Genomic DNA, 144,179 nt, shown 5'->3' on the forward strand with positions numbered 1-144,179 from the left:
TTTAAAGTGCAAGTGTAGTCTATTTACAAAAGGTTAATAACATTAACAATCATAGTGCATCCATGCAACCAGGTGTGAAATCGTAGCTTCTTAATCTTTCATTCCCTACCACTTCTTCTAGCTGCTCCCTCAACATCCGCAGGAGGGGTGTGGGGGCAGCCTGCTGACCAGTTTGCTCTGTTGTCTTGGATGACCTTGGTGGGTCTCTGGAGACCCGAGGCCTGGAGGGCCCTGGCTTACTTTGGCTCTCCTGCTGTGGGGCAGCTGCTCCTGCTGCACTCACAGACGATGAAGCTGCAGGACTCACAGGCAACAGGGATTCCGAAGGGGCGGACACACTCAGAGAGTCCTGAGTGAAGGTCCCGGGGTGTCCAAGAGCCGTTCTCCCTCCCTTTTGGTGCCCGAGAGCCCCTGCCTTAGGCTTTGAAGGAGCACGTTCCCATTCCCCTCTCAGGTAGATGCTGTAAAAGCTCACCCATGGCTACAGCGATGGAATGCAGGTCTGCACGCATCTCCGAAAGAAACTTGGGGCTCTGCTGGTCAAGGTTCTCCATGCTATGTGCCATCCTCCCCATGGAGACCTCTATGCAAGCACAAGCCAGAATTGCTTTGAACAGCAGACTAACAGTAACAATTACCTACGGGCAATTTGAACATTTTAAGGAAGATCTGTCTTTTTTTAAAGAAATACAAGCAAAGCCACTGAGTAAATGATGGCTGATGATTTAAAGTGACCACTTTCTGGAAAATTCCTATGTGAACTATACTTGAACAACTGGTCTTGAGAGGACATGGAATGTCGCGCCTGAAAGGTGTTATGGCCTTCTTCAAACAGAGACACTTGAAAGGGAGATAGGAAAGATGCAAAAGACTGAATTTAATCTCCTGTGGTTGTGGAGACAAAAGATTGATTTGTATGTCTCAGCAGATATCCAAAATCCATCTCTGCTGATTTATATGTCAGAATGTGTTTTTTTAAAAATCCATTCATGGGATGTGGGCTTCGCTGGCTGGGCCAGCATTTATTGCCCATCCCTGGTTGCCCTTGAGGTGGTGGTGAGCTGCGTTCTTGAACCACTGCAGTCCGTGTGGTGTAGGTACACCCGCAGTGCTGTTACAAAGGGAGTTCCAGGATTTTGACCCAGCGACAGTGAAGGAACAGCGATATATTTCCAAGTCAGGATGGTGAGTGACTTGGGGGGGAGTTTCCAGATGGTGGTGTTCCCATCTATCTGCTGCCCTCGTCCTTCTAGGAGATAGTGGTCGTGGATTTGGAAGGTGTTACCTAAGGAGCCTTGGTGAATTCCTGCAGTATATCTTGTAGATGGTACACACTGCTGCTACTATGCGTCAGTGGTGGAGGAGTGACCGTTTGTGGATGTGTTGCCAATCAAGTGGTTTGTCCTGGATGGTGTCAATGTGTAAATGGCCTGAGATGAAACAAACACGGGGCGGAATTTTCTGTGCCCATTGGCGGCGGGTGTGTTCGACGGCATCAGCAGACAATATGGCGAAAAGGCCAAAAATCGGTTTCACGAATCGTCCGCTCCACCCATCAATGGCGGTCCAAGTTTCCAGCTGCCACACATCGGGAACCTCATTGTAATACAAAAAATGCATAACATTATGAGCCCAGCCTACTGGAATCATCCTTCTACGCTGGATCATCCAAGAACGAAGCCAATGTGTTTCACGACAGCATATATAAGGCGTGCACTTGGTGGGCTGCGCTTTGAGGGGAACTTGGAGGTCAGTGCATACTAACGTTGTGCAGTGCTCACCAGGGTTGCCTGTTGGACTTCATGGTTGAGGTAACTTGGGGGGGTGGGGGGGATGGTTTGTTGGAAGGTTGCACTGTGGCCGAGTTGAATTTGGGGGGGCAAGGGCTGCCCTGCGGTTGATGGGACATGCTGAGACAGTTCAAGCGCAGCCACATTGACGAGCTTAGAGTCCAACCTCTAGCTTACCTGTCCACTCAAGCAATGCAGGGGCATGAAAGTGCCACCAAGTGCTCCTGAATTTTTCACCCCTCGGGCACAGACTTCAGACTAATGAGCGTTTTAGTTGGATGACTAGGCACGTTGCACAATCTCCTTGCTAAAGCTGGCCGAGGAGCAGTCACTGCTGGAGGTGCTCACAGCCCCTTGCAAGGTCATCATCCTGGTTTGGACCAGTCTCCTCCATGGTTCAAGTTAACAGTGCAGCCTTGCAGTGCAGGTTAGGAGAATGCCTGAGCTTGAGCTGAGAGCGCAGCATGCAGTCTAGTGGGCAAAGCTGCTGCCAATCAGTCGGGGAGAGTGGGGCGGAGGTGGGTGGGGTCTTGGGCAGCCATGCAACGTACTAAACTCAGGCCATCCAAGTGATGGCCAGCACTCTCCAGGATGCATTAAATGGCCTTCAGGCTTAACCAAAAGAGGCTCTTAGTACACCCAAGCTAACCCACTTAATCCTGCAGAAGGAGTACATCAGGAGCATGGAGCCTGGTGAATTAGCTGAATGCCTCGGGGCCTACAGTTAGCAGAGATGACAAAGAGAGCGATGGAGGCGCCTGGCTGGGCAGAGGGAGGAGCAGCACCCACTGGAAGAAGGGGCGACTGGGGCTCCCAACACACACCACTGAAAAGCCACAGTGAGCCGTCGCTGTTCGGCGCCTAGCTAGACCCAGGATCTATAGACACTGCCTTTCATTCCTGCAGGTGACCAAGAACCAACATAGCTAAAGATGGTGCATGTCTAGGGAACTGGTTGGTCACGTCTGCCAGCTGCTGCAGGATTTGGTGCCACTGGGACATGGAGGGCATCCACTGCTGGTGGTCATGGTGCTCAATTTTTACGCCAGTGGCTCATTTCAGGGCTCCAAAGGTGACCTTTGTGCGGTATCGCCAAACCCCACCCACAGATGCTTCCATGACATCACAAATGCCATTTTCGCGAAGGCACACAACTTTGTACATTTCACCCAGAACTAGGAAAGCCAAGAAGCAAGAGTGCTGGGATTTGCCCAGATCTCAGGTTTCCCACAGGTGCAGGGTGCCATTGACTGCACTCACGTGGCACTCAGATCTCCATGGTCAACTATGTCAACCGCAAGGTCTTCCACTCGCTGAATGTTCAGCTGGTGTCCGACCACAACAAATGAATCCTGCAGGTATGCACACAGTTCCCAGGGACAGTCTGTGACTCCTACATCCTTAGCAGGTCTCAGATCCCTGATGTCTTCCAGGGTCCACAGGGGCTGCAGAGATGGCTCCTCAGAGACAAGAGCTATCCACAGAGGACATGGCTGATGACACCCCATGTGACAGCCTCAAACTGCAGCAGAGCGACACTACAATGAGGCTCATGCTGCAACTCGAACCTTGGTGAAGCAAACCACCAGGATGCTGAAAATCAGGTTCCAGTGCCTGGACCGGTCTGGTGGAGCTCTGCAATACAGTCCGCAGTGGTTGTCACGCCTCGTCATCGCCTCCTGCATCCTTTACAACCTGGCGCTGCAACGGGGTGAGGAGCTAGCTGATGAGGAGGTGGAGGAGCTGCACGTCTCCTCCAATGAGGATGACATCAATGGGGATGAAGATGAGGAGGTCCTCAAATGCGATGAAGCCATCGCACTGCTCAGACAAGGTTGGCGCACTTGGGAGGACCTCATAGCTGCTATTTGTGGAGGATAATGATGGCATGTAGTGAGGAGACACCATAATATCCTTGCATTGCTTCTGTGAACATTTGACTCTAGTATGGCTTATGGCAGCACATATACCCTCTGTGATAATGTTCCTGTCATGGAGCTGCAGCAGAAGCCCTAATAGTCGCTCGAGTCCAGGGGGATGATGGCAACGTCCAGTAAGGACAATCCATAGATCTTCATAGCCTCTGAGAATGTCTGACTCCTGTCTGGCTGAGGGCAGTTCACTTGCGCTTTGTGATCAGGATCATAACATAGAGACGCAGATGTGAAACTTTAAATGTACTTGATTCTTTGTCAGTCTTCAGCAGCTAACCTCTTCAGAAGCACAGAGTCATACGGACGGTTGGCCCATACATACTGATCCTCCTACCTATGGGTGCCTCAGAGCCCCTGGCTGACTCCTTGAGGAAAAGGGGAAGCTGGAGTGAGATCGAGCTGCCCCACTCCCCTCTCACATTGACACTGCTAGAGGCCAACTATGGTGTCAGAGATGGAGTTCAGCCCGTGCAGCAGTGCAGGATCTATGTCCTGGACCAAGGTCTCCATGATGTCCGCCATCCTACCAGTGTTGACCTTGGTGCATTGGTATACCAGCGCTATCACCTCAGCCTGAAGATGGACGGAGTCCTCCATTGTGCCTTGCAATCTGAGTGCAGTGGACATCATTTCTTGATGTTCCTGAGCTTGTCTTTGCAGCTCCAGTAACTGAGGTATGACCTAGTCCAGAGGCTCGTCATCAGACTCAACAGATTTCTGGTCTCCAGCAGTCCTCCGAGTGCCCAAGACCTGGGGTGTCCCTGCCATCACCTGCTGTGGATCAGATGGTGAGACGTGCTCACCAGATTGTGATCCTGAGGATACTTTAAAGCTAGGTCCTACAGAGGTGTGTGTCTCTGCACTGGTGGAGGGTGTGGGTGAGCACTGTGACCTGTCTTTAATGAGGGTGCCTTCAAATTCATCTTCAGAGGTTTCTTTGGAGTTTGATTGGAGGCCCTGGGTTGTGGACTCTGTCGGCTATTTCCCAGATGTACCTGTGAAAGCAAGGAGAGATAATTAGTTCATGGCAAGGGATTGCAGAACAGGGGAAATGACTCACAGCATGGGTGTCTGAAGGATGTTGCACTGCTGGATCCTTACTTTGTGGAGCAGCACCGACCTCACCGTCAGCACAGGAATGGTTCAGACCTTTGCCAGCCAGCTAGATGACTTTATTTTCAAAGTCCATGAGGACCTTGATTTCAGGCATTCCTCCATCTGTCTGCAACCTCTCCCTCTTGTTGTGTGCCAACTTGTCCTACATGAATAGAAATGGAGAAAGTGTAAGCAGTATGCTTGCCAGGCTAGATGATAAGTATACCTGGCATGTGTAGGTGGTGAATGGTCCCAAGGATGGGATGAGGACAATGAAGGTGTATGTGAAAGAGTGAATGGTGATGCCCCTTGAACTGGCAGTAAGATCCCTGTGGATGTGTGATGGGTTTGTGAATGTGTGGGTTGAAAGTGATGAGAAGAGTGACTCACCCTGGTGGAACAGAGGAGATCACTCATTCTCTTTTGGCATTGTGGCTGTCCTTTTTTGCAGGTCATTGGCATTGACCACTGCTACCACCGCCTCCCAAGCTGGATTGGTGATGTTGTGGCCCTTCTCTGGCCAGAGCAGGGATAGAGGACACCACAGTGGGCCTTATGGCGTCCAAAAGGTGCTCGGGGGACATGTTGCTGAATCGTGAGACCACAGTCTACTTGCCTTTCAGGGCCATGTCTTCTTTGCAATAGTACTGGGCTGGAAGCACTGACAGGTGCGTGCATGGCTGCATTTTAAATATGGCACCTGGCATGAGGAAGCAGCAAGTTGATAGCGTGGCAAGCGAATGAGAGCCTGCCTGTGATCGAAACGGCGTGTCTCCTGGGAATGCATGATTATTGAGGCAGGTTTGGATGATGCGGCGTGAAAATCTGCCATTGCGGCTGGCGAGAAAAACACCCATTACTCCGCTGTGTAAATCTGTGTCGATTCCGCCCAATGGACTCTGTGTGCAAGTCATAGTTTTTTCCCTTCCAGAATAGCAGGAAAACATCAGTTAAAAAGCTGGTGTGAGACTGTGTGTGACAGCAAGCAGAAGAACAAGTTTATTAGTTACTAAAGCTTGAGAGAAATAATGAAAATGTAACACACATACACGCAGGTCAGAAAGGAAAAGTTAAGAGGCCAAATAAAAGTTTAAAAATGTACGAATCAGTCTTTGGCTTGTCCATGAGGCGTAGATGGAGATAGGTTGTAGCTTGCAGGTGAAAGATCTCTCTATCTCTCTTGCTGGAGGCAAAGCTCAGCAGAAGTCACCATCTAAAGGAAATAGGACAGCCTTTCAGCCACCTGCAGAAACAAGTGTCTCCAACTAATTGCAAAACTGCCAAAGTCAGTTCTACCAGAAGCACCCAACTTAGTGGCCACAACCTACACCCATCTATGCCTCACGGCCAAGCTGAAGACTGATTCGTATATTTTTCAAACTTTTATTTGACCTCTTAAATTTTCATTTCTGATCTGCGTGTATGTGTGTGGCATTGTTATTATTTCTCTCGACTTTTAGTGATGAATAAATTTACTCATTCTTTGACTCATAAAAGCCTGGTTAAATTGGATCCTTCTAAAAAATACATTTGGACTGGGAAAATTTATCCACGGGGAAAGGGGCCCCTTTTAAATTGACCTTGTTGTGACCAACTAAGGGGGTTGAATAAAGAAGAGGATTCAGCTCTTTCCTCCTCGCCTGGGAGCATAAAAAAAATTGGGGTCCCATTTGGTTAGTTAACAAATTGGGGGGGGGCATCACCCGGGGACCAGTTGTAACACACTTCATCGGTAAGAATGTGGACAGACTCCTCTGCCTCACATGCCACTGTGTTGAAGGCCTCTACCACCTCTGCCTGATGTTCCCCCGCCCCTCGCAACATCTCCAGTAGCTCATGCAGAGCAGATCCCAGAGGCTTGTCATCTAACTCAGATGTTGCAGATGCCTCTTCCCCAGCAGTCCTTCAAGTGCTAGTGAACTTGGCTGACCCTGCCTCCTCAAGCTGCAGACGCGTCTCCATGCGGTGACCACCAGAATGTGAGGTTCTGCCTGAACTAGATCTAGTACTCACTGAGGTGTGTGTCTCTGAGCTGGTGGAGGGTGCAGGTGACTGCTGTGACAGTTGTACAGGTGTATTTTCTTCCTTCTCCCCACTGTCCATGATCCTCTGGGGGCTGGAGGTACTGCTGGACAGGGCTTCTTCTTCTGGCCTTCTCCTCCTCCTGCTGTCACTTGGAAGTGAGAGAGGAGGAGTGAGCGACTGCATGAGCTGCCTCCAACATGGAGGAACACATGACCCTGAGGTTCCTAAGTGACTACTTTATGCATGGATCATTACTGGATGGAAGCTGCCCGCCTACCTCTCCATCTCCACAGGCTCGATCCCATTCCTCACCTGCCAGCTCAGCTGCCCGCTCCTTGAACATGGTAAGGTTCTTCAATACCGACAGGCCCCCTCCTGTCTTCTCTCTCCCTCTATTCTGTTGTGCCATAACTTTTCCTGCACAAAGAGCGAAGGTGAAATTGAGAGTAGTTGGGTTTTAGTTCTCTTTCTCATTCTTTCAGTCTTACAAACAGCTCGCTAGGTTGTGTGCCATGTGATTGACGCACTGCAGGTTGTTCACAAGGGTTCTGGGGCAGCGCCCTCCAGAGCAGTGAGCCCATGCAAATAGATGAATAAGCTTCACAAAGGCATGTCATTAGCAGTGCATGCTGGTGCCCTCAATGCCTAACACCCTTTCCCCACCCCGGAGAGCATCTGAGCTCTCTGTGTGGAAGGGTCAGTGACCTACAGCGGCCTCTCCACCTGCAGACTAGATTGACAGCAAATGGGCTATGAGGCATCATCTTATTACGTTGAGTAGCTCTCAATAGCATGGGTTGCATAGATGGTTCCCTTGCCACTGAGGCCCATGTGCCCTGTGCCATTCAGTGAGATGAGTGTGAGCAGTTGAGGGTTCACTTACCCTGGCGATGCAGATGAGGTTATTTGTCCGTTTCTGGCACAGCAGGGCAGTCCTCCATCGGAGGCTGTGGACACCGACCACCCTGGCGACTTCCTCCCATGCAGGGTTGGTTACAAGGCTTGCTTCTTACTTCCATCCTCAGGGTCCAGGATGCCCCTTGGCTTCCACTTCAGTTGCAATATCTGGGGGCTGGTGCTCCCTGGGATTGCCGGGCCATCTCCTCCTTCCACAGTGGGCTATTGACAGAGAAGTTGATGTCTGAAAGCCTTTTAAATATCACATCATCCACCATGCAGTATGTCGGGAAACCTGACTCCACAATTAACGAGTCCAGTGATTTGCGATTCAGCGCAAATTCCCACCAGGCTCCACGGCAGGAAATACTTCTCCTTTCCACACCCACCCCACTCCCACCCACAATGAGACTTCAGCCCAGAATGGAGAATCCCAGCCTCGGATTAACATAGTTATACTTACAGTTATATAGTTCCTTTTCATGCTAACAAAAACTCAACTCTTAAAGGATTTAATTACTTTGGATTGAGAGGACCATAATGTGAGTAAATGAATAAATAAATAGACAGCATTGGGTTATTATAGTAATTGTTTCATGTATAGGGATAACAGTCTCATCAGTGTCTGTCTCAGTAAGAGTCTTTATTGAACTGAGCTTAAGATGTCTGCCTCCAGAGGCAGCCTCATGACATAGTCACATGACTATGGAAAGCCAGATGTATCAATCAGACTGGTTACATTTCAAAATCCAAACAGTAATAGTTATTTCTGCTGTTTGAGATAGCTTTGCTATCGTAATAAAAAGATTTACTTTGGAATCACAGTGCTTGAACTGAAGTCAAACAAAAACTATTTGACCCAGGGGGACAAGTTGAACCTTGCTAATTGCATATTGGCATTTGATGTTAATATATCATAACTCATTTTCTGACTATATATTTTATATTTGTGCTGATTATATCACAGCATTTACCAATGTTGTTGCTTCAAGGTGCAACTGTAGCAATAGTTGCCCTTAGCATCTTGCAAACATTTGCTACCTAAAAGTCACGTTGGCCATCTATTGTCCTCAAACATAAATTTCTCTTCCAGGAAATGTTTGGCTTCAGCCTTGAAGCAAGACAGAATGCTGGTTTTAATCATGTTAGCAGTTACAGTCAAGACTGTTTACACAACAGTCCATAAAAGATGTTTCTGTTACAAACTGGAGAAGAATGCAAGAGATTTTATGAAGAAATTATAACAAAATGTGTTTAACCGATAGACAGCATTTTAGCTATTTCCAACCCCCCTCCTCTATTTGATTGAATTGACCAAACAGTCAAATATAATCATTTTCAAATGCATCAACTTCAATTATATTTAATAAATCAACACTCCCTAAAGAAAATAATCTTTAAATAGTACACCTTTTCCTTAACACTTCTTGATATTTATTCATTAGCTGCAGCTGGGAATTAATGTTGCATCTCAAACTCCAGCTGTTCTGGGAAGTTTAGCCCTGGCAAATCATATGGAAACTTTCAGCCTTCTGTCCTTTTTATTCCTATAATCTATCAAACTGATTGATAAACAAACCTGAATAATAATAAACTTTCATTCCTAGCACAGAACCTTACTAAACAGGAGCATGCATCAGAGATAAAACTGGAAAGCTGATTCTATAGCTTGAGTTTTATCAGCACTCTGGAACCAGCTAGGAGATGGGAGGGCTTATAAAATGGCAGTGTAAGGCACCTGGCATCTTCCCACTGCCACAGAATATTCCCTTAATCGGTAATAACAGCAGCCTGTTGAACAGAAGTGGACAGCCAATTAAATGGCCAATTAGTGGCATTTTACCAGTTTTAGAACCACCCCCCCCCCCCCCACCCCCACCGACTGTGCAGAGAAACTGCCAGGTACATTGAGGTGGTCTCCCTGTGGCATCTCTTCCTTTCTGGCCACTCCATGGCCCATGACCCCCGGCAGCAAGTGCCGCCATCACTGGAGTGATCTGTTTCTATTGCCTGCCTGCCTGACCCCAGTACATTGTAAAAATCTCTGATCTGTGCTTCAAAGATGCCTTAACATTGAAGCGTCCTCTTCTTTCCCCTGTGGCTCAGCAGCACCCATTCTATCAGTGGCACTACCAAGGCTGCCCAGCTGCTGGCTGTCTGATTGGCCTGGCAGCTGTGAGAGCTCAGCCGCAGTCCTCAATTGAACAGTAGTCCAGCAGTGCTCAGTTAAAAGACCCCTGCCAATAACATTACCCCCATGGTATTGCAGGCAATCACATGGTGTCAGCACCTGCTTTCAGTCCCAGTGGTAGGACTTCCTTGCGTGAGGTAAAATTCGGCCCAGTGATTCTGTGAGGCTCAATAATAGGAGGAGATCCTCTTAAAATGATCTAATATTACTGTTGCTATTTGTGCTGCACTGTTCTTCATTTTTGTACCAAGAATTACACATGCAAAATAATATTTGATGAACAAGAAATTTCCATTTCCCACCAAGGCATCTCTGCCACTGTGAGAGATAGTAGAGGCTCCAATTGTACCTATCTACAAAATTCTGTTTGGGATATGGATCATTAATCCAGTCTAATTATCCCTAACTTCAATGGTGGTGAGGTTTCTCACTCTGAGGAGCATTAAATGGATTATGAGGGACCTTCTGCCTCATCTAGAGAAGAAGACTGATCTCCGAGAACTGCCAGCCAATCAGATTGGCTGGCAGCTCTCTGGTCCCAAGAGTGCCACTGGGAGCAGAGGCAACTGCTAGGTTTACATCCAGTCCCCGAAGAAGAAGATACAGGAGTCAGAGGACATGCAGGTCTGGGCATTCTCAGGATATGAGTCCCTGGGAGGGGAACACAAGGGGAAGAGGGTGCCAAGGTCCAGAAACCAGGGAGAAAGAACACCTTAGAGTTGGTGTGGGGTGGGGTGCAGATCTTCAGACAGGGCCTCTGATCGGAAATTGGGGCCCATAAAGGAGGCTCCACCCCCACTTCCCAACTGAGGCCCAAGCATGCTATCCTGCCAGGCCTTTGCTCATCACTGGCCTCCTCCCACAAGCCAAAAAGTTGCAGTCAGACAGGCCATCTAAGGTAAAAACAAAAAAACTGCGGATGCTGGAAATCCAAAACAAAAACAGAATTACCTGGAAAAACGCAGCAGGTCTGGCAGCATCGGCGGAGAAGAAAAGAGTTGATGTTTCGAGACCTCATGACCCTTCAACAGAACTAGGTGAATCCAAGGAAGGGGTGAAATATAAGCTGGTTTAAGGTGTGTGTGCGTGTGTGTGTGTGTGTGTGTGTGTGTGTGTGTGTGTGGGGGGGGGTGGGTGGTGGTAGTGGGGGTTGGGGGGAGAGAAGTGGAGGGGGGTGGTGTGGTTGTAGGGACAGACAAGCAGTGATAGAAGCAGATCATCAAAAGATGTCACAGACAACAGAACAAAAGAACACATAGGTGTTAAAGTTGGTGATATTATCTAAACAAATGTGCTAATTAAGAATGGATGGTAGGGCACTCAAGGTATAGCTCTAGTGGGGGTGGGGGGAGCATAAAAGATTTAAAAATATTTAAAAATAATGGAAATAGGTGGGAAAAGAAAAATCTATATAATTTATTGGAAAAAACAAAAGGAAAAGGGAAGAAACAGAGAGGGGGTGGGGATGGAGGAGGGAGCTCAAGACCTAAAGTTGTTGAATTCAATATTCAGTCCGGAAGGCTGTAAAGTGCCTAGTCAGAAGATGAGGTGTTGTTCCTCCAGTTTGCGTTGGGCTTCACTGGAACAATGCAGCAAGCCAAGGACAGACATGTGGGCAAGAGAGCAGGGCGGAGTGTTAAAATGGCAAGCGACAAGAGGTTTGGGTCATTCTTGCGGACAGACCGCAGGTGTTCTGCAAAGCGGTCGCCCAGTTTACGTTTGGTCTCTCCAATGTAGAGGAGACCACATTGGGAGCAACGAATGCAGTAGACTAAGTTAGGGGAAATGCAAGTGAAATGCTGCTTCACTTGAAAGGAGTGTTTGGGCCCTTGGACAGTGAGGAGAGAGGAAGTGAAGGGGCAGGTGTTACATCTTTTGCGTGTGCATGGCGTGGTGCCATAGGAGGGTGTTGAGGAGTAGGGGATGATGGAGGAGTGGACCAGGGTGTCCCGGAGGGAACGATCCCTACGGAATGCTGACAGGGGGGGTGAAGGGAAGATGTGTTTAGTGGTGGCATCATGCTGGAGTTGGCGGAAATGGCGGATGATGATCCTTTGAATGCGGAGGCTGGTGGGGTGATGTGAGGACAAGGGTGACCCTATCATGTTTCTGGGAGGGAGAAGAAGGCGTGAGGGCGGATGCGCGGGAGATGGGCCGGACACGGTTGAGGGTCCTGTCAACGACCGTGGGTGGAAAACCTCTGTAAAGGAAGAAGGAGGACATGTCAGAGGAACTGTTTTTGAAGGTAGCATCATCGGAACAGATGCGACGGAGGCGAAGGAACTGAGAGAATGGGATGGAGTCCTTAAAGGAAGTGGGGTGTGAGGAGCTATAGTCGAGGTAGCTGTGGGAGTCGGTAGGTTTGTAATGGATATTGGTGGACAGTCTATCACCAGAGATTGAGACAGAGAGGTCAAGGAAGGGAAGGCAAGTGTCAGAGATGGACCATGCAAAAATGATGGAGGGGTGGAGATTGGAAGCAAAATTAATAAATTTTTCCAAATCCCAATGAGAGCATGAAGCGGCACCGAAGTAATCATCGATGTACCGGAGAAAGAGTTGTGGAAGGGGGCTGGAGTAGGACTGGAACAAGGAATGTTCCACATACCCCATAAAGAGACAGGCATAGCTGGGGCCCATGAGGGTACCCATAGCCACACCTTTTATTTGGAGGAAGTGAGAGGAGTTGAAGGAGAAATTGTTCAGTGTGAGAACAAGTTCAGCCAGACGGAGGAGAGTAGTGGTGGATGGGGATTGTTCAGGCCTCTGTTCGAGGAAGAACCTAAGGGCCCTCAGACCATCCTGGTGGGGGATGGAGGTGTAGAGGGATTGAACTTCCATGGTGAAGAGGAAGCGGTTGGGGCCAGGGAACTGGAAATTGTTGATGTGAAGTAAGGTGTCAGAGGAATCACGGATGTAGATGGGAAGGGACTGAACAAGGGGAGAGAGAAGGGAGTCAAGATAACGAGAAATGAGTTCTGTGGGACCGTCACTGACCTCATCTCCTCTGGGGATCTGCCTCCCACAGTTTCCAACCTGACAGTCGCCCAACCTCGTTCGGCCCGCTTCTACCTCCTACCCAAAATCCACAAACAGCACTGTCCTGGTAGACCGATCGTGGACATAGGTGTTAATCACTTGTACTTAATGTTGGCCAATGTAAATACACTCCCAAGAAGGTCTCCTTGTCTATGGCTTCTAGTTATGTTGAGCAGTGTTTGTGTCAATCAGATGTGAAACCTTGTTTCCTGCACAAAATGAAGTCAAGTGTCACAGTCCAGGGCCTCTCCCCTGTGCAGAGTATAACCTTTTGATCACAGTGATTGTTTGGCTTCAAAGTCACTCTCCAGATTAATGATCCGTGCACCTCCATGTGGCTTGTGTTTGCTGCAAGGATCTCGTGTCCAAGGGTCACTGGGCTCTGTGATGTTCTCTGCGTGCTCTCAGCATCTTAGAGGCAGGGCTGCCCTCCCCCACCTCGCATCTCGTCACCATTCCTGACAGGTGATGCTGTGGTGTTAAAGGGAACATGTGATGAAGCCTGCCAAAAGGTCAAGTTGTCTGAAATTCCATGTGCCCGCTGTTTCTCAGCAGCGTCTCAATGATATGAGTCTCTTCACAGACAAGTGTCAGACATTCCCAGATGCAATATAAAAATCTCAGGATTGTCCTCACTGCATTTCCTCATCATCCTCCTGGAATCTTGTGGCAATAAGTGCCTCATGACGACACCTGCCTCGTCTGGCCAGTGCAATGGCCTTACTGCCTGCATCCTTGCCTTCCAGGGTCTCATCACACTCATCCCCTTCGACTCCCTCCTCATCAGTGGAGATGTGCAGCTTTTTCCTCTTCTCATCTTTCAAGTCCTTCCCTCATTACATCACCAGGTTGTGTAGCATGCAGCAAGCCACTATGATGCGTGATACCCTCTTGGGAGTGTACTGGAGTGCCCTGCCAGGTCTGTCCAGGCACTGGAACCTCATTTTCAGGATGCCAATGGTGTGTTCAACCAAACTGCAGGTTGCAGCATGAGCTTTTTTGTACCTTCTCTCATCAGGAGTCTGAGGCCGCTGCCCAGGCATCAACAGTCACATCCTTTGTTGTAGCCCTTGTGCCCGAGGAGCCAATCCTGCATCCTTTGTGGTCCCTGGAAGACTTCAGGGATCTGAGACCTGCTGTTTATAATGGTCGTAGACCAGTTGAACATTGAGAGAGTGGAAGCCTTTGTGGTTCACATACAGGATGCTTGTTGCTAGAGAGATTTAATAGCCATGTGAGTGCAGTCGATGGCACCCTGCACCTGTGGGAATCCAGAAATCTCAGCAAATCCCAGTGGTCTTGCTTCCTGGCTTGCCTAATCTCTGTCAAAGTTGACAAAGGTGTGTGCCTTGGCAAAAAGGACGTCTGTAAACTCCTGGATACACTTGTGGGTGGGGGCTTGCGAGATCTCGTAAAGGTCCCCAGTGGATTCCCTGGAATGAGCCACTGGCATAGAAATTGAGCATGGTGGTAACTTTAACTGCCAATGGCAGTGGATGGCTTCTGAGCCCCCGTGGTGCCAAATCCTGCAGGAGGTGGCATATGTGCATGATCAGTTCCTTTGTCATGCACGGGCATCGGCGACACTGGTGCTCACTCATCTGCCAGTAGCACTTGCACCATCTGTAGACTTTGGGTCTAGTGATGCTCCTATGAATAACAGCTTTGTGGGGTTCATACTCTGCGGGTGGAGGAGACGCCTTGGTCTTCAGGGTTCTGCTCCTCCCTTTGGTGAGCCAGGTGCCTCTGTCACATTCTTCTCATTCTTCTCTCCTGCCTGTAAGCAATGAGACAGACAGTGAGATCACGAGACTCCATGTTCCTGATGGTCTCATCACTGCAGTATCAAAGAGAGAGGTGCAAGGGTCAGCAATTATTTCCTAATGACCACTCTTGGTCACGTCATTACCTATGGCTGCCTCTCAAGGCCCCTTAATGGATGAGTCTAGGATACCACAGGGATGCCCAGTGTTTAGTGTGCATGATACTTCATCATGACTCTACCCAGCACTATCCCACACCACATGGCCGAGTGGCGACAGCTTCAGCCACTCAACTGCATCCTGAGCTCTCAGCTCAGGCACAGGCATTTTCCTAACGTGGACTCCAAGGCTTTGCAGTTTGCTTGTACCATGAGGGTGACTTTTCAATGTCAACTGAAGCATAATGCAAGGGACTAGGTACACACCCCCCCATCAGTGTTCAATGGCCACCTTTCGCAACAGAATCCTCAAGCTTGCCCAGTCACCCAGTTGTTCTGCAGCACCATTCAAGTTTGAAGTGTGCATGTGGGGGGTTAACAGTGGAGGAGCAATCATTGGCACTGTGAGGAATTAGCGGGTATACTTGCTTGATTAGCCTGACTCCAAGCATGTCAACTGAGTTCAAGCTAAATGCTCTCAGCTGCATTGTCTGCTCATCTTTAACATGTTTTGCCACTAGCCCAGCTGTTTTCTTCCCAACGACCCCCACCCCACCAGCCTCCTCGCAAGTGTTTGTGCTCAAACTTCAGACGGTGCTGCCATGACACCATCCCCTTGCACTGTCGCCCTTGCCCTGACACCACAACCCAACCACAAAGAAGTCACCGTGAAGACTTGCCTGTGCCCCCCTGAATTCGTGAAGCCACTAGGATCATCGTGAGCACTGCACAAATGTATGTGCACTCATCTCCGAACTCTCCTTGAAGTCAAGGTTGCCAGGTTCACGTCTTTTAAAGGCAATTGTAAATCACGACGTTGCGAAATCACGCCGAGGCCAGATTTAAATTTGATGTGGGGGGGATGATTCCGCCGTGTGGCCACAATAATGAAATGCAACTTTATTACAATTAAGTTCCCGATGTTCAATGGCGGGAAACACAGCTTGCCATTGACGAGGAGAGGAGACAATTATGTCCTGGATTTACGTCGTCGGGAAATGCGACTAGGGCCTTCTCGCAAGATTCTCTCATCTTAGCACCGAGCACGGCCGCCGCAAACGGGGGCAGAAATCCTGGTCTGAATGTAATATATTCAAGTTTGCTGATGATGCAAAACCATGTAGCAATGTAAGATGTGAGGATGATACCAAGGGATTGCAATTGGATATAAACCAGTTAAATGATTAGGCAAGAAAGTGGCAGACAGAGTTTTATGCACAGATGTGTGAAATTCTCTATTTTGGTAGGAAGATGGAAGGCAAAATATTTTTGAATAAGTGAATGACTGGCAAATGTTATTTTTCAGAGAGATTTGGGGGTCCTTGTATACCCCCAAAGTATACAAGTTAATATGCAGCTGCAGAAACAAATTATGAAGAAAATAGTATGTTAACTTTAATTGTAAGGACCTTGGAGTATAAGAATAAGGGAGTTTTGCTGCAAATTGTGTAGGGCTTTCAAAGGTCACAGGATTGATTCCTGGAATAAGCGGGCTGCCCTATGAGGAGAGATTAGGTATCATATTTTCTGGAGTTAAGTGGTGATCTCATTGAAACATATAACATTCTTAGAGAGTTTGACAGGGTACATGTTCAGACGCTGCTTCCCCTGGCTTCAGAGTCTAAAACTAAATGGTCACAGTCTTAGGTTAGGGGGTCAGACAATTAGGACTGAGGTGAGGTAAAATTTCTTCACTTAGAGGGTAGTGGACCTTTGGAATTCTCTACCCCAGAGCACTGTACATGCTCAATCATTGGATATATTCAAGATTGAGATTGATAGGTTTTTTTGGCACTAAAGGAATCAAGGAATACGGGAATACACACCTTGAACTATTCAGCTATGGCAGCTATGTCAATGGATCAAAATCCTGGAACTCCCTTTCTAACAGCACTGTGGATGTACCTACACCACATGGACTGCAGCGGTTCAAGGAGGCAGCTCACCACCACATTCTCAAGGGCAATTAGGTTTGGGCAATAAATGCTGGTCCAGCCAGCAAAGCCCACATCCCATGAATGAATTAAAAAAAACACATCACCCAAACACAGTGCTACACAACTGCTGATATTCTGCCCTTTGTCTTGCAGGACAAGGTAACACATGATAAAAGGAAACAGAGAAAAGCTGGCAAGAGACACGTATGCCTGCATCACCAAAGCTCTACAGTAGAAATGGCTCTCTGCATTATTGGGACAACTGTAATGAGGCCTGCAGCATCTGATGACTAAGAACATGAAGGGTGACAGCATCTCCTTGCTATATGCCCCTTCTCATATTCCAGCTCATCTGTATCCTGCATTTTGGCATGATGAACAAGCTGCTGATAGCGTGACCATGGACTTTCTGCTTTCCAACCCAGCCCCTTACCTCAAACAACCTTTTCCTTCTGAGTTCTTGCTTTCAGATAGCCCAAGAACTGCCACCTATCTAGCCCAAGGAGGAGGAAGGAGAGCATCAACACAGCAGTGATGAGGAAACCCACCCTGTCATTTATGTGACATTAGCAGCCACCAGCTTAAATACTGGCACTGCATTTATATGGAAGCCAGCATTAAGTTAGCACATCTGAGGTGGGGCCAGAGGTAAAGAATAATTTGTTTGCCAGCTCACCAGAGGGCAAGGTGGCAGACAAATACTGCTGCAGAGGGCTCCAGATGAGGACCTCAATGGGGTGGCATGCAGGAGAGCGTTGAACGAGAATGCATACCAAGGTACTGAGTGCATTTGCTAGCCTATCGGATAGATGGAGAACAACTCCAGCTTAATGGAGAGCAGGGTATGATGTGTTGCCTTTCCACAGCCCCTTCTCCATCCCCCTACCATGCTGCAATCCAGAGACATTGACACTGTTACCCATTGTTGCAGCCATTGTGTGGGCAGTTTGCTACTCGCAGCCATTCCTGTGAGGATGTGGCAACAGCCTTCAAGAACTCTAGTTACTTTCAGATCCTTTCCAGTAGAAAAAGTCCCATAAATTTTACTTACCTGAAAATTAAGTGCCTGGCCCTTTAAATAATGCTACTACAAGGCACACCTTGCTGCTTCAAGGTTCATTTTTCATTACAGGAAAAGAGCAGGCATTGCCCGGGCTTGCACTGTCGAATTTTGGCATCATTGGATCACATCAGCCAGTTGGGCTGTGTGACTTAAGGTTAGTGCCATTTTTATGTGTTCAGGCACATGCAGAGGGTGCAGTTTCATTTGCCTGTATCAGCAACAAACACCAAGCAAACCACATAGTTGGTGACCTCCAGTGTTGCCTGGAAACTAGGTAAACCCACATTGTTTTACTAGAGGAATGAAGCTCCTGCGTAAAGTCCTCCTTGAACTTCCCTCATTTGTAACTCCTATGTTCCTAAGTTGCAGAATGCTCTACCAGGTATTGTGATTAAAACAGAGACTCTGTCAAGCATTTAGAGAATAGGTTGGTTGAAGGAACAAATTTCTGTAAGTATCACAAGCTGGGCACAGGGAATGAATACTGCACCAAAGTGCATTGGCCTGAGGCAAACCCAATGTGGCTTCTGACCTGCCTCTGCTTTGGTCATTTTGGCATCACAGACTAATATCTGTATTCCACCAACATTTATGCAGCTAGTGCTAGCTAAACCAGACATAATAATACTGATAATAAAAACTTATAAATGGAAATAATGGAGAGATGGGTCTTGGAGATTTCAAATGATGGGGCTATGACTAATACCTTTTACAGCTTATTCCATTGTGGGATTGTCCTTGGAAGAAAAGATTGTTGATAGACTGTCTTGGAAACAAAGCGTCTTTGTAATTGTGTTCATAGTTAACTCGTGTTTTGTCATTGTCAGAGGGTGCGCGGTATTTGCTTCAGTCAATTCCCACTAGTCTATTCAATATTTTAAAGAACATGATCAGTGATTCTCATTCCAAATCTTTGATCAAAGATGTGAAATTGGTATATTTCCCATAATGATTTGTGCAGAATCATGCAGCATATCTTTGGATTGCTTCAATCTTATATCTCTTGTCATATTTCTTCAAAATCCATCCGAAGAAAGATCCTTGTTCAGAAACGTTAACTCTGCTTTGCTCTCCACAGATGCTGTCAGAATCACTCAGTATTTCGAGTTTTTATACCAGGAATACCATAGGCCTCTACTAACCCACACCAAAGGTATCAAATCCAACACCTCCTATTGGGATTCATGGTGAAGTGTTGAAAAATGTTCCTCACTTCCCAAATATTGTAAGCCAGCAATCCCAAAAAGCTGACAGTGATGAATTGGTACACTATTGAAGTCAACGAGTTAGCTCAGCCTGTGGTAATTATGATTTTGGAGAATTGTGACACTAAGCTCAATGTCTATCAGGCAGTGGTTCATTCTCCCCATGCTTCTCCATGGTGCTGAAGCTTGGACAACTTAGATACCATATTAAGGGCCTAGAAAAACAGAATCAACACTGTCTTGGAGAAGGATCTTGCGAATCAGGTGCAGGCATAAAAGAATAAAGATAAATATCCTACAAGATGAGGACATGTCAACTATAAGGGGCATGCTAATCTCACATCAGTTGAGCTGACCAGGATGTATAATCAGAACGTCTGACTTGAGACCGCCCAAACAGGTGCTCTACTTAGAGCTATATCAGAGAGTCCACTTATACTGGGGCAAAAGGAAATGTTTCAAAAATAATCTTAAAACTCCATGATGGTCTGCACCATCAACATCAACACAGATCCCTAGTTACAACCTCAAAATGACTGATTCATTATCAAAAATGGTGTCAAGATCTTCCAATCAACAAGAGCAGGCACAGAGAGAGAACAGCGGGAGAGATGGAGAGAGGGTAACAATCTGTTATCACCTCTACCAGCTGACGACCAATATCCTCACTGTGGAAGAACCTGCAAAGCTAAGATAGGGCTCATAAGCCACCTGCAAATCCACAGTCGGAACTGACCTCTCACATAAACCCAGCCATCCACAAGGAAGAATCATCCTTGACATGAAGGATGATGATGATGATGGGGCACTTCTAGTGTGGATTGTTCAGCCCACCATATAAGGTGCTTTGGTTCTCATGCTGCAAAACAGTCACAGGCATCAAACAATTTCTAGGCTTGTTGGCTCTCAATCATCGCTTCACATTGTGCAAACAATCTAAATCATTGTCCTGTTATAATCTGGAAGATTAGATTCCCTTACTGTGTTATGAGTGCAACTTAAATGATTGTTTCAGTTTGGTACAGATTTTTTTCAACCCATTCAAAGCACAAGTATTTTGATTTTTGTCGAGAATGATGAGGCTGGGGAATTGGCCAGGAAGATTCTGCTGGATCCCAGGCAGTCATTACATTCTTAGGATCTTCTGCCAAAAGTGATGGTAGTCATTGAATCATCCACTAAAATATAGGCAGCCAGACTTAAATGGCGCAGTAATGGCAGCCTGCAACATATTTCCAGTCATTACCTCCAAGGGGATCATGGTATTGATCTTACATTGTAATATTTAAAAACGGACCTATGAGCGTATTCTAAAAATACATGCCAAGCAAAGGCATGTCCTATCCATAGTTTTTAAAACATGAACTGCAATCAGGAATTAACGTTTCCTTTAAAAGTGGACATTACAATGCTGCAAAAGATGGCGTCCGAGAGTCAGCTGACTTGATCTGTGGATTCAATCTGCCATGCTGCCATGAAAGGGCAAAATAACACCTTAAAAGCTATAAGAACCATCAGTATTTATCTCCTGAAACACTCCAAAAGGTGTTTCCTGGCTTGAATGGGTCTTTGCAGAACAAAGGATGGTGATTGTCTCAGACCTACAGGGTGAATGTCTGCATGCAAAGATCAAGGTTGTGGCTAACTAACTTAAGACCAACACCATATTTGTGAAGGACTAAATGGTGAAGCATAGTTACCCTTTTTTAAAAAAAGCCTCAAGAAGTGTTGCCTGCAGAACCAGAACAGCAACTGCAGAGTCAACAGCAGCAATAAGGGCAGGCAGCAACATCTAGACCTTTAAAAACTGGAAACTGCAACATCTTAAGGTGTCCAAGCCTGTTCCTTTTCAAGTCCACCAGTACAGTAAAGCAACCTCCTGGTAATGAGACTACAAATAACTAACTTCGTGACCTGCTGAAAATCCATCTCTTTGAGGGAATTGTGCAACAATCCTGATATATGACTCTGGCTATTGAATCCACCTAGACTACACTTCAGGAGTCAAAACACCCTCTTCACTGGGACTGCAACACATGCTTTTCCCCAGGTTGAGCCAAACACATGAATTATGAGCTATACTTTTGTTTATGACATGTAGAAGTCCACTATTCTCTTGAATTGCATTTTTCCTTGTGTGTGTGTGTGTTTTCATTTGTGTGTGTGTGTGGCTGTGTGAGTGGTGAGTGAGTGACGTAGCATTGGACTTTTGGAGTGACTGTGTAAATAAATAGCCCTCTTTATGTAAACCCACAAGAAAGCTGCTGCTGGTTGTTCAAACTGACCACATACTCGGGTTAAGAAAAACACACCTCCTCCCTTTCGAAATGCACACTGATCTTGGACAGCCAGTAAAGCAAAGTAAAGATCAAGGGTTTCAGTTCTCTCTTATTCCTGTCCGTAACTGTAGTAAGAGAGACAAAAATGACCCAAAATATATAGCAGAGTGTCTACTTTAGCATTTCTTTGCATTCTCAATTCATCTTTATTGATTGTTAGCTGCAGTTCACTTGTTCAGCCACTAGATTGCTCTGGAATTGCATTGGACTTTCCACACAGTTTATGTATTATCAGCAGAGGCTTTTTGCCTACTGTTCCTGTCAAGGTCATTTTCAAATATTTTCAAAAAGCAGAGGCCCAAGTATAAATAAATTCCTGTGCGCTACCACAAGTCACTACTGCCAAATTTTAATCATTTTCATTTACAGTCACCTCTCAGGATGTTACCTGATGAGATTTGTTCAGCTTCAATCCAACAAAGTCCAGAACAACTTGCAAAATAGATTTCCATTAATATTAGGAGATGTATTGGCAAGCAGAATTGGAGTTTTGGTCTAGCTGACATTTACCTTAATGTTCCTCCAGGTATATTCCAAGGTCTATCTCCACTGTTGAATAACCGAATGTTTTCCAAATTTATTGCGAATACAGTTAGTTCTGTAACTCCACCATATTCAAGCTATTTTGCTTTGACTTGTACCCTAGTTAAATCAAATCTCTAAAATGTTTTTGGTTCCTAAATATACATGATTGTATCTTGATCAGTAACTGACTTTGAACAGAAATAAATGAGAAATTGCTCACGAGGCAGGTGTCATGAATGTGTATAAAGGGCAGAATTTTGCACCCTGACGTCATCAGGCACTCACGCGATATTTCAGTTGGTGGGCACGCAAGAGAGTTGGCAGCGCTCCCGCTGACAATTAAGAGGCCTTCTAAGGCCATTAATGTATTAATTAAGTGCGATTTTTCACTGCCTGTCCAACGTTACGTTTGGCAGGCAGGTGAATCGGCCAGGCGGCCTTTGGATTTTTGAGGAAACCTCGTCCACAAGCGGGCGGGGTTTCCGATATTAATTTAAAAAGATATTTTGACAGAATTTTTATAATCTATATGTTCATGTGAAGGAGCCTAATGTACGGACATTTTTTCCTGCATTTCCAAATCTTTATTTCATGGTTTAAAATTCTTCAGCTCCCTGAGGCAGCTCTCTGCCTTCAGGGAGCTTTCATTGTGCGGTCCCCCGTGCCAAGTCGACTTCAGCGCATTCCCTCCTCCCGCCCCCAACCCAGGCAGTGTTGAGCCTTTCAGCGCATGTTTCACCCTGGCTGGCCATTAATTGGCCAGCCAGCGTGAAATTGTGGTCTGGGGCCGATTGCGGGCAGTGGGCTGTTCCTGGCCATTCCCGCCCACCACTTCCGCCCAACAACCTCAAAATCCTGCCCAATGATATTGCAGATTCTAAGGACAACTGTTCTGATGGCACATTTTTGTTTTCAAATCTTTACATTGAGTTTAAAAGCATTTTTCAAAATGGAAGTATGGACAGACAAAATGGCACATTTCAGTGTTGATCAAACCTTGCCAGACACATATCTGTAGAGCTGGTTACAATGAGCTATTAAAAAATGAAAAGACCCCACCTGAGAAGTATATTGAATCCTAAAATATGTGAAAAACCTTTTTACTGCTGAGGGAACAGGTGCCAGGAGGGGATTTCAAAGGATGTCAACATAACTAACATCTTTGCCTGGTGGAACAATGCTTCATCAAAATTAACATTTTAAACTTTGGGATTGTATAAAGAGTGTGTGAGCATTGCCACTTTGGTGTACAGAACCCCAGGAAGAACTTTGAGAAACAACATCCAAGACAGTTCTTGGCTAAGGGAGGACAAAGAGCAAGGTATTAAGAAATCAATTGCTGTTCTGCCAAAGGAGTTCAGGCAATACAAGGCCATAACCATAGAATCAGTAAGGAATAGGAATACTTTTCTCTCTCCCAAAAATCTGTTGACCTGCTGAGTCCACCTGAAAAAGGCAAACACAACTGGTCAAATGCAGAAGCCAGCACTGCTTCTAAACCAAACTTCAAGTTTCAACCTCTTCACTTCAGAAAGAAGGAGCTCAAGCAATGGGCCCACAACAATTTCCCACAGAGACCAATTTGAAATCTCATCTTTGGGCAGGATTTTACAAGTCGGCAAGCGGGGTCGGGGTCCGCTCGCCGACGTGTAAAGTGACACGCAGTGATGTCAGGGGGGATCTCCTGATATCACCGTACCCCATTTAAATTTTCCGGTAGGAGGGGGCACAACGAAATCAGCTGCGCACCCGCCGACCTGTCAATGGCCAATTGAGGGAGTTGATTATGTAATTAAAGGACCTGCCCGTCCAACCTTAAGGTTGGTGGGCAGGCCAGGAGCCCTGGCGGGCATTAGAAGATGCATGGAACCTCATCCATGGGCGGCATGAGGTTTCATGTATCTTTTAAAAATTTTAATAAAGATTTTTTGAAAATTATGGACATGTCCCAACTCATGTGGCATTGTCACATGTGCGGACATGTTAGGGAAATTTTATTTTTCTATTTTGAGGTTTTTTACATTTATAGCCGATCTCCCTGAAGTTGCACGTAGCCTCAGGGAGATGAGTGTGCTCTTTCGTGCGCATGTGTGAAAGAGCGCACTCTCGATTTTGGGAATACCCCCCGCCCGCACAGCGAGCGCACAGCACTTCCATGTGGATGTCACGTTGGGCTGGCCTTAATTGGCCCGCCCACATAAAATGGCACCGATCGGAAGCCACCTGTGCATGCCTGCCCTTCAACTTCCCCCCCGATGGGGGGAAAATTCAGTCCTTTAAGTATTTTTTCCCACATCTGCATTTTGATCTTTGTATCTGTGTTTTAGTTAGTAACTTTATTATTTATATTTAAGTAACTTTCAGCAGTAGTTTCATAATAAACTGACCTTAATCTTGTTAAAGACTAAAACTTCTCTGTTGGGTTATTTTTAAATTGGACCACTCATAACTTAAAAGGGGGCTACATGCACACACCAATTCTTAGCTCATGTACTACTTCAGGGAAACATCTTTGATGTGGTCATGTCACAGGAGTAGTTTTACCAACTGAGTTAATTGAGTATGACATAACTCTCGTATCAGCATCCTTTACAATCCAACAAAATATGTGCCTACTCCAAAGAGGGCCATTGCATGATGCATAAAGGGAAATCAGATTAAAATTCCATTGGGCGGAATTGTTGCACTCACATTCACTGGCATCTCACTCACTGCCAGCTCAAAGGGCATCACTACTCACTCTCTCACACACACCCTCAGATCTCCATCCGTCCTCATTCTCCTCTGGGGACTGCTTCCTTAGCCCTTACCATCTTGAGGCTACTTGCATAGAACTTGTGTTCCCACACACACCCTGGGATACCTCCCTCACCAAGTACAGCCCTCACCCTGAGGCCATTTCTTCCCCATCCCCAAGCAAGTCATAGCCCTGCAGCCATTGAAAAACCACCCCCACACTACGGCTGGTCTGATAGGTAGAGACTTGACTGTGAGCCCCCCTAAAAGTGATGTGGAGCTGTCAGTGAAGTCTGGTGCTGATGACCATGAGTACTGCCCAGAACCAGGTAGGCAAACAAGCCTCGAAGTCCCGAGCCAATTACAGCTTGCCAGATGCATGTTGCTTTTGTACAATTGTGAAACACCGCTGACATGCTTGGGTGATCCATCGTGGGGGAATGGTTCCGGTGAGCTGGGCTTATAATATTATGTAGATATATTACAATGAAGTTCCTGACGTATGGCAGCAGGAAGTGCAGCCTGCCATTGACGGGTGGAGTGCACAATTGCAAACTGGTCATGAAATCAATTTTTGGCCTTCCTCCTATATTGTCCACTCATGCCCAGCATGAAGCCTGACACCAGCGGGCATGGAAAATTCCACCCATTGAGATTTGATTCCGAATAAAAGATTTAAAAATATTTAAAAATAATGGAAATAGGAGGGAATACCCACGCAAAAGATGTAACACCTGCCCCTTCACTTCCTCTCTCCTCACCGTCCAAGGGCCCAAACACTCCTTTCAAGTGAAGCAACATTTCACTTGCATTTCCCCCAACTTAGTCTACTGCATTCGTTGCTCCCAATGCGGTCTCCTCTACATTGGAGAGACCAAACGTAAACTGGGCGACCGCTTTGCAGAACACCTGCGGTCTGTCCGCAAGAATGACCCAAACCTCCCTGTCGCTTGCCATTTTAACACTCCACCCTGCTCTCTTGTCCACATGTCTGTCCTTGGCTTGCTGCATTGTTCCAGTGAAGCCCAACGCAAACTGGAGGAACAACACCTCATCTTCCGACTAGGCACTTTACAGCCTTCCGGATTGAATATTGAATTCAACAACTTTAGGTCTTGAGCTCCCTCCTCCATCCCCACCCCCTTTCTGTTTCTTCCCCCTTCCTTTTGTTTTTTCCAATAAATTATATAGATTTTTCTTTTCCCACCTATTTCCATTATTTTTAAATATTTTTAAATCTTTTATGCTCCCCCCACCCCGACTAGAGCTATACCTTGAGTGCCCTACCATCCATTCTTAATTAGCACATTCGTTTAGATAATATCACCAACTTCGACACCTATGTGTTCTTTGGTTCTGCCGTCTGTGACATCTTTTGATGATCTGCTTCTATCACTGCTTTTGCCTACAACCACACCACCCCCCTCCACTTCTCTCCCTTTCCCCCCAACCACCCCTCCCCCCCCCCCCACCCTTAAACCAGCTTATATTTCAACTCTTCCTGGGATTCACCTAGTTCTGTCGAAGGGTCATGAGGACTCGAAACGTCAACTCTTTTTTTCTCAGCTGATGCTGCCAGACCTGTTGAGTTTTTCCAGGTAATTTTGTTTTTGTTTTGGATTTCCAGCATCCGCAGTTTTTTGTTTTTATCCATATCTCCTACAATGTCAGAGAACAAGAACATAACCCTTCACTAAACCTTGACGGTTTTCATCTCTATGATGGTAAGAAATGTGTGCAGGCTTGGAAATGGACAGTTGTAGTCACTTTAGCCAACATCACGGATAAAACAGTCCCTGTCGCTGCACTACCAGACATCAGATACTGTTCCTTACCCCCAGCATACCTGGCAAAATATATATGCAGTACTAGATCTGTAGGGGCCAATATAACAGCAAATTATTACCCATGTATATTATGGAACCCCTTAGAGAAAACAATTCTGCAACATGCGAAGATGTCCCTGTTCTGGAATCCCAACCACTGTGTTTACACTGTGTGGTAGATTCACAGCATTAGCCGTAATATCGAAGTGACTGCTCGTGTATAAAACTTGACTGGTAGGGGGTCATTTTGACTTGCAGTGAAAATTGTTTGTGTAAGCAATCAGGCCTTAATTGCCTCGTGATTGATCTCTAGAGGGTGATTTTAATGAAAAGCAAAATACGGCAGATGCTCGAAATTTGAAACAGAGAACAGAAATTGTTAGAAACGCTCATTAGGTTCAACAAAAATAGATTCACCATCCTTCATTTCTCCTTATAACCAAATGATCTAAAAGCTACAACCATCATGCTGCACTTTTATGGCTATTCTCCACACCATCTAAATTACAGTGGCCACAATGAGATACAATCACATACACGTGGCATCCTTAATGAACATCAGTTTCACTTACTAGGAGATATATTTCCTAGTCTTTAACAGGGAGCAATTTGACATAGATACAAAATGGCTATGGTAAGTGTCTGCACTGCCCAAACATAATTAAAGTTAGTTTTGCCTTGACCTCCCCAGAATTGCCCACTATTCATTATTGTTTAGTTTCTTGTAAGATTCAGCTTCAGTAAGAAATACAGCACAAGTCTTTCAATGGGTTGCATTATATCCTGCGGGAGGTTGGCAAAACAAAACGTTTACTGGCAGGAAACACCTCTCAACAAACCCTAGAGCCAGCTCTCCTTCCAAGCGTTACTGTTGTGTGAATAGGTCACTAGGCTTTGCAAAGGTTGACAGCAAGATCAAGGAAAACTTCCAAAAAGCAACCTCCTTGCCAAAGCTAGTTAGATCTGGCAATCTCTTTAGATACGGGCTACATCAGTTTGAGTGATTTACACAATGACCATGATAATTTAACAAAATAGAAGACATCTGTTGCTCCTGTTAGAAAATGTAATGATTTTAAAGGCACACAAGCAAATGAGGAATCAGGTACTTATGGACGGTGAAAGTCCATGCCAATTTTTAAAATTTTTGTGTTTTGCCTGTACAGACACGACGGAGAGGATGACCGAACATACAACCGGTTCTCAGTCCTCCGTACATGTAGCTCTTCACTTGCTGTGTAGGCATGCATAACAGGGCTGTAATTTCAATGTCCATTGGAAAGTTTCCATTTGGCACCAGCAACAGTATGGTTGGGTTGAAAAGGTAGCAGAGTGATTGTGCGAGTGTTGTCTGAGCACCTGTTGGAAAAAGTTGAACTTTCTCCCATTGGTCTATGAAAGTCTGCATTCCATAATTATCACATGACATAATGGGTAATTCGGTATGATCTGGGCACAGGGAATGATTCTTGTCCTGGAATGGCTAGGCCTGAGGCATACCCAATACTCAGCCTTGGGCATCAAATACACCAGACTGACAAGCTGCAAAAGCCAACTGGGCTTGCCAGCAAAGGTAGTTTAACCATCTTAAAGTACATCTTTTTACATAGTGGCCTTCAGTGGCCCCTTTAACATTGATGCTTATTTTGTGTTATGTGATTTTAAGGCCTATATATGCTTTTTAATGGAGTTCATGCTGATGAATTGCAAGAACTGATTTTAAAAATTATTACATTAATAAATGCTTATAATTAACACCCTGGTGTGTTTTATATTAGGGCAGAGGAACCTCACCTGAGATTTAAAAATGACTTGGCTTTCATCCACAATTAACCCCATTTCAACATAAAACAAGCAAAATATTCATTGCATCATTATTAAGGCAAAATTTAATCAAATACAAGTTTCTTGCTGTCTAACAAGCAATCTTTAAGTTATATAAAATTAACATTCTTTGATTAGTATTTGCTTTGAATATGTCTAAGAAAGGGTAGGAACTTATTTTGAATCTGTTCCATATGAAAGGTAAAATTACAAAGAAATATTAATAGTTTGCATGAATGGAAAAGACTGTGGCAAACGGGTTTCAATACAAACAAATATGAGGTCACCCTCTCTGGATCTAAAATGGGTCAAACAAGGTCCGTTCTAAATGGTAAAGAGCTCAAAACAGTGGACGTCCAAAGAGACTTGGGAGACCTAGGCACACAGATCATTAATGCTCTATCCAGAAAGCCAGTTGGTCAAGGATAGGACTAGAGTCAATCTTTACATACATTTATATTTATTTACAGAGTTACACATTACAAGCATATCCTTCCTAACCCATCAAATACAGTTTTTAGCCTGTGCATATTTATAGGGACTCAAGCGAGTACCCAGTTAATGTCCACCACTTGCCGACAATTAAACATGATTAATATACAATTTACAGATTCCTTTCTGTCTTTGTCTAAAAATTGGAGTTAATATGCACAACCAAAAATTCAAAAAAATTATTCAAAAACCTCTACACCTTGGACAAAGTATTCCATTGCGAGACAACCCTCTTCTATGACCTCCAACAATTTCCTTGTACGTGCATTTCTTTTTATAAAACAATCAGACAGTTGGTAAGAGTAAAATACTGTGAATGCTGGGAATCTGAAATAAAAAAAGAAAATGCTGTAAAAACTCAGTTTGGCAACATCTGTGGAAAGAGAAACAGATTTAACATTTCAAGTCCTTTTGACTCTTCCTAAGACAGTTGATGACATGCATATCCCCAATTATTTTAGAGATTTCCTTTCTCTACAGAATTTGGTTCAAAACAGCAATGTCAATCCATAAGTTGCTCTTGCTCACATTTTTCAAAGGGTGTACATCATCCCACAATGAACAATTATTTACATAACACTCAATGCGTATACTATCTTCAGTGTGACCCTTGTTAAGAATCTCACTTAAAATATTTGACAAATAGAATCCCATATTCACTGCCTCCACAAAAGCCAGTGTTTCAGCATCTAAGAAAATTTTAACAACCCTTTTTATTTTCTTAGCTTCCCTATCCAAAGGACATTTCCCTTTGTCACATAAGAAATATTATGAATTCAGCTGCACTATAAAGTGCACACTGCTTGTACTTCCTGTAGCAGCACTGGATGGCAGCAACAGCAATTATTATTGTTCCATCAGTAAGATTACCATGTGAAGCATCACTAAAAATGATTGGTTTCCTGTTTCCTATCTCACCTAAGGATGGGAGTTTAAATAAGGATTTCCCCATATTTAATTTTTTCATGTCTTGTTTCCCTTAAAACATTGTCGACGTTAGAGTGTTTCATCAAAATGTGAAGCCCCAGTACATCGAAACAAGCATCTGAAATAGCCTGAGTGCCCAGCCTGTTCAACTGACCAATCAAACTTCAGAATTGCTCTGTCTCCCCTTTAGCTATAACATCATCATTCTGTGATGATCTAGCATGGTTAATTGAGCTGGAAGTAACACTCTAAATAAGATTGTTGATTTAACTCTGCTTAGTATCTAAACCAAGGCTGACTCATAGGGTGGAATTTTCCCTCGGTCGGGGGGTATTGTGTGGGGACGGGCGCGGGCGGGCGGGCGTGGACCCGATTAGCGCCCCCGATCGGGTCTATGCCGCCATTTTACATGGCCCGCCCAACGTGATGCACACCCGGAAGCGCTGTACGCTCCCTGTGCGGGCAGAGGGGGGTGTTCCCTGAGTCGGGAGTGCGCTCTTTCACGCATATGCGCAAAAGAGTGCAGAAATCTCCCTGAGGCATAGAAGTGCCTCAAAGAGATAAGTTTTAAGTTTTAAAAGGTTAATAAAGTGGAGAAATAATTTTTATGACATGTTTCCTCTTGTGAAACTGTCACATGAGCTGGGACATGTGCATTAATTTTAATAAAAATTTGTGTGAAAATTTAAAATCATTCATGAAACCTCACCCTGCTCATGGATGAGATTCCATGAAAAATGCGAAGTCCACCTGGGCTCTTCACCTGCCCGCCAACCTTAAGGTTGGATGGGCAGCTCAGGTAATTGCTTAATTGCCTTTTTAAATGGCCTTAATAGGCCTTTGACAGTTTGATGGGTGTGCAGCCAACTTAGCTGCGTGCCCGCTGAACTGAAAATCTAAATGATGCACGGTGACATCGGGACGCATGCCCGCGTCACGCCATGTCATTTTACGCCTTGATGAATGGGCCCCACACCCGCTCGCCGAGCCAAAGATTCAGGCCATAATTCTAAATGCCAATCTAATTTAAGGAATAATACATTTTTCAAATTCTGCAGTACCACCCCATAAGAATTCATCAACATTCATCATGAAGATGCCTGAAAGCTTTCCTTTATGATACCAATAAAACTTTGTAGCATCTGCTTTTCATTGAACACAAGCTATCTTTGGAAAAACAAATCTCATTGAAAAATGCCAGACTTTGGAAGCATCCCTCAGGCCATGGACACATTTTTTTTAGCTTTCATGGTTTTTCTTCTGCATCTGCTGCCTCTTTAGGTGGTTTTGAAAATATTTCTCTTTTGAAAAGTATCACCCTGCAGAAACATGGTTTTTATGCTGGTTGGTGGACACTCCCATGAATATGTGGCAAAAGGGCTAAAAGATTTTCAAGATTACTTTTCCAGTTGTGAGAAAGATAACACCTGTATCACCTAGTCACTCCTCAAAACCCCCAGCTACTATCTCCATTTTAACGTTATAAGCCCCACCTACAAGCACTTTTACACTATAAAGCCATCTGTGGCAAAACTCGTTGCCCCTCATCTAGTACCTCAGAATAAACTCCAACCTTTTTCCAACTATCTAATTCATTTTGTTTTGTGTTCCTATTAGTTTATCCTCAAGTTTATGGGCAGCCAGCAAAATTTCACCTTCATGAGGATTTCTGTTCTTGGTTCTGTTCCGAGACTCTTCTGGAGCCCTTATTTTATTGTGTAATTTATTCAAACTATGATCTCTGCTTGCATTTTGATGTCTTTTGGGGCTGCTGCAGAAAGATCTCCCTCTTACACTAGAGGATGCTCTTTCTGTGGTACATGATTGTTTTCTGATGCAAGAGACACTTCCAAGCTCACTATTAGAACTTGCATTACACTTTCTTGCTCTTGATTCTTCCACCTTATTCTGCCATTCCATGCTTTTTGGCCATTATCCTGAACATTAAACCAATATTTAAACTTGTCAGTCACTTTTCCTGTATGTCCCACAATTGTCATGTCCCTCCATTCATTAGACCCCTTGAAATAGATATACCTGAATGTCTGGGTAATTTGAATGTGACAGCTCTGTCCTGTGTGTCATCATCACTCACATTACCATTATCCAGCCCTTGATCTATTGCATTCTGTTCCTCAGGACCGTCATCACAAAACCCTTGAGCATTTGAGGTACAAAGTGCCTTGCTTACTGAGCAAGAGTAGACAATTGTAATTAATTGCAGTTAATCATGAGGCATGATTCTTAATGGTTTGGCTGCCATGTCTGATAAGTACTGTCATACCATCATGGCCTATTACGTTACCAGGGCCTTTCTAATACATATGAATCTCTTTTCCATAATATATCAAGTCTCCTGAATTAAATTCTGTCTCAGGTGGTTTTATACAAACCTGGGAGTTCTTTGTATTGTCTCCTAAATCTCAGCCTTCATGAAAGCCATCATCCTGCATATAAAGGATTCAAATATGCAGGAAAAATTGAACTAATTGTCATGCCTTCTAGAGCAGCTGCTATCGTACAGCACAAAAGGCAATTTAGGATTTTCCCCAGAGATCAACTGATAGGGACTAACTCTCCAAACAACTGGAGTTAATTCTTTGCATGAAACCATGTCGGGGCAGTTGAAAGCTTGCAATCTGGTTCATCAGCCAAAATTTTGTGCAGCATTTCATCAATCGCTGCGTGATTCCTTTCACAACACCCATTGCTAAAAGAACTTTCAGCTGTGGTATTATGGCCATGATGTTCACATTCACACACATGTCTCAGAATATGCCATTGACAAAGTTCCCACAATTTTGAGTCAGAAACTTTCCTGGTCCCCAAGTCCAGTCCCTATCAATTTCTCCATGAGTTGGTCTATAATATCAGCTTTGCTCTTAGTAAGAATTATTGTTGAAAGACTAAATCTGGTAGCCAGGTCTACAAAATGCAGAATGAAAATATTTCTGTCTTTCTCCCTTGCCCTTATATTCATGGCGACCACCTCATTAAACCCAAGTACAAATGTAAAGCTTACAAAAGACCATGGCAGCATCCTCTGATGCCTTTTGCAGACTTTGGGAAGAATTTTGCCCTTGATGGGCGGGCGGGCCCCACTGGCTCGGTGGCGGGTGGGCGCTGGTTGCCACCGCTGAAATGGACCCCGCCGCCATTTTAAGTGGACAGGCCAATTAAGGCCTGCCCAGCGGGCTGCCCGACAGGAAGCCTTCCTGTGCGGGTGGGGGGGGGGACGGATTCCCCAACTGTCGGAATGCGCTGTTTCGCACATGCACGCGAAAGAGTACACATCTCACTGAGACTAAGTGCTGACTCAGGGAGATCACTGACAGTGTTTCAAACTTCAAAAATAGAATAATAAAAAAATTAACATATCCCCTTCATGTGACAATGTCACACGAGATGGGACATGTTAATAAATATGACAAACTTTATTAAACTTTTTAAAAAAAGACAAGAAACTTCATCCCACCGGTAGATGAGGTTTCATGTTTTTTCAGAAACCCGCTGGGGCTCCTGGCCTACCTGCCAGCTTTAAGGTTGGACGGGCAGGGCCTTTAATTGGCTTAATGATCCTGTCAATGGCCTCAATTGGCCATTGACAGGTCGGTGGGCAGACAGCTGGTTTTGCTGTGACCCCGCCTTCTTGACTATTTAAATGGGGCGGGGTTTCCTGCACCATTTTCGTATCGGCGAGCGGGCCCCACCCCCAGCTTGCCAACGGAATAATTCTGCTCTTTGTGTTTTTCACTAATGTCTTCTATTAGCTTCATATACTCTTCATCAAGCACATCTGCTTCCTTCAATAGGATTTCAAACCTTTGTTTATGCAATTTTAATTGAAATGCTTTTTTTCTCTTTGATTCTTATCACTTGATGCCATTAATGTTTGTCTAACACTCTAGTGAGAAATATTAGGTTTTGTTAAGGAGATACAATAATGCCCTTAGTGGGTAAATGGCAGATTCACTGACTTTCCAAAAAAAAATTGCCTTATCATGCTCCATCTCAAGTTTTGTTTGTACGTTTTTCATAGAAGCTTTACCCAACAGCATAGGTATTTCACTAGAGACTACATTAGTAATTATAAAATGGCTTACTCCAGTCATTTTACATGGCTTTACAACTTTCCTTTGTGACCTCAATGTGCACTTATCACCAAACCAAAATCAAGTTGTACTTTTATATTTCCCAATCTTGCATTGATTCTCACTTCTTAATGAAGCAAGATAAATTTTAACCAATACTGTTCAAATGCAAATACTACCTAACACTGCACTATTAAAGGAGTCTGTGACTAACACATTCATCACAGGACCAAAACTCCATGTCCAGTATAATTTATCCAGCTTTATCATTATTTTCTTCCTCTTTCTGAGAATTTTCTGCATCAAGCATCATTTTGAGGACCCTGCTTCTCCACTTTGAGAATTTCGCCACGTAATAATGCTTCAAGCCACACCTGAAACACCTATTAACTGTTCCTTTGGCACTCTTGGGATTCATTCACCTTTTATTGCTGCCTAATTCTGTCTTCTGCCATAATAGCCAGATCTGATAAAAATGCTTTCATCCTTATTCTGCCTACCTTTAATGACTTGAGGAGACTTGACTGAAACATATAAGATCCTGATTGGTCTTGACAGGGTGGATGTAGAGAGGATGTTTCCTCTTTTGGGAGAACATAGACCTAGGGGTCACTGTTTAAAATTAAGGGGCTGCCCATTTAAAATGGAGGTGAGATGAAATTTTTTCTCGCAGAAGGTAATGAGTCTTCGGAACTCTCGTCCTGAAAAGGCAGTGCAAGCGGAGTCTTTGAATATTTCTAAGGCAGAAGTGGATAGATTCTTGGTAACCAATAGGTTATCGGTAGTAGGCAGGATGCAGATTTGAGGTTACTATCAGATCAGCCATGATCTTATTAAATGGCAAAGCAGGCTCTTGGAGCCAAATGGCCTACTCCTGCTCCTTGTTCATTTGTTCCATTGAAGCCTGTGTCCAGTATCTGCACCAGCTCAATTCCGGTAATCATCAAATTCTTCAATGTTTGCATTACCACAAAATGTCCCAGTTGTTCCACCAAGGCTAAAGGAAATGATTGTTTCCCTGGGAATTTTCTCAAGGCAGTGAACATCTTATCCAACTATACTTCTCCATGGGGTCTTCCTCTGTGAGAATCAAACATCAGTTAGAAACAGGAGCTTGGCCATATGATACATCTTAGAACAATCCTGCAAATTAAATGCTAGTACTGATTCAGGAACCCCTAATTGAATTTTGTCAATCCTTTATGCAATCTGTTGGTGCTCCATAATATATTCCTGCATGGAATTACCAGCTTCTTTCTCAAATCTATCAAAATTGGCTATGAATAATAGACATTTAACAGATCATCTTTCTTGTAAATTTCATCCAAGAATTGAAATAGAATGTCTGAACCTTCACTCTCCAGGCACCCAGCTCACAAAATACTTTACTTCTGGTAGGAAGTGACAATGCCAAAGTCATACCTTGTTTCTCCTTTATGTAGGATCATAACCTGTGTCCACATATGCACTTCATTCTTCAAATGGTCATATGGCTTAGACTCCAACAACATTGAAGGGTTATCATAGTCCAACAAGTTACACTTGCATTTTACAATTTTTCATAATAGATACCTGGATTATAATTTTCTGTCTTTTTTTTAGATTCCAACTTTAGGCAATCATCCTTTGCTACCATGTTCTATTTCAGGAAGCTAACTGGCAAAAGGCAGAACTGGAGCCAATCTTCACATATTTTTATACCTATTTACATAGTCATACATTACAAGTATACAGCCCCTAACTCAACAACCACAATTATAGTCTGTGCCTATTTACAGTGTTTTGGCCAGGTGAGGAGAATAAAGGTTCCCCTTTATTCAGTTTCCTCAGTTGGTTATAACAAAGGTTTTTAAATTTCTTTTCCCCATAGGTTCCTTTTCCAGTCCAAATGTATTTACTTTTTAACAAGGAGTCACTCAAACCAGGTTTTCTGGAGTCAAAGAAAGAGGAAGTTTATTAGCTATTAAACCCGAAGTAAAATAATAAAAGTCACGATGACTCACAAATGCACAACTATCAGGAGAAAATTTAGAGACCAAATAAAAGTTAAAAGAATATACAGTTAAGTCCTTTGCTTTGTCCTTGAGGTGTAGCAGTTAATTGGATATTACGTTAACTTTTATTTGGACTCTAACTTTTCTTACTTCTGATATGTGCGTGTGTGTGTGTGTGTGTGTGTGTGTGTGTTGTCGTGTTTTAAAATTATTTTTCCTGGGTTTAGTAGCTAATAAACATGCTATCTCTTTGAGCTGTTCAATGCTGTGGCTGTTTCGAGTTAGCTGTTTCCCTTTAAAATCCTGGAGCTGAAGGGAAGTCTAGGTAACTGCACTTTGCTAGAGACACTTTGCTTTCTTTTAATTCTGTGACCTATCTCCTAGAGATTGATGGGTTTCTCCTGAGGTTCTTTCTGATGGACAGTCACTATCTCTTGGGTTGGATTTTTATACAGTAGAGACAGGGCTTTTCTTAACTTAAGAGAGAGAGAGAAATAGAGATAGATAGAGTGAGTGAGAGAGACAGAGAGAGAGAGACATAGATAGAGTGTGTAAGAGAGAGAGAGAAAGAGAGATTCCTTAGTGTTCCCTTCAGCAGCTTTTCCAGATGACTTTGATGGCTTCGCTCTGTGACTGGCTTGGCAAAGCCAGTTCTTAAAAACTTCCTGTCTGTATATTCTCAAAAGGGATTTGATTAACCTGTCTTTGCAGTAACTTTTGCAGAACAAGTAATCACATTTTGATTTCGCACCTCAGAAACATTTGACATTTTAAGATAGTAGAAACCAACAGGAGATGGGGTTATTTCTTCCTCCACAGGGGGGTTTGAGTGTGTGTTGGTTGTAAATCTGGCTTGCTAGCAGTTTCCCATTGTCTTGATAGGATTTTAGTTGAGTAAAGTCCAGCACTTTCCATTTTTAATATCTTACTTAGCGTTGAGTTTCAATGACTCTCTCTCTTCATACTTCCTTTGTGGGGGGGCTGTGGTGACGTGGGGTGGGGGGGGGTGGTGGTGTGCACTCTCCTTTACCTTGGATTTACAAAGCAATTTGTGCTGACTTATTTCAAAAAACAGAGTTTCAGTTGAAGGTTTTTTGAAAAATATAATTTTTCAAAAAAATAAAAAGCTATGATTTCATGACATATTATTTAAATCTGGTTGGTTAGCAGTTCTCATTTTCTTTACTGTTGATTAAAGTTAATCACTTTGCATTTTTAATCTCTTCCTTAATTAGAATGTTGGGTTTTTGTGTCTGTCGGTTTCGTTTGAAATGTCTCCCTCTCTTCACACTTCCTTTCGGAGGGGCTTCTTGTCTGCTTTTCTCACGTTCACCAACACTGGCAGGAAGGTGTTGTTAAATGTATAACTAAGAGAAGTTTTTATGCCGGAAACAGGCTGATAAATTTAACAATACATAATGCAATGTGCTTTAAAACATAACTGCAGGTCGGGACCATTAACGCCCCACACAAACCGTCTGGGTGCCTGCCTGGGAGATGTTCACAAGGGCAGCCAATTAAGAGGCCTCCTCCAGGCCCACTGTCCAATTAAGGATGGCAGACAGGTTCCTGAGGCTGTAGACCGAAGCAAAGGACCTGCAGCCATGGAAGAATGGCAGCCTTACTGCAAGAGGATAGAGGACCATGAGGGCACTTCCATCTTGTGGAACCCTCAGAAGAAGGTGAGGAAAATCCCTTCAGAGGATGGCCGATGACAGCAGCTGTGGTCTGCTGATAGCTGTAGATCCAGTGGAGGTTGAGTGCGGGCCCCACAGGCCAGCTGCCGGCCAGCCACCTCTTGTCCTAGCAGCATCACCAATCAGTCCACAGAGGAGCAGTTAATTAGGCAGGTTGGCTGCCTGCTGCTGCTGACTGGGTAATGTTGCAATGATGGCCCACCTCTGGCCTGGAGGTGAAATGCATTGTTCTGTTGACCCGATGTCAAGTTTTGTGAAATTCCTCCTGGTCCCACCTGCCCACCTGTAATTCCACCCAGCAGGACTAGGAAGAATGCGCCTTATGCGCTCACTTTTACCTGAAATATGAAATGATGACCAGATTTGGGTAGGCATTTCTGACAGTGAATTTCCTTGGGTGCTCTCCCACTCCTCTGGCACATGTTTCACTCCCAATATGTATTTTTTCAGATTCCATCTACAGAGCTGTTTTTTTTTTTGCCCCATCTGCATCCCAATTTTCAAGGTGAAAACCCTTTCTCCCTGTTGCCTTTACATTATCCTTTATTATCAGGACTGCCTCACCTCCTTTTCCATTTTGCATATCTTTTCTAAAAGTCAAGTACACTTGTATATTTAGTTCCAGCCTTGGTCACCCTGCAACAACGTCGGAGCAAGGATTGCATCAGATTTTGATATCGGAATGACGCTAATGCTGTTCCTCTCAATGAAAAGAAAAAAAAGTAATAGGCAGGGAAGAAAAATTAAATCAGTAATTTGCAGCACAGGACACTGCTCCAGCCTATCTTCCAGACTTAAAAATTGGCTGAGATTGAGATGCTGATAAAGAAACACTCTGCAATTATCCAAACAATTGAAACAAGAAATATACTTGGAGATTTGAAGTTCCAATGTCTCCACAGGACCAAGAAAGAAGCTTTTAATTTTGTTAGATTCTAAGGGAAACTGCACTGTACAGAATAATATTAGATAATCTTGATACTTTACATTAAACACAAAGGCAGAGTTTTAGTGATTATGGGACATTTAGGACAATGCTGATTGCAGGAATGGGATAAGTTACTGAAGAATTCTGCTTTAAGGATTCAGAGCTCCACGTCCAAGCCAACTGGCAAATGAAACATTGTCATTTAAAATAATGACTGTGGTAAAGAACACTTGCAGCATAATATTAAACCCATAATTAAATGTTGATTAACCTCTTACTGCTCTTTTTGCTCCAATTCTTCTTGGCACCTGAAACCCTTAAATCCCTACCCTTTGTTATGTTAAGATATGTGTATGCGCCAGGTGGAAAAGTTCATTTTGTGCATGAAAAAGGGACAAACTCACATTTGTGTAAGCAAGATGACAAAATAATAATTAAAAGCCCCATTTTCAAACTAAACACATATATTTTACAGGCCAGGTTTTTCATGGTCTTCCTACTTTTGAGAGGGTGTTATCTGGCAAGGATGGGCAGATTCCAGTGAGTTACAAGTTTCCAGCAGTAAGAACTTAATCAACATTTAATTATGGGTTTAATATTATGCTGCAAGTGTTCTTTACCACAGTCATTATTTTAAATGACAGTGTTTCATTTGCCAGTTGGCTTGGACATGGAGCTCTGAATCCTTAAAGCAGAATTCTTGAGTAACTTATCTCATTCCTGCAATCAGCATTGTCCTAAATGTCCCATAAGCACTAAAACTCTGCCTTTGTGTTTAATGTAAAGTATCAAGATAATCTAATATTATTCTATACAGTGTAGATTCCCTCAGAATCTAACAAAATTAAAAGCTTCTTACTTGGTCCTGTGGTTTCCCTAAAGGCAGTTTCTAATTAAATATTCCTCCAAGTTTGTGCTTACCCATATGGAAATGCTTGTGTTAAGACCATAGCTGATGTTAATTGTTGCACAAACCAAATCCCAGAGAGAAACTTGGCTTATGGGCTATACCCTTTTTTTTTGTATTCTGAAAGTGAGAATGGGATGTACTGATCTCAGCAGTAAGAAGTCCAGTAATAGGTTTGGGATTTTAAAAATTAAAAGTCAAAGTCTTATTAACAAGAATAAAAGAAAATTAAGCATACAAGATTACAGATACACCGTCAAACTTAGTCTTATAAAACATTTCCCCAAAAAGACTCTCTACATCCCTTATAGACGTTTAACTATAAAAAAACCCAGTAATATTACCCAACGCAAACTGCTGTGGTTTCAATAAAGGCATACCACATGACCCATAACTCGCTTCCACTCTGCTGTGAAAATCCAAACTTCAGAATAAAACTGCTCTTTACAGCCCAAGACTTTTCTGGCTTGACTGGATAGTTGATTTAAACTTCATCTTCTCTCAGCCATAGCCCCAGCTATAAATCCAGTTGTTACATCTCATATCTCACAGCTCAACAGCCCAACAGTTCAAACAGCTACAGCCCCACCCGCGCCAATCTCTCCACAGTAACTCTAAAATACCTTTTTTCCCCTTTCATCTGAAGTTCCATTGTTTTCACACATCTTTGAAACTTAAACCCTTCCACATATAAGATCTTTCATGTTTCCATCTTGTCTTTACTTTCAGGTCAAAAAAAAATAATATCCCTTCTATTTACTAATGAAAATCCTGCAAGATACAAACATGTCTCTTTACACCTCTGACTCCCCTTTGACATTCAAGCTCTCCACTTATCTAAAAATGTAAATGTTAGATCTAACATATGTACTTGTACGTCAAACCTAACATCTCTATTCTTTCCATGCTTTACATGCTTCAGACAACCTGTCTCCTATTAATCTCTGCCCACCTTAATTAAATCAGACACACACAGCCTTTTCACAGAATAACACAATATTCCGCCAAAATATTTTAAAAATCCATTTCTCACACCTGTCATCTACTGAGACTTTTAGGTTGATACCACATGATGGTGTATTATAGTTAATCTTACTAGAAAGGTAAGAATTCTGAAATCTGATCAACTTCAACAAAGGGCAACTAGGCTTCCAATGTCTGTGAATCAAAAACATTGGTGTTTATGGAGGAAAGAATGCATAATACAAGGACAAGAAGAGCTGATGATTGGGTACCAGTTTATTAATAATGAAGAACATTCACTGAGAAAAGTAGTAAATTGAGCTGGCTTGTACCTGAAGATTGCTGCAGGTTGTCAGTCAGTCTCTAATGCAACAGGGAACTCCCACAAACTGTGACTTTTCACCACGTACACATGATGAAATGATTTTCTGCCATATTTCCATCTTCCTCCTCTCTTTAGCACTAGGTGTAGATTCTTGTATATTCCCTACATTTACTTCAAATTGTATTAGTTTCTTATTGGACATCAATAAAATTGCTGGATTCAGATGACCACTTGACACTTTGTAATCAACATTTCAGTATGTTGAGCTGTTTATATAATCTACAATAAAATCTGATCGCCACATTAGATATGCTCCACGTTACTTTGAGTAAAGCAGATGATTTGTGTTACTTTGTATAGGTTCTCTTGAGATTAAAGATTATGGGCAGGGTTTTTGTTTTGGGTTCAGCGTCTTGACATAGGAATCCTTTCTGTGTCCCAACTCTGCATAGTGTGGACAAGGTGCACCCAATACAATTTTTGGTGGATTGGCCAATTAATGGCCAGAGGGGGTGTTCATCGTCCATTTAAGGGAGATGGTTTCCGGGCACTGGAGGCCCTCCAGCTGTGAGGAGGTTGCAGCCTGCCAAGGCAAGTAACGGGGAGAAGAGTCACCTTCTCAGCACTTATAAAACTTTTGAAATTATCAATGACCATAGCTGCCAGATAGCCTATGTGCAGGAGGAGCCCCTCCACTGAGCGACCAGAAGTAACTTGTAAGTTGGCTGCAAGGGATAAAGTGTACATAGTGAAATGAAGGTCTGTGCCGGGAGGCCCACTCTTTTCACTGACCGTGTTTCAGACATTACAGGGGGCCCATCTGCAGCATGGGAGAGGGGCCATAGTGGACCCCTTAACGGCCTCAATTGTCTACGCGCCATCTCACCCTTGATTGAGCATCCTTAAAAATATCCCAGATATGGTATCATGCTAACAATCTGGCACGCTGTCCAGTGGTGGGAAATTCCGGGCCCATCTGCACCCATTCCAGCTTCTGGCAGGCTTACAAAAGTCTGTCCCATGTGTTTGGAATTTCATTCTGAACCGGACAGTTGCCCCTCTTCAAACAGATATCACTGACTCTTCTTCATCACTTCTCCAGGGTGCTGTGTTTCAACTTTGGATCTTCCCAAGGTATCTGCACATGTTGTTCTGCAACAAACTGTTAGATTGCCCATGGGAATAAATAGGCAAAAACTAGTTCTCAGAAGAAATAAAATAAATTCAACCTGTAAAGTTTCTTATAAAATTATTATAATTTGCCTTCAAGTCCTGCAAAGAGATGGCTTATAAAGTTACTTCATGAATTAGTGCATACCAGTTGCCATTGATAATGTCCTATGTCAAAAGAATGAAGACACATTGCCACACTGATGATACACCATGAACAACCTGAAACAGCTAAGTTATGCCTCTGACAGTTACACACTGTTTAATGATAAGATAATTAGTAGCTCCCATCTGTAGACTATTATCAGAGACTATGTACCGTCTGTCATTGTTGGCAGTAGCTCTCTGGTTTATCCAGCTGTAGTTTTGATCTTCCACTGAACAATTAAGGTTAAGATAGCCTTGTTCTGCTTGATCCAGCAGATATGTTGGAAAAATATGTAACACAATAGCCGAGATTTTACGCAAGTTTGCATTGGTTTTATCAACACAGTTGAAGTGGAAAAGATCATGGAAATTTAAACACAAATTATGTTGAATGTAAATTGAGTTTCCGCAGTCTCTAATGTTGGTTTAAAAAACATTCCGCTCAAGGCTGGTCCCACCAACTAAACTGGCCACACCCTTAGATCTTCAGCCGTATTTGTAAAACTAACCCAGGTAACCACTCTTAAATACGTTCAAGAATATTTTTTAATGCAAAGTAAAGCCATGGATATGTTCCGGTGTGCTGATGCATTGCATTTGCTTATTAAATACTTTATATTGGTGGTTATGCAAATGGATGTGATAGGAATGTGAAATATAGGACAGAATTTTGGGTTTTGGGTCAGGGCTCCAATGATTTTTCCCCAATTGAGTAATTAGTGGCCAGAGGGCAGGATCGCCATCCAAATAAGGCCAGCATTGGCCCAGACCAATGAGAGCACCTCCAGCTCAGTTCAGGTAAGAAATAGTGAGAGGTTGTCTCCACCTTGATACTGGACAATTCCAGTCAGCCTCTGACATTAGACCTTAATAGTCTTTGAAGACCCCTTAATTACCCAAATAATTTGCAGGAGGGCAACTCTTCCAACTCCCATCCCACTCTGGGAAAATGGTCCAGGATGGTGCCAGCAAAATAGCATGTCAGCAAATGGTGCATGTTTTGGAGTCCGGCCACCCCTGTACACCCCACCTCTCCCATCTCTCCATCTGTAGTATAAAGGGTTAATGTTGAATATGTAAATATATAGCCTACATCATCTGTGGCATAAAATCACATGATAACATAGCATGGAGAGAGATAGTTCTATGTAGAGCTTTGTGTAGAGACTACCTTGTAAATGGTTAGCATAATGTTTAATAAAAGATATAGTTTGCTAACAGTTCTACCTCCAGTCCTATCAGTAAGTCCAGGACAATGACTACCACATATCAGACCAAAACCAACAATAACAGACCAGTTGGGGGAAAAGCTCCTCGTCATAATGTCAGTTCTGAAAAACAGCACAATTACAAGCACAATTTGCTCCAAGTTTGCCAGTTACATCCAAAATAAAAATTCTATCCTAGGGTGTTTACATGATGTCACCCACCATTTCTCAAAGCAGCATCAAGCCTTCTCCACCACAGCATCACTCCTGTGGATTATGTGAGGTGGCATTAGGCTGCCTAATAGAAGTCTCCAGGCATGCAGCAAGTTGCAGTTGTCTTCTAGGAGCAGGCTGCTATGAAAAGAGGATGGCTTCAGTTTATAGTGCACCGTGGAGAAGCACCAGAATGGGTGAATGAAAGCCATGGACAGCGCTATATGAGGAGGGTTTATCTGGCCTGTAAATTATTTGTGTGGTTGGATGGCCTGAGAGGAGATAATAACTTGAAAGCATGCATCTTCCTAATACGTTGAGAATGTAACTTCCAGAATGTCAATGTCACAAGCCTACACACATTTATTTCAAATAGCTACATCACAACTTGGCAAGCAGATGGTAGAAAGACTTAAAACAGGATCAGAAAATTGGGCACATTGATTTTGGGGAAGATAACAGGTGAAACTTGCTTTCTACCCAATTTGAAGTTTGTTAGGAAATGTAGACAGTTTAAGTAAGTTATATTTGCATTTGTGGGTATTTAGAATGAGTTTTATCTTTAAAGTTTAAGTTTGATTTGTATTTCTGTATTTGTGCATTAAGAAAAGGTTAAGTTGAGTTTTAGTTTCACTTGAAACCTGGGATCTAGTTTCATTTTGAGGGAGGCAGCTGGTCTAAATCTCTGTTTGTACAACTGTATTTCTAATGGATTTTACGACTCTTGGGGAGAAGTTAAAGCAAACTCAAAAGTAGAAAAAACTGTGCTGTTGCCTGGAGGGGTCCAGAGAGGCAGGACCCTCACCCCCCGGCCCCACCCCTCACCGCGCCACACAAACACACACAGAGAAAAAACTAGAAGAAGCAGTTTTTCAGTTAGAAGCTGTTGGCAGAAGAAGCAGGTTTCCACAAAGAAACTAAAGAATAAAGTCCTCAAATCCAGGGGAGCGGAACAGGAGAAAGACCCAAGAAGGCTTTCTAGTCCAAGGAAGGACAGGAACCTGGAAAAGGTCCTGTTAAGTGAAGTTAAGAGTGAGGAGCAGAAGAAGGCTCCAAGCTTCAAGCTTAAAGAGAGAAAGCTGCAGGAAGGTTATTAGACATTTTTTTTTGAAGGTTATTAGACTTAATTTCTGCTCTGAGGAAGTGGATGGTGGGGCAATTAAAAATTATGGAGGGCAGAAGGAGGATATTCATCCTATTGTGCCTATGCCAGCTTCTTAAAAGAGCTATCCACTTGCCCTGTTGCCATAGTCCAGCATTTCTTTTCTTCTTCAAGTATATATATCATTCCTTTTTGAAAGTTAGGAATCTGCTTCCACCAGTCTTTTAATTAATTTCAGATCATAATAATTCACCATGTTAAAAAAATTCTCCTCATCTCCTTGTTGGCTCTTTTGCCAATTATGTTAAATGTGTCATTTGGCAGCTGACCCTCCTGCCAGTGGAAACAGTCTCTCATTGTTTACTCAGTCAAAATTCTTCAGGGGCATTGGCTTGGGATTTTACTAGATCTCTGGGGATGGGCTGGCGGGGCCTCCCAGGGAAGGTTGGTAAAATGGCAGGAGAAGGCATTGGGAGAGAAGCTGTCATATTTCAAGAGGCAGGATAGCAGCGGTTCGACTGCTCGCCAACTGGAGGTGGGCAGCCACTTACTCCAATTAACTGCTCTATTAACATCCATGTTATGCCCCACCAGCACCAAAATGGTCCCTTGCCATGTGGTGAGACCACTAGGCACATCAAAATTGCCTCCCAGCGACTTCCCAGGGGTAACCTTCTTTCTCGCATGCTTCATGTCCCACGGAAGGGGACTTTCTCTGTAAGAGTGCATCTGGATGTCTTCAGCTTCAAATACCAGTTAGCTTTCAACTGTTAATTTGTGAATTATTCCTTTCTCACTTCTAGTCAAAGAGTGCTACGATACATCACTTGACTTGAATGAATGATGTGGCATTCTTCTCAACGGTTGCTAACGTCACAATGTGATCATGTGACGTGGCACTGGCTTCTCAAAGCAATATCAGCTTCATCTCTGGGAATTAGTCCCAGACTCGGTTTCTGTCCTCTAGATTTGTGATGACTCAGGTTGTCCCTGTGGGCCGGATGCAGAGTGGATTAGATTTTCATTAAACTCCTAATACCTGGATCATAATATCCAAATATGTTACAGTGCTAACTATTTCCTCCACACAATATAAAATGCAGAAATTTCATTAACTCTTCTGTCTTTACAAAGGTGAATGCTAGAAGCCAGAGAACTGATGCTGAATCGTATTTCACAGATGAGTTATCAGCAAACATTCTCCTTAAGGTTTCTTGCTGCTTTGTACTCAGTAATAAGCTTTGAATTACAGATTGATGAACTTTCTTTGTGAATATAGAATTATGAAGCTATTTTCTAGCAATCAACTAAAATGCTATTTCAATTAGATTGCAATGATTATATCGAAATGTAATTTTTCTTTGTGATGTTAAATATTCACTCCCTCCCCCACCAGCACACAGTGGCTGCAATGTGTACCATCCATAAGATACACTGCAGCAACTTGCCATGCAAGGCTCCTTTGGTAGCATCTCCCAAATTTACATCCTCTACCACCAAGAATAAGGGCATCAGGTGCAATGGAAAACCAGACCTCCAAATTACCCCACAAATCACACATCATTCTGAGTTGGAAATTTATCGCTGGGTCAAAATCCTGGAACTTCCTTCCTAACAGTCCTGAGAGGGTATCTTTATCGCACAGAATGCTACAGTTCAACAAAGCAGTTCACTGCCATCACAAGGATAACTAGGGTTGGGTAGAAATTCTGGCCTTATTGTCAGCCATGAATGAATAAAAAAAAGTCACCACACATCAACTGAATGGGCCTTCTGCACTGTCAGGTGAGACATTAACTGTTGAAAATTAAAAGCCTTCAAAATAGCAACAGGCCAAATTTCATATACATCTTATTAAAAATGAATGAATGAGAGCGGTTACAATAAAACAATGTATTTACATAACAACTAACCAAAATTACTTCACTGCCATGATTTATCATCTTAACACTTCAATGAGATTTTGTGGCAATCATTCCCCACACTCATTATATTTTATGCAATGTGGTAACGTCCTCATTAAACTCTTCAGTAGAAAAAAAACTCATAAATCGTAAAACTTAAATCCCAATTTTAATTCAACCAGGGCTGAGGCAAGCAGCAATCTGTAAACTGTAAGTCACAGGAAGCTGTTTCAGAAGGGCTTTGCGATTGGTGGAAGGGATATGTGGAGAGCTTGAAGCATGGAGGCCTAAATTATCTCCTGTTCCTTATCCTTTTATGGCTTTGATTCCTAACAGTGCAGTCTTGCAGTGCGGGTTAGGAGAATGCCAGGGCCTGAGCTGAGAGCACAACATGCAGTCCAATGGGTAAAGCTGCTGCCAATCAGTCAAGTGTAGTGGGGCAGAGGTGGGTGGGGTTTCGGACAGCCATGAAGCACACTACACACTGGCCATCCAAGTGGTGGCCAGCACTCTCCTGCATGTGTGAAGGGGCCTTCAGGCTTAACCAAGGGAGATTCTTAGTACACATAAGCTAACCCACACGTTTCTTTCTTTGATCCTGCAGGAGCAGAACCTCAGGATCATGGAGCCTGCTGATTTAGCGGTATGTCTCATGACTTACAGAAAGCAGAGAAGAAGAAGAAGAGAGTGGCGGAGGCACCTGGCTTGGCAAAAGGAGGAGCACCGCCCTCAAGATGAAGGGGCAGCAGGGCCTGCTGCACACGCAGCTGAAGATCCATAGAGAGCCGTCGCTCATAGGTGCCTCAATAGACTGAGGATGATTCCACCTACTGTTTCAGTAGGGTAATCTTATGAAGAAATGTGCTGCTTCAGCCAAGATTCATGCTAACTGCAACATAGGTTTGGATTTTATAGATTGTAGAATTTGCAAGATCTAGAGATCCACATGGAACACAGGTTTCAATCATTAACCATTGGGGAAAAGCTTTGGTTTACTTAGAAGAAGTAACTATGTTGCTAATGCAGATCAATCCAGCAGTTCTCCGATTCATACTGTTAGATGCATTAAACGTAATTCATTGAACACCAACTCTAAATAATTACAGGTGCAGCAGCAAAATATATTGCCATAAATATATTAAACGTTCATTACACAATGGTAAACAAACTCTCCATAATTCATTGTCAAAAATTGAGTTTGCCATGCACAGTTTTAATTTTAACCTGAAAGATCACTTTGCAACATAGTTGTCTCAGCATTTGGTCTTTTGCCTATATTTGGAATATTCTGCTTTGTCAAATCTTCTTGAATCCGGGCTTGGCAGCTTGATTATTTTGGATTGGTCACTGTTGTTGGGGCCTGTTGATGCATGATCTCTTTTGTTAAATTTCTACCGTCTCAAATCCTTCTAAGGTATGGATTTCATCTGTTAGTAGCTGTTTTAAATATAGTTCTGCTTTATTTGATTCAGCGTTGTCCCTGCCATAAGTGGCTTGAGCATTTTATGCTTTATGGAAGTTGACTCACTCTAATTGAATAACATAACTTGAGAGTGTAACAATACCCCATTACAACATTGATATTTGTCTTTTACATATGTGCTTCTTCAATCCCTCTAAAAATAGATCACTTGTTGAGGCAAAGCTTGATAAATCATTAAGCTGCTTTATTTCACAATGAGCAAGCATATAGAGCAATATCAATACTTAGTCCAATTAGTACAATTTACCTTTGCATGGTTGTGCAAAATAAAGAAGCATCTCCACAATGTGGGTATTTTATTTGATTTAAACAGAAGGCATTTGAATTATTATTATTCTAAATTTCTGATTTGAATGTGAATAAAGTTTTCACAGGTCATGGTTTAAAAGTCTGACTGTCACTGCAGTCTTCATACTTCAACTGGTTTCTGCCTGTATCCCTTCAGGTCTCCATCTCAGAAGTCTTTCCAACACACTGGGTTTTAGACAACTTTTCAACCAATCAGACATGCTAATGAATTGATTATTGTTCAGACTCTAGATGAAACAACTTCTCTTTGGCACATAAATCAACATTTCTCCATGTGATTCATTCTGATTTGCAAGAATACACCTTGCTGAATGTAGCATAATATTCAAAATAACCTATTTTGAAATTCTTTTTGTAGGAAAATGAAAAATCCCGAAAAGTGACTGCAGGAATGATGAAGGCATTTCAATGGGTGGGCTTGAATTGTAGGTGCAAAACTTAAGGACAAATGTTAACTCCCTTCGCTGGGCAGGAAGAGATCGAGAATTGGTTAAATGGGCAATAATGTTTGGTCCTGGCCCCTCAAGCAAGTTTTTGTTGAAGCCACCCTCCCAAACCTGCAGTCTCTCTCAATCACACCTCTCTTCCATTGCCTGTCCAACCCCACCACCTCATCCACCAACCTGCAATGGTTCTCCTTTCCTCAACCAGACACTCCCACTACCTTCTTACAAATATCAGGGACTCAGAATTGGGAGAATATTTTGGTTTCTATGGCATGTTACTTGCTCATCAATTCTCAAGTAGTGAGACTTAGAGGTGACAATCTATTCAATAGTAACTGCAGGTTTCCAAGTGGACAATTATGCTGTTACCCACAGTGATTTCAGAGGATTTGCAGCTCAGTCACAGTAGTATTTATATAATATGCTAAGTTGGTTTTACTTATGTATTGCCAGGCTTTCTTGGAGTCTGGCAAGTCCAGAGGCCTTTAAAAATGGTATACAATGAGTACTCAGGCTGCTTCTGTGGATACAGTTGCCAATTTGCCTCATGATGAATGCTTGGCTGAACTCTAAGAATGATGAATCCATGTAGATCTCAGCAGAAAATGTTTACACAGCTTGCAGGGAAGTGAGAGCTTTCTTTGATTTACACATTAAGAACCTTGCATTTTCTTTCAAAGGTTTTTCCAAAGCCTGTGTATTTTTTTCACAACATTAACAGGTGTGAAGTGGAGGAGAGTTTTTTGTCATTGATGCAATGATTAGTTGTGTTTGAGTGACACTTTTTTGAAGATATAAGCTGAACAATTTTGTTCACAGTACATATTCAAAGCTTCTTTGCTTATTATGACAGTTTCGGGGTCATTTCAAAGGCTTGCCAGACATGGGAATGCCTTGTTAGTTCTGTATATAGTGGACATTGGGAGAGTGGATATGAGGATGCATGGGGAGCATTGAAGGAACTTGGGGGTGCTGAGGGGCATTGGGATTATGTGGGAGCTTGGGGACATGGCAGAATAGATGGGGCATGGGGAGCATTGAACAGGCATGGGAAGTATGGAACTAAGGAGGAAGGCTGAAGAGATGGTCAAAATAAAATGAAGGCAAAAATTTAAAGTGGCCATTACGGCTGAAACAAAAACAAAGGGAAATCTGGGGGCACCAGAGGATAAACACTGGCAGTATCAGGGAAAATGGGGAAACCAGGCAAAAACAGGTTTCAAATTAGGTGTAGGAAATAGGTGGGCATGGAGATCAAAAAAAGCTAAAGTGCCGATGTGGAAGAGGAGTTGGGTAAAGATGGGAGCTAATTACCAAAGCCAAAAAGTAGGTACAGATTGGGTCTGCGGCAGTACGAGGAGCTAGATCAACTGAGAAATAATAATAAGAAATGCATCAAAGCCTCCTACTGATGGGACTATTATGTAAGTAATTAAAGGTATCCAGTTGGTACTTCCAGGCTTTACCATACTGTCACACCAGATGGAATCATGGCACCAGTGTGACACAAGAAACAAATGTGACAAACAGGAAAGTGAGCAGCTATAAAAATGAGAAACATTTTCCTGATGATCTCCTTATATTTCCAATATGAAATGTGTGCTTAAAATACAGAATGACATATTCCAAACAAAACAGAATTCAACAGATTTTACTGACCATAACAGATTGCCATTTCCTTTACTTAATAAATGAGCAAAACAGGAACTCAGAAGATATCTCGCTATTCTTTGTTTATACTTCATTCAGGGATATTAGACCAGACACACAACACTGTCCAAACAAATAGTTTCATAAACATGCATCATATGCTATTAAGGGATGATCAAATAGCAAAATTTTCTTTGGTTTATATAATAACTTGCCACTCTTGGACTTGGATTTAACTGGTCATTGACTTGTCCATGGCTGTTCAAATATATATTCCAGAGTTACACTTGTGTTGTCCCTGCCATGTGTCTAAGTGATCCATCATCCATTGTTGCAGTCAAAGTACTAGAACAAGATAGACTTTCTAAGATAAGCCAAACAAACAGTAAAGTAATAGAATTCCTGCTAGGATTTTTCTGTTGGCTATTGATTAATTATATGTAACTGTTAAGCATACCTTGCAGCATTTCAAAACAAAAACAAAAACAGAAATATCTGGAAAACTCAGCAGGTGGGGAAGAGCACAGTTGACGTTTCATGTCCTCATGACCCTTCAACAGAACTAAATAAAAATAGGAAAAGGGTGAAATATAAGCTGGTTTAAAGGGGGGGTGGGGGATGGTGTTGGGACGAGAAGAGCTAGCTAAAGGGCCAGTGATAGGTGGAGATAACCAAAATATGTCACAGACAAAAGGACAAAGAGTTGTTGAAGGTGGTGATATTATCTAAAGGAATGTGCTAATTAAGGGTAGAAAGCCGGACAAACAAGGTACAGATAGCTCTAGTGGAGGTGGGGTGGAGTGAAGGAATACTAAAAAGGCTAAAAGGTAGAGATAAAACAATGGATGGAAATACATTTAAAAATAATGAAAATAGGTGGGAAAAGAAAAATCTATATAAATTATTGGAAAAAACAAAAAGGAAGGAGGAATAAATGGAAAGGGGTTGGGGATGGCAGAGAGACTTCATGATCTAAAATTATTGAACTCAATATTCAGTCTGGAAGGCTGTAAAGTGCCTAGATGGAAGATGAGGTGCTGTTCCTCCAGTTTGCGTTGAGCTTCACTGGAACAACACAGCAAGCCAAGGACGGACATTGATAACTTTGTTTATATTGTTGCATGCCAAAAGATCTAATTTGAGTAAAGAGGTATCTCTCTCTGTTGGGCGGGATTCAAATCTCATTTACAAAAGGGCAGATAAGCAGCATGATGCTACTCAGTGTACTAAACTGTTGCGCAGACACATGTATTAAAAAAAAACAGTCTGTACTTTAATTTATTTCTCTCAATAACATGCCAGACTGTGTGATACAGCAGCCTGATTGCAGGCAATTAAAGTGGCATTAAATATTAAAGGACGATGAATGATGGCAATCTATGGTTGCTAATTCCAAATACAATGTATTACTTCTACAAAATCCTGAAGACGTATCTCCCACATTCAGTTTCCTGGAGGCTATATTGTTCTAACAAAACAAATTCTACTCATAGGGGAGGTGCATAAAATGACGCACGGTAACGTTGGGCGTGCGTCCTGACATCAACGCACATCATTCCGATCTTCCATTTGGTGGACACCCCCTGGAATCGGCTGCACACCTGCTGAACTGTCAAAGGCCTGTTAAGGCCATTTACAAACCTATTAATCCAACTGAGAAAGCTGCCATCCAACCTTAAGGTTGGCGGGCAGGCGAAGAGCCCAGGCGGCCTTCACATTTATCATGAAACCTCATCCATGGTCGGGATGAGGTCTCATGAAGGATTTATTAATTAAGTAAAAATTTTTATGAAAATTCATGAACATGTCCCAGCTCATGTGACACTCACATGAGGGGCATGTCTGAATAATACAATTTTAAAATTTTTTTCCAACTTTAAAAAGGGAACCTAGGGGAGAATTTTCTTCCTGTTGGGTGGGCCAGTTGGGGGCGGGCCCTGACTCTCCCTCCTCCCCCCGCCTGCTGGGCGTGCATCATGCTGGGCGGGCCTGAATTGGCCTGCCCTCGTAAAACAGCAGTGCAGCAGCCGATTGCGGGTGGCAATAGGTTCTGCATCTGCTCCCGACCAGCCAGCCCGACTGGGAGAAGATCCTCCACATAGAAATCCTTACAATCTATTGTTCTCTGCACTGTTCCTTCTCCAAGATGCTGGTTACAAGGTTTGCTCTTATATTTCTGCCAATGCTATTCTGTAGTCAACATCCAGAAAGTGCAACCCAAATGATTCAATGTTTTTGTTGGTGCCAACATATACTTCATGAAATTGGTATATCATTGTAATGCTGTGGCTAAGGAGTGGAACTTGTCCAATTACAAGCCCAAGCATCTACTCCACCATCCTGACATAGCAAATTGGGCCACCAACACGTTGTGCCAATAATGTCTAGGTATATTATCAAGAATGATCTCTAAGGAGGAAGTTTGACCAATTACATTTTTCAAGGAATTTTATGAGCGGGATTCACGGCGCTTCCCACCAGAAAGATTTTTCAATCCTGCCGAAGTCAATGGATGTTTGAATCACTCGCTGCATTTTACAAATCCGCCCCACAATGGGGCTGTAAAATTTCGTCCTATGTTTTATTTTGCACATCTGTGCAGCTTGTCATGCTGTGTTCTGAATGGAGAATGCTACATTGACTGTTGGCCTGTTCTGAACCCAAATAAACTGGGACCTAAATTAGGTAGCACCCAAAAATGGGCACAGGGATTGTGATACATGATGAACCTGTGCACAGTGATTGTGGGGCAGGCAACAGGTCAACTTTGTGCTGCCTGTTCATTTCAATGGCTTCAGCATCCAACCAACACTACTGTGCTATTGGTTGGCTGACACATTAGCAGGAGACTAATGATTGTTCAATGACTAGCGATATATACTTTGAGGCAAGGAGTCTAGTCTATAAGCCAGATGAACTGAGGGCACAGATAAGACACTTGGAAGTATGATATCATGGCTTTTAATGAAATATGGCTTAAAGAAGGCCAGGAATGAAAACTCAACATCCCTGGTTGTAGGGTTTTCAGATGGGATAGAGAAGATGGATAAAAAGGAAGAGGAAGGGTTGCAATATTGGTTAAAGAAACAATCACATCTGTGAGGAGAGATGAAATGCGAGAAGGATTATCAAATGAGGCTATACTGGTTAAACTGCAGAACAAAAAAGAGGCAATCATACTTTTGGGAGTATACAATGGATCCCCAAACAGTCAGAGGGAGTTAGGGAAAAACAATAGGTAGCAATAGTATCCTAACATCAAGTAGGATAAATCCATGAAAAAGATATAGAGGGCACAGAATTCTTGAAATATATTCAGGAGAACATTTTTGCCAGTACAGAATAAGCCAAGCAAGAGAAGGAACAGTGCAGGATGTGATTTTAGAAATAGAGTTTGGCAGGTGGAAGGGGGATCAATGGAAGAGCATTTTAGCAGCAGTGATAATAATTCCATTACGTTTAGTGTAGGTATGGAAAAGGACTCAGGTAAACCAACAGTAAAAGTTTTAAGATAAAAGCAAAATACTGCTGATGCTGGAAATCTGAAATAAAAACAGAAAAGGCTGGTAAAACTCAACAGGTCTGGCAGCATCTGTGGAAAGAGAAACAGAATTAACATTTCAAGTCCATATGACTCTTCTTCAGAGTTAAAGAGAAGTAGAAATGTGATGTGATGGATTTTATACTGTTTAAGAGCAGGTGGAGCAAGATAGAAGGTCAGGGATAGGTGACAGCTAAGGAGAGATTGACAAAGATGTCATGGACACAAGGCAAAGAGAGTGTAAATTGTAGTGGTAAAGAGTAAAGAATGATAATGGCAGAAGATGTTAATAGCAGAACAAGGGTCAGCACTCTGTGAAAGCACAACATAGAAACAAGTGACAGATGATCCTATGGGGTAGAGGGGTTGGGGAAAAAGGATTAAAAAAACAAATAAATAAAAGAATAAAATAAAAAAAATAAACAAATAGTTGATTTAAAAAGGAGTCAAGATGGAGGAGAGAGTTCATGGCACGATGTTGTTGAACTCAATGTTAAGTCCGGAGGGCTGTAAAGTCCCTAATCGGAAGATGAGGTACTGTTCCTCCAGTTTGTGTTGGGCTTCACTGGAATACTGCAGCAAACTAAGGACAGTCATGTGGACATGAGAACAAGATAGTGAGTTGAAATGGCATGTGACAGGAAGGACTGGGACATGCTTGCGGACTGAGTGATGGTGTTCCGCAAAGTTGTCACCCAGTTTGTGTTTAGTCGCCCCAATGTAGAGGAGACCACATTGGGCACAGCGAATACAGTAGACCAAATTGAAGGAAGTTTTAAATTGGGTAAAAGCCAATTTTACTAAGCTGAGATCAAATTTGACAGAGATGGCTGGAATTACCTACTTTAAAGTAAATCAATGTCAGAACAGTGGGAGGTATTCAAGGAGAATACAGAAAGGGTTTAGAACAAATATGTTCCCAGAAATAAAAAGGATGAGGCTCCCAAATCTGGAAACCCCTGGATATCAAAAATCATATATAGTAGGATAAAGCAACAAAAGGGAAGCTTATATCAGATACCAAGAGCTCAATACTGCTCAATAGAGAAGAGAAAATGCAGGGGTGAAATTAAGAAGGAAATTAGCAAAACAAAGAAAGGTTATGAAAATCTATTGACAAGTAAAATCAAGGGAAACCAAAAGCTGTTTTAAAATTACACAAAGCGCAGGGGAAAACTAAAGAAAGAATAGCTCCAATTAGACACAAGAATGTAACTTACATGGAGGCAGAAGACATGTGCATGCTTCTGAATGAATAATTGGTGTCCACTTTCACAAACAAAGTTTGATGGTGCAGACAATGTGATTAAGGAAGAAGAATGTGAAATAATGGATAGTATTAGGATAGTGAAGGTGGAAACAGTGAGGAGTTTAGCATCTTTGGAAATGAATAAATTGGCAGGCCCAAAAGAAAGGTTTCCCAGGCAGCTTAAAGAAGCAAGGGAGAAAGTAGCAGAGGCAATCACTGTCATTTTCCAAATCCCTCTGGCAACAGGTGTGATGCTGTAGGGCTGAAAGATTGCTAACATCATACCATTGTTTAAATGGGGAGAAAGAGATAGGCCAAGTAATTACAGGTTAATCAGCCTAACCATGGTAGTGGGTAAATTATTGGAAAAAGTTCTGAGGACAGCTGGTATAAGTCATCATTTTGAAAGGCATGGACTAGTCAAGGGCAGTCAGCATGGATTTTTGATGGGAAGGTCATGTCTGACTAACTTGATGAATTTTTTTGAGGTAGTAACAAGGAGCATTGATGAGGTTTGATGTCATCTACGTGGCTTTAAGCAAGATTTTTGGCAAGGTTCCACATAGCAGACTGATCAGAAAAGTAAAGCCCAATGGGATCCAAGGGAAATGGCAAGTTGATTCCAAAATTGGCTCTGAGGCCGGAAGAAAAAGCCGTTTAAAAAAAAACTGGTGTCTTTTGAATGAAAGGTTGTTTCAGTGAGGCTTTGCAAAATTCTGCAGAGATTCAAAAATAGGTCATATGGTTGATAGTGAGGATGAAAGCTGTAGATTACAGAAAGATGTCAATGGACTGGCCAGGTAGGTAGAAAAATGGCAAATGGAATTTGATCTGGAGAAGTGTGAGGCAATGTATTCAGGGAGGGCAAAGAAAACAAAGGAATAAATAATAAATGTTAAGTTACTGAGAAGTGTAAGGGAACAGACAGAAACCTTGATGTATATGCCCACAGACTCCTGAAGACAGCAGGACCAGTAGATAAAGTGGTTAAGGCAGCATTTATGATACTTTTCTTTATTAGCCATGGCATGGAATATAAGAGCAGTGAGGTTAAGCTACAACTATATAAAACTCTAGTTAGGTTACAGCTAGCGAATGTAGTTCTGGTCACCAGATTACAGGAAGGATGTGATTGCACGAGAGTAGGTGATAAGGAGATATCTGAGGATGATGCCAGGAATGGAGAATTTTAAGTATGTTGGAAAATTGGATAGGCTGGCGTTGTTACCTTTGGAATTGAGGAGGTGGAGGGAAGATTTAACTGAGCTGTATAAAAATATTAGGGGCCTAAATAGAGTGAATAGGAAGGGCCTATTTCCAATAGCAGTGAGATCAATAACCAGGGGGCATAGATTTAAAGCCATTGGCAGAAGAATTAGATAGATGTTGAGGAGAAATATTTTTACCCGGAGAGTGGTGGGGGTCTGGAACTGACTGCCTGAAAAGGTGGCAGAGGCAGAAACCCTCATCACGTTTATAGCATTTGAAGTGAGATAACCTACAGGGCTATGGACCAAGAGCTGGGGAGTTGCATTAGGCTGAATAGCTTTTTTTTGGCTGGTGTAGACATAATGAGCCAAATGGCCCCCATCTGTGCCGTAAATTTCTATGTCTCTATGTTTCTAACACAGTGAGAGGCTAGCAGCACTTAAAGCTACCCTGCACCACTTAAAGTTAATCTGCAAGTCATAAATGAGAGTTGCATGTGTGGCAGGTGCTGACAAGGTGCATGGGAAGTTACTGCAACCAGGGAAACATTGAAGAATAGCACAAGACAGGTGAGACTGGTCTTCAATGTATTCAGACACTGCACTGGAGGTGGAAGAGGCAGAGGAGGTGGAATAGAGGGCAGATGTTTCTATCCAGTGGGGACCATCCAGACATACTCAGAAGGCAGTGGGAGTAGATAGCTGTGGAAGTCATTGCCAGAAATCAAGCTCTGAGAACCTGAGCACTTTGCTGCAAGAGATCTGATGGCCTCACACACAGTAGTCGAGGTCAAGTAATCCATCTTTATGCCAATATTCTACCAAATGCGCTATTACATAGAAACATAGAAAACATGAGCAGAAGAAGGCCATTCGGCCCTTTGAGCCTGCTCCACTATTCATTATGATCATGGCTGATCATCCAACTCAATAGCCTGCTCCCGCTTTCTCCCCATATCCTTTGATCCCTTTTGCCCCAAGAGCTATATCTAACTCCTTCTTGAAAACATACAATGTTTTGGCCTGACTACTTTCTGTGGTAGCGAATTCCACAGGCTCACCACTCTCTGGTGAAGAGATTTCTCCTCATCACAGTCCTAAATGGTCTACCCCATATCTTCAGACTGTGACCCCTGGTTCTGGACTTCCCCAATATCAGGAACATCCTTCCTGCATCACCCTGTCTAGTCCTGTTAGAATTTTATAGGTTTCTATGAGATCCCCCCTCATTCTTCTAAACTCCAGTGAATATAATCCAAACCAACTCAATCTTTCCTCATATGTCAGTCCCGCCATCCCAGGAATCAGTCTGGTAAACCTTTGCTGCACTCCCTCTATAGCAAGAACATCCTTCCTCAGATAAGGAGACAAAAACTGCACACAATATTCCAAGTGTGGTCTCACCAAGGCCCTGTATAATTGCAACAAGACATCTCTGCTCCTGTACTTGAATCCTCTCGCTATGAAGGCCAACATACCATTTGCCTTCTTTACCGCCTGCTGCACTTGCATGCGTCTGCATGCATACCTTCAACGACTGGTGTATGAGGACACCCAGGTCTCGTTGCACATTCCCCTCTCTCTACTTATGGCCATTCAGGTAATAATCTGCCTTCCTGTTTTTGCTACCAAAGTGGATAGCCTCACACTTATTCATATTATATTGCATCTATCATGCATTTGCCCACTCACTCAGCTTGTCCAAATCACCCTGAAGCATCTCTGCATCCTCCTCACAGCTCACCCTCCCACCCAGCTTTGTATCATCTGCAAATTTGGAGATATTACATTTAGCTCCCTCATTAAATCATTAATATATATTGTGAATAGCTCGGGTCCCAGCACCACTCCCTGTGGTACCCCACTATTCACTGCCTCCCATTCAGAAAAAGACCCGTTATTCCTACTCTTTGTTTCTTCCTGCCAACCAATTTTCTATCCATCTCAATACATTACCCCTAATCCCATGTGCTTTAATTTTACATGCTTATGTGGGACTTTGTCGAAAGCCTTCTGAAAGTCCAAATAAACCACATCCACTGGCTCCCCTTTATCAACTCTGCTAGATTTGTCAAGCATGATTTTCCTTTCGTAAATCCATGCTGACTCTGTCTGATTCTGCCATAGTTTTCCAAATGCTCAGCTATTAAATTTTTTATAATGGACTCTAAAATTTTCCCCACTACCGACATCAGGCTGACTAGTCTACAATTCCCTGTTTTCTCTCTACCTCCCTAGTGGGGTTACATTAGCTACCCTCCAATCCGTAGGAAGAATTAGCCCCAGATACTGCTCAATTTACCACAGCTCATCACTCACCTAACAACAATCTCTGTCAGAACTCACACCTAATATTCATATAATTCACACCTAATATTCTTATTCTCCACTACAATCTTACACACTTAGCACAGCTGCAAGCTTCACACACACATCTCACAACATGCAGACATTTACAGTTATTCAACCATGACAGCTACATCAGCCAAAGACATTGCACTACACGCACTGATACACTTCCCTTTTACCTGCCAGGACAAGATGATGCACGCCAAAGACAGCAGGGGCTAACCAATGGTGACAGGCAAATCTGCGTGTCCTAACCTCCATGGAGGAGAAATATTTCACCATTATTTGGAAGGCCATTGCTGATTCTATGGCCAACAGAGGGCTGGAATCCATTAAAGATGACTGTATTGTCATAAATAATCCTTCCTCTCATATCCCACAGCTCATAATCTCTTCTGATTTACGAGTTTCAGATGATGTAAGCAAATGCTTCTTCTGCAAGCTCCCACCCGCATCACCACAACTTTATGCTGGTACCTTTCTCCTTTCAGATACTCAAAGTGCAACCTGACCAGGGAGTGGAGGGTCAGCAAGAAAACAGTGACAATGAAGATTAATGGTCACTTGACTTCAGACACATAACCACCATCTCAGATACTGATACTGATACTGCGTGTAAATTTAGAGGCTGGCATAAAGGCAGGATCAGTATTTGGTACGAAACTGGGCACATGCAGCCAGGGAAGAGGACAAGGATAGCAAAGCTCCCAGCTCACCAGAGGGTGAGGTTGCATATGAGTCCTAATGTAGAGGACTCAGGTAAGGACTTTCATTGGGAAGACTTCAGAAAGAGGCTGATAGGCATGCATAACAAAATGCTTGGTGCATTGAGAAGCTTGTCAGAAAGCCTGGAGTCAATGTTAAGGAGCATGGAGGATTCCAGCACTAACGCGATACAGGACATTGTGCAAAGCTTATAACCCAGTATTTCCAGCATGAAAGTGGGGGCCAACTCCATTCGCACACTTGTGGACCCAACTGTTTTGCATATTTATTGGCAATTACTCTTCAATAATCTGCTCATCAATGTTCAGTTTGGGGATTGCTCTAGAGCAACTCAGCTTCAGACCTCATTGGCATCCAATCATGGACAAAAGGGCTGAATTTGAGCTAGACAATAACTATCTCCAAACCAAAAGAATCTAACCAGCTGTCCTTGATGTTCAATGATATTACCATATCTGAAACCCCCAACATCAACATTCTGGGGGTTACTATTGACTAGAAACTTAACTGGGTCAGTCATATAACTACTGTGACTACAAAAGAAGGTTGGAGGCTGGGAATTCTGTGGTGAATGATGCATCTCCTGACTCCCCAAAGTTTGTCTACCATCTAAGACACAGGTCTGGAGTGTGATCCAATATCCCATTTGCCTGGATGAGTGCAGCTGCAAAAACACTGAAGAAACTCATCACCATCCAGAAAAGCTTGTCCTGCTCTCCATGGCCTCCATTCACCCCCCAGGTCATGCTGCATTCCAAGGAGAATGTGTACCAGTGCACCCATGTCTGAGGACAACTGGTTTATGCAGAGCTTTAATGTCAGCAAAAGTCTTTCAGCATGTGCCACACCACCCCTGTATGCCTATCCAAGTTTAAGCAACTATAGGAAACACCAAACTCTTGTTGAATCAAAGGAATAGCTAAAAGAGATCTGTTGCTGATCCCTCTTAATAGTAATGGTGGCGGCCAGGTCATGCCTGCTGCAGAACAGGATATTGGGATGACTTGCACTCATTTCTTCCAAGGGGTTCACTTAGAGTTCCAAAACTGCACTGCAATGTGCAGACACGTTTGTGGGACAAATTATACTGGTCACAATGTGTGAGATTAAAAGATGGCATCAGCTGGAACAGTGAAACACTGGAACCAGTTGAATTGGTCTGGCTCCAGAACCAGCCGGAGACCAGTTGAACTGTTTTTTTTTCGTGTGGGGCTCCATAATGATGTCAAAACAGTTTTGCACACTGATTGACATCATGATCTGCAGGCTCGGCATACTTCTGGTGGACATATAATGCGGGCGTTAATGCCCTCACCAACACTGTGACCAGTGTAATTTGTCCCACAAATGTGTCTGCACATTGCAGTGCAGTTTTGGAACTCTAAGTGAACCTCTTGGAAGAAATGAGTGCAAGTCATCCCAATATCCTGGCATTGTTCTTGCCTCATTCAACTTGGATTTCTGATTTTGTAAAGAATGGAGTCCAATAAATGTTTGGCAAATGGTACATGTACACTGTTGCAAAATTGCAAGTATCTGTTGTTTTCAACAGTGAAAAAATGAAATGTTACTGGTTATTTTAAAATAAGTAATAATTTGCAAGGACTGGCCTTACATCAAATTTTTATTTTAGATTACACAAACTTTCCAATGTATCTAATGATCAAGTCATTTTAAGCCATTGCAGAACACTAACAGACAGACAGGGGCAGTTTTCCAGAGAATTCTGTAAAGTTCTGAACTTTGTGGATTAGCTCCGAGGTCATTTTAAAGGGAATTGATATTTAGTAAAGTTCCTCACAGGACAATTAGCCAGATTAATAAAAATAATAAATAATGCGATCAGTGAGACTGTCACATCATTCATATAATCACTTCTATTCTATTAAAAATCTAAAATTAAAAATAAATAATATTGAGCTGTGCAAACTTTAATAGGCAATATGAGGGATATGATGTTTTCTCAGGTTTTCAGGAACTGGACCAACCTGAATACTCACAAGGAAGCAATAACATCACTTAAGCTTGTTTATAAAAATAACATTAATTTAGCCAATCCTCATGGAATAGTTTTTATGATTACAACCCATAAATACTATTCAAGGTTCCGCTAATTAGATAGTTAATCTCAGTAAGGTCATGTACAAGTACAAATAAACATCGCTTTAAAATCCAGATCTAAAATTAAACTCCAGGCTGTACTAATTTCAGAAATGTTTCCAACAGCATGATATCAAAAGGAATGTGAGTGATTTATCATCTATATTTTTAACAAATTAATGTACAATCAGGTCTGGGATAAGTATCTTTGATAAAAGACAGTTGGCAAACAGTTACAAGAAAATCACCAGCATGAATTCAACTATAATTTATCACTGTTACAATATTTTAACATGTTCAGAGTTCACTTTTTATATGGTAGGTATGCTGAGTAAAGGCAGCGTCACCCTGATAAAAGGGCAACAAAGGTGATAAATAATATTATTATTAATATGCTATGCAGCAATAGTCACTCCAATTCAAAGCAATTAATTACATGCATGGAGCTTGGAGACAGTTCTGAGAAGGATGATGAGGCATAATATAAATGCAAGCTTTCTTTGTCCTGCATCAGTATCTGGTCCTACAGACTTATTTAGCTGTCTGTAAACACAAAATTCTGGCAATATTGCTGAAAAAGAGACACGTTGAAACTTTTCATCTTGCACTCATCAGGTTACTTCAACAAGGTTGTTTACCTCATATATTTGTATTCTTGCAAAGTGTCCTGAGGAGTGCAAGATGGAAAGCTTTGACATGTCTCTTTTTTCAGTAATACTCAAATTCTGTACTACTAAATGACTATTTGGATACTGGCAGATTAGAAACTTGCAAGAATATTCATCACCTTTGTTTATTTGCAGTTTAACTTTTTTGTAGTAAGTAATTTTCAGAACAGTTTAATTTTTAATGGAAAATCAAAGACTAATTCCAAAAGTGTCCTGAGGAGTGCAAGATGGAAAGCTTTGACATGTCTCTTTTTTCAGTAATACTCAAGTTCTGTACTATTAAATGACTATTTGGATACTGGCAGATTAGAAACTTGCAAGAATATTCATCACCTTTGTTTATTTGCAGTTTAACTTTTTTGTAGTAATTTTCAAAACAGTTTAACTTTTAATGGAAAATCAAAGACTAATTCCAAAAGCAGAAGAAAAATCTGAATTAAAAACAGAAACTGCTGGGAATACTCAGCAGGTTAGCCAGCATCTGTGGGGAAAGAAAAACAAAGTTAACATTTGATGTTGACTTGAAATGTTAACTGCTTTTCTCTCTCTCTCCAAAGCTGCTGCCTGACCTGAACGCTCCCAATAATTTTGTAAGGACATGCCTATCTCTATGCTATATTGTATTTTTCTGAAAACTTCCACTTGCAATAACAGGAGCATACATATAAAAAGTCAACTTGTGCTCTGCAAGTGATAATAGTTAGAAACAGTACCCAGTTTCTCTTTTCTTCTGTCTCACAGGGATATTTAGTCATGAACTGCCAAAAAACTAAAACTAACAGAACAGAGAGCTATCAGCACACTCATAACATCTTTCAGCCAACTGTGTCATTACATGGAGTCGAGAGCAGTTGGCTGTGTCAACACTCAAGATTACAAAGCTTCATTAAATAGAATGAGAGGGTAAAATCCATACACCAACAAAAGAGAAATTTCCATCACAGTATTATCAGGATACCTATGGAAATACTATATTCTTTTCACAAAACAGTGCAAGTTCTAATTTTAGCATGAAATATAATGGAATATTATGAATGCACTCAGTGGTTGCTGATTCAACAAGACTGTTATGGTCACAACAGTTTGCATTTAATACTCCCCTGGTACCTGGTTCCCAATATTGTTTTTTTTACAACAAAAATGTCAAATAGAATGTTAGCACTTAATAAGGGCAACCATTTATTGTATAGTGAGACTGTGAGCAATCCATTGTCCCAGATGATGTTGATTGAACCAGGCCACAGTAAGTGTGATTATGATTAGGGGAGAAGGCTGCCGAGTGGAGATAATTAGAAGTGTTGAGGTGTGATAATGTCCAAATTAGCTGACAGAGAAGAAGGATCACAGCTGTGACAATGAATCCAATTTTTGCAGTACTGAATCAGGTGAATATTGCTCTTATAATCAAACTCAATTGTTTGAAAAAAGGAACCAGCGAGCAGTTTTTGCAAAAGGAACGTACAGAGCAGTTAGGGAAGGAAATACTTAGCTTGTTGGAAGTACATTGCTGCTAAAATAAGCAACATCAAAGGACAGTGCAGAGGCTGGAGGTAAAGCAATTTCCTGTCATTTTTGCAGAAGGGAGTCTGTGGTTGTTTGAGATACTCAACACATTGCTTGAAATATCATATTAATCTAATTATGATTATCCAGGGACGTACAACATACTTTCCCAGAATATTGTTGACAGGTCATAGATTTGTTTAACTATTAGCCAGATGCTGGAACATCTTCTATATTTACCAGTGCAAGATCTTTATAATTTATTTTCAAAACCAGGACTTTAATTCAAATATTTGACTATTTTACAAATTAGCGATGGATGTGGATATGGGTTCTTATGTAGTGAAATAGTATGTGTAGTAAATTTTTCTATTAGTTGTATAAAAACAACACTATTACATCCAATGCACTTCACGCCTTCTTATAGTCTCATTTATTGAATTTAATCCAACTGCTCCTTGTTTGTAAATTTTGTGGAAATCCTATTACATTTAGCCTGGTCAAGAGTTAGACTGACAAGATGAGACTCAGTGTAAGACATAATGGGGCTTTCCTGTCTGAATTTTCAGCTTAATTTTTGGCCCACCCTTGTTGTTGTTCAGCACCGTGGTAAACACTGCCTTTGAAGCTTAATGCACAACAAACTGTGACCAGGATAGCTATGAATAGTTATGAATTCAGCCTCAAGTACTTCAGGTCACAATCCAGATCAAGTTTTTATCAGTTTTGAATGCTATAAACATCCCCAGGAGTAAATGCACATTACTTCATGGGCATGCAGAGCGGGCGGGCCTAGGAGCGGTTGCAAAACCAACTGCCGCCCAGGATTGGGCCCTGACTGCGATTTCATGCTGTTTGGCCAATTAATGTCTAGCCAGCATGAATCACACGCTGCAACACTAAGCGCTGCCTGGGTGGGGGTGGGAGGAGGGTGAGCGCAGAAGTTTGCACATGCGGGCAGGTGCATGCACTGAAAGCTCCCTGAAGACACAGAGCTGCTGCAGGGCGCTGAAGATTTTTAAAAACACAAATAAAGAATTAAAAAATGTTAAAAACATGTCCCCTCATGTGACTGTCACATGAGCAATGACAATGTTATAAATGAGATTTGAACATTTTTATTGTATTTTTAATTCCTGTTGGAAACCTCATCCCGCCTGTGAATGAGGTTTCATAAAAAATCCAAAGGCCGCCTGGCCGAGTCGCCTGCCTGCCAGCCAAGACTAAGATTGGACAGGCAGCGAAAATTTCCATTCAATTATTAATTTAATGGCCTTAATAGGCCTGTTAATTGTCGGCAAGCACGCTGCTGACTCTCCTGCATGCCCGCCGACTGAAATATCGCGTGAGTTTGCGATGACGTCATCACGGATCATTTTATGCTCAAGCGGGTTGGCACATGCCGCCCGCTCAGTGAAAAATGCTGGCACATATATCTGTAACTACTCACAACCACTTCAAGGTACCAAGTTGTCATACCTTCACTGTGTTATATAAAAAATTCAATGTTTTTGCATTAAGACAGGCAAGTTGACTTTGACAATTTTTTTTATACAATCCTTGATGGCTCAAGAACAGGAGTCAAAATATTTAATTTGGTTTAAAAAAATCCTAGTTTCATGCCTTCAAATTTATTTTCCAGCTTCTTCAACTCTATCTATGGTGAACACAGTGAAAAAAAGAAACTGGAAGTAAATTTGGAATATGGGCCACAGTATGTTTTTCATGAAGGGTGTCAATTTAAATGATCACATGTAACCCAAAACTCCAGTAAGTCATGAAAAAGGCTACTGGGCTGTTGACCTTTATAACTAGAAGGCTAGAATATAAAGTGGATGAAGTTTTGCTACAGCTACACAACACCCTGGTTAGTCCACAAGTGGAATACTGTGTATAGTTCTGGGCATCGCACCTTAGAAAGGATACATTGGCCTTGGGAGGAGTGCAGTGGAGATTCACCAGAATATTGCTGATCTCCAAGCATTAAAAAATATGAGAAGCATCTACATCAACAAGGCTTATATTTCCTGGTATATACACAGTTAAACGGCGATTTGAAAGGAATTGGTAGGTTAGATAAGGAGAAAGGGTTCAAAATTCAATAGTTCACAAAATTCGAGAATCACGATATGTGATTAATCTGCACCTGTCCAAAGTAATGCAAACTTTGTGCTACCTGCTAATTATATTGAAATTGGCATGTTGCCCAGCACTGAATATTATGTTGTGTGGCTGCATGTCCCAACTGGGGACTCTTTCTAATAGTGCAACTGGTAAAGAGTTTAAGATACAGTTGAGTTTGAATCCAAGCAAATAAGATCAGCACCATCTTTCACATGAGGAGTGACATCCTTGACCCTGACATTAGGAAGTCATATCTGCAGGTACAGAAATGGCAGTTTTCTTGCCGAGCTATAGAATCCCTTATCGCTATTGGTTTCCTCACTTCCCTCCTTTCCCCCTGACCAGTATAGCCACCCATGGTGCAGAAGTCTTGGCTCTGGCTGTGCTCCCCAGATGAACCATTACCTTCACCCATATTGTGCTCAGGGGATCTCTGCATTACTTGCCTGGTCTGCATGATTGTCTGGTGGTCATCCTGCCCCCTCTCTGCCTGCAAACCCGTAAGCTGCAGCATGACAACATCTAGAAACAATACTATCCACATAGCTGTCAGTGTCACATATGCACTGCATTGACACCGCTGCTGCTCAAGCTCCAAAACCCGGAACTGGAACATGGAAGGTAATGAGAACACATAATTAATAAAATTATATTTGAACATTAAGGCAAAATACATAGATTTCTAGAAATTTTCAAGGTTATAAGGATGTATTTCTTAAAAATTGTAATGCACAATATAATTTAATGGAAATCGCAATGTACAAAACAATTAGAGTGTGTGATATTGTAAGCAGTTGAAAGCTTTATGCTATAACTGGCATTTATAAATTAAACCAAGTGATATAATTTTTGACATGCAGTTATAATTACCCAAAGGAGCAAAACCTTCTGTGGGCTGGCATTCACCAGCATGAAAACCAGTGGCTACAGTGGCTTGGCAACAGGCACCAAGGCCGAAAAGAGCACCACATAATGACAAATGGCAGCTTCATGTGCAGCACTTGTGGCAGAACCTCTTTCTCATGGACTGGCTCCTTAGCCACCAGCAAAGGTGCACCACTGAAGACAACCCCATCTGAATTGGATTTGTTTGCTGCCTGTACATCATCTCTCATAAGTGGACGGATGCTGGCCAGCCAACAGTTAAAATTGCATTGCTTTTAGTGTGTGAAAGGCCGCTTAAAATGTTGAGTCCCATGTGATGAGTGCCAATTAGAATAAGATAAATCTGACATATGGTATGAATAATGGAGGCTGCTCTGTTTCCTTTTTGTCAACTCTGAACACACATTTTCCATTAAGTTTTTTTCTCTAGTACAAATTGTTCTATTTAAGCTCATTAGTTTTTAACTTTTCAAAGTCATGGGCCAGAAATTTACATAGCCCATGTGGGTGCATGGCAGTTGCTACTCAGCACAAAATGGCATCTCACGACATTTTGGTTGGCGGGCGCACAAATATTGGTAGTGCACCCATTGGCAATTAAAGGCCCAATTAAGGCCATTAAAAGCCAATTGTTCTGGAATTTGAGAGGTTCATGTGCCTTTTTACTTGGTGCATGGGCCAACTGGACAAGCAGGCTTCACGTTTTCTCATCACTCTAGATTCAGGGTGGGATACAAGAGCCAGAAGGAATGGAGAGATGAGGTGGCAGGAGTATTAAATTGAGTTGTGAGTGTGTGCATTACAGTTCATTTTTTGATTCACTTTGTTCATTTACAAAACTTTAGGAAGTTTCAGTCTTTGCTGAGGCTTTCTGCCTACAGGTACCTTCATACTTTAGGTCAAACCTCTGTAAGCATAAGGTTTGACATGGGTATGGTGTACTCTGCTGGAGGGACCACCTCAGATGAGGAGAAGAGGGCAAGAAGGGAGAGGAATCCAGCTGTCCACAGGCACCAATTTGGAGTCTGCCCTCAGGATCAAGAGGCACAGCCAAAAGTGATTGAAGGCCAGCAGGTGTTGCAAGGGAGAAAGGACAGGAGAAGGCACCAATATCCAGATAGAAGAGTGTACAGGCTGCGATCCACCTACCTCAACAAGATAGAGGTGCAGTTCCAAAGAAGTCTCCACCTCTCCAGAGAAACAGTCACTCTAATATGTGGCATGATAGGACCCAAGATAGCCTCAAACTTTGTAGGAGGACCACCCAATACCAATGGCTCTGAAGGTCATAGTTACCCTTAACTTTTATGCTCGAGGTTTGTTCCAGGGGTCAGTGGGAGATCTTTGCAGACTGTCACAATCTGCAGTGCACAGCTGCATCAAATTGGTGACAGATGCAGTGTTCCAAAGGATAAACACCTTCATTCACTGCAAAAAAGACAAGGTCAACCAGGCATAGCAAGCCAGAGGTTTCACAGCAATAGCAGGATTTCCAAAAATTTAGGGAGCCATTGACTTCAGGAAGCCACTTACCTGGGGGGCAGAGAGGCGCAGTATAAAAAAGCAATCTGGAACGGGAGAGAATAAATCAGGATCAAGGCTTGAGGACTACACCACTTACCTGGGAGTCAGAGAGGCAGCGGACCTATGAGGAAGCAAGCCAGAGTGGTTAAGTATAAATCAGGACTGAGGCTTGAGGCTTACACCACTGACCTGGGAGGTGGAGAAGCACACCAGTCAGTTGGTCAGAACCAACTCACACTGAGTCCGAAAGGAAAATGAGAAGAAACAAATAGTGACATCACAGGAAAACCATAAGTTCATTGATTTGTAAGGAACAGTTGTTAGGGCCTATCTTTAAATTGCTATAAATGAGAAAAATGCATTATTTTTAAACAAAGTAGCTATACTTAGATTTAAGTAAGAAACACCAGAAATAAGGGAAAGTCAGGGTCAGTATAAAAAAGTAATATAAATAAATCAAAGTAAAAGGTATCTCGATTGAGTGGAATGTGTGTCTTGTAATATGTGGGAAGTCTTGGACGCTACTGGTATTCTAGATCTGCAGGAAGTGCTGCCACCTACAGATCTCGAGCAGGGGCTGGAGTCATTGCAGCACATCAGCCAAGCTGAGAGTTATGTGGATAATACATTCAGAGAGGTGGTCACACCACAGCTTAGGGGCCTGGAAACAGAAAGGGAATGCGTGACCACCAGGCAGTCCAAGTGAACTAGGCATGTTGTGCAGGAATCCCCTGGGGTACCACTCACAAATTGCTTTTCCATTTTGGAAGCTGGTGAGGGTACTGGTTCGTCAGAGGAGTGCGGTCAGGACAAAGTTGTGGCACCAAAAGCGGCTCAGCTGTACAGGAGGGGAGGAAGAAGAAAGGAAGAGCAATAGTGATAAGGGATTCATTAGTTAGGGGAACAGACAGGCATTTCTGCGGCTGTAGATGTGATTCCAGAATGGTATGTTGCTTCCCTGGTGCCAGGGTCAAGGATGTCACAGGGCGGCGGCAGGATATTCTTCTTGGGGAGTGTAATCAGCCAGACGTTGTGGTCCACATTGCTGCCAGGAAAGGGGATTTGTTCCTGCAATCAGAATTTAGGGAGCTAGGTCAAAAATTATCAAGCAGGACCTCAAATGTAGTAATCTCTGGATTATTCCCAGTGCCTCATACAAGTGTGTACAGAAATAGGAGGATAAGGCAGATGAATGTGGCTGGAAAAACGGTGCAGGAAGGAGGGCTTCAGATTCCTGCGACCCTGGGACTGGCTCTGCAGAAGATGGCACCTGTACAAGCCGGATGGGTTGCACCTGAACAGAGCTGGACTGAGTTTCTTGCGGGGCGTTTTGCTAGTGCTGTTGGGAGGGCTTTAAACTAACACGGCAGAAGTGTAGGAACCAGGAGAGAATATTAGAGAGGAATACCAGAATGCACAAAATACTGTGAGAGACAGGAAGCACTAGTATAGAGAAATAGTAAGTTACTTGGTGGAGTCAGAGTAAGGGAGAAAGTCACCAAGTCTAAATCAGGGTTACTGTGCATGTATGTGGAGGCATGGAGTATGGTAAATAAGATTGGGGAGTTACAAGCGCAGACTGCCATGTGATATTGTGGTGATAACAGTTCTGGCTCAAGGGAGGGCAGGACTGGGTGTTAAGTAATCCTGGGTACAATAGATAGTAAAGGAAGAAAAGGAGGAGAGGTGGTGGTATTGTTTAAGGAGAGCATTGCTGGAGAAGGAGGATGTCCCAGAGGGTTCAGCAACAGAATCAATTTGGCTAGAGCTAAGGAACAAAAAGTGTGCAACTACATTGCTCGGTGTAGTCAATAGACCTCCAACTAGTGGGAAGGATCTAGGGGAACAAATCTGCAGAGAATTTACTGAGAGATGCAAACATTATAGAGCAGTTATAATTGGAGATTTTAATTACCCAAATGCAGACTGGATTGTGTTCAGGATAATTTTCTACAGCAGTATGTGTCCAGTCCAACAAGAAAGGATGCACTGTTGGACCTGGTTCTTGGAAATGAGGTTGGCCAAGTAGATCCAGTGTCAGTAGGGGAACATTTAGGAGACAGTAGAAAAGGTTTAGGATGATGGTAGAAAAGGACAATGTAAAATCCAGAGTAAGAATAATGAATTGGGAGAGAGCGAAATTCAATAGAGCAAGAACGGAGCTGGGCCAGATAGACCAGAACCAAAGGTTGGCAGGAAAAACTGTAGCTGAACAATGGGTTACCTTCAAAGAAGAAATGATTCGGGCACAGCTGAGATACTTTCCCTCAAAAGGGAAAGGTAGGACAAACAAATCCAAAGCTTCCTGGATGAAAAAGGAAATAGAAATTAAGATAAAGCAGAAAAATCGTGCTTATGACACAGGTAGAAAATACAATTGAGAACCAAACAGAATACAGAAAGTTCAGAGGGGTGGCAAAAAAACAAAAAAGAGAAGCAAAGAAGGGGTTATGAGAAAAGACTAGCAGCCAACAAAAGGGGAATCTCAAAGTTTTCTGTCAGAAAATAAATACTAAGTGAGTGGTAAAAGACGGAGTAGGGCCGATTAGGGACCAAAAATGGGATTTACACATGGAGGTAGGGGGCATGGCTGAGGTGTTAAATGAATACTTTGCATCTGTCTTTACCAAGGAAGTAGATGCTACCAAGGACATGGTGACAGTGGAGGAAACTCTGTCACTGGAAGGATTCAAAATTGATAAGGAGGAAATGTTGGATAAACTGTCGGTACTTAAAGTTGACAAGGCACTGGGACCAGATGAGATGCATCCAAGGATATTGATGGAAGTAAGAGAATAAATTGCAGGGGCACTGGCCATAATCTTTCAGCCTTCCCTAAACTCAGGGGAGGTGCCAGAGTATTGGAGAATTGCAAACGTCTTGTTCAAAAAAGGTTGTAAGGATAAGCCCAGCAATTACAGACCAGTCAATTTAGCTTTAGCGGTGGGGAACCTTCTTGAAACAATTATTCAGGATAGAATTAGTAGTCACATGGAGAAATTTAGGTTGATTAGGAAAAGCCAGCATGGATTTCTAAAGGGGTAACCATGTTTAATAACTTGCTGGAGTTTTTTGAAGAGGTAACATAGAGGGCTGATGAGAGTAATGCTGTTGATGTGGTGTACATGGACTTTCAAAAGGCATTCGATACATTGCCACACAACAGACTTGAAAGTTATAGCTCATGGAATAGAAGAGACAGTAGCGATGTGGATACAAAATTGGCTGAATAATATGAAACAGAGTAATTGTCAATGGATATTTTTCGGGCTGGAGGAAGGTTTGTAGCAGAGTTCCCCAGGGGTCGGTATTGGGACCCTTGCTTTTCTCGATATATTTTAATGACCTAGATCTTGGTGTGCAGGGGACAATTTCAAAGTTTGCTGATAATACAAAACTTGCAAGCATTGTAAACTGTGAGGAGGACAGTATAGAAATTGAAAAGGACATAGATAAGTTGGTAGAGTGGGCAGATTGGTGGCAGGTGAAGTTCAATGCGGAGAAGTATGAGGTGATGCATTTTGGTAGGAAGAACATGGAGAGACAATATAAAATAAAGGATCTGATTCTTAAGGCAGTGCAGGAGCAGAGGGACCTGGGTGTGTATGTGCATAGATCATTGAAGGTAGCAGGACAGGTGGAAAGAGCAGTTAATAGAGCATACAGTATCCTGGGCTTTATTAATAGGGCCATAGAGTACAAGAGCAGGGAGCTTATGCTGAGCTTATATAAGACATTAGTTCAACCTCAGCTGGAGTATTATGTACAGTTCTGGACGCCACACCAAAGGAAGGATATGAACACATTGGAAAGAGTGCAAAAGAGATTTGCAAGAATGGTTCCAGGGATCAGAAACTTCAGTTACGAAGATAGATTTTAGAGGTTGGGACTGTTCTCCTTGGAGAGGAGAAGGCTAAGAGGAGATTTGGCTGAGGGTTTCAAAACCATGACGGGGTTGGATAAAGTAGGTAGGGAGAAACTGTTCCCATTCGTAAGAGTTTGAGAATGAGAGGGCACAGATTTAAAATGATTTGCAACAGAAGCAAATGTAAGGAGAGAAAAACCTTTTCACACAGCGAGTGGTTCGAGTCTGGATTGCACTGCCTGGAAGTATGGTGGAGGCAGGTTCATTCAAGGCATTCAAGAGGGCAATAGATGATTATTTGAATAGAAACAATGTGCTGGGGTATGGGGAAAAGGCAGGAGAATGGCCCAAAGTTATAATGCTCATTTGGAGAGCTGGTGCAGACATGATGGGCTGAATGGCTCCCTTCTGTGCCATAGGTTTCTGTGATTGCATACGTGGCCATCAAAGCACCTGCAGGAGAGCTGGGGGCCTCTGTGAATAGAAAGGGGTTCCACTCTCTAAACGCTCAGATTGTGTGTGATCACCAGCACGAGATCCTGCAGGTTTCTGCTGGGTATCCTGGAAGCTGCCATGATACGTGCATCTTCTGTCACTCCCAGGTGCCGAGGCTATTCATAGCCCCAGCGCAGTTGGAAGGCTGGCTAAAGGGGGACAAAGGATATGCACTCAAAAGGTGGCTGTAACATTGCTCAAACACCCAAGGACTCCTGCGGAGGAGGGGGACAACTAGAGTCATGCCTCCACAAGAGCCATTATTGAGCGGACAATAGGTCTCCTCAAAATGAGGTTTTGGTGTCTCGGCCGGTCAGGAGGGTCTCTGCAATATCCTCCAGAAGGCACTTCCCTTATAATAGGTGTGTGCTGTGCCTTTCACAGTCTGACTGTGGGAGCAGATGGAGGGTGAAGACAGCGACGTTCATCCATTAGCTGCTGAGGATGACTCCAGCGCTGAATCAGAAGAGGAACCTACTCAGCCCCAGGATGAAGAAGATCCAGCAATGAGGATGCTTATGGGAGCCAGGGAGACCAGGGAGGCCTTGATTCAGAGGAGTTTCCAGTAGGGCTCCAAAGTCAGGACTCCAAACCTTTGCAAACGGACTGTCACCTTACTGCTCGGGGCTGATGAGGCTCTCCTGCCATCATCATCTCCTGTCCCTCCCTCTGAAATACACCATCCAGCCCAATCGATGTCTTACACAGAGTTGCAGGTCTCCTCACTAACTATGACATAAAGCATAATAAGACCATGATATCATATTTTAATATTGATTTGTGACAGAAACATACATTAAACAAGTGAAAATGAGAAAGAATTCACTTGTGAAAGCCCTTCCGTGATTATAGTAACTTAAATTTCTGTTTACAAGTGCTACGTCTTGGTGCTTCTCCCTCACTGGCAGCTGAATTGGAGGCAGGCTGCTGATTCTGGTGCCCCGACGGCCTTGATGACCTTGACGGCCATCCTCTGGTTGCCAAGGCCTGTATAGGCCCCGACTGGGTGGAACAGTCCAGCACTATGGCTGGGCACTCATCAGTCGTCACGGTCTCCTCAGTTTGACGGCCACTGGCAAAGGGGTGAAGTAGCTGCTGCTATGATAAGGAGCACCCTGAGAGGAGCCCCCAGATGCATGGAGCTGCAGGCCATCCACCAATATGAGGTTTGTTTGAACCTCCTTGCTCACCAGAGATGGGCGGGACAACAGCAAAGTTACGAGGTGTCTCATCCATCTTTCACATTGGCAGTGACCTGCTGAAGTCACTGCCAGTGTGTGGGCTCACAGGTCTGATCACAACCTGTGATGACTCTATGGAGCTGACTGGTTTCGTCAAGAAACAGTTAAATTTTATTACAGAGACTCGATCAGATCTCCCATCGGAAAAGCCCAGCCCCAAGGATTGCCCGTGCTAAGCGCTCACTGGTCGGTGCCCCCACAGCACACCACATTACCCGTGATTGCCAGGAGGGATTGACTGTATCTCCAGTTACCATACAACCCCAAAAATCTCTGATTGAGTTCCTGGAACTGTTGCTCTATGAAAGTTGCCACTCTCTCAATGGAGGGTGCTGTGTGTTCAGAGCTGTGAGTTAGAGCAGTGCTTACACTCCACATGCACTCCTCCAATACAGAGACCATAGCATGCAGATCCTCAGGGATTTGTGCTGGATCTTCTAGCGCATCTTGCTGGACATCCAGCATTTGCCATCTTATAGACAACTCAGAGGCTCATCATCAGCCTCGGTCTCAGCATCGTCCCAGTCTCCAGCAATCCTCTGATTGTTGGCAGCTTGTGGACTCTCTGTCTCCTCAAGAGAGTGTGACTTGCCTTTCCCAGTGTGCTCCACCATCTGTTCTGGAACGCTCAAAGCCCCCGAAGTGCCTGTATCTGAGGTGGTGCACGGTGCAGAAAGAGGATGTGATGCAGGTGTATCTGGCTGGAAATCATCCTTCGATGTCAAGGAAGGGTCTTCTAGGTCATTTTGCAGTCTGGAGGATGTTCCGTCTGATGTAGGGATAACATCAGTATTTAGGAATCAGAGTACATGCATTCTGGTAACTTCTCAGATTGGAATTCTGGTTAAGCAAGGACTTCTGAAGGGACGAGCATAACAGATTAGTGGATTTCACCGGTCAGTCTTACAACCGCTGCCCTACATCTCTCATACCCTCCCCCAATCTGTTCCTTGTCCACTGGACTCTTACCCTCCTCTGAAACCGCTTCCTCTCCCCAACCTGTGAACTTCGCTCCACATTCACATGCCATCTCTAGGATCTGCTCCTCCACCGGAGTTAGCACCGAGGATTCATCCTCGATCCCGGACATTGTGACTCCTATTCTCCTGTAAGGACAATAGTGCTTTCATGAGTCCCCCCTCCAGATGCCAAAACATTCTATCCTCCTCCCCAAAGTCACAGGTTTAGGTGCCCAGCATATTGCGAGAATTCCCCTTTCATACATGCCAGCCACCATGTCTACTCATATGCAGTCTTGAAGGGCACAGGAAGATGTGCCAACTTAAGCTCAGGTCTTTACAGCCAGGAGCCCTGACAAGTGCAGGCACACACAAACACATCTCTCCATGGTTACATGAGGACTCAATAATCACTCACCCTCGCAGAGTGCAGAAGGTAATCTTTCTACCCTGCATCCAGATCCTTTGGACTACACCACAGCCGCTGACCAGAGATCCCACCTCTAACAAAGTTTTCTTCATTAAGTGTGGAGGCCTCCTCTTGCCGCCTCGCTGCAGCAATATCTCCCGATGATCACTGACAGCCTCCAATAGAACCCGCAGGCAGTCACCCGAAAACCGGGGGCGGGAGCTTCGGCTATTTCCACCACGCTGGGCATGAGTTCCGGGTCCAGAAGACATTGCTAATGTTCCGGCCACATTTCCCTGTATAGCATCTCACCACAGTTGTCTGGCCTTTTAAAGATGACAACAGCTCACCGTCACAGATCCTCCAACCAGGGAGCTGCTTTTAAACCCCCCCACCCACAGCTGCACACGTCCTGGCACCTGCCCTTTTCCCACCATGCCCAGCAGCACTAAGTCTCTGACAGCATGAGTTTCACGTTGGCTGGCAGCTAATCGGGCAGCCAGTGTATAATCGCTCTCGGGAGCTGATCGCTGTCGGGAGCGGATTTCACATCCACTTCTGGTCCCGCTATCATGCTCCCCTCATGAACTGAAAATTCAGGCCACTCTTTCAGTCACTAAATAGCTTTTGAGATGTGGAATGTTTCTATAGGTATACTTCATTAGTAATATTTCGAAACTCTCAAACTTGCAATCAGACGTCAACGTTTTCAATCTGCACATCTTGGCTATATGTCTTGAGTTCACCTACACATACAGTGATCATTCAGGACATCCTTTTGCTTTGAATATCTCAGTATTTAATGATAGAGGATTTCTAACGTTAACTTGGAAATAACTGCCACAACTTTACTAGCCATGCATCTAGTGCAATTTCAAAATTTGTAATGACACAAACAATGGAATTTTCCGTTGATGGCGGGCGTGTTTGATGACATGAGTGGACAATATGGCAAGAAGAACAAAAATCAGTTTCATGACCTCATGACACCTGTTTGTGATCATTCGCTCCGCTCATCAATGGCGGGCTGCGTTTCACGCCACTGCACGTTGGGACATTCGTTGTAATACATCAGCATATCATTATAATCCCAGCTTACCGGAATCATCCCCTCACGCTGGATCATCCGGGCATGTCAGCATGATTGCACGCCGACTTGTTTCACAACTGAGCACAAGCAACGTGCACTTGGCGAGCTGCACCTTACTCGTGAGGTTTGTTTGCCTACCTTGCCTTGCGCAGCCCACGCAGTCATCAGCGCCGGGTTTTGCAGGCAGCACCAAATCACTTTTAGTGGGGGCTCACAGGCAGATCTGTACCTACCAGACCAGTCATAAGGCAGGGGGTGCTTTTCAACAGCTGCAGGGATAGGGCTTGCTTTGGGAGGGAGGAGAAGCAGCCTTAGGCAAGGGACGAGGCTGCAGGGCGAGGGTTGTACTGGGGAAGTGGGTGTCACAGGGTGTGTATAGGGACATATGTTGATCCGTGCAAGTGGTTTCAAGAGGGTGAGGGCTGAAGAGGCAGTCTCCAGAGGAGATGAGGCCAGATGGTGATGTGAGGGTGTGTGAGAGAGAGTGTGAGTGGTGATGTCCCTTGAACTGGCAATGAGATCCCAGTTTATGTGTGATGAGCATGTGTGTGTGTGAGTTTAGAATAATGAGATGGATGCCTTATCATGGCAGCATGATGAAATCAATCATCCTCATTTTTGCACTAGATGGTGAACCTCTTCTGTGCAGCGTTGCCACTGACCACATCTGCAATCACCTCCCAAGCTGCTGTGGCCAGAGTGCAGTTAGAGGACATTTTGGCAGGCTCCAATGGTGTCCTGAAGGCATCCCAGGGATGCATCACTGAATCTGTGGCTGCTGTCTTCTTGCCTTTTGGGGCCATGTCTTCTGTGCAGCAGTCCTGGCCTGGAAGCACTGAAAGGTCTGCGTGTGGCTGCACTTTAAATATGGTGCCCAGCACGCAGAAGCAGCAAGGTAACGGTGTGGTGGGTGAATCAGAGGCTGCCCACCAGCAAAACGGCATGTTTCCTGGGAATGCATGATTGATGAGATAGGATTGGGTCATTACGGTGTGAAAAACCGCCATTGCGGCTGGCTGGTAAAACATTCTTTTTCCCGCCCACTACCACACTTAGTGCAAATCTAAGACAATTCCGCTCAAAGTGGGGAGATGAATACTGAGGAGGACTTTGACAAAATGCAGAAAGACATTAATAAACTTGCAGAATGGATGTGTAATTGGCACGAACTCTAATATAAATAAGTATGAGATAGCATAAGGTACAGGAACAGCAGAAGCTGGGTGTATATGTGCACAAATCACTAAAAGTAGTGATACAGGCTATTAACAAAAAAACAAATAAATCACTGTGCTTCATTTCTAGAAAAGCAGGCAAGGTTATGTTAAGCTTGTGTGGAACTTTGCTCAGACCAGACTTGGACTACTGCAAACAGTTCTAATCTCTACATTATATAAAGTAGACACAGGTGCTGGAGAAAATGCAAAGAAGATGGAGAATGAAGCTAGAAGTAAAAGATCATACTCATGAGGAAAGGTTGAACAGCCTGGGACTCTTTTCTTTAGAAAATACAAGACTGTGGGTGGCCAAATAGAGGTCTTTAAGATTTCTTCCTTTATTCTTTCATGGGATATGGGCATTGATGGCAAGGCCAGCATCCGTTGCCCATCCCTAATTGCCCTTGAACTTAGTGGCTGCTTCAGTCATTTCAGAGGGCAAGTAAGATTCAATCAGATTGATGTGGACCTGGAGTCACATGTAGGCCAGACTGGGTAAGGATGGCAGATTTCCTTCCCTAAAGGACATTAGTGAACCAGATGGATTTTTAGGACAATCGAAGATAGTTTCATGGTCACCATTACTGAGACTAGGTTTATATTCAAGATTTATTAATTGAATTCAAATTCCACCAGCTGCCTTGGTGGGATTTGAACCCATGTCCCTGGAGCATTAACCTGGGTCTCTGGATTACTAGTCCAGCGACATTCCTGCTACTGTCTCCCCATATGGGACATGCAAGGTAGACATAGGGAAAATGTTTTCACAGTGTGCAAAACTGAACTAGAGGCCAAAAATATAAAGTTATCAATAAATCCACCAAGAGTTCAAAAGACACTTCTTTAATCAGAGAGGTTAGAATGTGGAACCCACCACCTCAAGAAGAAGTTGAGGTTAATAGTATAGGAATATTTAAGGGCAAGTTAGAGGAGCACATGAACGAGAAAGGTGCAGAAGGATATGTTAATGGGGTTACATGAAGAAGGTTGGAAGAAGGCTTATGTAAAGGAAAAATACTGACATGAAGCTGTTGAGCCAAATTGTCTGTTTCTGTGGTGTAAATACTTCGCAACATCTACTTTTTTAAATATCTTGGTAATTTCCCTTCACTGGACTATTTGGGTCCTATGAGCTTGCTCTGTTTTCCTCTGTATAGACTTCTCCAAGATTGTCTGTCTAACAGTGGTGTGAAGAAATGGAGTCAGAAGTGAAAACCCACTTCCATGCATCTTTAGCATTTGGTATGAATTTCACCACTGTCACGATGATGTGACATGTGCATGTGTGTTATTAATCTTTGGACAGGATTTTGCCCTTGGTGGGGATGCTCAGCGGGGGCGGGCAAGGATTGTTGGGTAGTCACCTGCCGCCTGCGATCAGCTCCACACCGTGATTTCACACCGGTGGGCCAATTAAGGCACGCCCAGCATGGAACAGTGCTCAGCGCTGCCTGTGTGGGCAGGCTGAGGAGGGAGAGTGGGCCTAGTGTGAACTTTGTGCATGTGCATGAAAGAGCGCTTCAATCTCCCTGAGGCATAGAGCTGTTTAAAAAAAAAATAAAGGAAATAAATTTGTCATAATGTGTGTTCCCTCATGTGACTCTCTCACATGAGCTGGGACAAGTTTTTAATTCAAAAATAACATTTTTTTTGATATTTATTTGCTTTAGGAAACCTCATCCCACCCATGGACATAGGAAAAATATTTTTACTGTGCACATTCAGAACTAGAGGTCAAAAATATAAGATCGTTATCAATAATTGTAAAGGCCTCTTGGCCTTTTTGCCTGCCTGCCAACTGTTAGGTTGGGCAGGCAGCATAAATTTGAATTTAATTAGCTTCCTAATGGCCTTAATAGGCCTTTCAATTGTCAGCGGGCATGCAGCCGACTCCAGTGCCCACCCGTTGAACGAAATATTGCGGGACTGCGTGATAATGCTGGGACGCTTGCCCAATGTCATCATGCGTCATTTTACGTTCGGGCATGTTGGGCACGAGTCCACACATCAAGCATAATATTCTGCCCTTTAATTTCATTGGCTAGTTAAATATATATTGAGTTGCTTTAAAAAAGACTTAAAAAGCAAGCAAAGACACTGACTTAAGAAGGCTGCCACACATCATCTGACATCTGGTATTGTAAGCTGATGAGTTTCTGGAAAGTTCCAATGTGAATTACAATTAAGACATGCTCCTATGGAATTTCACACCTGCTGATGTCAAGAATTACTTCAAAAGATGAACTGAAACTATAATATTCCTTACCATTTGCATTTCTAAAAAGCTATCTTTCAAGCAGAGACGGTAAGTCTACTGGGGCAATACCTATATGTAAGGTGCCCTATGTATCTCATCAAGATGGATGAAGTATTATTCAGGAGTTAATGTCTGGGACAATACAGGATCTAAACACCTAGGCCATGGAACAATAAACATGGTTTGTCCAGACATGAGATAAGCAGTTACCTTCTGAAATAATTATGGAGAAAGAGATCACGTGTGACCAGAATAGCCATTTTTGAAATGTCTTTGAAGACAACACACAAGCTGCTTAAACAAAGGTTTGGAAGAGCTCAGCCAATGGAGAAGCTACATCATTTCTCTACCCCTTATCTCTCTCAAGTTCAAGACCCCATCTCCACTATCGTTTGAAATCCAGTGCAATGATAGAGAATTTACAAATAAAAAGAACATTAGATGCAAAAAAGTTCATCGTCCTTTGGAAAAGTCTAATTGCCTCCAGAAATCATAGTTTACATTGGCTTCAACTCCACTGAAATTTCAAGACCACCATGGAAAAATTCTGTGATGCCACAGATACCAGCGCAGGACTCATAAACATGGAACTCTCTATTTTTGCCTTTTATCATTGAATTTTAATTTAGCTAAATTTCCAATGTGAAACTGTGTACATTTGGCTAAAAAGTAACATTGTAGTGTATAACGTGTTACTTGGTGTGTGTGTGTGTGTGTGTTGTAAAGTTTGGGATGTGGGTTTACCTTTTCCAATATCTTTTATGGGTGAGCTTTTTGCTCAATTTGTGTTTTAAACTCAAGAAAGCCTGAAAGACTAAATTATTTGCAATCAGCACATAAATGGTTAAGCACAGACCATTGAATTAATACCTTTATCCTTACAAATTCAAAAAAACTCGCTGTTACAGTCAGACCTGGACTGGTAGAATAGGAATCCAAAGTAATTGTGTATACTCCTAAAAAGCGCAGTTCAAACTCAGCTGAAACAAAGAAATTCTAAAAACAATTCATCCAAAAGCTACACTTTCTAATCGCATTGTAAAAATTAACTGTTGAACTTCATATTAGAATTTCAACTGCTGATTGTCACAAGTTAATTAGAGTCGTCAAAAGGAAAGGGTATGGATGAGAACATTTTCTTTTCTGGAATTTATAATTGCTTTGTGTAGCTGCATTCCTTAGACATGCATAGAACCAAAAGGACCTTGGACTCTCTTTTCTTCTTGATATACCTCTCTGCTTTATTATGCTAACCGTATCAATAAGTGTGAGTTACGCATAGGGGAGAATTTTCTCCCCGTTGGGCTGGCTGGTCGGGAGTGGGCCCACAATCTGCTCCGCGCCGCCATTTCATGTGGGTGGACCAATTAAGGGCCGCCCAGCATGAAACACGGCTCCCAAGGATAGTGGGAGTGGGTGGGCAATGGCAGGAGTGCAATCACTGCCGGGTTCAATGGCGACCCGGCGGCCTGTTCAAATAGAGCGCAGGCAGCCTTGCAAAGGCTGTTCATCATGGCAAACCGAAGGGCTCCCCAGAGCGCTGCTGGAGAGCAGGCCAGGCCAAAGGGTAGGGCAGCGGGGCAGTTTGCCCCTTGGTTTTATGATGAGTGCCTTGCTGCCCTCCTGGCGGAGGTGACAGCATGGCAGAAGGTCCTTGTTCCAAGGGTTGGAGGACCCCCCCACCTGACCAAACATGCTTGAGAGGAGGTGGCAGACATAGTTAGTTCCCATGACATGGTGCGACGCATGTGGGTCCAGTGCTACAAGCGTTTCAATGACCTCTTGTGCTCAGGAAGGGTGAGTGCCATGTTGGCAAAGGTCACTTAACACAGCAGGTAAGCTTTCTCACCCCCACCAACTCTGAGTGCAGTTACAGCATTGAATCCTTCACAACATGTTTCCCTCTCTGGGTGGGCCAGCAGATATTGCCCATGCCTAGTTCACCCTAAGAGGGTAGTGCTGAGATGGGTTCTGCACCCGCAGCATGTGTTAGACTGACACCCAGAGTACTGTTTTGGGGGCTACCTCAAGGATATGCATCTAGGCGCAGTGCTGGAACTCCAAAACATGTCAAAGTCTGACTGCTGACATGCTGGGAGGGGAGCTTCCAGGTGCCGGGGTGCCAATCCATCTATTGCCCTTGGCATTCTATGTGCTTGTGCCGCCTTGCTTTGCAAGGTTGGACCGTGTGATGGAAAATGTGATGGAGGCAGCATGTGGGCAAGGGGGGGTGGTCAGCCCTGGATTCTTGGTGTGAGTGTGCAGCAGCTGCGGGTTGACGAAGCACTGGAGTCCTGTAATGTCCCACTCAGGTGGGGATGGCAGGGATGCGATAGGAATCCAGATTCATGGTGGAGTAATCAATGCTTCTCTAACCTTCTCAGAAGACCGCACACAAAGCCGGCAAGTGGATGTGGACCAGCAGTAGTGGATGAAAGCCAATGCACGCCTGAACGGAGCATCTGTCACCTACTTGACACAAGTGTGGACAGCTGATTGGGAGGCACCGCAAAGATCACCCACCAATCCCTGGAAAGAGCCGGAGGCCCACCCATGCAGCTGGCAGAGATTTCAGGCCCAATCATCTGACAGATGGAGGTTACTGTCTCCCTTGAGAGATGGAGCCTCCTTCGGCATTGCACCTCAGACATATTGAGGTAGATGCTTTGCTGCCTGTAACCCCTGGCAGCAGGATAGTGGCATCTTCTGCGGCCCCTTCTGCTATGGATTTCCTGTTGACCCTGCGCCCCTTGTGCATGTGCCTCTCCTCCCAAAGGTAGCTCCCCTGGAGGCTGAGTGTGGACTCCTGGCCTCCTCCCCGTTCTGGCCCTCCCTTCCTCCTCAGAGGAGGTGCCTCCAGTGGATAGCACAACTCCCATTCCCAGGCTAAGGGAAGGCTTCCTGAAATGAGCAAGGCTCCAGAAATGATGTTTACCCCAGAATCCTGATCTGAAGCCTGTTACTCCTGTCCAAGCAGCTGTGAAGAGTTTTGAAGTGTTCCTGCTCATACAGACAAGTAGCAGTAAGTTTAAACATTAAATGTCTGACAAATAACACTCACGACCCCACTCACCCTTCTTATCCCGCCCGTGGATGAGGTTTATAAAAATGTGGCCTACCCACCTCCCCGCTGCGCCCGTGCGATGACCTAAAGATCACATGGGCCCCGAAAAATCGGTGTCAATTGCTGCCTCAAGGGCCTTAAGTGGCCCATTAATTAATGGTGGGCGCGCATCGGAGATCATCGCGATGGCGCGCGGTGATGTCAGGACACTCACCCGACATCATCATGCGTCATTTTACAAATTGACTTGCCTGCACTCCAATGTAAAATTTCTGGCCTTAATATATTTATTTCTGTGAAAACTACTTTGTAATTCTTTTTGCTGTATATAAAATGTAGGGAAAGAGCGTCGAGATGAACAGGTTAACTTGTTATCAAAATAACATATTTTCTGAAATTTATCCATGTATGTTTGCAGTTCTGTTATCTTTTAATTCCCCCATCTTTAGAGCACACATGTGCACATTGTTTGCTCAAACCTGAGATGAATGAACTCTCAAACCTTGGGCATCACATTGCTGGGTTAATCCCAATAGAGCAATTGGTGCATTACGGATAAATCCATTGTTATGCGTTGATGAACATACATGGCAAAGAAAAGCTTAAGAATAAGCCATCTGCTAATAAACAAGCAAAACATAAGAATAATCAATGACAAATTTGTGACCAGCCTTGTGTACTGGTGCTTCCACCCCTCCTATATCCAAAATATGATGCAGAGCTCCCAGTTTTCTTCAATTTTTAGGGAATGTGTTATGCCCTAGTGTCATGGAGACTTAGGCTGGATTTTTACAGAGTTGGGAAGGCTCTATGGACCTTTAAAAATGACGTGCAGGATCCAGATGTGGAGGACATGCATCCATTTCTGACAGTTACAATTTTACCCAGCAGGGGAATGGGGCCAGTGTGTGCCTCACACATGAGGGAAACCCAGACTCAGCAGGGCCATTTGAATTTAACAAAAGCCTTAAGCTGCAGTGTGGCAGTTATGAATTGATGGAGTAGCCCTGACGGATGGATAACATCTATTTAAGTGAGATGACCTGAAGCTTTTTAAATGCCTGGTCTTTAAATATTTAAAACAAACAAGCTGAAGATGTCACTGAGAGTTAAAATAAATCCTCTGTTGAACTGCTTTGATTGAAGGGCGAGTTGGTATTGATTTTTAAAAAAATATAGCATCTGGCCATGCAGTTTCAATAGAGTTCATGTTGATATTTCCCCAAGAGCCATTGTTATGTCATTATGACTGCTTGGCTAAGTTTCAAAAGCTACAACTATCTCAGCATGAGGTTCTGAGTTCACAGTTTAATTGACAGTTTAAAAAAGGCTATTAAAGGATTAGCTATCTTTGAAATGGAGCAGTCAAATTAATTCCCTTTCCTTGAAGTACCAGTTGAGAAATCTGCCAGGGAGTTCTCTACTGCAGTCTACAGCAAGCCTACCTTCACTGATCAATATATGTGTTGGGATTCTTACAGTTCTACATGCTATAGGATTGGTTTTATCAGCAACCTCGTAAATAGGGCCCAAACAATTTTCTCACCATGCAAGCTTTTTGCCAAAATAGGGTGTATTAAAGGCATCCTGTGGGATAATGGCTACCCTGATTAGATCATTTTGTGCTGCATATCAGGCAAATTCATGACTTGGCCTCAGGCCGTCACTTTCAGCCCTGAAAAGTGCTCAGCCTGCCTCAGATTACCCTGGAAGGGCAAGGTATCACAAAAATTTGGGCAACAGGTGAAGCTAGTTGTTTTACACTGTTACAACACGAGTGATATTCGCCTCTAACAGGATGCTGCTGTCAAGCCAAAATGACATTCTGATTATCACTTAAATGAGCTGTGTGGTCCATGAATTTCAGTGCCAGTGTGATGGTAGGTATGTAGGCTGTGCATCCCAAAGACAGGCAGATCATATCAAACAGCATGTCCCAGCCACTATTTGCAATGGGCAAGGTACAGACCGTACCCAACCAGCCCATGCTTGCAAAACTCAAAACACAGTGTCTAACAGTGGATGTGATTCTGCAATTGGACAACATTTGCTAAATAATCCTCAGTGTGCTAAGAATTACGCTGACAACCAATTTAAGATTTCAGTCGGCTCACAGTGTGGCATATTTTCATATACTGGAAGCAACATATATTAATACACTGGGCTCTGTTCTTTGCAGACAGAAAGAACATGTACACACATTGTACCTGTTTCAACTAAAGAAAATAAGTGATAGCCATTTGCTGGCTCATTCCTCAGGGCAATGCCTTGACCAATCACACTCAAGCTGCCTGGTTTAAATTTCAATGTTTGGCAGTTAACTGTCAGTCACCATCAACTTGTGCATTCTCCATGTCAACACCTCTACCAATCAAAGTCCACTTGCCAACCAATCAGCACTCTCTACTCATACAGTATAAATTGTTATTCCCTTTACATTTGGTATTCTTGTGATTTGTGCTGATGAGCACAAGACAAAAAGTTTCAACAAAAAAACTCTTCTTTTCAGCAATACTCAGTTCTGTACTACCAAATGACTATAAGCTGGAAAAAGAGATTTTCCGACAGCCGTTGCCTTAATTGGCCGGGAGACAGGCCCAAGGGGCATGGACAGAAGTAGGATGATGCCAAAGTGGACAGGTTAAAAGGCCCACCTCCATTCCCGAAAAACATTGGCCCTGTTTTTCCAATGGAATCAGTAACAAGTGTTGAGCTTCATCAAGAAAGCCTCACAATCCAAAGAAATTTAAACCTCCTGATCAGTTTAAACACCCCCAACCCCCTCACCACCTTTTCTCCCTCACGCATTATCCAGTTTATAAACATAAATTATAAGCCCTATTAAAACAGTTGGAAGCCATCGACTAGCCCACAAAACTTTCCAAGTAAACAAACAGACCTCAGTACAGCTATCTTAGTAGATGTCTGATGTGAAAACACACAGCTAAGACAGAAAGATTAAACATTTACACATTGCTGTCATACTAGGATATCCTTTCAATAGTGTGAAACGACCTCTATCTTTTTATCCATTAGATGAAATTTTTCACTTATCGGAAAATATTTCCACATTTCCAATGTTGATCTTTTATCCGACAGCTTGCTAGTTGACAGAAGTAACAATCTGGAAAAAATATTGTTTAAGGGGTAGTTACAGCTTCTAATCACAGCACCCTTTCTGAACACAGTTACAACTCAACCTACAGCATTTTATGATGAACTGTGAAGGAAGCAAAACCATTTAACTTACCTTTTAAACACTTCCCAAGTGCAATCCATGCAGCTGGTTTAGAACCCAAAAGCTGCTTAAGTCTGGTTACCTCCTTGAAAATGGATAAAATGCTTACTTGTTCTTAATGAGTATTGTAACCAGTATTGTTAATTGTCTCCTTAAAAGGAGTGGGTGAGTTTCAGAGCCCACTCCCGCTCCAGCTTTTGTGAAAATTGCCAGGGAGGAAACTGAGGCAGGACATCTGGGTGTGAGACTTGACTCGTATTTTTATTCTGGCCTTGTCCCCATTTAGTCCTGATCAGGACGATGAAAATCCAGCCTTGTGTCTCTTTACAGTTGCTGATGGTTCTGCAGTTAATTTTTATTTAAGGTTATGATTTCATTCCAGCATTTTAGGTGTTTCCAATCTATCACAATTCCTGAGACAGTTTAAATCATTGCCCATATTATTCCCACATCATATAGATTAATGAAGAGACTGCTATAGCTAACTGATAAGGTCTATCTGTGCTTTACATTTTACATCCTCTTCTTGCTGACATGCTAATAATAAACAGGGACACTGCAGAATTTCACTTCCTTTTCCAGCCTAGAATATTTGATGGCCATAAAGATACTCAAGCAAAAATATCAAATGGGTACACTTCACTTTGTATTCCACATTAATTAAGTCCCATGATTAGGTAAATGTATCCCAATAGAACATCTCAAAGCTTGGCATTTGCATTAAGAATAATTCCAAGATTATCAGTGCTCACCATTATAATGGAGAAAATTTGACAGCAACTTCTGTAATATTTTACAGAAATAGTTAAATGAGGAAATTTGGAAATTGCTACCTAAGATACATAGCTCCTCCATAGGATGCGCTATTGCAGCCAACACTGATGGATTCAGCACTGAAATGACTGCAAATTGAGGCACTTGCCCACCAGTTCTGCACTAAAGACAACTGAAAAAGTTAGGGCTGGTGCATTCAGGAGCCAGAGAGTTTTAATGGAGTGATAACTGAACAACCTCTCTGTCCTAGAAATTATTTTTAAAAGTTTGGGGTGTTATTTGCTCAGAAAAAAATGTTGGAAAGTTAAAAAAAATGCCTTCGTAATTTTCTGTCTGGCTTTTTTATCTCTATCCCTTAATCCTAGCTGTATTTCCCAAGCTTTATTTTGCTTTCTGTACACCATTTAAATCTAATTTATATTTCTTGACTTGTACTTCCTGGTATGGACTCTAAGGGCAGAATTTTCTGCCTGTCGGGCGGGTGGGCCCAACCCAATCTCCAGTGGGCAGGGAGCCGATCCCTGCCAGCGAAGCGGGCCACACCGCCATTTTACATGGGCGGGCTAAGTGCAGCCTCGGGGAGATCGCCTAGACTTTTAAAAATATTAAAAATAGAAAAAAATTCCCTAACATGTCCACCTCATGTGACAATGAAATGGGACATGTTCATAATTTACAGATTAATTTTATTAAAATTTTTAATACCCTGCATGAAATCTCGTTCTGCCGGTGGATGAGGTTTCATGTTTTCTCTATTTGCTGCTGGGGATCCTGGCATGCCCACCAGCTGTAAGGTTGGACAGGCAGGTCCTTTAATTGTTTAAATGATCCTGTCAATGGTCTCAATTGGCCATTGACAGGTCGGCGGGCCCGCAGCTGATTTTGCTGCCTTCCTGAAAATTTAAATGGGGCGGGATGATGTCTGGGGGCCCACCCCCTGCTTGTCGACAGCAAAACTTCGTCCTATGTGTCTCAGTGAAGATTCTTCAACTTGATTGGTTGAGGAGCCTTGTTGTTTTTACCCTAGACTGGAGGAAATCTCTGATGACAAGCCCTTGACAAGTTTGTGAGCAGTTGTCAGCGAAGCAAACAAAGGGTGCATTCCTTCACCACTGAAAGCAAAATCTAGACTATTATTGGGGAAAATATTAGCAGCATCGATTTTTAGGACCCATGGATAAAATGAGTTTGCAGTCAAATTTACAAGACAATTATCAGTGACAACATGCTTGCTTTGAGCAATATTTCAGAAGTCTGACTAAATAGCACTCAAAACGCCACAGTATATTTATAATTCAGAATATTAGAAGGTAGAAATAAAGCTATTAAAGCCCAACTTTTTAAAAAACTATAACCGAAATAGTGTCAATGTACTCCAATATTTAGTCAAGCTTTATTTTAGAATTGCATTTTAATTAAATGAATCCTGAGATGGATATTTCACTGTTAAATTTGATCTGACATTTTCATTTATACATCAATCTCCTCAAAATAAATTGTTGTAGCTTGTGAAGCTTTTAACCAACTGAAACTAAAGGAGTCATTTGTACCTCTAAATTAATCCAAATGAGAAGTTGGGCTGTACAAAATTAATTTTAAGACTTTTTCCGACACTCTATATTGATTATCTATATTTTCCTGTTACAGCCATTTTACTATAAAAAATGCTAGCAGTAATTGATGCTTCATTAACTGCAGAAAATGATCAGAGATGGAAGTGCTCTATTTTCACTCACAGTTAATACTATTTTTCTATTCTACGTAACTGGATTATCAGCAAGAAATGTAGAAAGTTCCACACTTACTGACATCTTTAATATTCTGGGTGAGAGGATAAATTAATCAACGTGCATTTTGCTGATAGATCCAAGTGCATCATGTGAAATTCAAATGCTTTTTTAGATATAAATAAGTATTTAATCCTTTTAATTGCACATAAATATTTTACAGCTTGCAGCTCATTTTCAGCAAGTAGGTGTTCCTCAGCATTCTTGTTTTAGCATGGTGTTTTAATGTCTGCTAGATTGGCTTCCATCACAATGAAACAATCAGGATTTTTAAAAAATAAAAGCAAATACTGCACATGCTGGAATAAAAGCAAAAATTGCTGCAAATACTCAGTAGGTCTGGCAGCACCTGTGGAGAAAGAAACAGGTTTAACCTTTCAAGTTGATTATGACTCTTCTGTGGGTTTTCCTTTTACCTGATACTTACCCTTTAAAGTTGATGGGGTGAAATTTGTCTATGCCTGCAGCGCAAAATGGGCTTGTAGTGAATTGGTAGCTGATTTATCATCGTGTCAAGAATTGCATTCATATGGAAGGTATTGCCAGGGTATTTAATTTCAAACCAAGTAAAAAGTAACACAGATGCCTGTATTTTTGCTCCCGAAGCGGCCACGGTGGCTGCTAAGCGTCAAGACAGGCCACTTAAAAGGCCCGTTTCAGTTCTCTAGGATTCATTCCCGCTGTTTTCTTAAAGATTAGGCTCTCTAGGCCTCACCTCTCACACCGCACCCCCCCATCCACTTCCTATGCCAATACACACCAACTCATGACTCTCACCATCTTCATTGCTCCTTTAAGCCCCAATGCCAACTTAGTGCCAACTAATGCCTGCCCTTACACACCCCATGCAAACTCACCCAGTATCCACCATTGGAAGACCTCAGGAACCATGCTAAGATGCAATAAAATAAAGTTCGGAACATGTATTGCAGTCTTCGTAATATTAAAAAAAACTCTCATTCATGAACACTCATTCAACACATTTAAAATCCCTCAAGTACTTAATCTCTTATAAAAACAAACATTTGAATTCATAACCCCACATCAAAGACAGCTAATCCTTTAATAACCTCTTTGAGCTGTCAATAAAATGATGAACTTGTAGCCCCTCACTCTGATAATGTTAGATTGGGGAAAGTAGTCAAGCAGCAATAATGTTATAATGATAACACTTAGCATTATGTCAAAAAAAAAACAGCTATTAAAGCTGTCAGCACAGATTTTTTCTTCAACTCTGACACAGGGCAGGCAGTTTTTTTCAATTTTTAAATGGCAAGCCATTTAAATAACTTGACAGTTTACAGTCCTTATCTGACCTTCACAAGCAGTAATGCCTACTCTAAATATTTGTAACTCATGTACTGCAGGATAAGGCCCTTACTCCAGTGAAAATGGGTCCAATTGAACTCAGCACTCAGTTCAAATGGCCCTGATGAGTTCAGGCTTTGCTCATGTGTGAGTCACATCCTGCCCCATTACCCTTCACCCTGGCAAAAATAGGATCTGTCAGAAATGAGGGTGGGACTTCCAGACCCAAGTCCTGCCCACCACTTTTAAAGGTCCCTGCAGTCTCCATAACTTCCTGAAATTCTAGGTCAGAGACTGGGAAATCTTTCTCCAAAAAGGGTTTGAGCTTAGTGGAAAGAAGATCATGCACAATGAAAAATTGGCAGCCAATTCTCTACGAGCCATTTTTTGTAGAAGAATTTCATTCCAAATCATTAACACCAGCCTTCCAAACCCATTCAATTCTGTGAAATGGTTGTTTAGTTGTTGTTACATGGCTTTATGTGTATATATCCATTCTTTTTACAGCTGTCATGTGTCCTGCATGCAGTAGGGGAAGATACAGAAGGTCAGATTATATCACTCCTCAGAGTTGCCATTTTATACTCATCTCTGTTAAATGACCAGAATGTCAAAAGCACAGCAGGTTAGATTTATTTCAATACCAAATTGCAAGATGGAAGTTCTGCCCTCTTGAGTGTTAATCCAATAAGGAACTCAGGAGAAATCTCTTTACTGGTTAGAATGTGGAGTAGATGAAGCACAACGTAAATATATTAGAGGGGAAGCTAGATAAATACACGAGGGAGAAAGGGATAGAAGTGTATGCTGATAGGCTTGATTAAGGTGGGAGGAGGCTTATTTTGAGCATTAACACTAATGCAAACCAGTTGAACTGAATGTTCTGTTCCTGTGCTGTTCTATCAGTAAAACAACAGATCTAAAAGAAAATAACAGCCAAACTGAATAACTTCATGTGTAAGATGGTAATTCCAGTTACTTAAATGTAGCCTTTTAAAATTGTGCAAGCCCAATCATCTCACCATTGTTGCTATATCAGCAAAATAATGTGCTCATAATCTTGAAGAATGGAAGCTGACTTGTTGGTTAGATCAAGAATTCTCAACCCTTGAATCCCCCTCGATGTTATAAAAATTCAGTGGACCCCCTGCTACACAAGTATTTTTTTCTGTATACATTTCAATTAAATTAAACACAAATATATATATATATATATATATATATATATACTTACTGTGAAACTTATTGCTGATGCCAAGCACCAATTCTCAATGCAAATGCGGAATATACTCAACAGGTCGGACAGCATCTGTATGGAGAGAGGAACAGAGTCGATGGGCTGGATTTTCCAGACCCCACCAGGCACATTTTCAGTGGCAGGGACACCTTGTAAAATATGACAAACGGCTAACCCACTACCTTCCTGCATCACCTGAGCCATTCCCCATAAAACGTTAGTTCCCCATAAAATGCTGAAATCAGCAGCCCACCCGCCATTTTGAAAAAATAGTTAATTAACAATTCAGCTTCTTAACAAGCCAATTGACCCAAATATTATGCTGCCCAAGCCATAATATGGCAGGCGGGTGGGAGTTGGAAGGTTATTATTTTAACAAAACTAGTTAAAAGGCGAGAAAGCAGAAGGGGGTGCACCCTTAGGGGGCTGTCCTGTGCACAACACCCCCAAACATGTCACCCCCTCCCACTTTGTCACTTGCCACTTGGCCACCAAAACTGGTCCTTCCCACTCCCCTCACCTCCCTCCCTAGGCTCCCTGATCCTTCCTGTCCAAAGCCCTAGACTTACCTGTCTCTGGGATCCATGTTGTCTTCATCTCGGGGCCTATGTGCAGTCCCAACAGTGTCCACTACTGAGTAATAGTGGTGCCGGGACTGCTAAAGCTGTCAGCCAATCAGATTGACCAGAAGCTCTTGAGGGTGGGACTTCTTCCCACTAAGAGGCAGAATCCCCACTCTCAGGTCCATAAGGCTTCCTCAGCATGTTATGCCCGATGAGCGACTTTGTTTTCAGTCCATCAGTTCGGGGGATGGGCAGGTGTGAGCTGTACACCCCTTGTAAAATTCTGCCTAACATTTAAGGTTGATAACCTTTCACCAAAACTGGTTGTTGCCTTGAAACCTTAACTCCATTTCTCTCAACTTGCTGGGCATTTCTAACATTTTCATTTTTCATTTCACATTTCCAGCATCCACAATACTTTTTTGATTGTACGTACATGCTTGCACATGGGATTTCAAAAGCACATTAATTCCTCTCCTGAGCTGTGAAAGTACATTTTCATTAAATCAGAGTTGTTCTGCTTCATATTCATATCCATGCTCTAATCAAAAAAATTTGAAAATCTACGAATTGCTACTTAGTGGAAAATTGAATTCCTGGCAAAATAAATTATCATTAATTGTTCACAAATGAGTACGAGTTCCTCACTGCATTATCATTGATTTCCTTTCTGATTATATGTCATTAATTTATCTCTGGTGTTTAAATATGAAGGAAACCTTCTCAGAAATGATTTCCCGATGAGACTACACGCCTCTAATATTCTTGTGTTCGAGGTGTTGTTAATGACTATTGTTGGAGTCTTCTGGTAGGATTTAACACCAACTTTATTCAAAACGTAACAAAGAATAACTACATATAGAATGAGACTTCATTCTTGCCACGAGACTGCAAGACAGAACCCGATCATGTGATCTTATATCGCTTTCCCCAGGTGATGTGAACTGTCTCATTTACATACTCACACAAACCTTTATAGCAACAAAGTCCACATCAGTTTCCTTCTAAATTTTGTTGCTAAATTCAAATCTTTGTTTTCTTTCTTAGTATATTGCAAGAGATGGGAATTTTGTTATATTGCCCTCTCTGCTGCCCTCTCTTTTGGGGAGATATAAAAACGTTTGTTCAATCATGGCTGCCCAATGTTGAGTGTGTGTTAGTCTTTCTCAGTGCAATACGCAACAGAAAGATAGCGACGAGGATCGGATAGAATTTTTTTTTACATTTCATTTGAGAAACTAATGACTGAAGAACATCATGACATATTTTTGGAGTTCCTAAAGTTGACTTGGAGAAAGTTTGAGCAAATTGAAAGATTACCCTGTGTGCACATCGCATTCAGGTACACAGTGAGACAACATGGTATGGAAGTGAAATAAATGGCACTGAAGACCAATTTGGGGACAATTGGGAAATTCAACCCCAACAAAGAGCACTGGAATATTTGCGAACGGCGGTTAAACATTTGGCTGAAAGAGAATAGGAGATGAGGATAAAGTAAATATTTTCCTCACCATGATGAGATCAGATGGTACCTTTTGAGGTAGTGTCTAACCAATGTTGCCAGTGAGGCCCCAGTACTACAGACCATTCTGAAATGAATGAAATTCTGGACTCATATTACTGAATGACTAAGAATGAGTTTGCACTGCAAGTTGCTTTCCATGAAAGGAAGCAGTTGCCAAGTGTGACTGTTGCAGATTGCATTCTCAAATTAAATAAACTTTCTTGTCACTGTGGGTATGGCGAAAACTTTGAAATTAACCTTGGAAACATGTTTGTAGAAGGCTTAAAGAATAATAAAATCCAGGGCAAGTTTTTGAGTAAAGGCAATAAGCTGATCTGGAAGGAGGTTTGTGATGAAACCACAGCCATGTAAGTGGCAGGAAGAGATAGTTGCAGTTGAAAGGGGGTTCTTTTTCTGAGCCAGTAAGGGAGGCCCAAAGATTTCAGTGAGATCCAGGCCACGGCAGCCAAGTTTGCAACCTCAGAGTCAGAAATTTAGATACTACTGTTACCATGATAGCTACCAACCATTTAAATGCCCCCATTTCCAGGTAAAGTGCAATGCTTGTGGGAAAATCTGTCATATTCAGATGACATGCAGGACTAGAAGAAACAGTAACGTTTCAGCTTGTGGTAAAGCTCCAGGCTGCAGCCATGTACCAGGCTGAGGTTGAGTAGAACTAAAGCTATTTTAGGAGTCTGGAAATCCTCAAATACTCATATGATAGATATAGAAACAGAAGTCGATGTTATCGAGCAGGAAGATCAAGAGTTGTACTCAGTCAGACAGGAAATTCCAGCACCCACAGTGGAAATAGGAGTCAGAGATTCACAACTTACTTTCATTGTTGAAACAGCACAGCCGTTTCAATTAACTGGGAAGAAAAATACAAGCTCGCTTATGTAAAACTGGTGTGAAACTGGCTAGTTATTCCGATAACAGTTTTCCAGTGTCAGGTGAAATTAGGGTTAGTGCAGATATGATAATGCATCCTAATACTTGTCATTGGTGGTCAGTAGGAGGGAACAAGGTCTCCCTGATGGGAAGGAATTGGCTTAAGAAGATATGGTTATGGATCAGTAAGAATAGATCTGGCATTGAAAAAGTGCTGAGAGAGTGCAAAGTGACCTTTGAGTACTGAGGATCAAATTATAAAATTAGGCATCACAAGGCCAAAATCAAGATAAAGGACAAAATACAGCTGACATGTTGCAAGGCTAGGACAGTGCCTTATGCACAGTTAGAAGCAGTAAGCAGAGAGCTGAATAGATTAAAAAGAAGAGGGGCAATGAAGAAGGTGAAGAGCAATGAATGGGTTGCACCAAGTGGGGTAGTTCAAAATACAGATGGGTCCGTTCGGATTTGTGGAGATTATAAGCAAACTGTAAATAAGGTGATTGAGAACGATACTTAATCCACTGCCTTCCAGTGAAGAGCTGTTTTCTAATTTAGCTAATGAAAAGATATTCAGTAAAATGGATTTGTCACATGCATATTTGCAATTACAATTAGCTGATAAAAGCAAGGAACTGCTTACCATCCGTAAACACAGAGTTGTATCAGTATGAAAGGTTACCATTTGGGGTGTCTGTCATGCAGTGTTTCAGAGGGTCATGGATCAGGTACCCACTGGGATGGGGGAGCGTGCTGCAGCTTAGATGGCATTCTAATTAGCAGTAAGACAGAGGAAGAGCACATTGTGAGGTTGAACAAAGTCCTAGATCAACTTCAAGAATATGGCATCAAAGCTAGTGTTGCTTCATGGTGTCAAGTGCAACATACCAGGCTCACCAAAATAGATGGTGAAGGTATCAACCCAATTCAAGAGAAGCTTGAGGGGATTTTGAAAGCAAAAATTCCAGAGAACAAAGAAGAACTTAGAACATTTATACATTGTTGTGTATTATTCTAAGTTTACCATTGACTTAGCTAACACATTCGCTCCAATGTATCAACTGCTCAAAGATGGAAGAGATTAGGAATGTTCAGTGGAGTGTCGGAAATCATTTGAAGAAGTGAAGAAAGTACTGACTAGTGATGCTGTTTTGACCCACTATGATTCCAAGAAAAAAAAGTTGTTTTAGCGTGCAATGCCTCACCACAGGGATTAGGCATGGTGTTATCTCACAAGATGGAAGACAGTGTGCAGAAGCCTGCAGCATTAATTCAACAAAGACAGAAAAAAATTACTCACAAATTGAGAAAAAGGCATTGGTGATCATATATGGTGTTACTAAGTTCCACAAATACTTGTACGAAAGGAAGTTAACTTTGCTAACTGACCATCAAGCCTTTATGATCATATATAGTTCAAAGAAGAGAGTACCATCCCTGATGGCTGGGCATTGACTTTGATGACTCATCAATATTTTAAGCCAGTGGATCATGCAAATACAAATGTTCTTTCAAGATTTCCCATGAATACTGATTCATTTTTGATCACCGAGTTACCTGCGAGTTACTTTACAACACAAATGATAGCATCTGCCGGGGCAAGGAATGGTGTTCAGTAAAGTGCTCAATTATATCCTGGATGGCTAGCCTAAAAAATGTGATGATAAGAAACTGCAGGGGCATTTCCTCATTAAAATGAACTGAGTACAGATCAAGGCTGTTTTCTAAAGGGTGTAAGAGTCATTATTCTGTCAATGTTTAGATAGAGACTGTTAGAGGAACTTTATCAAAAGCACACAGGGATAGTCTGTGTGAAAACAATATCAATATTTTTGCTATTCAAAAGTAGATAGAGATATTGGGCAGAATTTTCCTGTTGGCATGCAGGGGCGGGCCCTGCACGCAAGCACGGTGATATCAGGCGAGCGTCCTAATGTCACCACGCGCCATCGAAATATTTTGTTGGGCTGGGACGCAATGCCCTCCGATGCACGCCCACCATTAATTAATGGGCCACTTAAGGCCCCTGATGCTCCAATTGACTGCGATTTTTCAGTGCCCGTGCAATCTTCAGGTTGGCACACGGGCGCAATGGAAAAGCGGGTAGAACACATTTGTATAAACCTCATCCATGGGTGGGATAACAGGGCTCAGTGGGGTCGCAAGTGTTCTCTGTCAAATATTGAAGTTTCAAAGTTGCTGATACCTGCCTTTGTGATCTGCAATACTTTAAAACGCATACCAGCTGCTTGGTCTGGACTCACAACCTTCAGGTCAGCACTCTGCCATGAGGAATCTTTTTTGCATCTGCATGTTTCAGGAAGCCTTCCCTTAGCCTGGGAATGGGAGATGAACTCTCCACTGGAGGCACCTCCTCTGAGGAGGAAGAGAGGGCTAGAAGGGGGAGGAGGCCAGGAGTGCACATGCAGCTTCCAGGGGAGCCACCTTTGAGAGGACAGGTGCAGGCACAAGGGGCGCAGGGCCAAGAGGTAGCCCAAGGCAGAAGGGGCTGCACATGACGCCACTATCCTGCTGCCAGGGTATACAAGTGGCGAAGCAGCTACCTCCAATATGTCTGAGGTTCAGTGCCAAAGGAGGCTCTGTCTCTCAAGGGAAACAGTCAACTATATCTGTCAGATGGTTGGGCCTGAAATCTCCGCTAACTGTGTGGGCGGACACCCCATGCCAGTGGCTCTAAAGGTCTCGGTTGCCCTCAACTTCTATGTCTCTGGCTCCTTCCAGGGCTTGGTGGGTGATCTTTGCAGTGTCTCTCAATCAGCTGTACATACTTGTGTCAAGCAGGTTACAGATGCTCTGTTCAGGCATGCATTGACTTTCATCCTCTACCGTTGGGACCAGGCAAGCCAGATATAGCAAGCCAAAGGCTTTGCGGCAATTGCTGGCTTCCCCCGCATCCAGGGTGCATTAGACTGCACAACATTGCCATCAAGGCGCCAGCAGGTGAGCCCGGTGCCTTCGTCAACAGGAAGGGCTTCCACTCCATGAACATGCAGATAGTGTGTGATCACAGGATGCTGATTCTACAAGTCTGTGCAAGGTACCCAGGCAGCTCCCATGACACCTACATCCTCAGACACTCCCAGGTGCCGGGGCTCTTCAGTGCTCCAGCCTGGCTAGATGGATGGCTGCTGGGTGATAAAGGCTATCCCCTCAGAAGGTGGCTCATGACATCTCTCCGCCATCCAAGAACAGAAGCTGAGCAGCGGTATAATAGGAGCCAGGACACCACAAGGGCTGTGGTGGAGAGAGCCATCGGTCCTCTCAAGATGCATTTCCAATGCCTGGACTGCTCAGGGGGCACATTCCAGTACCCCCAGATCATGTGTTGCTGATAGTGGTTGCATGCTGCACTCTCCACAATCTTGTGCTAGAAAGGGGGGACACTGTGGACAATGAAGACGTAAATGCATTGGCTGTGGCTGCACACGATGAGTCCATCAGTGAGTCCAAGGATGAGCACACACAGGGAAATGCTGAGGGGGTAGACAATTTACCCAGGCATACTCCAGGGAGGCAGGGACACCTGGCAGGCTTTAATCCAATGAATCTTCATCTAGCCCACTACGTATGGACCTCCAGGACAAGCATGCTCCATATTCAAGACCTAAGTGCAAAATCTGCCTGGTTAGGAACATTAACTAAGGCCGTTGTTAATAAAGCTGAATGTCCCACAAAGCACACATTACATTATTGGAAACCATCCACCTGCAGAAGAAAAGAGGTGCCCTCAGTCACGGTGAGATGTCTGAATTTATTTTTGCAAACAAAGAAACTTAATGAAACAAAATGAAAAAGGTGTTAAAAATCACACCTACTCATAAAGATCTCATTGCAGGCCAACATAACAGCATCAGTGATAAACCTGTGGTGTGCCTAAGGTGCCTTATGTTTACGTTTCCGTTTCTTGACACTGACCCCTTGCTGGGAGTGGCATCTGAGAGAGCTGCTGACTCTGCTGTCCTGTTGGCCTTGATGACCATGGCGGCCGTCCTATGGCCTGTGGACCCTGTGCTGGCCCCGCCTGGGAGGGAGCTGCCAGTTCCACAGCTGGCATTTCCCAATTGTCGCAGCCTCACCGGATGCAACAATCACTGGGAGAGGGGTGGAGGACCTGCCACCCTCATCTGGAGCGCCCTGAGAGGAGCCCGCAGAGATGACAGGCAGGTGCTGCACTGACATGAGGTCGCTTCGGACCTCCCTGCTCACCGTGGATTGATGGGCACCGAGCTAGGAAACTTGGTGCCCAGACCATCTCCCATACTGTCTCTGATCAGCTAAGGTCAATGCCGATGTGAGGGCTTGCTGGTCCAAGCGCATCCCCAGGAAGCCCTGACTGGTCTCTTGGAGGAGCCTTTCCACGAGAGTTGCCACTCTCTCCTTGGAGGACCCATGGCACTTGGGCACGAGGCTCATTGCTTCAGCGATAGTCCAGGTAGACTCCTCCACCACAGACACCAAGCCGAGCATAGCTTCATGTATCTCCCCCAGATGCCCTCGCACACCAACCGCATTTCCTGCGCTCTTTGCGAGGCAGACGACTTCAGAGGCACATCATCAGGCACCAACTGAGCATGTGCCTGGATCCCTGCAGTCCTATGACTGCTGGTACCATGGGCACTCTCTGTCTCTGCCAGATCCTCCAGTGACTGTGAAGTGCCCTCACTGCTGTGTCCCTGGACACTAGCCGATGTTCTAATTCCCAATGAGGTGCTAGTATCTGCACTGGTGCCTGCCTAGCAGAGATGGTGTGCTGCTGGTGAGACCTCAGGGCCCTCAGGTGTGAGAGGGGACCCCTGCTGCTCCTCCTCCTGGCCCTGCTCTGCTGATGCTGAAAGGAAGAACAAAGATTTGAACCAAGGACATTGGAGGCAAACTTCAATCACTGAACATTCAGCACTGCCATGGCTGCTGGGAGAACAATGGTGACCTCACTGCTGGGCAAACATACTTGCCCGTGGCACCCGAGCCTCATCGACACTGGTGGACCTGGGCACATGGCACCTCTCCAAATCTAGGACCTCCTGCTCGAAATGGCTGAGGATCACTAATTGTGCCGGCCCGCTGCCAGTCCTCACCCGCTCAGCAGCATTATGTGCATTCTTCTCCTGGAAAGGAGAGAAGAGCATTGATTAGTGCTACTTGTACCCGGTCTCTCTTCACAGACGGTCCACCCCAACCAGAATGGGACATTGCATGGCTCCAGTGCCTCCTCACCCCGCTGCTGTCAAACACTCACACAAAGATGCTGGGCCTCTCCTCATACCCCCACCCCGTTGGCCAAACGCTGCCCACATCACATCAGGCACCACACGGTCTAACTTTCCATAACAAGGAGGCACAAGCATGTGGAGCACAGAGTGCAGCAGATCAATTGGTGTCACGCCACCTTGAAGCTCCCCTCCCAGCATGTCATCACCCTGACTTTGACATCTCCTGGAGTTCCAGCACTGTGTCTAGGTGCAGCTCCTCCAGGTTGCCCCCAAAACAGTAATGTGGGTCTCAGTGTACCACATGCTGCGGGCACAGAACCCATCTCTTCACCATCCTCTCAGGGTGACTTTGGCATGGGCAATATCTGCTGGCCCACCCAGCGAAGGACACGTGCCGTCAATGATTCAATGCAGTCACTGCACTCAGACTTGCCGGGGCTGAGGGGACACCAGAGGTGAAAGCCTACCTGCTGGGTTAAGTGACCAATGCCAACATTGTCCTCACCCTTCCTGAATGCAACAGGTCATTGAAGCGCTTGCGGCACTGGCTCCTGGTGCGCCGCACCACATCGCGGGAGCTCACCACCTCCGCCACCTCCTCCCAGTCACGTTTTCTCATGTGGGGAGGCCTCCTCCTCCTGTCCTGGGGTACCTGGACCTCCCCCCGTGCTGCCACCTCCTGTGGCCCCCCTGCCCCATCCTCCTGTCTGGCCTGCTCACCAGCAATGCTCTGGGAAGCCCTTCCATTGGTCATAATTTGCAGCCTTGGAAAGGCTGCAGCTACTTTTTAAAATCGGCCACTGGGTCACCATTGGACCCAGTGGTCATTGCAGACCTGTCGCCACCCACCCACTCCCACTGTCCTCAGGAATAGCAATTCAGGCTGGGTGCAGCTTAATTGGCCCGCCCTCGTAAAATGGCGTCATGGATCCAATCTCAGGTGGCGATCGGGTCCGCACATGCCTGAGCCCACTTCTGCTCAGCCCCCCAACCCCCTCTAGCCAGAAAATTCAGCCCATTGAAGAGTTGGTGAAAAATTGTGGAGCACATCTCAGAATAAGAAATGACCCATCAAGGTTCCTTTTTATTCCATGATCAAATACAAGAAAACCATGGGAACAAGTTACTGATGATTTCTTTGAAGTGGAAGGAAAATAATACTTGGTTTGGTCGATAGCTATAATAAGAAGATTAATGTTGAGTCTATCCCCAATACCACAGGTGCCAAAACTATTCAGAGTTTGAGAAGTTGTTTTGCAATTTATGGGTTGCCAGAGGTGTTGATGTTGGAAGAGTTTGAAATATTCCTGAGTAAGAATGGAATCAAATACACTCTAATATCATCATTTCACCCATCGTTGAATGGTGCTACAGAGAGGAGTTTACAGATTATGAAGTGATCTTTGTGGAATTATCTGCTGGAGGACAAGCAAGGGAGGTAATGGCATAGTGGTATTGTCACTGGATAGTAATTCAGAGAACCAGGATAATGTTCTGGGGAATACGGGTTTGATTCCCACACCATGGCACAGAATGTACTCTGGGTGGGGTTCTTCAATGTCCATCACCAAGAGAGGCTCAGTAGCACCGCTACTGACCGAACTAGCTGAATCCCAAAGGAAATAGCTGGTAGGCTGGGTCTGTAGCAGATGCTGAGGGAACCGACAAGAGGGGAAAAACATACTTGACCTCATTCCCACCAACCTGCCTGCCACAGGCCAATGTGTCCATGACGGTATCAGTAGGAGTGACCATTGCACAGTCCTTGTTGAGATGAAGTCCCGTCTTCACATTAAAGATACCCTCCATTGTGTTGTGTGGCACTACCACCGTGCTAAATGAGATAGATTTTGAATAGGTCTAGCAATTCAAGACTGGGCAAACATATGACCCATGGCGGAGTGGGCCATCAGCAACAGCAGAATTCAACTCTTACACAATCTGTAAGCTCATGGCGCTGCATATCCCCCACTCTACCATTACTATGAAGCCAGGGATCAACCCTGGTTCAATGAAGAGTGCAGGAGGGCATGCCAGGAGCAGCACCAGGCATACCTAAAAATGAGGTGTCAACCTGGTGAAGCTATAATACAGGACTACTTGTGTGCCAAACAGCATAAGCGTAAGTGATAGACAGGGCTAAGCGATTCAACAACCAATAGATCAGATCTAAGCTCTGCAGTCCTGTCACATCCAGTCATGAATGGGGGTGGACAACTAAGCAACTCACTGGAGGAGGAGGTTCCAAAAATATCCCCATCCTCAATGATAGAGGAGCCCAGCACATCAGTGCAAAAGATAAAGCTGAAGGATTTGCAACAACCTTCAACCAGAAGTGCTGAGTGGATGATCCATCTCGGCCTCCTCCCGAGATCACCAGCTTCACAGATGCCAGTCCTCAGCCAAATAGATTCACTCCGCGTGATATCAAGAAATGGCTGAAGGCACTGGATACTGCAAAGGCAATGAGCCCGGACAATATTCCAACAATAATACTGAACACTTGTGCTCCAGAGCTTGCTGTGCCCCTAGCCAAGCTGTTCCAGTACAGCTACAACATTGGAATCTACCCAGTTATGTGGAAAATTGCCCAGGTATGTCCTGTACACAAAAAGCAGGACAAATCTAATCGGGTCAATTACTGTCCCATCAGTCTACTCTCGATCAGTAAATTGAGGGAAGGGGTCATCAACAATGCTATCAAGCGGCACTTGTTTATCAATAACCTGTCCACTGATGCTCAGTTTGGGCTCCGCCAGGGCCACTCAGCTCCTGACTTCATTACAGCTTTGGTTCAAACATGGACAAAGGAGCTGAACTCCTGAGGTGAGGTGAGAGTGACTGCTCTTGATATTAAGGCAGCATTTGACTGAATGTAGCATCAAGGAGCCTTAGAAAAGCTGGAGTCAATGGGAATCGGGTGAAAACTCTCCACTAGTTTGCATCATACCTAGCACAAAGGAATATGGTTGTGGTTGTTGGAGGTCAAACACCTCAGTTCCAGGATATCACTGTAGGAGTTCCTCAGGGTAGTGTCCTAGGCCCAACCATCTTCAGCTGCTTCATCAATGACCTTCCTTCCATCATACGGTCAGAAGTGAGGGTGGTCGCTGATGATTGCACAATGTTCAACACCATTTGCAGCTCCTCACATACTGAAGCTGTCCAACTCCAAAAGCAGCAAGACCTGGACAATATCCAGGCTTGGGCTGACAAGTGGCAAGTAAATTTCATGCCACAAAAGTGCCAGGCGATGACCATCTTCAACAAGAGACAATTTAACCATCACCACTTGACATTCAATTACATTACCATCACTGAATTCCCCACTATCAACATTCTGATGGTTACCACTGACCAGAAACTGAACTGGGCTAGCCAGTTCACAGTAAATACTGTGGCTACAAGAGCAGGTCAGAGGCTAGGAATCCTATAGCAAGTATCTCACCTCCTGAGTCCCCAAAACCTGTCCACCATCAACAAGGCAAAAATCAGGAGTGTGATGGAATACTCCCCACTTGCCTGGATGAGTGCAACACCCAAGAAACTTGACACCATCCAGGACAAAGTAGCCCACATGAGTTGCACCACATTCATAGACAATCACTCCCTCCACCACCGATGCACAATAGCAGCAGTGCATACCATCTACAAGATGCACTGCAGGAATTCACCAAGCCTCCTTAGACAACACCTTTCAAACCACAACCGCTATCATCTAAAAGGACAACAGACAATTAGGAACATCACCACCTGGAACTTTGCCTCCAAGCCACTCACAATCCTGACTTGGAAATATGTCACCGTCTCTTCACTGTCACTGGGTCCACTGTGGGTGTACACCACATGGAGTGCAGCAGTTCAAGAAGGCAACTCACTACCACCTTTTTCAAGGGCAATTAAGGAAGTGCAATACGTGCTGCCCTAGCCAGCGATGCCCACATCCCATGAATTAATAGTAAAAAAAAAAATTCCACGTACAGAATTTTCCCATCGCGCCCATGGCAGGCAGGAGTAGAGAATCCAATGGTAGGGAAAAAATCACAACTTCGCCAACTTAAAAACAAGTCGCTATTCTCCCAACAGTGTGTTAATGGCGGGTTGGTTATCCCGCCGGTTACTGGCGCGAATGCCATTTGCATTCATTAACATGTCATGAATGCTCACTAAAACAACTGCTCACCAGAATCTTGTCGCACCTTCCAATTATATTGGCCTCAAACCCATTTGAAAAAGAGTGGCGTGCACAATACCTGCCATAGCACTGCACCAGTCTTGTTGCGATGAACGCCACTCTGTGGGGGTGTAGGGTTGGACTCCTCCTTCTCTTTGCTTTCATTGTCCAGAAAAAGACCACTCATGCAGTCCTCCACTTTTAGAGACTAGCATATCAACTGGAGGTGGACTCTGGACTCATCGGATTGACAAACAAAAAGGGCTCAACGGAGGTGGGGTGGGGGGGGGGATGTTGATGAAATGGCCGTCAGGGGAAAGAGCAAACATGGGGTGGGGGGGGGCAATGGGGAGGGAAAGTATTGGAATGGCTGACAAGGGGAAGGGTGAACACGAGGGGGACAACATGGAGGGAAGGGCGAATATGATGGGGGTAATGGGGAGGGAAGGCTGTGGAATGGCAGTGAGATGGAAGGGAAAATGCAAGGGGACCTTTCTGGGGTCGCCCTCTAACCTTTTATTGCCACAGGAGTGAGCAGGAGTCTGCTTAGAAAGAAAGGAAGAAGACCTCCTTGCAATGAAAGCAACTTAAAGCCAATGGCTTCATTAGCACTGTTGAAGGGCTATTCAGAACTCAGTGGCTTCACATCACAGTCTCTACATCTAAAGAGTAATGCCTAAGACTGTAGAATTTGGGAATGCCAGCAATAGTGAAGGAGCACAGTTGTATCATACATGGCATTCCAGTAATGAAGGCCTGTCACGTGTTCACCATATGTGACATTCCTAATGGGCCAAAGGGTATCCACTCATTGACCATGAGCAACTGATAAGTCATTAATATGTCAGAGCAACTGATTAGTCATTAATATGCCACATCAGAGATTGGAGCACAGAGCTAGGTTGGGTCACTCATCTCACTGAAATTTTAGCATCCCACGCAGGGCTGAAGATGTTACATATCAGCGATGCCTCCTTGGTCATCTTGATGTGTGTGCTATTGTCTCAGGGACAAGGCAGCAGCAGCCACCATGCAAGTAGGACAGGGAAAACTATGGACTCTTATAGTTTCCATATGTTTTATCTTCTGAGCTTCACTTTCTTGCCCCTTGAGTCATTAATGTCTTCAATATTTCCTTTCATAGAGAAGGTAAAAGCAGATATGGATTCAGGGCTCAATGCTGCCTTTGTCAGGGTCCGAATGCAATGGAGGAGGCGAAGGAGAGGTGACTCTGTGTGCAGCTTCAGCAAGAAGTACATGGTCAAGTGGAGCCAGGACATGAACAGGATGAGACACTCAGACAATGGGGGCGAATCGCCAGACCTAGGGTTTATCACCCAGGAGTCTCCCATTTACAAATGAGTGACAGGCAATGCCGTGCACCTTTTGTGCTTGTCCCGAGATCTGGTACATCACATTTGCCACATTCTTTGTGAAGACCTGATGCAACGTAGAGTGGAAGGGTATCCCCTGCCAGTGGCTTTGAAGGTGCACTCAATTTCTTGGCCTCTGGTTCTTTCCAAGGATTAACAGGGGACCTGTGTGGCATCTCTCAGTCTGCAACACATCGATGCATTAAGGAGGTCACAGATGCCCTTTACAGGAAGGTCCATCATTATGTCCGGTTTGCTCTGGACGAAGATAGCTGGGCTGCAAGATTCACCAGCTTCGCCGGCATCTCAGTCTTCCCAAGAGTTCATTGAACTGCACCCTTGTGGCCAAATGGGCTCCAGGGCAATAGTCCCTAATGTTTATAAACCGCAAGGGCTATCATTCCATCGCTGTACAATTGGTGTCCGATCACCGGAAGCCCATACTGCACCTTTGTGCATGGTCTCCTGGGAGATGCCATTATTCCCACATCCTGAGTCACCCCCAGGTGCCTGAGATTTTCAATGGGGTATTATGTCTGCAGAGATGGCTGCTTGGGGATAAGGGGCACTCACTGAAATGCTGGCTGATAACACCAGTACATCACCCTCTGTTATGGCACAGTGGATGGTAAATGCTACGCTGCTCAAACCCCAGAGGGAAACTTGAAACAACTGTGTTACAATTTGTATTTTTATTTCGAGACATGTGCCTTGAATTCAGTCTTAGGGGTTTTTTTTAACGTAACTAAAGTAAATATTTACAAATAAAAAAATAAATTTAAACACATACATAGGTCTGCAAATGATTACTATGATAACTCTTAGCTCCCCTAAATAATCTGACTCCCAATTACACCCCCGTTAAGACAACAGTAAAAGCAAAATAGATTTTAACAGACCCAGGCAAAGCACACAATACACTGGACAGGGATATTCATAATAAATTCTCTTAGTTTTGATTCCTGTCGACAGCAGCTTGGTGCATAGAGGCTGGGGGCTTTTCACACTTGTTAAATCTTGGAATGTCTTTCTCTTGCACATAGCCTTCTCTCCTTTATACATATTTTCCCCTTTGAATGCAAATTTTGTTGTTTCAATATGTCTTTGGACTTTACCTTCCTAAAAATAAAAGTCTTTCATAGTGGGCAGAATATTGTTGTTGGTGTGCGGGGGTGGGTCCGACATGCTGACCCGTAAAATGATGTGCGATGATGTTGGACGTGCGTCCCAACATCATTGCATGTCATTTTGATATTTTGTTCGGTGGGTGTGCGCCGGAGTCTGCTGCGCATCAGCCGAACTGTCAACGGCATGTTAAGGCCATTAAAAAAGTAATTAAAGTTGTTAACAGCATTGCCCGTTCAACCTTAAGGTTGGCTGGCAGGCTAAGAGCCAAGCAGCCTTTGCATTTTTCAGGAAATCTCATCCACGGGCAGGATAAGGTTTCCTGAAGATTTTATAAAATAACTAAATAGGTTTTGCAAAATTCGCAAACATGTCCCAGCTCATGTGACACTGTCACACAAGGGGACATGTTTAAATAATTTTTTACTTTATTTATTAAAAAGTTTTATTACCAACTTAATCTCCCTGAGGCAGCTCCGTTCCTCAGGGAGATTGCTGTGTCCTTTCGTGTGCATTCATGAAAGAGCGCAGGCCCCGACTCTCCCTCCTCCACCCCGCCCGCACAGGTAGCGCTGACTGATACCGGGCGTGCGTCACACTGGGTGGGCCTTAATTGGCCCACCCATGTAAAATGGCAGCGTGCAGCCGATCGCGGGTGGCAATTGGCTCCGCGCCTGCCCGTGCCTGCTCCCAAACAGCCCGCCCTCCAAAGGAAAAATTCACCCCAGTACCAATTTTGTCAGTAAGCTTTGGGAAAAATAAAGACACTGTTGGGCTCTTCTGGCTAAGTGTAACATTTCACCCTTTATTTTGAAATTCTGACTACTCTGGCTTATCTAAAAGTGCAAATTTTCCTTTACACCTCACATTCTAAAACTTCAGCCATGTTTCAAACAAGCTTCTCCTCTGATATATAAAAGTTTTCAGACTAGCTGTCTTTAGTTCAATGAAGGCACATAAACACACACACACTCCAGACCTCACTATTACTACTTTACAATAAATCCCAATAATATTATGAAAATTATTATATTTTCATGACACTCCCACAGTTGTTCTGAGGAGAGGTACAATGCTGCTGACAGCTCCATGCGCTACCTTATAGAGCAAACCATAGGGCTTCTGAAGATGTGCTTCAGATATTTGAATCGCTCAGGTGGCTCACTCCAATGCATTCCTGACAGGGTTTCCCGCATCATCGCAGTGTGTTACACCCTTCACAATCTGGCAATGCAAAGAGGTGACCCCCTGCCAGAGAATGAATTGGAGGAGGATGAAAGCTCATTAGAGGATGAAGATCTGGAGGCCAAGGAACCTCAGGGGGCTGCTGAGACCAATATGAGCGCGATCACGCCATGGAGGAAGGAAGATGTGGGAGACATGCCTGTGATATGTTAATCGCAGACAGGTTCCAGGAAGAGTAAAGTCAAGTGAGGGAATATGGCCACTTCTCTCCTAGCCCTCAATGCCATTTTCTTTCAACTCAGCGAATGTCCACCCACTTGCTGCGAGAACGAGTCCCGCACTCACACTTGCCTCACGAATCACCAGGCCATGATCTTTGCTTTGGTCCATGGGGCCCTGTGAGTGAGCTCACTCTGGGAACTGAGAGTCCACTTAGGAACAAGAGTGATGTGAGAAAAGACTTGAAGCCTTCACTGCCATCTAATGATGCCAATACCTCTGCGACTAAAATGTGGACATGCCTAGGGATCTCCTCCTCCTGTGCATGTCTTTTCTTCTGCAATTATCACTGAGGAGGCACACATGCCATTATCAATTCTGATGAGCTGCCCTGTTCTTTCAGGAAGAAGGGTTAGAAATACTTACACACTTCCAGTAAAGATTAAAACACATCTCCCTGACATTACACAAGGGGTGCAGATATTGTTCAACTGAGGTTGACATCACAGGAATATGAATCTCACAGTGGAACACGATCACTGAGTGGGAGGAAGGCTAAACCTTGAAATAAGAGGATTACAAAGTACAAAATCACAACACCTTCAGCTAACAAGAACATTCACATAACCATCAAATTACTAACAAAAGTGCAATCTATTTACATGTCTAGCTCACCCATGACCCAAAAGTGACATCAATTTTTCTTAACCTTCCTAACTCTACCGCTACGTCTGGGTGCAGCCTTGACATCTGCAGCAGAGGTGGAGGCTGCCTGCTAACTGCTACGTCCTGATGTCGGTGATGACCTTGGCAGGTGGCCTTTTGTGGCCCGTAGCCTGCGGGGCACCAGCCTGATAAGGGTCACTTGCTCTGGGGCAGAAGCGCCTTCGGTGGCCTGAGAAGCTGGCGTGGATGGTTCACAGGCAGACGGGGCTGTGAGCGACTGCGCACCCTTGGAGTGCCCCGAGAGGAGGCACCAGGGGTGTCCGGCTGATGCTCATCCTCCCAGTAGATGCCCGAGGGCCCCACCCTGACTCCTGCAGGAGATGGTGCACCTGGAGGGGAGGTCAAAGTGCCTTAGCCCCATGTCACCTGCATCTGATTCTGTCCATCAGGCCATGGAGTGCAGGCCGAGCGCAAATCCGGCAAGACCTCCTGGACCAAAGTCTCCATGGTGGCCGCCAGCCTTCCCATGGTGACTTCGAGGCACTCGCATGTCAGAGCCACAACATCAGGCAGAACACGGACGGAGTCCTCCATCGTTCACTCTAGTCTGCTGAGTGACTGAAGAATCTCTGCCTGATGTTCTGCTGTCTGTCGGTGCATCTCCAGCAATGATTTGGCGGCTGCTTCCGGAAGCTCATCATCTGACTTGGACAGAGCAGGTGGCTGGTCTCCACCTGCCCTCTGAAAGCCAGAAACCTGGGCTGTCCCTGCCTCCAATTCTGCAGGGATGTGTCAGTGAGGTGTTCCCCAGAAAGGGTGCCCGAGCCTAATCTACAGCTGTGCCTCTCCGACGTGTGTCTCTCTGAACTGGTGGAGGGTGCGTATGAGCGCTGTGATGGTTCTTCCGGATTGTCCTCCTTGATGAAGTATGGGGGCTCGGACTGGTAGTGCTGGACTAGCTTGCGGGTTTTGATCTGCGGTACCTGGAAAATAGAGTTTCAGATAATGAACATGAGCTAGATAAGATGGTATGTGACTCACTGTGAATGTCAGGATTTTGCTGAAGTGGTAAATCTGTGATCCTTACTGGATTGGTGGGAGAGGCCAATCTCCCCTTCCCCACAGGAGCAATCCCTGCCCTCCCCAGCCAGCTCGGCTGCAGCGTCCTCGAGCTCAGTGAGAGTGATGATGTCAGCCACCCCTCCCCCAGTCTGACCTCCCATGCCTGTTGTGCATCAGCTTGGTCTGTAGGAAGAAGAAAGAAAGACATGTGATGAGAAGGGATGGAGCAGAGGTTGGGTGAGACGCATGTCCCCTATGTGTGGTGAGCCCTCCTCAGAAGGACCAGAGCATGTGAGCAACATGAAAGATGGGATGCTGGTGATGTGAATGTCTTGGTGAGAGGAGTGTTGATATGTGCCCTCACCCCGCCTAATGGTTGCATGAGACCCCTGAAGGGAGTAAGAAAGCAAATGGTATGCTGGATTTCATTGCGAGAGGACTTGAGTACAGGAGCAAGGATGTCTTACTGCAGCTGTACAGGGCCTTGGTGAGACCACACCTGGAGTATTGTGTGCAGTTTTGGTCTCTTTACCTAAGAAATAATATACTTGGCATAAAGGGAGTGCAGCGAAGGTTCTCCGGACTGATTCCAGGGATGGCAGGATTGTCATATGCGGAGAGATTTTATACATTTTAATGTATAGGGTTTTTTTTAGTGAGGAGAGAGTGTCACATTGGAAAGGTTTAAGCATTTTGCTATATTGCCAGGTCGAATTTTTCCATTCTGCCCATGGTGGAGAATCGAGTATTAGCGAAAAACTCGGAATCCTGCCGGCATGAAAACGGTTCACAACTCTCCCAATGGTGGGATTATGGCAGGTTGGGTATCCCACTGACTAGTGGCGTGAATGCCATTTGCATTCATTACCATCTCTTGAATGCTCATTAAATCTGCTGCTTGCTGGAATCACATGTTGCCTTCCAATCTTGTGCCATGCCAGCAGGAAATCACATCAGTCTGAATCTTAGTTGAAAAAGGGTGGCATGCAGCAGTTGGACCTCACTTCGCTCGCAGCTTCGAGGTGAGTGCTACATTCATAGCCTACCTGCCACAATGCTATGCCAATCTCATTGTGATGCCATAATGCTGAAGGCGTAGGGTTTGTCTGCTCCTGGTGAGTGCCTCCGTTGTGCAGAAGGACAGAACTGTGCAGTGGTATTAAGGTAGGGCTGAGCGTTCAGAGACTAGCATTTCAGCAAGGGTTGGTGTGGGTGTACAGAAGGATAACAGACACACGGGAGGCAAAGGGGCAGGAAAGCATTGAAAGGGGATTGGGGGAGGGAGAATGATGGAAGGCAGAGGGGAAGGAAGGCTTTGCAAGGGGGTGGTGGAGGAGGGGTAACAATGGCAGGCAGAGGGGTAACCGAGGAGTGGGAAGCTGGAGTCCAACAAGGGAAACTGAGATGTTAACAAACAAGGGGGTAGATGGGAAACCACAGATATGAATGGGAAGTGATGCACGCAGACTCTGGAATAGGAAATTGTGAGAGCGGTGTATGTTAGTGTGGCATATGAGGGATGGTTTGCACTGAGAATCATGAAGGGGCAGGGGGTATGAAGGGGGTCAGTATAGTGTTCAGTCATTAGGACAATGCTGAACAGATTGAAAGTCAAAGCCCTTGGTCTGGGGCCAGCAGGTCGGAGTGAGAGAGTAGAGACTGTCCTTGGGCTCAGTCAGGAGTGAGAGAGTAGAGACTGTCCTTGGGCTCAGTCAGGAGTGAGAGAGTAGACACTGTCCTTGGGCTCAGTCAGGAGTGAGAGAGTAGACACTGTCCTTGGGCTCAGTCAGAAGTGGGAAAGTAGACACTGTCCTTGGGCTCAGTCAGGAGTGAGAGAGTAGAGACTGTCCTTGGGCTCAGTCAGGAGTGAGAGAGTAGAGACTGTCCTTGGGCTCAGTCAGGAGTGAGAGAGTAGAGACTGTCCTTGGGCTCAGTCAGGAGTGAGAGAGTAGAGTCTGTCCTTGGGCTCAGTCAAGAGTGAGAGCGTACAGAATGTCCTTGCACTCACTGTCAGGAGCGAGAGTGCACAGACTGTTGTTGACTATGTGGACTTCATAGTCATAAATGATAGAGAATAGGCAGACCTGGGGTGCAGCGGGCCATGCTACAGGGCTATTCATTGCCTGTTGTACTCCTGCTCCAGGGAGGGACAAAAACTGTATGCTCACCTGGGAAAATACACAGCTTGGCGTGCAAGGCATCTTCACAGTCCATGTCCATTAGTTTGTCTGGCTCTGTACTGGCCTGGCGATGGGATGTTAATTGTTACGGGAGACATCCGCAGCCGGCATGGGAAAAACATAGTTGCGGTGGGGGGGAGGTGGGGTGGGGGGGTGGTGATGTGTGAAGCTTTCTTTGAGGGGGGTCTCCTCTGTAAGTGATTGTGCACACAGCCTCTTGATGGGGAGGGTAGAGGTCCACATGTGTCATGGGCATGTGAACAGTGATGGGCTTGGGGGAGGGTAAGAATCTTGACCACAACAACAATGGGACCCAGGGTTACTGGGGGAGGCTGGAGAATAACAGGAGGGAGCTCTACCTGCTCATCATGTGGTTCCAGGAAAATATCTGGGACGTGACAGTGAGAGGAGGGTGTCATAGCTGGTCCTGAAGTAATACTGCAGAACCACCATCTTGAACTCTTGAACTAATAGCACAATTATAAATCACATGTAGAAGCAAATTTGCACAGGAGTGTTCTGAGGCAATGTGCAAGGAGTGTACTGCTGGACTAAGAGGCCCTTTCTGAGGGTGTACTCTAACTTGTTGGTGCCACAACATCCAAATGGAGTCAGAGCTGAGAGAAAGGAGGAACACCTCTTTGAGAAGCTAGCCATTGCAATCCATGCCTTTTGCGATGCTGTGACAGGGAAATGTAGGAGTCACTGGCTTAACATCACAGTTGCTGCATTTTAACATTAGCACACAGGAGTGTGAAACTTGGGAATGCAGGCAACTGTTAAGCAGGCACAGGTGTTACATATATGGCAGCCCACTAATGAAAGGCTTTCATGTGATTTCCAGAATTGGCATTCATAACGGGCCAAAGGGCATCCAGTCATTAATCATGAGCAACTTATTGTCAATGAATATGCCAGATCAGAGATTGGAGCACTGAGCTAGGACAGGACATGCATGTCATTCAAACCTTCTTCTACCTCTGTGGGATTCAGATGTAATGTCACATTGGTCACCTCCAATGTGTCTGTGAGCACCTCAGATACAAGACTGCAATAGCGACAAGACTAATGGGACAGAAGCCAATAAAGGCCATTACAGTTGCTTTTGGTTCAACATTGTGAGCTTCACTTTTTTCAAACATTATGCATTAATCCATTCAATGTATCATTTCAGAGAGAAGGACAAAGCAGTTATGGATCCAGGGCTCAGTGCTGCCTTTATGAGGAGAAGAAGGGGCAGCTTCAGGAGGAGGCCCCGTCTGAGGTCCAGGGTGCAGGGGAGCCACATGAGGAATATGAGGATCGGGGGATAGAGCCAGACCATGGAAGTGACTCCCTAGCCCAGGGGTCTACCGAAGAGACTATCCTATTTGCAAATGAATGAAAGACAATGCCGTGCACATCTGCACATGTCCAGTTCACTGGTGGATCACATCTGTCACATTCTTCGGGAGGAACTAATGCCCCATGGAGTGGGAGGCTATCCCCTGTCAGTGGCCATGAAGGTCACCACCACGCTCTATTTCTTTGTGTAGGGATCATCCCAGGGATCCACTCGCAGTCCACCACACATAGAAGCATTAAAGAGGTCACAGGTGCCCTCTTCAGCAAGGCACATCACTATGTGAGGTTTGCCCTCAATGAAGATAGCGAGGCTGTGAGATTCAATGGGTTTGCATTCATCTCAGGTTTCCCAGGAGTGCAGGGTGCAATAGACTGCACCCATGTGGCTTTAGGGGCCCCATGGCAGCAGCCCTAATATTTATCAACCGTAAAGGCTTCCGTTCCATCAACGTTCAAGTGATGTGCGATCATTGGAAGCGCATAATGCACGTTTGTACCAGATACCCTGGAAGTTGCCATGACTCATCCTGAGACACTTCCAGGCGCCTCACATATTTGAAGAGCCTGAGCATCCACAGGGATGGTTGCTTGGAGAAATGCTGAAAGCCCAAGAAACTCCCACTGAAATGGTAGCTCATGAAACCTGTGCATTGCCCTCAGAGTACTTCAGAGGGGAGGTACAACACAGTTCTCAGCTCCACACAGTCCCTAACTGAGCAGACCATTGGCATTCTGAAGAGTCGGCTCCAAAGTTTGTACCGCTCAGGTGGGACTCTGCAGTACACTCCAGAGAGGGTAACCTGAATCATCACTGTGTATTGTGCCCTTCACAACCTGGTGCTGCAAAGCAGTGGAGGAGGATGAGAACTCCACGGAGGATGAGGAGCAAGAGGGTCAGGAACCTGAAGAAGGAGAAGAGAGTCAGCTTCCATGGAATGACACCATCAAGGGAGCACAACATAGAGGACGGGCCTGTGCCACTTTAATCGCCACCAGATTCCAGGAGGAATAAAGTGAAGACAATGGGAGATAGCTACATTCCTCCTATCCCTTAGTGCCAATCCATTGCATTGAAAGGGATGTTCAACTGGTCACATGGACAGCAAGTTTAGCATTCAGGCTTGCAGCTTCCAGCCTCATGATTCATCAGGCCATGACCTCTGAGAAGGTCAGTGGTGCACCCTGTATGCACTTGATCTGGGAAATGAAAGTCGACATAACAAATTACTTGATGAAGTTGTCACCACATTAATGAAAAACTACAGCAGCCCAGTGAGATGTGGACATGGTTAGGGATATCATCTGCCTGTCCAGGTCTTGCCTTTGGCTCTACCACTGAGGAGACACAATTGACACTAATCCCTCCAGGCTGCTGAGCTGTCCTCACACAATGGTGCGCCGTGAAGGAGAGGGGTTACAAGCGATGAAGCACACACTTCCAATAAAAATTTTAACACATCTCCCTGACATCACACAAGGGTCCGGAAACTATCTTCAGTGAGGTTGACATCGCATGAATGTGAATCTCACAATCGGAGAATATCACTGAGTGGGATGATGGCTAAATCTCAAAATAAGAGAATTCAAATATACATAATCACAATGCTTTCAGTTGTCAAAGTCATTCACAAAAACATCAAACGTATTTACAAAGTGCAATATTTTTACAGTGGTAGCATACCCATGACCCAAAAGCGATTTCAATATTTCTTAATTTTCCTAACACTACCAAGACACCAGGGTGCAGCCCTGACATTCGCAGCAGAGGCGGAGGCAGCTTGTTGCCTGCTACGTCCTGATGTCCGAGATGACCTTGGTGGACGTCCTCTGGTTTCCCGAGGCCTGGAAGGTCCCGGCCTGATAAAGGTCTCCTGCTCAAGGAAGGATGGTGTATAGATTCTTGGCAAGCAAGGTTATCGGTGGTAGGTGGGATGCAGATTTCAGGTTACTATCAGATCAGTCATGATTAATAAGATGGCAGAGCAGGCTCGAGGGACTGAATGGCCTGCTCCTGTCCCTTGCTCATATAGTCGTATAGGCCGATCAGATGAGCTCAATGCATGTGAATTTTACTACTATGCCAGAAGTTTAAAGCCTTTGCTACTCTTCAGTAACTGTTAAGGAAACTGTAGTAATTAATTAAATCTTTTAAGTCTTTGTGTGTTTCACAACTTCAGCTTTGAATTAGGGAACAACTCATAAAACTTGACTTCCAGGGTTCTCACAAATGTACATAGTAATTGCTGGACAAAAAATTGCCATGAACCATTTAGTTTGCCATCAACCATCCTGGTATTCACATGATGCAATGATAAGCAATAGGAATTCATTACAGTAAAGTCTCACCTTTTGCGGGGCTATGTTCCCACGGAAACTCACAAACAGCAAAATCGCGAACAAGGGACATGCTTTTCAGTGGGACTCAATTAGGTAGGTTCCAGCAATGCAAGGGCAGCATTGATTTGGGCAGTTACTCTACAGCAAATTGTAGAACAGTACCCGTGCACGACAGAGAGGGGGAGCCTCTGAGCAATACATCGATAAAGATGTCAAAATTGAACTGAGCTGAACTGTCATTGTAGCTCTGGACCGAGAAATTAGGACATTTCCGGGTTAATCCCTTCGTTCGGGCTCTTCTTCAGCTGCAGCCATTCCAGTCTCTGCCCTGTCATGGCTGCCGTCTCCCTGGGGAAAGAAGAGAGGAGGAGAAGAAAATGCAGATAAGCAAAGATTGCTCACATGATGAGCAAAGTATAAAGTATGGGTAAGTGAAAACACGAACAAGGACGTCGTGAAAGGTAGGACTTACTGTCCGTACCAAATGCTTAATTTAGTCAAGTGTTAAACAATTTCTGCCAAGTTTAATAGCTCTTAATTGCTGGAATCTATTAGTTATCAGCAAAATGACTGATGTAAAAGAAGTTAAATAGCAGTGCCTTACGGACCACTCTTGGTTGAAGGGATGAAGGCACAGCCTACTGTAGTTTTAAGATCTCAGATGTACTGAGTCAGTTGACCTTGGCTGCGAAGCACTGGTATGTTGCAATTAGCCTCAGCACTTTGAGCTATTATGGATTGCTATCCATTAGCTCCTCCTGGAGTGTATGGATGTTGAGATATTGGTTGATGGCAGCTCGGGTCAGTTTTGAGTATGGTTTCATCCCACAAGGCTAAAGGAGTTGCTATTTGTACAAGGCGCCTATGGAACTGTTACATAATAACCTGCAGGAGACAAGGAAATAGGGGAAGGCAGATTGGAAGAAAATTTTTAAAAAGAACTGGTTTTGCTACATTAACATATTTTCTTCCATCCTTTCTTTATGTTTCCCATTTTCTTGGATCTTTATCTATTCCAGGTGCCCATTCTGTTGGATACGCTTTTATGCTTTTGCTGAATGACACAAATTCATTTATTTTGCATGGTTAGTGGCACTATTGTGTAACAAAAGCAAATTGCCATTTGACAGCACTTAATCAGCAGTTTTCAAGACTATATTAAGCAGTTAGAGACAGCTGTTTGAGATCACAGAGTACTTAAGCATTTCTGATTGATAACACTGCCCTTGTGCCTAACACATTGCTCTTCTACGTTAGCCTTGGGTACTATTTGGCGCATGAGATTCATTGGGCGGAATCGTCCCATATTTGCACGAAGTGTGGTAGTAGGTGGGTAAAACGATGTTTTACCTGCATACCGCAATGGCGGCTTTTCATGTGGTATCGTCCCAAACTCGCCGTATTAGCTATACATTCCAGGAAACATGCTGCTTCCATGGTGGGCAGACTGTCTTTCGCCTGCCATGCCATTACCTAGTTGCTTCATCACACCAGGCGCCATGCTTAAAGCCCAGACACGCGCACACATCTCAATGCTTCCAGCCCATGACTGCTGCAAAGACGACATGGTCCTGAAAAGCAAGACAACTGCAGCTCTCAGGTTCAACCCCACAAGCACCTTTTGGACGCAGCGGAGGTTCGCTATGATGTCCTCTACCCCACTCTGGCCGCAGGATGGGCAGCAACCTCAGCAATTCGGTTTGGGGGGCGGTGGCAGTGGTGGTCAGCGCCAATGCACTGCAAAAGAGGACAGCCACCCAATGCTGCTACGGGATGAATGGTCTCCTACGTTCCACCAGGGTAACTCACTCTCATCACCCTCAACCCACACATTCACAAATCCATCACTCATGGAGACAGCCTGTGCAATTGTTGGCCCTGTTGCCTCTGATGACTTTGGCGTGTGTCCACTGGAGAACCGAGGCTTTGAGGGCCCCGGTATGCTTTGACTGTCCTCCTCTAGGCCAACAAGGGGACTCGGAGGGAGAGGACTGCATCTGAGATTCCTGAGTGGATGACCCAGCTGCCGCTCCTCCTCCCTTCGGGTGCCCAAGGGCCCTGGCCTGACTCCTTGAGGAGAAAGGAGCACCTGGGGGAAAGTCGAGGTGTCTCACTTCCCTCACGCATTGCCACTGCAGGAACTCACCCGTGGCTACTGTAATGAAGTGCGGGTCCGTGCGCATCTCTATGTTCTGCTGGACCAGAGTCTCCATTTCGTCCATCATTCTTCCCCTGGAGACCTCCATACGCGTACATGTGGACACTTCATGAGAGAGCAGGTGGACACACTCCTCTGACTCACGTGCCACACTGTTGAGGGCTTCCAACAGCTCTGTGTGATGTTCTCCCACCTTCTGCTGACTCTGCGTGTGAGAGTTAGTGGTGCTGTCTCTTGATGTGTGAGATCCCTCCGGATATTGCTTGAGTTTATGAGTGTGTAAGTTGAGAGTGATGAGGTGGTTGACTTACCCTGGCAGAAAAGATGAGAAAATTCATCTTCTTGAACCTGATAGCTGATCTCCTCTGTGCTCCAGTAGCGCTGACAGCCGCTGCCACCACCTCCCAGGCCAGACTGCGACACTGTTGGACCTCCTGCAGCCAGAGTGGGGGTAGAGGACATCGCGGCGGCCTTCCACTGCATCCAGCCGGTACCCCAGAGAGGCATAAAATCATCAAAACTAAGAGCAGGAGTAGGCCATTGGGCCCTTCGAGCCTGCTCTGCCATTCAATATGATCATGGCTGATCGTCTATCTCAACATCATATTCCTGCTTTCTCTCCATGCCCCTTTATGCCCCTAATATCCAAAAATGTATCAATTTCTTGCTTGAATATACTCAGTGACCCAGCCTCCACAGCCTTCTGTGGTAGAGAATTCCACAAGTTAACCACCCTCTGAGTGAAGAAATGATTTTCTTTTCTCAGTCCTAAATGGTCTGCTCCATATCCTGAGACAGTGGCCCCTGGTTCTAGACTCCCTAACCAGGGGAACCATCCTCCCTGCATCCAGTCTATCTAGCCCTGTTAGAATTTTATACATTTCAATCAGATCCCCTCTCATTCTTCTGAATTCTAGTGAGTATAGGCCCAGTCAAACCAATCTCTCCTCATATGACAGCTCTACCATCCCCGGTATCAGCCTAGTGAACCTTTGCTGTACTCCCTCTATGGCAAGTATATCCTTTCTTAGGTAGGGAGACCAAAACTGCATGCAGTACTCCAGGTATGGCCTCACAAAGGCCCTGTATAACTGTAGTAAGACATCTTTACTTCTGAACTCAAATCTCTTGCAATGAAGGCCAATATACCATTTGCCTCCCTAATTGCTTGCTGCACCTGCCTATTTACTTGCATTAACTGGTGTACAAGGACACCCAGATCCCTTTGTACATCCGCATTTCCCAATATATCACCATTTAAATAATACTCTGCCTTTCTGTCCTTCATGCCAAAGCATTTAATTTCATGTTTATCCACATTATACTGCATCTGCCATGTGTTTGCCCACACACACAACTTGTCTATATTGCACTGAGGTCTCCTTGCACCCTCCTCAAAACTCAACCCCACCCAGTTTTGTATCATCAGCAAACTTGGAAATAATGCATTTTGTTCCCTCATCCAAGTATTACCCCCAATCCTATGTGTTTTAATTTTGCCCACTAGCCTCTTATGTGGGACCTTATCAAAAGCCTTCTTGAAATCCAAATACACCACATCCACTGGTTCTCCCTTATCTATTCTATGAGTTACATCCTCAAAAAACTCCAGTAGATTAGTTAAGCGTGATTTGCCTTTCATAAACTCATACTGACTTTATCCAATCCCATTAATGCATTCCACGCCTTTTATAATAGACTCTAGCATTTTAGGCTAACTGGTCTGTAATTCTCTGCTTTTTCTCTCTCCCCTTTTTTAAATAGTGGGGTTACATTTGCCACCTTCCAATCTATAGGAACTGCAACAGCAATATAGAATTACAATAATTATTCATTCTTGTCTGCCACAAAAATAAAACAGGAAAGGTGACTCAAGCATGGCTTACAAAAGAAATAGAATTTTGGAGGATGACCACCAATGCATCCAATATTTCCAGGGCTACTTCCTTTAGTGCTCTGGGGTGTAGATTACCAGGCCTTGGGGATTTTTTAGCCTAACATTTCTGGGAAATTATTTGCGTCCTCTTCTGTGAAGACAGAACCAAAATATGTATTCAATTCTTCTGCCATTTCTTTGTTTCCCATTATAATTTCCTGTGTTTCTGACTGTAAGGGACCTACATTTGTCTTCACTAGTCTTTTTCTCTTCACATATTTATAGAAGCTTTTACAGTCAGTTTTTATGTACCCTGCAAGTTTACTCTCATACTCCATTTTCCCCTTATTAATAAATCTTTTTGTCCACTTTTTCTGAATTCTAAACTGCTCCCAATCCTCAGGCTTGCTGCTTTTCCTGACAATTTTATATGTCTCCTCTTTGGATCTAATACTATCCCGAACTTCTTTTGTAAGCCATGCTTGAGCCATCTTTCCTATTTTACTTTTGCGCCAGACAGGAATAAATAATTGTTGTAATTCATACGTATGTTCCTTAAATATTAGCCATTGCCAATCCACTGTCAAGCCTTGTAGTAAGGTTCCCCAATCCATCATTGCCAACTCCTGCCTCATACTCTCATAGTTCCGTTTATTTAGATTCAGGACCCTAGTCCTATCACTAAATTTTGGGGTCTGCCATCTCCTTTGCTTTCAGGGCCATCTGTCACCTGGAGCAGTCCTGGTCTGTAGACAAGAAGTAGGCATGCGCTCTGGTACGCTTTAAATATGGTGCCCAGGGCAAAGAAGTGCTGAGGTCACGGCAGTGTAGACAAATCCAAGCTTGCCCGCCAATGATCCAGAATGTTTCCCTTGAATGCATTATTAATGAGGCAGGATGTGCCGGAAATAGGATCATATGGCGTAAAAACCTGCCATTGCGGCCAGCAGGTAAAATGTCATTTTTCCCACTTGCTAACATACTTTGTGCAAACCTGGGATGATTCCGCCCTATGATTTTACCCTATCTCGAGATTGCTGTGGGGTTATTAATAGGGAATTTGATCACTCCAGAACTGAAGGGTTGGGGAAAATACACCACCACTTATAAAGGGGGAATCAAAAATCAAACACATCTTTCTTTTTACGGAAGTGTGATGAGAGGAGAAATCAGAGCTGTTTTAAATTAAACCCCGCCTGTCTGTAACACTACTCTTAATCGTAGCAAGGGAAAGCAAAGGCAAATTTAGAAGCAATTTTTTTGTTTATTTTTTAACTGTGAAGAATTCTAATCCTTGTGGATTATGTTGGCAAGCAAATTAAGGATTAGATATTTAGTTTTTGACTTCAATATTTAGCTCCACCTCTATGCCTGTGTGTTATTTACTGCCTCCAATGAAGACAAACAAACTGACTTCTAACAATAGTAAGTCAATTTGAGGGCTAAGCTTTGCACTTTACTGGCTGCATTATTGCACCCTTTCACAATTTTTAATAACTTCTAGAAAAATCTTGCTGTGTCGGAGCATTTCTATCTTTTGAAAATTGCCTTTCTGCTGATCTGAACCCAATTAATGAGAAAAGATATTAATATGAAGTCCACTTTGTAATCCAAGCATGAGGTTTCAGTAGATCCAAATACATCATAATTTTAATGGAAAAACTCAGCAGGTCTGGCAGCATTGGCGGAGAAGAAACAAGTTGATGTTTTGAGTCCTCATGACCCTTCAACAGAACTGAATGAAATTAGGAGAGGGGTGAAATATAAGCTGGTTTAAGGTGGGGTGGGGGGGGTGGTGGGTGGGGGAAGAGAAGTGTTGGGGGGGGTGTGGTTGTAGGGACAAGCAAGCAGTGATAGCAGATAATCAAAAGATGTCACAGACAAAAGAACAAAGAGGTGTTGAAGGTAGTGATATTATCTAAATGAATATGCTAATTAAGAATGGATGGCAGGACACACAAGGTTCAGCTCTAGTTGGGGTGGGGTGGAATAAGACTAACCAGGCATAAAAGGTATAGATTTAAAAATAATGGAAATAGGTGGGAAAAGAAAAATCTATATAAATTATTGGAAAAAACAAAAGGGAGGGGGAAGAAATGGAAAGGGGGTGGGGATGGAGGAAGGACTTTTGCCACCCTCAACACCTCTTTGTTCTTTTGTCTGTGACATCCTTTGATTATCTGCTCCTATCACTGCTTGCTTGTCCCTACAACCACCCCGCTGAACCACTTCTTCCCCCCACCCCCCCACGAACTTAAACCAGCTTATATTTCACCCCTCTCCTATTTTTACTTAGCTCTGTTGAAGGGTCATGAGGACTTGAAATGTCAAGTCTTTTTTTCTCCGCCGATGCTGCCAGACCTGCTGAGTTTTTCCAGGTAATTCTGTTTTTGTTTTGGATTTCCAGCATGTGCAGTTTTTTGTTTTTATCATAATTTTAATATCTGGCTCAAAGCTGAAACAACTATTTAAATTCAATTGGTATAAATCATGTCCATGCATGGCTGTGTGCTTAATTTATTTTACATGTAATTCATTTTTAATTAGTTCAGTATTGGCTATGTATACCATGCAGTCACAAATCTATTCAGTTTGATTATATTTATCAAAATACTATTTTCTGTCATTTTCTCTGTAATCCAGCCATTTCAAATACAATTGTAATCAACAGAATTTTACATTTTAACTGTATTGATTTCGTTAGCAAAATTGTTGTCTCTTAAATATTTGTTAATTTAACCATCCTGATGCCAAAGTCTGCACCCATCAAGATGACAAGGAAGGCAATAGTGGATGCAGACTTTGGCACCATTGGCAACACAACTGGTTGACAGACCTGGATTTCGCAGATGACATCGCATTGCTGGTCGAAGAATCCTGGACGCTTCAAGACATGACCACCAGTCTTGAGAGTAATGGCTGGTCCACGTATGAGCTGTGAGAAGACCATGACAATGACGTCTGGAAGGCAACAAGGCCCTCCCATCGCCTTTGGACAACAGACCACATCTCCAGGGACAGTGATATAGAGATCGATATCCACACAAGAAACTGCAAAGCAGCAATTTTCTTCCAGCAGTTCCACACGGTCTAGGCATCCAATACCATCAATGGAGCCATGAAGCTGCAACTCTACATGTCCATGGTAGTACCAGCCACAACCTATGCTAGCGAGACATGGAAGAGAACAGAGAAGGTTTCATGTAGGTTGGATGTCTTTCTCCAGTGCTGCCTACATAAGATCCTGGGCATCACATGGAAAGACGCAACACCAATGCAGAGGACTGGACAGAGGCATCTGTGGGACATCATGATGGAGAGACAGGACATGTATTTCACCTCCAGGACATACGCCCTACCGAATGGCAGTAGAATAGACACCACCAGACAGAAGACAGGGCCAGCCAAAGAAGACCTGGCAAAGTATCCTTAAGGATGACCTTCAAGAGTGGATCACAACTGGACTGGAACGAAAGATGTTGCAATGAAATGGAGCCGATGGTGAAGTCTTGTTGCCTATTGTCCCGCAAGGGACCGGAGGAACTAAGTCTAAATTTATCTAGAGTAGTTAGCACAGCTTTCAAAAAGGCAGGCCTTGCTTCACCAACTTTATTGAATTCTTAGAAGAAGTATTACAAATAGATGTAATGTATTTCGATTTTAAAAAGGCCTTTGATGATGTATCACATATAGACTTATGGCTAAGGTCAGAGCGTGTACAGTAAGGGAACACATTGTACAATGGATAGGAAGCTGGCTACAAAATCAAATACAAGGAGTAGGAATTAAGAATTGCTAGTCAGACTGCCAAAAGATGTGATGTGGTCATGTGAGATGAGATCAATCCACAAAGATTGATGCTGGAACCACTATTGCTTCCAATTTACTTAAATAATTTGGACTCCAGAATCAGAAGTACAATTTTAAGATTTGCAGACACCCTGGGGACTGCAAATATTGTGGAAGACTGTAACAAAAAGACACAATAGCATTAATAAACTTGCAGAATGGGTGTGTATTTGGTAAATAATTTTCAATATAGATAGGGGTGAGGTATTACGTTTTGGTAGGAAGAATAAGGAGGCAACATACTGTTTGGACAATAAGGCTGAAATTTTCCCATTGGTAGCAGGAGTTGGGATAAGTCCCAGTGGTAGGATCATGTCCCAGCCCCAGTAGTGCTGAAAGGTGGAATTTTCCTCCCCTGAAAGGACGTGACAGCCTGGAGTCGGGCCTGTGCTGGAGGAGGTTTGATGCCAAAGCAGCCAAGTTAAAACTCCCACCTCCATTCCTAAAAGTATGGCCCAGTTCTTCAGATCAGTCACCCCAATATGCATTAAGTATCCACTTTATAACCAGAACTCACAAGCTCTATGATAACATTTCAAAGTCATTGAAAAGCTCATAACTCCGTCAAAATAAACAAAAATCACTTGAAGAACACTTTAAAAACTATTGTCCTCTTCAGAGCTTGTATATGTGCCAAAGATTTCAAACTCCCATTGCCCAGGAGAACTGAATAAGAATAAAAACAAAAACTGCAGATGCTGGAAATCCAAAACAAAAAGAGAATTACCTGGAAAAACTCAGCAGGTCTGGCAGCATCAGCAGAGAAGAAAAGAGTTGACGTTTCGAGTCCTTGTGACCCTTCAACAGAACTGATCTTTCTTTACAAGGAGAGGGAAATATAAGCTGGTTTAAGGTGGGGGGGGGGGTGTGTTAGGATAGGAGCAGATTATCAAAAGATGTCACAGACAAAAGAACACAAGAACACAGAGGTGTTGAAGTTGGTGATATTATCTAAACAAATGTGCTAATTAAGAATGGATGGTAGGGCACTCCAGGTATAGCTCTAGTGGGGGTGGGGGAGCATAAAAGATTTAAAAATAATGGAAATAGGTGGGAAAAGAAAAATCTATATAAATTATTGGAAAAAAAAAACAAAAGGAAGGGGGAAGAAACAGAAAGGGGGTGGGCTTGGAGGAGGGAGCTCAAGACCTCTCTACATTGGAGAGACCAAACATAAACTGGGCAACCGCTTTGCAGAACACCTGCGGTCTGTCCACAAGAATGACCCAAACCTCCCTGTAGCTTGCCATTTTAACACTCCACCCTGCTCTCTTGCCCACATGTCTGTCCTTGGCCTGCTGTATTGTTCCAGTGAAGTCCAACGCAAACTGGAGGAACAGCACCTCATCTTCCGACTTGGCACTTTACAGCCTTCTGGACTGAATATTGAATTCAACAACTTTAGGTCTTGAACTCTCTCCTCCATCCCCACCCCCTTTCTGTTTCTTCCCCCTTTTGTTTTTTTCCAATAATTTATATAGATTTTTCTTTTCCCACCTATTTCCATTATTTTAAAATCTTTTATGCTCCCCCCACCCCCTCTAGAGCTGTACCTACCATCCATTCTTAATTAGCACATTCGTTTAGATAATATCACCAACTTCAACACCTCTGTGTTCTTTTGTTCTTTTGTCTGTGACATCTTTTGATGATCTGCTCCTATCCTAACACCATCCCCCACCCCCTCCCACCTTAAACCAGCTTATATTTCCCTCTCCTTGTAAAGAAAGATCACTTCTGTTGAAGGGTCATGAGGACTGAAACATCAACTCTTTTCTTCTCCGCCAATGCTGCCAGACCTGCTGAGTTTGTCCAGGTAATTCTGAATAAGAATAAATCTACACCACAGAATCCATTTGTGCTTCGGAAGGTAGCCAAAAGCTCATGCAAATGTCAAAGCTTTCAAACAGCCACAAAGATGGCTGGACTGATCCGCAAAGAATGAATGAAAGCTATGGGGAGAGTTTAATCAATTAGCCCAAGATCTCACACTGGGCTAGGCTTTAAATATTGTGCAATGCAGGATAGCATTTCATCCAGTGGATAATCTATTTTAATGCATCTGAAAACCTTTCTACTTTTACAATGCTGTTCTTTCATTTGACTGCTAGCTTTTTGTTAGAAGTAACAACCTAGCAAGCACATCACTTAATGATCACTAATCTTTTCCAATCATAGCACTGTCATCAATTACCTTCATAAACATAAATATAACCTAGGCTGCAGCATTTGATGATGAACTGGAAAGGAGGCAGTGCCATTTTCACACATCTTTAATACTTTTCCTGCCTCCAATCCATGGTTCACTCCTTCACTCTGCAGATGTGACTTAGAAGGGCTCCCGAAACACAGTCACCCAGATGAAAATTCCGGAAGTTCTAAGATTCCCACTTCTGCAGTGGTGTCAGTAACTTATAAATAGCAGTGTATAGGGTTCCAGATCTGCCCCCCTACCCCACCTTCCTACTATGCTGAAAACAGCCAGAGTCAGAAACAGAGGTGGAGAAGTTATATTAAACTTGTGAAACCTTGGATAAGCCACACTTGAAATACTGCCTGCCGCTCTGGTCTCTATATAACAGGAAGAAGCAGAAGGATAGGCTGATATGTTTAGATGGACAGGGGAGGAGGTGGCTGTTATGGAGCATAAACACTCGCACAGTACTGTTGAATACCCTATTTTGTTGCTGTAAGCTTTATGGAGTGAATGTTGACAGAGGTGGGCTATGTACAGAGTGGGGGTTTAGGGAGTGTGCTTGGAGTTTCGAATGAAAAATTTGGAAGTTGAGGAGTTAAATTCACAGCTTGCGTCTTCTCTCCTTCACAGGTTCCCTGCTCAGAAATCAGCCTGCTTGACAGGCTTGACTTCCAGTCTGGTGGGGTGCACTCCAGATCAGGCTGCAGGAGTAGATGATTCAATCCTGAGTGGGAGAGGGTCTGATCTCTGCCTTAGGTACCTTTTTATGATTCCTGGCCCAAAAGCAATTCTATAAAAATGCAACTTTTCCCTGAAGCTGTAACCCACACCTTCCCCCCTATCACCACTGCTTCCCACCACCCCCCTTCCCACCAACCCAGCACCGGTGTTACATTCACCCTTCCGTCTGTCATCCTCGAACCATCGAGCACACCAATCACCCTGCAGCCCAGCACCGTAATGCTTCACATGCCTTCCCTCCCTGATGCGCCCACACCTGTCATGGTCCCCATGCCCACCCTTATCCTGCCCATCCCTAAGATCCGCATATATCTCCGTGTTCCCTCCAACCATCCAAACTGGCCCTTCAAGCGCCACAGATGAAACTTCACCCTCCCTCCCTATCACATCCCACTGCCTCCTCTAATGGTTACCGCACCCTCCCACCACCCGTACCCTCAGATTGCCCCCCAAGATTCCTCCATTGACCTCAGGCACCTCCCTGTGAACCCTCCCACCGCACCCCCCCTCCACCCACATTGTCCCCCACTTTCACATAGCACCTGAACTGCTCCCTGGTCCTTTGCCACCAACCACTCTCCACCTCCCCTCAAGGCTCCTTGGTTCCATTTAACCCCCCACCACTCTGGCCTTCCCATGCACCATCCTACCCCTGCAACCCCCCCGCACCCCCCCAACTCTGGCTTTCACCCCCCAGCACCCCTGTCTTGTCTGCCTTACCGCCCAACCCCCAGCCCTTCCTCCCTGTTCATCGCTCACCTTCCACTGAATGGACCAGGCTGCACCTTACCAGTAAGTCCTTGCCATCTCAATCGTAACCCCACTGGTCTGACTGTGTTTCAGACTGGCTTGAATTCCCACTGGTGAAGTGGATGATAAGCCGGATAATAGAGATATCCATGACTACCTTTTGCTCGCAGCTGGAGGCGAATGGTGACAAGTGACACTTTACTTGCTCAGGGAATTAATATGTTGCTAAGAAACCTGCCCACTGTAAGAAAGACGTCACCAAATTGAGAAATTTTAGCTGTTACCACATGGGAAGAATTCCAATTAGCCTCTGAGCTGAAGAGTGGAAACATTACCCACAAAAGCTTCTCTTGTGGACGTTGGTTTGGATCGGCTTGTGACTAACACCAACTTCAAATAGGCTGCTGATATTTATTTACTCTCCAGGGTCATAAATAAGACATTGCAGCGAGATTGGGATGCACCAGCATCTATGAATCATGGTGTGGAATGAATCACTCAATCTAGGAAATGGCAAAAAAAAAAATTAGCCTGAATTTTTCGCTTGTCGGGCGTGCGTGTTCAGTAGGCTCGGGAGGGGATGGGAAACAGGCCCCCGAACGCGATTGGTCCCTGACTGCGATTTCACGCTGGCTGACCAGTATGAGACGCCCGCTGAAAAGCTCAGCACTACCAGGGTGGGGGCGGGAAGAGAGCGGGCTATGATGTCACCACGGGCACAGCTGAGCACCGCAAGAGAGCTCCCTGAAAGCAGGCAGCCGCCTCAGGGAGCTACAGAACTGCAAATAATAGAATAAAGCTCTAAAAAGCTGCATCGCAATCAAGCGCCTGAAAGCATACTTCATAAAAATGCTGTCCCCGGATATTTCTTCTTATTTTATTTCCTAGTGAAGATTTCATGAAAAATGTAAAGGCTGCTGGGCCGATTCACCCGTCAGCAAACCATAAGGTTGGACGGGCCACGGAAATTTGCAGACAATTGCGCCGTTAATGGGCTTATTTGCCTGCTTAGCTGTTGGCGCGCACGCTTCTGATTTTTGTGTGCTCGACAAGCGAAATATCGCGTGAGTGTACGATAATGTTGGGACGGTCAACCAATGTCATCTCGAGTGATTTTACTCCAGATCAGGTCAGACATACGCCTGCCGCAGGACCTAAAATTCTTCCCAGACAACAAAACATTTTTAAAAATTTTTAGCATTTTAAGTAGCACCTTATTAGAAATCTATTAACAATTATGACAACCAGCATTTAAATCATGCAATGATACAGTTTCTATGTGACTAGAAATGTCGTAAAGTACAATAGGTGTTCTACAGCCTCCTACGTAACATTGACAGAACGTAGAGACCCACAGTTACATTCCATTTTGGGCACTAGTGAACACTCCTAGGTTAGATATTTTTCCCTTAAATTACAGTTTCATAAGGCAGAATCTTCTGCTTTCTCTGGCAGCTAGCTTGGAGAGAGGAAGGGCATTTAACTCAGCTGCATTGTGGCCCCTGCCGCCTTCCCGCCTCCATCAAAATTAAGTTCTGGGCGGGAAGGCCCATGGTTGACCTCCCTGCCCCCCTGCCAATTGAAGCCCTTCAGACCACTTAAGGGCCTCATCCTGCCCCTGCTGGTATTAGCCCAGCTTGTAGGCCTGTCACCATGCAGCTCTCATGGCTGTTAAAACCATGTGGCTAGATTGTCACCTCTGATGATGGTGGGGGTTCCCTCGATCAAAGGCACTCAGAGCCTGATTGAAGAACTCGCATCAGGAAGGGAGAGGGTCTGCTGAGAGCCACCCCTGCCCTTGCTGCATATAGTCCTGCACCCCTCTCTCCAAAACCCCCATCCTACCCACCGGCCTCCACCCCACCCCCCCCATCACCCTACAATTCTTACCTGGGATTTCAGTGCCTGGCAGCTATGGCCTTCCCAATGATGCTGCTGAGCACAAGAGCCGCTGGCCTCTGCAGCAGCTCTCTGTAGGCGAGACTTCTGCCCCATGGTCTCAATTCCAGGGGAAGGCCTGCTGATGGCCTTGCCACTGCCTGATTGGCCTAAGTATCAGTGGCCTTTCCCAAAAAGAGGCAGCATGGGTCTATCGCCAGGCAGCAGGCGAGACCACTGATGCCTAATTTATCTAAATGCCAGCATTGGAAGCGCATTGCTTCTCCCCTTCAATAGTTGCCTTTCTCACATTTTTTATCCTTATGGGTGCTATGTGAACTTATAAAACCTGCCAGATGCAACATGAGCTTGACTAAAGTCCACACAAACACCTACAGATGTTATTCTATGTTAAAGGTGAAAGTAAGTATAAATTATTGATGCAATGTTGCTTTTCACTCGGACTAGGATTGAATTCTGATCCTAAAAGAGAAAGAAATATACTCTTGTAAAGGTGTTTCACTAATAAATGCACTGATGTCAAATAGGTTTCAGCAATAGTAAGCTGGTACATGGTTTAGGAAATGAGTGTTAATGTAAGATGCTTCTGGAAAATATTGTAAATTGGGTATTTCACAACGTTCATAATGTTAAATCTTTCTGATGACCTTAGTGTATCACTCCTACAGTAAAAGTGTTTTTTTTTAATAACAGGACTTGCGCAAAATCTTGATCATTGGAATTGGGAGTGTTTAAAGGGCAAAAAAAGATCTGTTGTAAGAGTTATTCTTGTCAGCAGATGGGCAAACTCTGACAGAGATAATCATTCTGACAATAATGTTAACTCCTTTTATTTGGAAGCACTTGGTAAAAGAGAATGAGTATTCTTACTCCAAAATAAAGCAATCAGCTCTAATTGAAAATGTGGAAAAGCAAATTTAGTATCAAATTAGAATGAAATTACTTCATCTGAGAAGTGATAAAAGTTAGAAATTATCCATGATGGCATCTACAACACTTTCTCCACAAACTGCTTTTTTAAGTTATGTTTTATGTATAAACATTAAAAATTATATTGTTTTTTTTAATCCTTGGGGAAGGGATGGAAAATCCATTCAAAAATAATTTTGATCCAGTACTACCTTATGGTTAGGCAGGAAATATAAAGCTGATCATGAACTGCGCATAAGTAATTATATTTTCAAAGTATTTATTTTGTAAGCCCCATTTCAAAACAGGCTCGAGCAGGTTCAAGAGCCCGAATGGTCTATTCCTGTTCCTATTTCTTATGTTATGTTCTAAATTAAGGATATTGTGTATAGAAAAGATTACACGTCAGTTTGAGATGCCAACAAAATTGCTCCTTCATGGCCCTGATGTTATAACTGAGAAGCTCATAAGTAGTATAATGTGGGAGTACCTTCGCCACACAGACCTCAATGATTCAAGAAAGTTGCTTATCAACACCTTCACAAGGGCAATCAGGGATGGTCAATAAATGCTGGTCTTGCTAGCGATATTTACATCCCATAAACAAATAAAAATGATTCTCAACCTGCGCCCCAGAGCAACATGCAATATTCCATGAATAACTTCTGTGAATTTTTGGAAAAAAATCTGTCGTTTAACTATTTCATTTTAAGTGTCCAGTTCACCTTCCAGAATAGTGAAGGAGAGATATCCAGCATTGCCTGTTACAACCAGAGATTCTTCCAAAAGTCCTAACAGCTTTATGGGTGTCACCTGTAGAATGCAGTTCAGGCAAGAATGCTGCATGCATGAAGAAAACAACACCAATCCAGGATGCCCAGTAACTGGAAAAGAATACATCATGAGAGTTGGAAAGTAAGATGAATTCTCACTGCTATATATCTCAAACAGGTGAATTACAAGATAGTTTTATCTACCTTTTTTGAGTATTGTGAGGATGTTTTGGTAGATAATACTGCAGTAGTAAGAGAATGAAAAGGGGTAGCTAAATACTGATATAGAACAACATGACAATTAATCTATGGGGAGAATTTTCTCCCCATCGGGGGGGCTGAGCGGGAGTGGGCGCGGGCGAGCGCGCAGCCGATTGTAACACGCACCCAGAAGTGCTGAGCACTCCCTGTGCGGGTGGGGGGAGGAGGCTGAATCGGGGCCTGCGCTTTTTTGCACGTGCGTGCAAAGGAACACAGAAATCTCCCTGAGGCACAGGAGATTAGTTTGATTGTGAAAAATTTAAGTAATGAAAAGAAATTAATTCAGACATGTCCCCTCATGTGACAGTGTCACATGAGCTGGAACATGTCAATGAATTTTTATTAAAATTTTTATTCAATTTATAAACACTTCATGAAATCTCATTCTGCCCGTGGATGAGGTTTCATGATAAATGCGAAGGCCACCTGGGCTCTTCACCTGCCGGCCAACCTTAAGGTTGGACGGGCAGCTCTGTTAATCCTTTTAATTGGTATTTAAATGGTCTTAATAGGCCTTTGACAGTCAGCAGGCGCACAGCCGACTCTGTTATGCACCTGCCGAATTGAAGATCTGAATGATGCGCGATGACGTCGGGACACACGCCCTATGTCACTGCGCATCATTTTACACCCTGGCCAGAAGATTCAGGCCCATTAAATTTCAAATTACTCCAAGCCTAAGATGCTACCTAAAATTCGATCTTCATTGCATTGTAAAAAAAAATATTCCCTAATTGTGTTCCATCCTTCCCCCCATCCCCATGGTTCTTACCACCAGAAAGTTTTTTATTCATTCCTGCTATGTGGGCATCACTTTTGTTGCCCATCCTTAATTGCTCTTGATGTTGGTGAGCTGCCTTCTTGAACCACTACAGTCCATATGGTGTGGGTACATGTGGTGTATGTACACTCACCGTGCTGTTACGGAAGGAGTTCCAAGATTTTGAAACAGCTACAATGAAGAAACAGCAATATATTTCCAAGTTAGATGGTGTGTTACTTTGGAGGTCACGCTGTTCCCGTGCTCCTGCTGCCCTGGTCCTTTCTAGGTGGCAGAAGTTGTGGGTTCAGCAGGTGTTGTTGAAGAAACCTTGGTGAATTGTTGCAGTGCATCTTGTGGGTGGTACACTTTGTAGCCACTTCACACTGCTGCTGGAGGGAATGAATGTTTATGGTGGTGTGTGGCTGCCAATCAAGCAGGCTGTTTGTCCTGGATGGTGGAGAGCTTCATATGTGTTTGGAAGAGAACCCCAGTTAAGCTCAGCTTTTCACTGCTCTCTCCCTCCATCCTGTTAATTGAAGTAGTGAGTACATGAAATTCCCATTCAGCGTATAAATAAACTGTTGATGTTATCAAAATTTCTTTGATCCTTTTGTGGAATAACTTTACAGCAGGTCTTTAGTTGATACATAATCTCATTTGAAGTTCTGTATTCATGCTTGAATTAGCTTTTTTGAAAAAGTGGAAACATGTTTGTAAGTCCTGCAGTAGCATATATGCTGTGAAGTATGACGGAAGAACAAATACAGCTAAAACGATAAATATTAGATTCTAAATGCATTAACTCTGCTAATATCTTCCAGTTTCGAAGAAAAAATGTTTTAAAATGTGCTGAAATTCATATTTTTTACAGATAAATTTGAGATTTTACAGGAGAATCTATAGTCATAAGAAAACCAAATTAAATACATTATTTTGAACTAAAATCTTAACATTAAAATTATGCAGCAGCACATTCCTCAAGTGCATCCATTTGCAACTTTTTATTAGTGGTGCAAACTGCAGGATGTCAAGTCTCTATCTGATTTACATATGCTTCAAAAAATCTTTCAGAGCTACTTTTTAAATAGCTATGAAACTATAGTTAATAGTACAGTGTATGGAAGAAACTTTATAGGGTTAAGGCAAACCTTATCATTTAATCTTTAATTAAAAAGGGAACTCCTGTTAATTTTGCAGTTTTTCCAACCATGCAGGACATGCAACACAATTGTCAAACTCCTGTCCTATGCCACTTTAAATCGGCTGAGAGGTCATCTGAAAGAAGTGCAGGTGCAGCACTAATGCTGTTCATCAGATGTAACAAGGTCGTCCATTGACCTGCATTTCAGTTTCTATCTCAACTGTTTTTAAATTTCATCAACTCAGACATAACCTGAAGATTGTGCCATATATAAGCACTGTATCAATATGCTGCCCACTCTTTTCATCCACAAATAATGGAACCGAGGAATTCTATAGAATTACAGAATGATACAGCAGAGAAGGAAGCCATTCAGCCCATTGTACCTTTGCCACCTCTTTAGTAGTTGTCCAATTAATTCCACACCTCTGCTCTTTCCCCATAGCATTGTATTTATTTTTCTTTCAAGTATTTATCTAATTCCCCTTTGAATGTTATCGAATCTGCTTCCACCACCCCTTCAGTCAGTGTACTCCACAACACAACAACTTGCCATGTAATTTTAAAAAAATTGCCCCAGATCTTCCAGTCTCCGGATCATCAAAGACCTGTCAAATGGCACAAGATGTGCATCGGGACCCCTTGGCTATCCTGGTGCATTGACCTCTGTGAGAATTACCCAGGAAGCTTGAGCTTTAGATGAGCGCTTCCAATAGGCAATTTCCCTGCTTCCCAGGACCCTCTACAGATATCTCTGACTCTGAGTTAGGGTTGGAGACTTTGGACAGTTCCACGGTATTTACCTGAGTAGTTACTCAGGAAATTTTGACAGTTTAAAATCTAGTCTAACTCTTGGGTAACTACGGAACTGAGCTCATGACCACTCACGCTGACCCCCATGACTACTCCCCTCTGACCCCTTATTACCGCCTCCCCCCAGGCCCAACTACTCCCCAGCCCCCACCACCCTGACTACGCCGACCCGATCCGGCTACCCAACGACCTCCCAACTGCCCTCCTGACCCAACCTGACTATCCCTCAATCACTTGACTAACCCTTCCTATCTGACTACCCACCCTACCTATCTGCCACCTCATCCACCTACTACATTACCCACCTGCCACCCTACCCACTTACCTCACCCACCTACCCTACCATCCTAACTATTCACTCATTCATCCACTTACCCATTCACCAATATTCGTTCATTCACCCATTCACTAATGTTCACACTGAACCTTTACACTTACCTTATGGCAGCTAATACAGTAAAAAGGGGGATTGCCCTGTCTTTCCCCTGATGTTACAGTGCTGCCGAAGTTCTTCGAAGGATACTGCACTCCACATTTCTGGAGAAGCTGGGCTTGGAAGACATGGCAAGGTGTGCAGAGCAGCATCTAGGCACGGTAAAGTCAAACGGAGCTGCAATCTGATGATGATTGTGAAAGACCCAGGCCAATGTGTTTCCTCATGTCACCTCTAGTTCTTTTGCCACTTACCTTAAATTTGTGATGTTTGGTTACTGACCCTTCTGCTATTGGAAACAGTATTTAGTCTATCAAAAACATTCATGATTTTGAACACATGTATTAATACCCTTCTTGACCTACTCTTCTCTGTGGAGAGCCTCAGCTTATCCAAGTATCTCCGCTTAACTAAGATCCCTCTTCACTGGTATCATTCTTCTGTACCCTCTCCAAAGCCTTGATGTCCTTCCTAAACTGTGGGGCCAGAATTGAACACAATACACCAGTTGAGGCCTAAGTTAGTGAGGTTTAGCGCAACATCATTGTTTTTATACTCTATTCCTCTAGTAAAGATTAGAATCACATATGCTTTCTGAACAACCTTCTCAGCTTGTCCTGCCACCTTTAAAATTTGTGCACATACACCAACAAGCCTTTCTGTTCCTGGATCCCCTTTAAAATTGCACCATTTATTTCATATTGTGCTGCTTATTCGTCCTACCAAAGTGTATCACTATGTGCCTCTCTGCATTAATTTTCATCTGCTATGTGCCTGCTCATTTTACCATGTTGGTCTGTATCCTCCTGAAATCCATTATTATCCCCCTCATTGTTTATTACATTTCTGAATTTTGTGTCATCTGCAAACTTTGAAATTATGCCCTATTTCCCCAACCGCAAGTCATTAATATATACCAAAAAGAGCAGTGGTCACACTCACCCTTGGGAACACTTCTGTATTCTTCCCATTAATCTGAAAAAACACTCACCACTACTCTTTGTTTTCTGTCCCTTAGTCAATTTTATATTCATGCTGACACTGTCCCTTCAATCCCATGGGTTTCAATTTTGCTAATAAGTCTATTATATGGTACTTTGTCAAGTAACTTATTGAAAGTCCAATGCTGTAAGTTTCCTTTGTGATGTGTTTTTCTTCTGCAGCATCCCTTTAAGGGGCTTCCCTTTACACTTCTCCCTGATTTTGTTAATTTAGTTTATATGGTTTGTAACAAAAAGGGTTACACAACATCAACCCTCTCCATTACTCCTTCAAAGAACTCTAACTAGTTAGTGAAACACAATTTGCCTTTAGGAAATTTGTGCTGACTTTCATTTATTAGACCATACCTGTCCAAATGCCAATTACCTTTGTCCTGCATTATCTCTGGAAGTTTCCCCAAAACCAACATTAGGCTGACTGGTCTGCAGCTGCTGAGTTTATCCCTCCTCTGTCCTTAATGTAAATTTGAACCGCTCCAGTTCTGTGGCATTACCCCTGTATCCAAGGGGGGTTGGAAAATTGTGGCCAGAGCCTTCACAATTTCCACCCTTACTTCCCTCAGGAACCTGGAATGCATCCAATCCAGATACAGTGATTTTTTAACTTTGAGGACTACCAACCTTTTATCTATTTATCAATGTTTATCCATTTTATCTAGTTTTATTTTATCTAATGCACCGCAGCCTCCTCCTTAATGACTACATTGGCAGCATCCTCTTCTCTAGTATTTGGATGGAAAGTACTCATTTAGTACCTCTATCTGTATAAGTAGATCTCCATTTTGGTCACTAATCAAATCCATCCTTCCTTTTGATCCCCTTTAACTATTGACTTTTGGTTTTCCTTTTATGTTAAGTACTAATCTATTTTCATAGAGATAAAAACAAAAAAACTGCGGATGCTGGAAATCCAAAACAAAAACAAAATTACCTGGAAAAACTCAGCAGGTCTGGCAGCATCGGCGGAGAAGAAAAGAGTTGACGTTTCGAGTCCTCATGACCCTTCGACAGAACTACTTTCATATTTTCATAGTCTGCCTTTGTCCCTCTTACCCCTTTCTTTTTTAGATCTCCCCTGTACTTTCTATATTCAGCTTGGTTCTCAACTGTATTATTACTCTTACAGTTGTCATACAGTTATAGTTGCTTCCTTTTGCTATCTCTTTCTAAACTCTCTCTTAAGCTATCCCGAGGGCTCTGGCTTTGGATGCTCTTCTTTTTCCAGCTTGCAGGAATGTGCCCAAGCTATATTCAGAGCATCTCCTCTTTTAAATTCCTCCTATTCTCCATTTACTGTTTTACCTATCAATTTGTGTTTGTGAAATGCACTTTAATGCCCAGTCTTGGTTTTACACCTCAAGGTGTATTATCTGCATATTTGGCCTTATGTTCCAAGTCAACCTAAGTCACTCAGACATTTGATAGACAAATAGGAAACTGGAAACCCATTCTAACCAAAATGGGTTATTGACTTGCTATTCACACATTCTAGAATAAGTGGCAGCTGCTCAAAGCTGCAATGAAATGAATAACACCATCTGCAAGCACTAGAATGAGAACCAGAAATTAGGATCAAATGATTTGAAATCAAATAATACAATTAGAAGATTAAACCCAACATCGCTGCATGATAGTGAACCTAACTCCAAGGATGATTGCAATATTTCTGCCTGTATGAAAATGAGCTTAACACATGAGTTAACAGTTCCATTGTATACGGCTAATTAGTTTAATTTGGTACAAGAGCTTCAAATGTTCAATTGCAGGCATAATTGTCAAGTATTATCATAGAATCATAAAATCTTGCAAGATAGAAGGAGGTCCATTGTGCCTGTGCCAGGTCTTTATAAGAGCTGTCCAACTTAGTCCCACACCCCAGCTTTTCCCCATAACCCTGCAGATAAGTCCTCTTCAAGTACCCATCCAATTGTCATTTAAAATTTCCTATTGAATCTGATATCTCCACCCTTTCAGGTAGTGCATTCCAGATATTAAAACATTCTGTGAAGAAATTTCTCCTCATTTCCCCTCTAAATCTGTCACCGGAATTTATGACCTTTGGCGATCAAACCAGTTGCCAAAGGAAATAATTTCTCCCCATTTGTTCAATGAAACGGCAGATAATTTTTAATTACTCAAGTACACAATACTCTATTTAACACCTAACCAGAGATTTATACATACTTGGGATGACACCTAGAATTTGTTTCCGTACTCAATGCCAAAATTTACAACCAAATAACCCACATGCTTTCTTAATTATCTTATCAACTAGCACTACCTTGAAAGATTTGTGAATGTTCACTTCCTGGTCCCCCTGTCCTTGTACCTGCCCCACATCACCACCTCCCCCAACATGCACAAAATAGTACCATTTAGATTACACTGCTATTGCCTCTCCTTGGGCTGAATTGTACGAGGTGAGATTCACCACAACAATTCCGTGTCCCAGCTAAAAAATCAGAAGGAGCTCACTGACTAGAACATGGGCTGTCTCACAACCATTTAAGACTGGAGGTGGGATTTCTGAGCAGCTGGCCAATCAGAGACTGGCAGCTCTCGAGTACTTCAGAACAGACGTGTGCGGTGTTGTATCAGAATTTGGGAGTTTCTGCTGGGTCCCAAGCCTGCAGGCCCTAATGAAGGGGGGAGGTGGCAGACTAGGGTTTGAGAGGCCATGTGAGGGAGGGGGAAACCTGGTGGGGGGAGGTGGTTAGAATCTTGGGGGCTCTCCATGGGCTGCCTGGGATGGACCCAGCCTGAACAGTAGGGAAAACTGTAGGTTTGGTGTGGGAATCTCCCGCTGCTGTTTGAATCCTGGTGGTGGTGAGATGAAACCTTTGAGCGGGCCTCAAATGGCCCCCACTGGCGTGTTGGAAGGTGGGCTGCCCATATCACCTCTGCAGGTATCGTTATGGGGTGGGGGCGGCGATAGTGAACAGGGGCAGGATAGTGTGGGCACAAGGCATTGGTATGGATGATCAGCCATGATCATCTTGAACAGTGGAGCAGGCTCGGCGGGCTGAATGGCCTATTCCTGCTCCTATGTTCCTATGTTCTTCCTATGTGTCTTTCTTAGTTAATCACTGTCATTGACATAGTGGATACCTTTGTGGCCAGGTCAGTGCCAGGTTCAAGAGAAAGTATTAAACATGAAAGCTCTGGTCAAAGTCATATGATTATGACTGCAATGTGTTAGCTATTTTTGTTCCTCTGAAGCTTTTTACTACATTTGATGTAACATTCTCTTTCATTGTGTAGATGTTGCATGATTCCACTGAATATTCAGCTCTAAAGTTGCTGCGATGTTTAAAATGAAAGGATGGGATTTTCCAGCCCCACCTGCTGCTGGGATCGTCCGGTCCCACCGAAAGTCAATGGACCTTTAGCTGGGCCTCCAAATCTCCCGCAGCGGGTCCCACCATGACGGGGCCGGAAAATCCCCAGCTAAACTATTTGACAGCATGGAGAAGGGAAGAAGGGGACAGGACAGGACAGGACAGGACCTTAGATCTCCATAGAAAATTAATTGTCTACTTTCAGCATTCATATCCTCCTCATATATAATCTTCTTCTGAAAATGTATCATATTATTGTGCTTGCCACTTTGACATATGGGGCCTCATTGTAACTATATTCAATTAGCTTTTTAGCTTTTAGATATTTTAGCTTTTTCCAGTAACCCACCATTTTTGCTTTTTTTTGGATACTTTTTCTTTCTTATTTCCACTTTGGTTACTTCAGTCGTCCATTTTAATAGTTCTGAAAGATAAACAACGTAGAAATACATTTCAATTCACATGCACAGCATTAAAATAAACCATTTCACACCCTGGCAAAAATGAATTAAACAATGTGATAAAGCCTTTACAAATGATAGCATATCCTCGCTTCACATACAACCACTGGCAGTTAAAATATGCATGTATTCGAAAATTGAAATTGTTCATTTAAATACAAATGTTTTTTACATTAGAAAACATTTGCTGAATCCTTAGCTTCACACATTGGAGGTGATTATGTCAATTTGTTTTGGGGCTCTATTCAATTTAGCACCTATGTGGCTGTGTAAACTATTTTTCCATGCTGCTCCAAAATGTTTTATGCCAGAACAAAAAGTAGTGAATAGGCCAAATGGCCTATTTATTCCTGTGTTTCTATGTCTAGTAATATGGACCAATTTTGAACAGAATGCTAGATAATATTTGAGTTGAGGTACTTTTCAGTCTGTTTCACTTGTGTAAAAGGAACATTACCATAGCCGTGTAATGGTGGCACTTATGAGTAATGGATCTTTCATGCATAGCTCTTGCACCTGTTTCTAATGCTAATATATTTTTTCAACCAATAAGCTGTGGTGTGATAACAGATGTCACGCATCATATTAGATTTATGAATATTAGTATTGTTCTTTTCACATTTTCAGATATCCGCTGAGAAAAGGATGGCAAGGTGTGAATTATGAGGCTTTAATCTAATTAAGGGACTCGATTACATAAATTATGAGAACACATCCATAAAACCTTGAACTCAGATTGCAATCTTAACCTCCAGCCTCTAAAAAAACTTTTCAATCCATGGTAGAAAGAATAAGACTTATACTAAATCATATAAAATTGTCATTTTTATAGATTTACCAACCAGATAGGTTTTAAGTTTTGCTTAGCTGAGTTGAAGCTTTTCTAGTCTTTTTGGGATCAGTGAGCTAAACTAAGGGTAGAAAGCAGCGTGAGATTAATATAGGATTAGGAATCTTGTGTCCTTGGCTGACGTTGCGCTGCCACTTTAATATGTCAATGCAAAGCCACAGAATGAAATGGTGACAGAATGACTGTCCTGAAAGAATTAAAAAGCAGTGTGAATACCACCCACACCCCTACCTCTAAACCCCTGCTTCCCAGCTGAATAGCACAACAGCCAAATCCTTGGGTCAACAAAAGCCATCATTCAGCAGACCACTGGAGCTCTGCAAAGGGACATTCCAACTACGGTAATGGGCAAGATTGTGAAAACTGTGTGCTCACCCTCTTTGGATCCAAGAACGTCAAATCAGAATAATTTCTAAATGGTGAGATATTAGCAACTGTGGAGGAGCAAAGGTATGTGGATTTAAAAAATGGAAAATGCTGGAAACGCTCAGCAGGCCAGGCAACCAGGTTGCCCTGTTTTTGCGGTGTTGGTGGAGCAAATGAGAGCTAGGGAAGAGGTCCGAGTTTCTGATGGTAAACATATCCCCAATTAAAAATCAGCCACCAGGAATGGAGAAAGATAGCCCAGCATGCAAAGGCCTACACTAGCATACCCAGGACTTGAGTGCAGCATAGGCAAAGAAAACAATCTTACTCAGGATATTAAAATAAGAATTCAATCTTCACATCTCTCTTACTCTAAATACAGCCCTCCAATTCCACACTTATAACTGCATGTGCCATCATGTAGATAACCTTTCATCAGAACTCTGATGCCATCTGACCTACTGACTATTTCTTGTATTTTCTGTTTTTATTTCAGATTTCGAGCAGATGCAATATTTTGCTTTTGTAAACCTGTGCGGGTGTCCATGTACTCAAAGCACTAAAATCAGATGCACAGGTACAAAAAGCAATCAGAAAGACAAATAGAATCTGGCCCTTTTCTCAAGTGGGCTGGAGTACAAAGGTGGGTTAAGTTATGATTCAGCTGTATAGCTATAGCACCTTTTGACATTGCTTTCTCCCTGCTTATGTTTGCTTGCATTTATTGGTTTACTGACTCTGTGGTGACCCCTCTAAATCACTATCTATACCAGCGGGTGTAATCTCTACTGGCACTTAGGAAGTTATGACTTAACGACAGTGCATTTTTAGGAGGGTGCCCCCTCCCCCATCCCCTTACACCATTCCCCTACACCATCCCCACCCCCCACATGATTGCACAGCTATAAGTGTGGTGTGCTGCTGTAGGCCTTTGCATGCTCAACTATCTCTCTCCATTCCTGTTAGCTGATTTTTAACTGAGGACTGTTTACAATTGGAAAGTAAGAAGACTCCCTAACTTAGTTGCTCCACACTGACACTGCAAAAGAAGGGGAACCAAGGCTGTTGATTTTCTTCTTTCATTGTATATAAAAGTACTTCCCACAAACCAACACGAAAAGGTTGCCTTCTCTTTAAGAGGCCCTGGCTTAAGAAATGCCATGGCCCCTGGATTTCCTGCCCTCCCAAATGGCAAGCTGTCTATGAGCAGCAAGATTCATACAACAAGCTGTCAAATTTCAGTGAGACCTGACCATCATGATGTTTCCATCTAATCCTTGCACAACATATATGCTCCAAAACTGGGGACATTTAAATTGTGCACAGAAAAGTCCCTGTGGTAAATGGGAGCTCAATTTGTGTACCAAATTGTCGGAAAATGTTATGGTGTTCAGCTGTGTGTTTTCTAACTGACATCTTGAAAAAGATGACAGTGCATCAGTACATAACATCTTAGTAAATTGCTTAACCTTTGCATAAGCACCAAAATAATAAATTCCTTGTCCATGCTAAGGTCAGTAACACATGGCAGCACTTGTAATTTACTGACAGCAAGAATTCCAGCGTTGGAAGGCTAAAGTCCTTTTTCTAATTGAAGTTGATAGATTGTGTTTGGTGCCTATGACTGGAGCAGTAAGCAGCCTGAAAACAAATGTCTGCTTTGTGAGATACTGCTGCCTCCCCTCTTTAGTTTATATCTGTATTTCACAGCACCTCCAAATGGCAAAGTGGTGGTACTGCTCTGGCAAACATTGGGCAGAATTGTCCCAGATTTGCCAGAAGTGTAGAAGTGGGCGGGGAAAAAAGCGTTTTACCTGCTGGCTGAAATGGCGGCTTTTCATGCCGTCTTGTCCCAATACCGCTTCATTAATCATGCATTCCCAGCAAATATACCATTTCACCGGCAGGCAGCCTCCGATTTGCCTGTCACACCGTCAATTTGCAGCTCCCTCATGCTGGACATCATGTGTAAAGTGCAGCTGTGCACGCAGCTCTCAGTGCTTCCAGCCCAGGACTGCCGCACAGACAACATGGCCCTGAAAGGCAAGAAGACTGCAGCCTCCCAATTCAGTGATGCATCCCTGGGATGCCTTCTGGACACAATTGCAGCCTGCTGCCATACCACCGCTCTGGCCGCAGGAGGCCCACCAGTGTCACCAATCCGGCTTGGAAGATGGTGGCAGAGATTGTCAGTGCCAATGCTGCACAGAAGAGGTTTGCCATCCAGTGCAGAAAATGGATGAATGGTCTCACCCGTGCCACTCAGTAAGACAACCATCTTATTTCTCTAAACTCACAAGCCCATCACACATTCACTGGCATCTCACTCACTGGCAGTTCAAGGGACATCATCACTCACTCTCTCACACACACCCTCACACCTCCATCTGGCCTCATCTTCTCTGGAGGCTGCCTTCTCAGCCTTCACGCTCTTGAGACCATTTGCACAGATCAACATGTGTCCCCACACACACACTGGGCTATCCCCTTCCCCAGTAATGCCCTAGCCCTGCAACGCCTTCCCTTGCCTAAGGCCATTTTCTCCCCTTCCCCAAGCAAGTGATAGCCCTGAAGCCATTGAAAAGCCATCCCCGCCTCACGGCTGGTCTCTTAATTAGATACCAGCCCGTGAGCACCCCCCCCCAAAAGTGATGTGGTGCTGCCTGTTAAACCTGGTGCTGATGACCGTGAGGGCTGCCCACAGCAAGATAGACAAACAACCTCGAAGCCCTGAGCAAAGTGCAGCTCGCCAAGTGCACATCATTTATGTACAGTTGTGGAACACATTGACATGCAATCGTGTCGATATGCTTGGATGATCCAGCATGGGGGATGGTTCTGGCATGCTGTGCTTATAATGATATGCAGATGTGTTACAATGAAGTTTCTGTTATGCGGTGGTGGGACAGAGCCTGCCATTGATGGGCAGAGCGGTTGATTGCAAACTGGTTTCACAATGACGTGAAACCGATTTTTGGCCTTCCTGCCATATTGTCTGCTCACGCCCGCCATGACGCCCAATGTCAGTGGGCACAGAAAATTCCACCCATTATCATTCAATGCAGAAGGTCTTTGTAGAAATTAAATCCTACTGAACTTTGAGGGTGGATTTCCTCAGGACTTCTCCCACTCTGTTGTCATAACTTCAGATGTTTGGCAGAAACATGATTTGACTTAATATGAAAGTGGTTTCCAAAGTAGCTGTGAAGAATGAGCAGGAAATGCCCAGCGAGGAAATTTAAAAAAATGTTATTCATTCATGGATGTGGACATCACTAGCTAGGTCAGCATTTATTGTCCATCCCTAATTACCCTTGAGAAGGTGGTGGTGAGCTGTTTTCTTGAACTGCTGCAGTCCAAGTGGTATAGGTACACCAACAGTGCTGTTAGGAAAGGAGTTCCAGGATTTTGGCCCAGCAACAGTGAAGGAACAGTGATATATTTCCAAGTCAGAATGGTGAGTGATTTGGAAGGGAACTTCCAGGTGGTGGTGGTCTCATCTATCTGCTGCCCTTATCCTTCTAGATGGTAGTGGCCATAGGTTTGGAAGGTGCTGTCTAAGGAGCTTGGTGAATTCCTGCAGTGCATCTTGAAGATGGTACACACTGCTGCTAAAGTGCGTCAGTCGTGGAGGGAGTGAATGTTTGTAGATGGGGTGCTATTCAAGCAGACTTCTTTGTCCTGGATGGTGGCAAGTTTCTTGAGCTGGTGCATTAAATGTAGAGGTCTTCCCTTTCTTCCATTTTGTATACTGCTGCCTTTCTATCTGATGTGAGTGGGAGTATCTATGATAAACTATACTGCGGGTAATTCACCTGTGGGTTGATGGTGAGGGATTATAATATACTGATGTCCATAACACTAAATTAGGTAGAACCAAATACCAATTGAACCAATTAACCCAAAAAGCACTTTTACAATTCACAGCACTGACCTGTCTAAGCTATACAGGAGTATATAGTAAATATGCACAATTTATATCTGTTCCCAATGGTAATATGTTTTCATACAAAAGCTACAATAATATAATTGCACCTTACAGATGAGAGCATGCTTATCGCTAATATACTGCATGCAATCAATCTCCTGAGGCAATGGATGTTACCTTCCTCCTTTTGCCTGCATGTTCGGACTACAGGCTGATCTAAAAAGTGCAGCCTGAAACTTTTGACTTCAAGCCATCTTCAGCAGCTATGATGTTTATTTCCAGCCAGAAACTATATTTAACGGCCAGTCAGTCTCTCTTTGCTCTATTTGTGTTTACAAGAACTATTTAGGTCAAAGCACAGGCTTTGTGAATGAACTACAAAATTATATAGGGAAAAATCTAGCAATAAAAAACTGATATTAGTAAAAATTATCACAAATCCATTAGATGGTCTTAAAAAAATAACCTCTTGCTAATGCCCTTTAGGGAAGGAGACTTGCCCCCCTTTCTCAGTCTGGTCTATGAATGGCTCCAGTCCCACACCAATGTGGTTGACTCACAACTGCTCTCAGCAGTGATCAGGCAAACTACTTAATTGTATCCATCTGCTGGCAGTACTTTATGAAGAAGGCTCATCATCATCCCCTCAGCCCATCAAGGAATGGGCAATAAATGCCAGCCTTGTCAGCAA

At 43.7% G+C, this 144,179-nt stretch overlaps 1 long non-coding RNA gene across 2 annotated transcripts; it reads right to left on the reverse strand.

Annotated features, from left to right (window-relative positions):
- Positions 1–28,585: 28,585 nt before the first annotated feature.
- Positions 28,586–91,744, reverse strand: LOC121281595. Of its 2 annotated transcripts, none has more exons than XR_005943874.1 (3): positions 91,691–91,712; positions 91,119–91,193; positions 28,586–29,166 (listed from the first exon to the last, which is right to left on the reverse strand). It is a non-coding gene; the product is annotated as an uncharacterized LOC121281595 (long non-coding RNA). The 2 variants fall into 2 exon arrangements; XR_005943875.1 differs by lacking the exon at positions 28,586–29,166 and adding an exon at positions 88,808–88,925 and having other exon boundaries at positions 91,691–91,744.
- Between the last annotated feature and the right edge of the window lie 52,435 nt (positions 91,745–144,179).

Source organism: Carcharodon carcharias, chromosome 8 (assembly GCF_017639515.1).
Source record: "Carcharodon carcharias isolate sCarCar2 chromosome 8, sCarCar2.pri, whole genome shotgun sequence".
Classification (NCBI taxonomy): Eukaryota; Metazoa; Chordata; class Chondrichthyes; order Lamniformes; family Lamnidae; genus Carcharodon; species Carcharodon carcharias.